Source organism: Gossypium arboreum, chromosome 7 (assembly GCF_025698485.1).
Source record: "Gossypium arboreum isolate Shixiya-1 chromosome 7, ASM2569848v2, whole genome shotgun sequence".
In the NCBI taxonomy this organism is placed as follows: domain Eukaryota; kingdom Viridiplantae; phylum Streptophyta; class Magnoliopsida; order Malvales; family Malvaceae; genus Gossypium; species Gossypium arboreum.
This window is the reverse complement of record NC_069076.1, coordinates 11,932,949-12,067,794: the sequence shown is the minus strand read 5'-3', so window position 1 is coordinate 12,067,794 and position 134,846 is coordinate 11,932,949. Positions and strand designations below refer to the sequence as shown.

Below are 134,846 nucleotides of genomic sequence, written 5' to 3'. Positions count from 1 at the left end.
TATCCGTCTCATACACGTTTCGCATTAGCCATTCGGCTTCGCCACATATATACACTTTCACGTTCATCACATTGGCCATTCTGCCTTATCTCATATATGCACATTCACATTCATCACATTGGCCATTCGGCCTTATCACACATATGCATGCTCACATTCATCACATTGGCCATTCGGTCTTATCTCATATATGCATGTTCATAATCATCACATTGGCCATTCGGCCTTGTCACATATATGCAGGTTCACATTCATCACCTTAAATCCTAAATCAAAATATAAATTTTCATGTATTCACATCTTAATTATCCAAATATACTTCACATACCACATATACTGTCATGTATAGACTTTGTCTTGGCCGAATCTACATCTATCATTTTCCAATGAATAATTCAATTTCACGCCATACTATCATTTCATATTCGAATACTCATAAACTTACAAGTTCACAAATTTTAATATCAAAGATCCATCTAACACTCATATATCATTTTACAATATCACGATTTAGAATTTACGTATGGGTTTAATCAATAGCTTATGAGCAACTAAAACAAGTTTTATCCATGTTTACAACAAAATCACATATTCACTACAAGCTGATTTCCTGAGCAATAGTCACTAAATTATTTATAATTGGAGCTACAAAACTCCAAATCACTTGCCATTAATTTTCCCTGAATATAGACTCGTATATCTTCCATCCATAAAATTTTCAGAATTTTAGGTTTGGCCAATCAATACCAGATTTTTCTTAAAGTTTCCCCTGTTTCACTGTTTGACTAATCTGACCACTCTTCACTACGAATCAAATTTCTCATTATACAGAATTCCAAATGTGTTCTATTTGATTTCATTTGAAACTAGACTCATTAAGGAGTCTAAGCATATAAATTTTATCTTATAACCATTTTTGTACAAATTATAATGATTTTCTAAAATCACGTTACTGCTGCTGTTCAAAGCAAATTATTACAATTAGCTCTTAAATTTCCGAGTCCAAACACTTATGAACTTACCATTTGAGTTTAAGACATATCATGGCCACATCATATCTTATTAAATCAACTTATTATGTCCTATTATGATTGAATTTACTCAACGCTTAATCACTTAAAACTTACCTCGGAAGCGGTCGACGACTAGATATCCACGGCTATTCGTTTACTTTCTCTTTTCCCCTATCCGACTTTGATCCTCTTTGCTCTTGGGCTTAATTTAAACGAATGAATTTGTTTAATCATTTCGAACATTAAAAGCTCTTTTAAAGCACTTAACCCTTATACTCAATAATGAACCAAACCATATAGCTAATTATTTTATCACATCACCTTAAGCACACATATTAACTATTATACACCCATTTCACATGCCAAGTTAAAATAAAAAAATGCATACACACCAATAATTTAATTACTCATTTCAACCTTATAGGGTAACTTCAATGCATTATGTATATACCATTTGCCATACACGTACCACATTTTAACAAGCGAAATTACTCCTACATATTATCCATTATAATTATTTCATAGATATAAAACATAGCTGAAAAATCTTTAGCCTAAATGCGTATAATAACACCCAAATCATCAACTATTTTAACGAACATGACACAAAAGATTAACTAAAACTCTATTCAATTTTAAGGTATTAACCCTACTAAACTCATACCATGACCATATCTAATCGAATTCAAGTAGAGGATTAATTACAACCATGTACACCAATATATAATTATAACATGTTTTAATATCTTATATATCCCATTCGGCCCTAACCACACAACTTAGCTTTTATAATAAACCTTATCTTAACCGAATGTACATATATATATATATATATATATATATACTCAAAATATCATTCGATTTCAAAGGCATATTAACACCATATAACCGAATGTTCCTAGACTAATATACATATACTCATAAATCCAACTTTAAAACTCATACTTATACATAGCATATAACCGAAAATACTTCATGAATCCACCTACATTTACATTATTATCATATATAGAATTTGCATTTAATATCAAATAACAACTTAACTTACTTTCAATTAGGTAATCAAATACCTCATACCCAATCATTTAACAACTAAAATAATAAACCACAACATTTAAATTCATCTTATTCTTTTCCCATTTGACCGAATGAACATTTATCAAATGAAAATTCAACTAAACAACAACATTTTTCTATCTAAAATGTATATACACTCATACGGAAACTTTCAATTTATACTTTTCAACCATGAATTCTACTCATTCAAACATCATTTAAGCTACTTAACAAATAATTAACATCTTTCAAAAAAAAACTTATCAAAATGACACCAATTTAGCACTTGCCGAATGGACCTTTGTCTATTGATGCATGAAATTAAACCATGGGTTAAATAAGTTATGCACTTATCAATCTAATCTCATAGTCAATTAAAAGAAAATCACAATGCATACCCTAAACTAGGATAGCCATGGCGAATACCTTGGTTTTTCCTCTTCAATATTCCTTTTCCCAAATTCGCAACCAAGAAGAAAGATGAGCATGTAATTTTTTTCTTCATTATCTTTCTTCCATTCACGGCAATGGGGGGCATGGATGAGACAACTTTGTTTTCATCACCCTCTCTTTTCATTACTTTATTACTAACCTTTTATTTTATTCTTTCTAACATAACACACTAACACAACATGTTTACAACATGTTTCACCCCATAGCATGGTCGGCCACTAGCTCTAGTTTTGGGTAATTTGACATGCAAACCCATCATTTTCATAACATGCATTAATAGGCCACTTTACATTTGCCTAGCACATTTCTAAATTTTCTCACATAAGTCCTATTTAATAAAATTCACTTACAATTAACAAAATTCAAACATGAAATTTTCACACATGCATATATACATATAATAAGCATCAACTATGACGGTTAATTATTTTTATGACTCGTTTTAGTGGTCCCAAAACCGCTTTTCGACTAGGGTCACTTTAGGGGTGTCACAACTCTCCCCCCCTTTAGGGATTTTCGTCCTCGAAAATTTCTACCGATGCATAGTTTAGGATAACGTCCTCTTATTGAATTATATCCATATAAACATTAGCTCATCGATAGCAATTGTAATTCATTACTGATTTCGCATCGAACTATAAAATCATTTTCTTATCTTAAAACAAATACATAAACATTTCTACAAGTATGCACATATATCTCATTTTCTTGATTTCATAAGCAATAATCACTTAATTTAATTCACAAATGCATTTCAAACACATATTAAGCACATATTAACATGTATAATTCACATCATCAACCCACATATTCATTCACGATAAGTCAGTAACTTCGATCAAGGTACACATACTCAAACATCTCAATAAATATCATTTATAACTCCATCGTATCTCAATATTCAACTTAACTTATTTCCAACAGAAAATCAACTTCCACATACCTGAACATTTTATTCATTCAGCACATTCAATCACCGTTAACGCTACCCGTATACAGTCGATTAGGCATAAAGCCTTGTATAGTACATCGGCACGGGATTTATTTTAGCATATAACCCATATATCCAAAATTATCAGCATTCATCAAAAATTCTTACAGACTTCCAAATGTCGAACTTAATCGAAATAATTTCTTGAACATGATTAACAAAAAAAAAATAGGGGTCATTTAGCAATAGCACATATGACTTTATATACCAAGCATCCCATAGACTAAATCCGTAACACATTTATAACATGAATTTATTTCTTAACAACATATCCACCATCTTTTTACGTATTCACTTATTTAGTATATATAACATAATATAATATGAACTCACAAATTTTTACTTTCATTTGATTTTCACATACCTTCCGTACATACCTGTATCACTTATTCTGATCTTACTTTATTTATCATCTTAAATATACCCGTTGAATCATTCGAAATCATTACGGATACTCATTAAACACATATAGCTCTTACAATGCCATATCCTAGATATGGTCTTACATATTCTCACATATCGAGCCGATGCCATGTCCCAGACATGGTCTTACACACTATCTCAAATCAATGCCTCCGTCCCAGACGAGGTCTTACATGAATTCCACTTCACACACTTAGTGCCCACTGACCGATCTCGCACTCATAGTGCTCGGTTAAAGGAATTCGCACACACAGTGCCTCTAATCATTCACACACATAGTGCTCTCATTCATTCGTTATTACACATTGAAATGACTTAATCAAGTCTATAAAACATCTCATATGTACACTTTAAACGTATACTTTCATTTAACTTTGAATTCATATAGTAATGAACACTTAAACTTTGCTCGAATCACCAGCGTTAAGCGTACTAGGCACAAAGGCCCGAATACACATCACCGGCACGAATGCCCTTCGGGACTTAGCCCGGATATAACATCGGCACGAATACCCTTCGGGATTTAGCCGGATATAGCTACTCACTCAAATGCCTTCGGGACTTAGCCCGGTTATAATAACTCGCACAAATGCCTTCGAGACTTAGCAGGATATAGTAACTTCGACAATTGCCTTCGGGCTTAGCCCGGAATTAGTCACTAGCACAAATGCCTTCGGGACTTAGCCCGGGTATATCACTAGCACGAATGCTCTTCGGGACATAGCCCGGGTATATCACTCTCAATTCTCATGTACACATACACATATAGCAATACACATTAGTATATCATTTACATTATTTGAATACAAACACAACATGCTTATCAACCATTCAACTTCCAGTTCCATAGCCACATACAAAAATCACATTTATAGTCATAACACTCTTTCAAAATTGCATCACTTATACCCTTATAATTCAATCCAAATCGAAATTCAAATACGAGTACATGATACGTACCTAATCAACTTAATAATTTAGGCATATCTAAGTGAAGTTATATCGCAAATTCTCATAGTCAGAAGCTTGCTACAGCTTGATCGGGATCAAGATTCATTACAATACAACAAACACATTTTAATAGTAAAAAATCATCACACTATAATTTTATCACTTTATGGCATGTATAAATAGACTCACGCGTGCTACGTTAGTCCTAGAATCGACTAAACCGTAGCTCTGATACCAATAAAATTGTAACACCCCTATCCCGTGACCGTCGCCGGAATAGGTAAGGGGCATTACTGGACTTGTAACTCATGTCAGAATAGTAAAATTTTGAACTTCTTCTTGAAATAAAGATCATTCATTTAAATAAGTACTAAGCACAGCCAGGGATAAAATTTAAACTTCTCTAAGTAAACATTCAAAAGATGTCATTTTCGCATGGCTTATATACATTAACCAAAAATATTCTTCCGCTACTAGTCTATTCTATACATGCCATAAGATAATCCAAACCATAGCAGTACCAAGCAGTGGATAGTGGTAGTGTGACTAGTTGCTGACGATCCCCGAGCCTGTAGCTTCTAGATGAGATCTATAAAACAGAGGAAACAAGTAAATGGAGTAAGCATTACAATGCTTAGTAAGTTTTAAGCAGTGTCAACAGATAACAACCAAATTATAACATAGTTGTTCGTATTTTTATTTCACTCTTCCTTCGGGCATACCATCCCTTTTCCGAATATGCACATCTCATCATATATAATAGGCGGATAAACTTTCACATAAAAGTGAGCTCATGTGACATAGATATATTGTATAATTTCACATAACCCCTCACACTGATTCGATGTCACATAATCATAGGAATAGTCTCATAGATTGCTCACGTATGCATCACATAACTACCTTATAATTTAGTTCAAATCAAGCTCACATATTGTGACAGCCCTAAAGTGACCCTAGTCGGAAAGCGATTTTGGGACCGCTAAATCGAGTCACCAAATTATTTGAATGTGATATTTATTGTCTAAAATATGTGAATATGAATGTGCGAAAATTTTTAAGCTTCGATTTAGTTAATTGCATGTGAATGGAGTTCATAGGACTTATGTGAGAAAATTTAGAAATGTGCTAGGCAAATGTAAAGTGGCCTAATAATGCATGTTATAGAAATGGTGGGTTTGCATGTCAAATTGCCCAATATTTGAGCTAATGGCCGGCCATGCTATGAGTGGAAACATGTCACAAACATGTTATGTAGTGATGTATGTTAGGAACAATAAAATAATGAGTATGGGTAATAAAGAAATGGAAAAAGGAAAAGAATGGTGAGATTGTTTCTCCCTCCCCATTCTTAGTGAATGTAAGAAAGAAAACAAAAAAAAGTGTCCATCTTTTCTCATTTCTCTTGGCGAATGTTCTAAGGAAGAAAGAAAAACAAGTTGTGTTCTTTGGTTCTTCTTGGCGAATTGAAAGGAAGAAGAAGGAGTGAAGCAATCGGTCATCTTAGGTCACTATTAAGGTAAGGAAGTTTGTACTAGCTCTTGAAATTTTAGTTGATATTGAGTGAGATATCAAGTGATTTTTGTAAACGATGACGAAATTTTGATTTTAGATTGAGTAAGGTTTTTGACTATGGTAGTTAATAATGGTGAGTTTTGTTGTTTCATGTTAAAGTTAGGTGAATGATGATGATGGATGAGTGTTTGAACCATAAAAAGAATTCGGCTACCTTGTTATGAACTAGGGCCGAATGTGAGTTGGTTGTGGTTGAATATTGCATGCTTGGTAGAATGGTGGATGAAAGTGCCGAATGTGGTCTTTGGTTTGGCATGAAGTGATAATAAAGGTTTAAAAGATAGCTTAGGTTAATTGATACTCACTAATGAGTTCGAATGGAAACTTTGTTAAGTGTGAAATGAGTGGTAGAGAGAGAATTATGGACTATTGCGAATGTATGTTGGATTGATAGAGTATCCAAATTGATTTTATATGTGTATGCATGACCGAATATAATCGACCACATGAATGAGTACGTAGGTTGATGTGTATGTTCGGCCATAGGTAAACATATTGATGGCTTTATCTTGACTTAGAAAATTCGGCTAAGGTGAATATTGGCTAATGTGTTGAGTTGATTCATGGTTTCATATGTATGTGACTTTAGTGTCTAATGTATATATATGGGCTAAGTACCTTGAGTTCCTCTTTTGATGCTCAAATGATTAAATCAATTTATTTGTTAAATTAAGCTCAAGAGCAAAGGGGAACTAAATCCGATAAAGGGAAGGAAAAAGTGGTCGAATAGCCATCGAAATCGTTCGACAACATCCGAGGTAAGTTTTGAGCAATGAGACTTAGTTTATGATTTGATTAAGTCATAATGTATGAGCATAACAAATATACAGTGATATGATGATTTTTACTTGAATTATATGTTGAGTTAATTAGTCTATACGTATGACGGGTGGCCGTATGTGCATAGAGATCGTGTTATAAAGCAAACTAAACCATCTTTGTTTGTATGTGGCTAGTGAGCCGAAATGGGAATGCTTAATCGTGACTTGTGTTTGAATTCTAATTATGAAAATGAAATTAGATGTGTCATGATTTATTGATATGTGCATGAATGTTCGGATGATAAAGGGCTAAGTCCCGAGAGCATTTGAGCTAGTGGCTAATTCGGGCTAAGTCCCGAAGGCATTCGTATGAAGCTACTATATCCGGCTAAGTCCCGAAGGTGTTTGTGCGAGCTATTATATCCGGGCTAAGTCCCAAGGCATTTGTGCGAGTTATTATACCGGCTAAGTCCGAAGGCATTTGTGCAAGTTACCATAACGGGCTAAGTCCCGAAGGCATTTGAGCTAGTGGCTATATCCGGCTAAACCCTGAAGGTACTTGGTTTGAGAACGAGTGATCTTGCTGTAATAAGTTAGATTGATACGCTCGTAAAACCCAACGATGAGGTACATTTCATATATGCATTGGGGTAGTGATTCCGTTTAAATAATATTCGCTCAGTAAATTAATGAGCTTCCGGCCTTGGCTAAGTTGATCTTTTGTGTATGAATATAAGGGTCGGTAATGTGAAGTAAGTATGATATTGAGAATTTGTGCATATGAGATTATCTGTTTAGCCATATGAATGCTATATTTTGGTTGTGTCTAATTTCATGGCTCAAACTTACTAAGCATTAAATGCTTACTCCGTTTCTTTGATTCTCTGTTTTATAGATTTTGGTTCGTCAGCTATCGGACTCAGGATTTTTGAAGTCGAAGTCGCCCACACTATCAAAGCTCCTTTTGGTATATTTTTGGTTGAACTTTGAAATGGCATGTATAGGACTACCTTTTTGTTGTAGGTCATGTACCTTTCGGTTTTGTGTAAATTGGATAGCCATGCGAAAATGGCTTAAGTATACTTTGATCGTAGCATTATAATCGTTTTGTATGTTGTCCGTCGAGAGGTATGGAAATGTTGGTAACGGTTAGTCATGGGAATGGTTATTCATGATCACTTTTGGTATATGTATGACAAACTCTAGTTGATCCATGGAGGATCATGAAATAGGTAAAGTTTACCTTAAAATAGATGTGGCAAAGCAGCAGATGATGTGGATGTGAAAAATCTCTAAAAATAGTAGGAATGGAATTAAATAGCGAATAAATTATGTAATCGAACCTTGATGAATCTATTTTCATAGGAAAGTAACGAAACGCTCATATGAACAGTATATTATGAGATGCTAAAGTTTTCGTGAGATAGGGCCACGGTTTTGGATCCCCGATCGACTTTAGAAGTCATGCCATATATGTATAGATTCCTTTTGAGTCTAGTTTCTATAGAAACAAACGGCATCGATATTGAAGCCCATGCAGGAGATATCCAAATCGTAATGCATGAAGGTCGGTGTAGTCGCACCTGTAATAGGGGAGACTTTAACTAATAAACTGTACTAATTGGCCCGACCAAAATTCTAGAAAAAATCGTAGATGGACATATGAGTCTAGTTTCAGGAAAAATTACAAAACTGATTTTCGAGTTTTGGAACTCAAGATATGATTTTTTTTGGTGACGAGTGACGCAGATTAGCCAACCGCTGGAAATTTTAAAATGGACTGTGAAAGCAAGTGATTTAAGTCGCAAACCCCTCGTGTCCGACTCAAAGAACGGTCTCGAGTGCACGGGTGTTACACATATAAACTTCAAGTACATACCTGTTTAACCTTTCGCATTGAATATATCTACAAGAAATTCTTATTGCGAAGTCTTATAGCTTTAACCTCTACTCGGATTATCGGCGAGACCTTTAGTTCAGATGAAATCTCCACACGAAGTCGTGAGTCTTAACCTGCACATAGTCACCACATATGGTCATCTGGTCTTTAATCCCGGGTTTACATCATAGAGTTTCATGCATTTTTATTCACATGTTACAACATTCACATCGACTATCATATTTGTAATTTATTTACCTCATCAAATATCTAATATCTAATAAAACTCACCTTCCGCCGTCTGTCATTTGGCCACAACGTGTATATATATATACACATCTCATACATATCTCACATTAGCCATTTGGCTTTACCACATATCCATCTCATACACGTTTCACATTAGCCATTCGGCTTCGCCACATATATACACTTTCACGTTCATCACATTGGCCATTCTGTCTTATCTCATATATGCACATTCACATTCATCACATTGGCCATTCGGCCTTATCACACATATGCATGCTCACATTCATCACATTGGCCATTCGGCCTTATCTCATATATGCATGTTCATAATCATCACATTGGCCATTCGGCCTTATCACATATATACAGGTTCACATTCATCACCTTAAATCCTAAATCAAAATAAAAATTTTCATGTATTCACATCACAATTATCCAAATATACTTCACATACCACATATACTATCATGTATAGACTTTGTCTTGGCCGAATCTAAATCTATCCTTTTCCAATGAATAATTCAATTTCACGCCATACTATCATTTCATATTCGAATACTCATAAACTTACAAGTTCACAAATTTTAATATCAAAGATCCATCTAACACTCATATATCATTTTACAATATCACGATTTAGAATTCACGTATGGGTTTAATCAATAGCTTATGAGCAACTAAAACAAGTTTTATCCATGTTTACAACAAAATCACATATTCACTACAAGCTGTTTTCCTGAGCAATAGTCACTAAATTATTTATAACTGGAGCTACAAAACTCCAAATCACTTGTCGTTAATTTTCCCTGAATATAGACTCGTATATCTTCCATCCATAAAATTTTAAAAATTTTAGGTTTGGCCAATCAATACCAGATTTTTCTTAAAGTTTCCCCTGTTTCACTGTTTGACTAATCTGACCACTCTTCACTACGAATCAAATTTCTCATTATACAGAATTCCAAATGTGTTCTATTTGATTTCATTTGAAACTAGACTCATTAAGGAGTCTAAGCATATAAATTTTATCTTATAACCATTTTTGTACAAATTATAATGATTTTCTAAAATCACGTTACTGCTGCTGTTCAAAGCAAATTATTACAATTAGCTCTTAAATTTCTGAGTCCAAACACTTATGAACTTACCATTTGGGTTTAAGACATATCATGGCCACATCATATCTTATTAAATCAACTCATTATGTCCTATTATGATTGAATTTACTCAATGCTTAATCACTTAAAACTTACCTCGGAAGCGGTCGACGACTAGATATCCACGGCTATTCGTTTACTTTCTCTTTTCCCCTAACCGACTTTGATCCTCTTTGCTCTTGGGCTTAATTTAAACGAATGAATTTGTTTAATCATTTTGAACATTAAAAGCTCTTTTAAAGCACTTAACCCTTATACTCAATAATGAACCAAACCATATAGCTAATTATTTTATCACATCACCTTAAGCACACATATTAACTATTATACACCCATTTCACATGCCAAGTTAAAATAAAAAAAAATGCATACACACCAATAATTTAATTACTCATTTCAACCTTATAGGGTAACTTCAATGCATTATGTATATACCATTTGCCATACACGTACCACATTTTTAACAAGCCGAAATTACTCCTACATATTATCCATTATAATTATTTCATAGATATAAAACATAGCTGAAAAATCTTTAGCCTAAATGCGTATAATAACACCCAAATCATCAACTATTTTAACGAACATGACACAAAAGATTAACTAAAACTCCATTCAATTTTAAGGTATTAACCCTACTAAACTCATACCATGACCATATCTAATCAATTCAAGTAGAGGATTAATTACAACCATGTACACCAATATATAATTATAACATGTTTTAATATCTTATATATCCCATTCGCCCTAACCACACAACTTAGCTTTTATAATAAACCTTATCTTAACCGAATGTATATATATATATATATATATATACTCAAAATATCATTCGATTTCAAAGGCATATTAACACCATATAACCGAATGTTCCTAGACTAATATACATATACTCATAAATCCAACTTTAAAACTCATACTTATACATAGCATATAACCGAAAATACTTCATGAATCCACCTACATTTACATTATTATCATATATAGAATTTGCATTTAATATCAAATAACAACTTAACTTACTTTCAATTAGGTAATCAAATACCTCATACCCAATCATTTAACAACTAAAATAATAAACCACAACATTTAAATTCATCTTATTCTTCTCCCATTTGACCGAATGAACATTTATTAAATGAAAATTCAACTAAACAACAACATTTTTCTATCTAAAATGTATATACACTCATACGGCAACTTTCAATTTATACTTTTCAACCATGAATTCTACTCATTCAAACATCATTTAAGCTACTTAACAAATAATTAACATCTTTCAAAAAAACTTATCAAAATGACACCAATTTAGCACTTGCGAATGGACCTTTGTCTATTGATGCATGAAATTAAACCATGGGTTAAATAAGTTATGCACTTATCAATCTAATCTCATAGTCAATTAAAAAGAAAATCACAATGCATACCCTAAACTAGGATAGCCATGGCCGAATACCTTGGTTTTTCCTCTTCAATATTCCTTTTCCCAAATTCGGCAACCAAGAAGAAAGATGAGCATGTAATTTTTTTCTTTTGTTATCTTTCTTCCATTCACGGCAATGCAGGGGGGGCATGGATGAGACAACTTTGTTTTCATCACCCCTCTCTTTTCATTACTTTATTACTAACCTTTTATTTTATTCTTTCTAACATAACACACTAACACAATATGTTTACAACATGTTTCACCCCATAGCATGGCCGGCCACTAGCTCTAGTTTTGGGTAATTTGACATGCAAACCCATCATTTTCATAACATGCATTAATAGGCCACTTTACATTTGCCTAGCACATTTCTAAATTTTCTCACATAAGTCCTATTTAATAAAATTCACTTACAATTAACAAAATTCAAACATGAAATTTTCACACATGCATATATACATATAATAAGCATCAACTATGATGGTTAATTATTTTTATGACTCGGTTTAGTGGTCCCGAAACCACTTTCCGACTAGGGTCACTTTAGGAGTGTCACATTCCCCCATTTCCTTCCTCCATTTTCGTTTAAACATTTTGTTTCTTTCATTCTCTTTTCTTTTCTTTATTTCTTTTGTTTCATTTACTTTTGTGTTTTAATTATATTATAATATAATATTATTCTTAAATAATAAGTAAGTATACATATATATTACAAATGTATATATATCATTGGTACACATAAAAATTATTATTACCACACACTTGTCTTTATTTAATTATTTACTTTAATTAATTAATTATAAAATAATAATATTTACTTAAATAATAAGTAAATACATACATGTATTACAAATATATGTACAATATTTATTACAGATGTATTTTATTTTTATCACACACTTGGCACTCCTTTTTGGCTTATTTGCCTATTTAGTCCCTTCACTTTTCTTTATTCTATAATTAAACTTTCTCACTTCATTCAATTTAATGCTTTTTTTCCTAATCACTCTTAATTAAATTAAATTCACTTAATTAAACTCTAATTAACCACTCACTTAAGTTCGTAAATATTTATAATAAATATTTACGAATCCATTTTTCAGAAACGGGGACCCGAAAATACACTTTTTCAGTAACAGTAAAATTCGGGTCATTACATCGTGCGTAGGGGATTTCTCGGTAAAGTAAAATAAGGAATATAAATGATAAAAGAGAAGGTTGATGGATGCCAGAAAAAGTTGAATTAAGAAGTATGTTATGATATATTAATTTAAGGTAGGGACCAAATCGTGAAGATGAGAAAAGTTTTGAGACTCAAGTATAATTATTCAAAGTTTAGAGGTTGAAATGTAAATATGAAAAAGTTGAAGGACCAAAAATAAAAATAACCCAATTTCTTGTGATACAAAATTAGTAAGCAATGACCAAATTGAATCAATGAAGAAATCTAAGGGAGTAAATCACAATTTTACTAAATTAAGTGATGATTTAAGGGAGGAATTGTAGAGAATGTTAAGGGTAAAATGGTCATTTCACAATTTGGATAAATATTAAATGTAATAATTAAGGATGAATGGGGTAGGAATGTTATTGGTTGAAATATTGTATTATTATTTTATTATTACTTTATTTTAAGATATTTTTACATTAATTAATCATTAAGTAAAAGATGGAAAGGAAAAGAATGCTCTCCATCTTTCCCAAGCTCGTGTCTACCATGGACGAAAAAAAGAAAGTTTTGTTACCATGGATGAAAGAAAGAAAGTTTTGTTTTCTTTGTAATTTGGTCTTTTTCTTGAAATTAAGAGAGGAGCCTTTGAAATTTGTAATGGCTTAGAAGCCAGTGGTGCCGAAAATTGTGGTTTCAAAACCTCGTTTTCATAAACTAGACTCGTAAATATTTTTATTAAATATTTACGAAGTTATCTCAAAAACAAATTTAATTTCGATTAGGTAATTTTTCGGAATTAGGGTTTAATTTAAATATAGGGACTAAATCAAGTAAGTGATAAAAGTAAGAAATAATATTAAATTACAAAGGTGGAGTTAGATTAAGGTACTTATTAAGTAAATATGCCATTATATATATACTTTTGATAGTGGAAGATTGTGGTTAGTCTTATATGTATTATATGTTAGATATATTATTAATAATTAAGTTAAAATGTATGTTATAATAAAATAAAAACAAAATTTAAGTAATTAACAAAGTGGGGAGAAAGAGAAACAAACCTTCATTCTGTTTTTGCATGCCGAAAATTGAGATAGAAAAAGAATGAGCATTCCGCTATAGCTATTGATTTTTGAAGCTCAATTTAGTTGGTATATCTTAGTCCTTTTTATATAAATTTTATTTTTTTGGAGTCTTAAGTTTTTGAGCTAGATTATCCATGATGAAATTTTTAGAATTTTTGAAGTTCATGAAAGTTGCCATTGGAGAGAAAATTAAGTTTTTGATGTTATTTTTATAGATTTTGAAGTTAGAAATGAAATGGGACTATTTTGTAGAGTCAAATGAAAATTCCAAGCAAAAAGGACTAAGTTGTGCAAAAAATTAAATTTAAGGGTTTATTTGGGAAGTAGGAAGTCTTATAGGGACTCTAGGAAAATTCGGCCTAACGTTGGAAGGTTAATTATGAAGTTATATTAGTCCTGGTTTCGGGGGACTATATTGAATTTTATGGAAAAGTAGTTTAAATTTTGTAACTGAGTGCAAATTGGGTTGTGTGTTGTTAATTTTTTTAATTGTTTCAATCCATAGCTAGCATCGTCCCAGAATCCTCGAGAAAGAAGGGAAAAGACAAGGTTGATGATAAGTAGCTCAAAAATTATGGTTTGTTTCTATAATCCGAACTAATTTATATATTTCTGCATATTGGTTTGTGTATGCATGGTAAGTAATTGAGGTGAGAATTTTTGTTCAATTTGGTTGATTTGAATTATTTGATGATTAGAATGACTCAATTATTTATATTTGAGAAGTATATGTATTTTTATGAATGAATAAATTGAATATATATATATTGAAAAATTGTGGTTGATTCCAAGTTAAATAAATGCACACATGTTGATAATATATATGAAATTAAGACATTGGTTGTATTGCAATATGAAATGAAAACTCTATTAACTGTTCGAGCTGAGTCGGATATAGATGACATGTCATAAGATAGGAAGTGTTTAGGGTTACTTCGACCATGAGTCGATGAGGCACCGAGTGTCAATTTGCTTCGGTTTAACTGATGAGACATTAGGGGTACTTTTGGTTCACTGTAATGGAATAAGGTTGTAATGGAATAAAGTTGTAATGGAATAGAGTTGTAATTAGTAATTCAATTGTTTGGTTGAAAGGAGGAATAAAATAGAGCTGTAAAAACATTCTTGTGTTTGGTTGAATGGAATAGATGTTATAATAGCATAAGGAAGAAAGACTTAAATGACCAAAATACCCTTAACAGAATTTTTAGATAGATGATTATTGTTATTTTATTAAATTTTAATAAGAATATTATGAATATATTTTAATAATAATAATAATAATAATAATAAATATTTTAATTATATTTTAACATAATTATTATTAAATACAATTTAATAAAATAGTATATAATTTAATAAAATTCTTAATATAATTATTATCAAAATATAAATTAAAAATCATAATATATAATATTATAAAATAATATATAACCTACTTTATTATTTTTAAACTGCAATACATATTTAATATGCTAAAATATCATTAGTGAAACAAATAATTTAATTATTCTAAAATAAAAAAGTAAAATATTAGAAGTAATAAATAGCTTGAGAATTATATTTTACATTCAAACATAATGTTCATATATTAACAAATAGTTACATGATTTCATTAGCTTATATGTCATAATTTATATGTTAAATTTTACAACATCAAAAGGTTACAACATTGTAATGACATTCTATCACGTCATTATACTATTTAAATATTACATATACAAAAAGTTAGAAAAACATCACTAACACAACCATGATTTTTAATGGTCAGAAAGAAATCTTCTCACCCATTCCAATCGTACAAAAGAAGGTAGACTAGAGAAAATGAGCATTTGCGTTGGATGGTCTGGAATTTTGCACAACACGCGGTAGCGCTCATCCTCAATTAATCCTTCTACTTCACATAAGGTTGGATATAATTTTAGAGTACTTTCTTGAATGACCATTTTTGACTTTTGTTGAAATAGCACTTCGGAGGCAATGATCCTACTTATTTCAATGCCAACGGTTCATATGTTTTCCGCCAATAACGTGGCAGCATCAGTGAATGAAGTAAAAGAAATATGATCACTTGCATCAGAAATCTTTCTTTTCTTCTTTGAAATTGTGGATTCACCTTGGTTTCTAGATGGTTATGGTTGTGTAGCTGAGAGATCCATATCATCCAAAGAAACATCAGTTTCACATCCATGGAAATTGTTTCTTTCTTCATGAGTATTTGCAATAGCTACATCCTTAACATCTATTTCTTCAATAATATTAGCGGTTATTTGAGCATCTTTCCCAGTGGCTCGATCTATTGCGTAGATGGCAGTAAGTTGGTCATAATAAGGACAACTGCGATGTTTAAATTGACTGGCTTCTTTATGACTCTATAAAAAAGGACGAATCCATATTAGATATAAGTTTGGTCAAAACAAGATAATAAAGACTTGAAATAATTCTTATATTTATATGTGAGTCCCACACAACATCTTCAACAACAACAAGCTGCTTATGCTCGTCCCAACCAAAGCCGCTATTGTCTTTTTCACTGAGCATGTCATAAATGATTGCCCAATCCCTTTTCAATGTCCTAATCCTTGATTCAAGATTAGGTTTAGCCTTCAGCATAGCATGGGGTAAAAAAATTTCTAACATTCTTTCCAGCTCATTTAAATAACCGACCTTGAATCTCGTATCTGCATTAAAGGTTCCAACTTTGTGCAAATTGACCATATAGGCAACCATCGCAACATCTTCTTCTAGAACCCATTTCCCTTTGGTTCCTTGAGAATTTTGGGAATAAACACTTGATTGTGAAAAGCCTGACATAACTATCTTAAGAAAAAATGCAAATTAAAATTAGGTTTGATATTCTGAATCAAAAGGTCAATACTTTATAAAATTATAACACATGACGAATCAAAAGAAAATAAAGTCTAGTACAATATAGAAAGACAAATCAAACACCACCAAAGTTTCATAAACTAGAAACATGAAATAACATAAACAAATTAACGTTTACTATTTTTACCCTAAACTTAACTAATTTCTAGATACTTGCCATTCATCGAACATTTGATTGGCTAGTTTCATCCTCCAAGTAGCTCATGCATCCGATGGATGAATATCTATGATATTCAGTTCATCGTCATCTATCACATTACTAGGTGATCCTTCTCCTAACTCTACTTTAATAGGATCAAGACTCATATACGTTTGAATAAAATTATGGAGCAAACAACAAGCAATAATGATTCTATTGTGCACCCTCACAGGATAGAATGATGGACTCCTAAGTATTCCCTGTCTAAGTTTTAATAATGATTCTATTGTGCACCCTCACAGGATAGAATGATGGACTCCTAAGTATTTCCTATCTAATTTTTAATAACCTAAAGCATCTTTCAATAACATTGCACGCTGAAGCATGTTTCATATTGAAAAATTCTTCCACAGTACTTGGTTGGTAACCCTGACACCACTCATTCAAATGATATCTTTGTCCTCTAAAAGGCGCAGGAAATCCCTCACAGTTTGTGTAACCAACATCAACTAGATAATATCAACCTATAAAAAAAAACTATTTATCATGGTTAATTTTCCCAAAAAAGTATGATCTTAAAAATTAATCCAAATTCCTCAAATTTTGCACTTTACCATGAAGAAATTTTAGTCCATGTCTTCTACTAATGGCATCTCAAAGAACACGTCCATCAGCAGTAGAACCTTCCCAACCAGGAAGAACATAAATAAAATGCATATCAGGTGGATGAACACCTAACATATTTGTTGCTATGTCACATTTTCGCGTTCGATATCTAGGTTTATCAACTATTGGAACCCTAATCTTGATGTGGGTTCCATCTAAAGTACCTAAGCAATTCTACATCACATGTATAAAACCTCAGGTTAGGATACTATATTTAAATTTAAATCAACTAAATTATGTATGAGCTATATATGGAACTCATTCCAATACCTCGAACCATTTCCACCTTGGGTCTGTAGAATTAACTGTAATTGGCTCTACCTTTTTAAATAACACATCTTGTAAGCATGGAACAACATTTAAAACATTGTGAAATGATCTTCTAACAATTTCCCCGGACTTATTAAAGTGATGCTTGATAACTAGGTTTTTAAGATTATGAGCAATGATATGTAAGACCATTGCCAGTTGCTCATCAACAAGCATGTTCCTTGACGACTTCAATCATCTAAAGTTTGTAACATCTCACATAATTTAAAAAAAGTAACTCTATTCATCCTAACTTGTTCAATACAGGTCTTGTCACTAGTATGTACAAGTCTTTTCACATAATCTCGTTGTGCATAAAAATCTAAAATATATGATCTAATCTTTGGTATATAAGTATGTAGACTAGAGATGACGCCCAATACCCAATGTAACTAAGAACCAACTCGCAACTGTACACATTTGCAACTATATTGTCAATGCAAGACTAATTCTTTTTCGCCTCTCACTTTGTACTATTAAAGGCAAACGAGCCATTACTACAAGATATTAAAATGTTAGATATCTTCAAACCACAATATAAATTAATATCAAAACATTATACTAGTTGGATGTAGGAATCGAGAGTTTCATGAAATCAAAACATAAGGATTTGTTCATTTTACTATTGCAAACAAAAATTCATATCCATATAAACATGATTTTTTATCTTATATCTTTAAAGATGCTACGTCAGGCACTTTATTCCATGGTAGTCTCATCTTTTATGATTAACACTTTCTTTTCTATTATATTAGTGACTTTCCCTACATTGGAAATTATTTTAAAATAATAATTTATAATTATAATTATAATTATTCCATGCTATTAATTTATAATTATTTATTTTAAAATTATTGATATATTATCATAATTTTTATTAAATCTCCTTTTGAGGAAACATTTGGCATCTATATTTAGCTAATGATTTATAGCCATATATGGAACTTGAACTTATGAATGCACTTACATTATTATAATATTCTTGGAGAAAGCTTGGCTCTCCAATGAAAGGAATCAAGACAAGTATATTACTGTTAATTGACAATCAATGACATTGCAAGAATAAAATAAAATATGTAAGGTAATGAGTTCAAAAAATAAGTTCAAAACCCCAGTGACAAAGACAATCATGATAAGAAAAATTGGTGTTCGGTTGAAAAATCAAATAAATTTTACATGCTTGTAGAATAAATGTCGATAACTTTGCAGATTTTATTCACCGAATATTGATATAATGTATACCTCAAGCTTATTGGTTTTTGCGGAGGTAAAACATTATGTGAAAAATAAGAGATATATATTAATATTTGAACTTAAAAAATTAATTTTATATTGATACTATCAATCCATGATATAACTAATAAAAAGTTAATAATTGCGACAATATATGATGTTATTAATTTGTCTATGTTATCTAAATCGTGAAAAAATTAAAAATAAAAATAAAAGCCAATCCATAATTGTGACAGTGTATTGATACTATCAATCCATAATATAATCAATTAAAAGTCAATACTTTTATTAAACCAAGAAAAGTACCGAAAAAAATTGATGAGGTGTTTAAGTTCAAACTTGGGTATTAAATTAGAGAAGCTAATAAGGATAAACACCAGAGAAATTATAAGAAGAATGGATAATAATTCATTATCCTTAAATGTTATCATAACCAATCAAAGATAGTAGCAATAGAATTGAAAAGGAAAAAAATGAGTTGCAAATTTTCAATGAAAGAAGAGACATATAACAACACTCTTTTAAGAAAATGGACAAAGACTAGTGATATTTTGAATATATATAAAAAATTGAAAAATAGATTAGAATGAATATATCATGCTCAAACTCTAGATATGATGGTAAGTATATCAGAAAAGCATGAAATAAATATATTATGTGAGGTGTTGGACAAAAATACATTAGCGAACAAAATAGATAAATATAAATAAATATTTATATATAAAATAAAATATAAATAGAACAATTTATATTTAATTTTTCAAATATGAAAATCAAACAAAACCATAACAAAAGTTGAAATAAAAAGGAAGAATAAAGATTTTACGAAACGTTGAGGCTTGTGAAACATAGTTTCCTTAAGATAGATTCGGCCGATCCTACGGTACTTGGAGAAACATTGGTTGAATGTCTCCCAAGATACAACAACACAAAGACTAAAGCAGCAACACCTCTGCAACGATCAACGAACAAACGATGCATTTTTCTATCATCGGAATGTTCAAAAATTTCGGAGAAAAAGAGAAGAGTTTTTGAGAGCCACAGAAAAATGGTGTTAGAGAGTCGAAATTTAGCAAAGAATTCAGAAGAAGTCTTATCCTTTTATAGGCATTCAAAGTGGAGGAATTTATGGAAATATCCGTGTATAAAGAGATAAAATCTGCATTAAAAGGGCTATTGAATCAATTTGATTAAAATCAAATCAAATTGATTAGAATCAAATAATTCAAGATATATATTCTTTTATATAAGATTTTAAATATATTTTTTGAGGAAAAATTAAATTTCATGTTGGGCTAAAATATCTACAAGTCCATATTGGGCCCGATCGGTTTGAACATTTCGCATCGCTCATTTCATATGAGTGCCTGTTGGGTTTGGACCTGCACCCTCTTGCGCGCAAAGCAACGTTTCAAGCTTAATCATTCAATTACCTTTTAAGATGATTCTCATATATAAACCCATCTCACACTTGATATGTAACCAATGTGGGATCTAAGTTTTTCTTTTCCTCAATAATATTTTTCAAGTAGCTTACTTTGAGCATCAATTTATCATTCATCACTCAACCATTTTAGCATATGATATATCATTGTAAAGATCTCATGGAGTAGAATATGAAACCATAATTTTATGATTCAACTCTCCACCTTTACTTATTGAGAATATACCTCAAAATTCTCATAAAAATACAATTTTTCCAACATGAGGTAGTGTCAAATTCATGTTTGGCCAACAAATCAAAGGCTACTAATTCTGATTCTTTAACCTTCCCCCAATCCAGATCAAGAAAAGCAAGCAAGGTACTAGGTAATAGTATGTTCAAAATACACTCAGTACCAGCACTCTTGTACATAAAAAACTAAATTACAAAGTTCAAAAAAACCATTAATATCTATCTACAGTCCAAAGGTGAGCAAACTGAAGAGAAGTAATTAAAAGGGCAAAACACATTAAGCTTTACCTAATTATCGGTTGTTATTAAAGTATAGTTACTTCAAATATTAAATGCACATGGTCTACAATTGGCACCAATTGATTTTTTCAAAATTATGGCATCAAAAGACTTTTACTCCCCCTCCCCACTCTACAAACAACTACATTAATGGGGTTAGCAGGAGACACATACTGATTATAATTTTCTTCCCAAATCTTGGGTTTATCACTGAAAAACCTTGTCTCATGCCCTTCATTAAAAAAGAAATTGAAGCCAACAGGCTATTTGACTCCATATTGTTTTTAAACAACACAAGAAGTTCATATTAAACCTAAAAAAAGTACCAAAAAAATTAGAAAAAAATTGATAGGGTGTTTAAGTTCAAACCTGGGTATTAAACTAGAGAAGCCAACAAGGATAAGCACCAGAGAGAAGCTATAAAAAGAATGGGTAATAATTCATTATTCTTAAATGTTATCACAAGCTTAAGTAATGACTTTTAGGGGTTTCAACACAATTTAATAGAAGATAAATTTCTAGCAAGGGAACTTTTGTGGATGTGGTGAAATCAATTTAACTTTGATAATCTTTTTAGTCTCAAATTCATGTGCTTTGATTTTCTCTTCTCAGGTAATGCTGTCTAAATTCTTTATTAATTTCTATCAAGAGTTGAGTTGTTTAAATGGTGATTTTATAACTCTTTGTAAAATTAGGAGCAGAACCACTCTAATCAACTAAATACTATACCAACATTTTTTTGGAACAACACCAATAAAAGAATGTACAAAAAGTTAAGAAAAAATGTTTCCTCTCTTAAGCGAGCTAGATTGCGACCACTCTTCTCATAAATAGAGTCAATAACATTCTCAGGAACTCTAATCTCTACAGTTGCATTTGTCACAATGACAGATTTGTTTCCACTGCAAATATGAGAAGAAAGGGACATTAGTTATGAGAAACTGTCCGTAAGCCTTACTTTTCATTCCCCACTCCCAATTATATTTGGACCCATATAACACCATTAAGTTTAGCAATATAAAACCAGCATCAATCTTCAAAACTATACAGGATATACTAAATTGATTTCGTATAATAACAAGGTAAGATCTTGAGAATTTAATGTAGTTAATTTAGATGGATTGCCATCACTGAAAAGAAACCTCTTATTTCTACTAATTTAATGATAAAAAAAAAAGAAAAAAGGAAATCAAAATGGGATAAGAGATGATTACAAGTAGATAAATCGATTACAAATCTGAGGAAAACTTTGGCAGATTAGAGATTTAGATGAAGACGAAGATAACCTTTTTGGAAAAACACAGATTTGCCATTTCCATTTTCAAGACTTTGAACCAGTCTTGTTCTTACGGTTACTAAATGAGGCAGAAAGGAAATCGAAAGGAATAACGAAAAAGATAAAGGTTTATCTGATGATGGACTGTTATTGGCCGGAGAAGAAGAAAGCAAAAGACGTTCGGGAATGAAATCGAATTGAGTGAGAGCTTTTTTGAGGTAAGAAAATGAAGGGTAAAATGAAAACAAAACATCTATTCAATGGGTAATTAGTGGGGATGAAACGAAATAGGAATGCTCCCTATTCCATACTTAAACACGTAATGGAAGGCCTGCAATAGGCATTCTATTGAAACAACCTATGGTTTGTGGCAGGCCCACAGAATTGGGTTGTAATGGCTATGTCATTACATCCGTAGCCATTACACCCCACCAAGCATGTTGTAGGTATCAACTTATTATAGCGCGAGGCACAATTATTTACTTTAGATTTATCCGATGAGGCACTGGTGTCAAACTGGTGTGTTGATTGGATCCATGTATCCGTCAGAGTCTGAGTCTTGTTAATAGGGATATAAAAGATGAAATGATGTGTATGAATTGATATTGCTAAAAGAATATGAAAAGAAAAAAATTAGGAAATGAAATGAAAGTGTGATGTGTGGATTAAAATGGGAACATTAATATAATATGTTTCACAAACTTTGAATTAGACTTTGATATGGAAATGGTTTTATATGCATTTGGATTATAGAAATACAACTAAAATATGTTTGGTATATGTTTTGTGTTATGCGCATAGGTTAGGTGCATTTCCATTTGCTGTTGACTCAGCATCCAACAACAATCTCGATTTCAAGTGTAGTGATACTTCTACTTTGTTATGGTATGTACTTAGGAAGTCTTTTGAGTTTTAATGCTCATTTTGTAGGTTAATGGTTAATTTCTGTGTTGGTTGGTAAGTTATAAAAATTGTGTGTTTATATATATTAGTGTAAAAGTATTGGTAGTAGCTTTTTTGGTGATGATGTGTTTGGTTGAATGATTTTCTTGCCTAATGTTTAAATAGATGAGATGACACCATGGTATGGCTATATGATGCTTGAGCAGTTGAAGGTGAATACATTATTGAATGAGAATTGAACTGGCATTTGTATGTTCTTCTAGTCTTGTTTGGTAAAGTTGAAATGGTTGAGATGTATCAATGACTTATTGGTTTAATTGTATATACATATGTAATTAGTTAGTTTTGAATCATGGTACATTGTTTAGGGATTTAGGTTGGATGATTTAAATGAGGTGTTTGATATGAAAATTGGTGTTTTTGAATTAAGATATGTGTCTACAAATATATCTATGCTTACCATTTGAGTTTATGTGAATTTGGGCATGAGATGAACTTTTTGAATATAGTTTTTACCATTCCTACCCCAGGTATTGATATTTTTGGTATTGGCATCGATACTTGTTTTTATGCACAAATTTAAAACAAACAGAATGCCAAAATGGTATCGATATTTTTTCATAAAATATTGATACCATAAAATAATTATTGATACCTTTTTTTGCAAAGAAAACAAAATTGAGTTTTGGTGTCGATTTTTAGTAAGGTATCGATTTGATATCAATACCAACTGTGAATTTTATAAATTGACATTGAAACTTTAAAATTTTACAATTCAATCTTATTATATGCCCAAATTTAACAATTAGGTCCTTGTAGAATTCAAAATTTCTAATATACTCATATATATATGATTTAAAGATAAATAATTAAGTTTTTGTTTAGTAAGGTAATTGTTGATTGTTAAAGTTTATCGTAGCATCTTATTACTCGAGTCCAGCGACCGGGCCAAGTAAGGGTTGTTACAAACTTCCGTTAAATGTTTTAGTAAAATAAAACCTCCAATAATCTCGTAAACTTAGATTTTAATAAGGGAGATTGTATGCTCATGTTAGAGGAGAGAGAAAATAAAGCTAAGGCTTGAAATCAAGAGAACAAGGTATAAATATCAAGGTTTTATTATGTTTTCAAGTTTAACCTTGTTAAATAAGTATGGAAATGATGTTAAAGTAGAAATTTCTCATGAAAAGTTTTATGTTCTTTATATGATATTGAAAGAGAGATACAAGAAGTGATTAAAATGACTAGAAGAGAAAAAAAAGTGATTGAAGGTTGTAGAAAGGTAAGTACCTTTAAATTCTCTTGTTATCTAAGTATTAAAATGTAAACTTTGTGAAATTTGTAGTAAATTAGCAAATTAAAGTGTAAAATAATATGACATGTAACATCCCAAACTCGGCCTGAATGTTGTGGCCGAATCCTGTAGAGTTATTTTAACTCACTTGAAAACCCAGAAATATACTTTGAAAACGTGTGGTTCAACCAATGTTCACTTTGATAAATCATTTTCTAGTTTTAGGAAAATTTCTTGTTAAAACTATTACTTTATTACAAGAAAACATTAAAGTGATTATATCGTTTGCGGTGGAATTTACTGAGCTATAAGGTTATGAAAACCATGGTTTAATTTGCAACAAATCATTTTGCAAATAGAAATTTAATACTTCTTAATTCAGAAAAGTATGTTAAAACGAAAGTAAAGTCCAAAATAGTTTATGATTCAAAAGTCTGAAAATCCAAATTAAACATAAAGTCCATTTAAACTAGTTTATCGAAAGAATTCTATTCTGAGTTCCCGCATGTCGTCAGCTCCTAAGTTTGTTGATTACCTGAGAGGACTAAACCAAAGGATGAGCTTACAAGCTCAGTGTGAAACTCAACCCAACAAGCAAATTAGAAACATGTAAATTAGTAGATACCTATGCAATTGCAGATCAATTACAAAATCAGATGCATAATCAGATACAAAATCAGATGCATAATTAGTTACAAAATTATATCCTACCCTCATCTGCTACACATCATCTCTGTCCATCCTTACACACCAATTAGGGTAATAAATACCTATCCAACCCCACATGCCTATAAGTGAGCATATGTCAATTTTCAGAATAGTGCAGCCAAGCTGCCAGAAATAGATAAGTGTGGCAATGCCACAAGAACAGATATGTGGTTTTAGCCACCAGATAAGGCAGATTATTAAACTACCAATGTAACACCCCTAACCCGTAATCGTCACCGAAATAGGGTTATGAGACATTACCGGATAATATACATTATTCATGTACATTTATGCAATCATAATCAAAATCCATTCATCTCAATCATATGTCCCTTCTAAGGTCCTACGAGACCTAGCCATCAAAATGGTATCATTTCAACACATATATAGGCAGCCAAAATATGGCAAGTCAATTACATATCATGCTATCTATCATCAACCAATTCAACTACTAATTCCATATTCAAAACATACCAAATCATCATGCCACAATCATCAAACTCACATAACTCCTAAATAAAAATTCTCACCTTTCTATCAACCAATTCATGCTTCTTAAACATATCAATTCATCATCCTCAAATCATACCAAAATATACCAAACTCCAAGCAATAATACCACAACATATAACTATCCAAAAGAGCATCCATACAACCATTCCAAATAAGCCAACACTTAGGACATTATATACATCACATATATCATTTATCAGACATATAATTCAAGCCAACTTAAATGGACATATTCCAATATTTACAAGCCAAATCTCATGGCTATAATCACAACTCAAAATATATCAAAATAACACTAGCCTATACATGCCATATACCATATATACAAAGCTTCAAAAGTACCAATGGGATGATTGATAGTGTGATGACATTTCCCGACGATCCCCGAGTTTGAGCTAGCTTCGATAATTTATAAAACATGGAAAGAACACACAAAATAAGTTTTAAAAGCTTAGTAAGCCATAAAAAAATAAGCTATCAAGTGAATCTTTGCATATCAATTCAAATATGTTAACTACTTATACACAAGTTCACAAACCTTTCACATTGAACACATATTCAATATCATAATCAAATTCGTCATTTACCTCAATTCTCAATGCTCATATGAATCTCGTATGTACCTGAGTCACTTAGCTCATTTACATATTCTTTCTCAACTTGACTTTTCCCGTTGAACCATTCGAAATCGTTAAGGATACTTGGATATCCCATAAGCTCGTATAATGCCATATCCCAGATATGGTCTTACATGTTATCATATATCGATGCCACTGTCCCAGACAGGGTCTTACACGAAATCGATTAACGATGTCAATGTCCTAGACATGGTCTTACACATAATCTCAATATAATTCCAATGTCCTAGACATGATCTAACATGTAATCACATCTCGATAACCTAATGTCATGACATCTGTATCCTATACTATTCCTAAAGTTCATACGGGACTTTCGAATATCGTAACTCTGTCAATTCTTGCTCATAATTGCTCGTTCAACATTCATTGTAATTCTATCATAATAAAACATATATAATTTAATATAAATACGTTTATTTGCATATGAACTTACCTCGCATTCGGAATAAACGAACTGGATCGATAATTCGTCAACTTTCGATTTTCCCTAATCTAAATCCGTTTTCTTTTGTACTTGATATATATACATTCAAAATTAACTCTTTTGTTCATCAAAACATTAAATTTCATCCACAAACATGTATTTGGACATTTTTGCACTTTACCCCCTAAAGTTATACATTTATTCAATTTAGTCCCTATTTCATAAATACACAAAATTCACAAAATTCAATATGACCCATGCTTAGCCAAATTCTCTATAGGTCCCTAGCACCCATATTTTTCATTTATTTCACAATTTAACCCATCAATTTACACTTTTCTCAATTTAATCCCTAATTGACATTTTTGTCAAAAATCATTTTACAAAACATGTATATCAAACACCAAGCTTGCATAATTCATCATCAAACATCATAAAACTCATGGATTCATCAATGGAATTTTTCAAAATCACTAACAAACTCAAAAATTAAGGTACAGGCTAGCTAGTACTCAAAGCAATGATCACAAAAATGTAGAAATCATAAAAAAAACCTTTCAAAAATCACACCTTAATCAAGGATTAAAGGTGCCGAAAGTTCAATCCCTAAATGTCTTCTTATTCTTTGATGTTTCAGTTGATGAATGCATGAAATGGTGAACATTTTGTTTTATTTTAATTAAAACATATATTAATTACTAATTTACAAATTTAACCTTGATTTAAAACATTAATAAACATCAAATTATGCCCATTTATGTCCATTCCCACAATCAATGGTCTATTTACAACATAAGGACCTCACATTTAATAAGCCATAGAAAATAGACACCTTTATCATATAGAATGCAACTTTTTCATTTTACGCGATTAAGTCTTTTTTTTTCAAATTAACCACTTAAACGATAAAATTATCACACAAAACTTTCACACATATATAATCACATACTGTAAACACCAAAAATAATATTAAAATAATTTTATGACCTCAAATTTGTGGTTTCAAAACCACTATCCCGATTTAGCTAAAACTGGGCTGTTACAACCAACACTTCCTTTGTCTTAAGAATTAGGCAGATTATTAATTTAGTGCCTAATTGAATGTATTTGATTTGGTAAACATGTTTGAGATATGTATGTCACAATTGAAATGGTATGATTGAATGTGAATTAGTAATAGTAAAGTTAGATGAATGTTTATAGTTGAACATGTTGAAATTGTAAGATTTTGTGCTAAATTGAGGTTATATTGAATTGGTTGATTGGAAATGATTCAATGGTTTGTTTTAGCGTGTTTTGGTATGGTTCGAATGAAGTTAAAATGGTGAATGGTTGGGCTAAATGTGTAGGTTTTAGGAAATCTTCCTCGCCGTAACGTCGGCCGATAGTGAGTCACGTTGCAATGTCAAGTGGCCTGAGGTCATGACATGACAAACTATTTGGAAACATCATGATGTGGAAGAAGTGACGTCATGACATCAAACTTGAAAATTTGAAACTTTACAATTTCGTCCTAATTTGTGCTCAAGTCAACAAAAGAGCTTTGGTAAGCTCGACTAAGACTCGATTTTGATTGTTTAATCGTAAATTGATATGTTTGGTATTATATTACATATGCATGTGAATATTTTATTGTGATTTGACTGTAGTTGCTTCGGGAACGAATATAGTATCTTATAGCTCAGACCCAACGATCGGGTTGGGCCAAGGGGTGTTACAAATATAATAATGAAAAAAATAATATGATAACTATATTGTTAAATGAATATTACTTTATTATGAGTAGAAATTGGTGAAGGAACTTTACGCGAGGAGATAAAAATTGTAAACGGTACTATGCCCATGATTGAAGGAGTATACATCCACTAATTTTAATTTTTAGTGCTTTAGTGGCCCGACACATCTCTTAGTACAATGTAGCCAAGACAATTGATCTCTATCTAAGCTACTCGAATTATTTTAGGTCGATTAATTGTAGGAGCCACCTTAAATATACCGTATGTTTCAGAACCCCATTTTTTATGTTCGAGCCCATAAATATTAATTATTAATATTTATGAATTTAGCATTAATTTTTTATTAAATTTTGGTCCCTTAATTTTGTTAAATTGATAGTTAATTAAGGTATATTGACTAAATTGTAAAATTTGTAAAAAATTTATCGCTATAGATTTTTAATTAATTGAAGGAACAAATAAGAAATTGGGCTATTCTTAAATGGCCAAACAATTGTGGATGAGGTTGGAATCCACTTACTTGAGTTAATTAAGCTTAAGGTTTTATTAATCAAAGTTTAATTAACTTAATCCTAATTATTTAAAGTTAAAACAAAGTATAAAATCGAAAAATCAAACAAAAAAATGATCATCTTCTTTGTTCTTCTTCTCCACCAAAATAAGAAGATAAAGATGAAAGCTTCAAAGTTTTGACTACTAATTGGTTAGTTCAATTTAGTAATTTTCTTGTAATTTATATGTTTTTGAGGTAGTAGGAGCTTGATTTAACTAGCTTATGTACCAATTTGTAAAATTGTTAAAGTTGCTAAAAGTTGTGATTGATGATTTTTTTGAAGAAATTGGTATTAAATGGTTAGATTTTAATCTTAGATGTGAAAAAGGACTAGATTGTAAAGTTTAATTGCTAGTTTTCAAACATAAGGACTAAAGTGTATAAATTTCAAAATTGATGTAAATTTTCTTTAAATATAGGTAATAAAGGGCCAAAGGAGGATGTAATTAGGATCGATTTTGAAATCAAAGCTACGATTTACCTACTTCATTTTCTCAACGATTTTAGGTTTTCCCACTAGGTTTTCAAACACTCGTTTTTTGGTGTGGAACAACATGTATCTTAAGGTCAAATAGCAACTCGTTTTCGGATCTTACGAATTTGTCTTACTCCGTGGAAACAATACCCTAAGCATAACAGTTGAGCCTTAGGAATTCAGCCTCATATTCAGCCACAGATTTGTCTCCTTATTTTAGCTCGATGAACTTGAGCCTATGGGCTTCCACATACCTCATGCTCATATACTTCTTCTGGAAGGCCTCTTGGAAATATTCCTTGGTGATCCACTCAGACTGTGTACCCTAACTATAAAGTGCCACCAATGATAGGCCTCCTCCTTGAGTAAGGACACAATGCCCTTTAGCTTCTACTCAAAAGTACAGTCTAAGTCCTTCAAAATCCTCTTTGTCGACTCCATCCAATACTTAACTACAATGGGAGTCGTACCAACAATGCCTTTAAATGTTTCTGGCCCATTTGATCAAAGTCTCTCTACAACAGAACCGTAACTCCCTGATCTAGCTTAGGCTCCAGCAACCCTTTGTAAGACCCTCAACATTGCTTGTGTCTTGGCGTCATCGCCTTTCTCATAGCCCCCGCCACAATTAGTAGTGGATTTTTCGAAATACTCCTCTTCATAAACTGAGTTTTCGCCTTAAACAGTAGGTAACTCTACAGGTGTAACATTATGCAGCCTACCTCTTCCACATCTACCTTAAGTGTTCATAATGATTTTGAAAGTTATAAGTTCTAAGGTAAATTTATAGTTTCACACAAAATTTCAAACATTAGTTATCTTCCTAGACATTCATGATCTAAAGTTTATTGTATATCTAAATTTTTAACAGTAACTAAAGTAGACTGGTATTGAGTCTCGGATTTAATTTCATGTAGAAAATCAGTTTTCCAAAAATTTTGTGGCATGGTTTTTCCCCAAATACCATTTTAATGCATGGAAGTTTATTTATATTTTTTTACGGTTCAAGTTTAGAAAATCTAGCTCTGATACCGCTAAATGTAATCTCCCCAACCTGACCGAGATGTTACACTCGAATTCGGAAGATTATATCAGCTACTGATATGGCCCTACAGGGTTATCAGAGTTTTTGAAAACATACATCTTTAAAAAAATTATTAGTTTAGTAGAAAACTTGGTTACGAACCATTCTATTATTCCACTAAGTTTTAATTCTATATTATTAGCGAAAAAGTGATTTGCTTATTTTTATTAAGAACTGAGGTTCATGCATATTAATTAATAATCATAATATAATATTACAATAATTTAAATTAAATATCATACAAAGTAAATCAAACCCAAATCCTACGTCTCATGCCATAGTTCTATATAAAATAATAAAAACTTTGAATAATAATCTTAAAATGCTTTTAAAAAAATCCTTCTAAGCTGAGACTCTTCGGATGCCATGTCCACGTCCTAACCTGGTGGGTTATCTGTAAGGATGAAAATTTAAAGGGGAGTGAGCTATGACGCTCAGTGTGAGTCCATTCACAAGTTTTAATTCTATTTTAGCAACAGAAAAGTGATCTATTTATTTTTAGTAAAAATCGGGGCTCATGCATGTTAATCAATAATAATATAATATCCTAATAATTTAAACTAAATGTCATGCAAAGTAAATCAAACCCAAATACTACGTCTCATGCTATAGTTCTAAATAAAATAATACAGTCTTTGAATAAAGAAAATAATATTAAAATACTTTAATAAAATAAATCTTTCTGAGCTGAGACTCTCTGAATGCAATGTTTGTGTCCTAACCTGATGTGTTATCTATAAGGATGAAAATTTAAAGGGGACTGAGCTATCATGCAAAGTGAACTCAAATCCTACGTCCCATGCCATCTTTCTAAATAAAATAATACAGTCTTTGAATAAAAATAATAGTATTAAAATACATTAATAAAATAAGTACTTCTGAGCTGCGACTCTCCGGATGCGATGTCTGCGTCCTAACCTGGTGGGTTATCTGTAAGGATGAAAATTCAAAAAAGGGTGAGCTATAACGCTCAGTGTGAGTCCATTCACAAGAAAATCAATACGAACAGTTCGTAAGACACATTAAATAATATCGCATAATATAATCATAATTAGATAATCAATTCAGAGTATCGGTTTTTCAATGGAACCATCTTTAACAGGTTGTTGAAAAGAAATAAGTGAAAATGGGAAGAGTGTGGCTTGTACCTTGGATTTGTAAGGAAATACACTAGCTACATAACCATTAAGATTAAGCAATTTCTTAGTAATTTATTTCATCTAACCTTATATATTTTGGGGTGTTATAGTTCTCACCTCGTTAAAGAAATTTCGTCCTCAAAATTTACATGGTTCAAATAGATGGGGATATTGCTGATGGAACGCGTCTTCTGGTTCCCATGTGTCCTCCTCGATTCCATGGTTTCACTATAGAACCTAAATAAGAGGGATACATTTCCTTTTTAGAACCTTTGCATCATGGTTTAGGATTTGCACAGGTTCCTCCTCAAAGGATAAATTCAGTTGTACTTCAATCTCCTCGATTAGAATAATATGGGAAAGGTTGGAACGGTATCATCTCAACTTGGAGATATGGAAAATGGCATGGATTCAATCCAGTTTAGGTGGTAATTTGACTTGGTATGCAACTAAACCGATTCTCCTAAAGATATGATATGGTCCTATGAATCGCAGACTTAACTTACCCTTTCGATTGAGCCTTAACACCTTTTGCCACGGGGACACTTTTAGGAAAACTTGATCACCAACACTGTATTCAATGTCCTTCCTCTTCAAATCCATATACGACTTTTTTCTATTGGAAGCTGCTTTCAACCTATGTGAAATTAACATTATTTATCCCTCAGATTCCTACACTAACTCAGGATCCAAAACTTTCCATTCACCTAGTTTAGTCCAATACAAAAGTGTTTGGCATTTGCGATTATATAAGGCCTCATATTGTGCCATTTGGATACTTGATTGAAAGTTGTTTTTGTAAGCAAATTTGATTGAGGGTAAATGTTCTTTCCAACTGCCTTGGAATTCAATAATGCAGCCTCTTAGCATATCTTCCAATACTTGGATAACTCATTTAGATTACTCGTCAGATTGCGGATGAAAAGTTGTACTAAAATCCAAGTGAGTACCCAGTGACTCTTGCAGCTTCTTTCAAATACAATATGTAAATCGAGGATTTCTATGTGAAATAATTTATATAAGCACCCCATGCAACCTTATAATTTTTGAAATATATAACTTAGTCAACTTCTACAATGAATAATCTTTTTAGGTAGGTAAGAAATGTGCTGACTTCATTAATCGGTCTACTATTACCAGAACTAAATCTTTCTTAATGGGTGTTAAGGGTAACCCACTAGCAAAGTCTATTGTTATTCACTCCCACTTCTACTGTGGTATTTTAATATGTTGCAACAACCCAGAAGGGATTTGATTCTTAGTTTTTACTTGCTAACACGTTAAGCACTTAGCCACAAATTTAGTTACATCCCGTTTTAATCTGGGCCATCAGAACATCCTTCACATCGTGATACATCTTGTTCCTCCAGGATGAATAGCATAAGGGCTAGCATGCGCCTCCTGAAGTATGGTTTGTCTTAATTTTTTGTTATTCGGCACACAAAACCTCTTCCAAAAGCACAAGATGTCATCCTCACTAAACCTGAAATCTTCAGTTTTTCCCTTCTCCACCTATTTAATCTAGGGTAACAAGGTCGCATCTAAAGATTTTTTAGTTTTGATTTCAATGGCTAATGTGGGTTTCACTTACAGTTTGACTAACAAACCTCCATCATCTACTAAACTCAACCTGGCAAACATTTCTCTTAAATCCACCATCTGTTTTCTACTTAGAGCATCTGCTACAACATTTGCTTTCCTGGAGTGATATTCAATTACACAATCGTAATCTTTTAACAGTTTTAACCACCTCTGTTGCCTAAGGTTAAATTATTTTAGGGTGAGAAGGTATTTAAAACTCTTATGATTAGTATAAATGGAACACTTCTCCCTATACAAGTAGTACCTCAAAATTTTTAGTGCAAAAACTACTGCAGCCAACTCTAAGTCATGAGTTAGGTAGTTGCATTCATGTTGTTTCAACCGCCTTGATGCATAAGCCACTACTTTACTGCCTTGCATCAACACACAACCAAGGTCGATATAGGATGCATCACTATACACCAGATAATCTTTCCTTTATTCGGGCTGAATTAAAACAGGAGCTTGGGTTACTACTGCCTTAAGCTTTTTAAAGTTGGATTGTTGTTCATCCGCACACTTAAATAGAACATCCTTTCTTAGCAGCTTGGTTAAGATGCAGCAATAAAGGAAAACCCTTCAACAAATCTATGGTAAAACCTAGCCAAACCCAAAAAACTACGGACTTCGAAAACATTTTTGGGTTGTTTCCATTCAATGATCGCTCCAATCTTCTTTGGGTCTATTCAAATACCTTTTGCGGATACCACATGACCTAGAAACATAACCTCCTTAAGCTAGATCCACATTTACTCATTTTGGCGAACACTTTTTTTTCTTGAGGGATTTGTAAAACCTTCTTGTAACATCCCTCACCTGGTTCAGTTGCCGGACCCGAGCAATAGGATGCTACAACTAAATACCAAAAAATTTCAAAGAAATTATAATCTAAAAAAATCTATTAAATATAAAACAAATCATAATTAAATAAATTAACAAGTTTTTCAATCAGTTATGAGTTAATATTGAGCTTACTAAAGGTTAAAACTAAGGAAGCAATCATTTTGGATCAATTTGAATCAAATTTAAAAAGATAAGAAAAATATGAAAATAGGGGACACTTGGTCGTGTCTCGAGGCCATATGGAAGGGTTGAAGCCGTGTGGATGAGTCACATGGTCGTGTGAGAAAATCGTTTAACAACCTAATACCATGTGAAAATAGGATCACGTGGTCGTCTAGTCAAGCCGTTTGACAAAGCTCAGCCTGTGTGGCTCAGGAACATGGCCGTGTGGCCAAATTATGGACAATTCAAATTTAGGGTCACATGATCGTGTCGTTAGGCCATCTGGAAAAACTTGCACCAAAATTAAATAGGCCATATGACTGTGTGGGGTGACTATATGGGACACATGACCGTGTGGTAGACCGTGTCCTAGGTCGTTTGCACCTAAAATAACTTCAAAATCAAGTCATTTCACCTACCATTTCTTGGTTACCAAGCCATACCATTTGCACCTATAAATACCCATTTCAAAGCACAACAAATCATGTCAAAACATGCCATAAACCATTCAACCTAAGTGCCTAACCAATATGCCCTCAAAGGCACCTCAATTTACAATTCAAAACAACCAAAATAAATATGCTCAAACATACCAAACAGTATATAACACTAGCTCAACCACTGACTTAAGCACAACTAACCTTTAAATTAACTTCATGATTCAACATTAAATATATATCAAAACATATCAAACATCCTTCCACATCTAAGCATCAACCAAAAACTTATAGCATAACAAGACATTTATCTAAACCATAAGGATATTAAGCAAACAATTCAAGCAATCTAACAAGTTATCAACAAATACTATTACCTTGTCATATATACATATATATATACACACTTATAAACAAAATAAGCAAGACCATCAAGATACAAAATGAACTTTATAACCAAAAGACGTCCTAGGTACATGCCAAAACCAAAATAAAAGCATCACCAACACTCGGGTTCGGGTTTATCGCTGAATGTTGAATTCACGTACGAACCGAATAGTACCTAACCTGCACACAGAAAACAAAATTGTACTCTGAGTCTAACTCAGTGGTATATCTATAATCCAAACAATGACTATAATATGAAACATAAAGGAGCATAAATTTAGAAAAAATAACACGAAGTTTATCAAGTCAAGTAGGCTATTACACATAATCATGTACCCAAAACCATCTCATTTATCTTATATCAACTAGAGTCTATCACATTTTGCAAGTTTATAGTCATACAATTCGTATAAGATGCATTTCATCTCAAAATCCAATTTCGTGTTTTCATGGAACATAACATATTAATCTTTTCAATTCAATCCACAACTCACGTTTCATTTTACATTTCCAATTACATTTCTTGTTCTTTTTGCCATATCAAAATCATATAATCCATTTCGTCCTTTATATCCCTATTAACACGACTCAGACTCAAACGGATACATGGATTTAACCAACACACCAATATCACACCAGGTGCCCCATTGGATAAATCAAAAATAAATAGTTGTGCCCAGTGCTATCAAATTGATTGACACCCAATGTCTCATCGGTTAAATCGAAGCAAATTGGCACCCAGTGCTTCATCGACTCGTAGTCGAAGAAATCCCTAAACTATTCCTATCCTATGGTATGCCAACTACATCCAACTCTGGCTGAACAATTAATAGAGTTTTCATTTCATAATCCAATACCAACGAATGTCTCAATTTCACAATTATTTCAGTCAAGTAAACATTTATTCAATATATACATTAGCCATAATTATCCCAATTCATACTCAATTTTCATAATTAATAAAAATACACATATTTATCAATCATATTCATTTCAATCCTCATAATTGTTATTTGATTCAATCATCCCAAGTGAACAAGAATTCTCACCTCATATTCTTACCATGAATAAAAAAAATCAATATGCATCAAGTTATAATTAGTTTGGATTATAGAAATATAAACCGTAAACTTCGATCTAATCGTCAACGACTTTATCTTTTCCTTTCTTTTTTAAGGAATCTGGGTTGATGTTAGCTACGGAATAAAACAAACAACACATTTCATCAATAACAAACAATTTCACATTTAATTGCTAATTTATGCAATTGATACATTTTATTCAATTTAGTCACTAAAATTAAGACGACCAGAACTTTCACATTTAACCCTGAATTTTTATACCAATTTCACTCTAAGCCTAATTTAGCTCCCTATTTCTCATTTCTACCCCAAAAATTTTTAAATTTTCACAATTTTTTGCCTAATGCACAAATTCATGAATTGACATTACAATTTAGTCCATTATCAATTCTAAACTTAAAATCCAACAAAATAACACCTTAAACTTCAAATATTCAACTATGGTGACCTTCTAAATCTTTAAAAGTATTAAAAATTATGACATGGATCAGCTAGTTCGAGATACTAGGATTCGAAAAATATAAAAATTACAAGAAAAAGACAAAATTGAACTCACCAAATTGAGCTTGGAATATTAAATCCCTATACCGTGCGTTCTCCCTTTTGTTTCTTTTTGCTTCGAAATGAGAATGAAATGAAATTTCTCTTTCAATCCACTAGGTTGTTTATTAAACTTTGTTTATTTGTTTTATTATATTTTATTATACTTTTTAATTTATAGTTTAATTTAACCATTATAAATAATATAACATACATACATTTTTTTCATTAACCGCCATGCATTAAAATTTTGGGAATATTTATTATTTTACCCATTTATTTAAGTTATAATTATAATTCCTTAGTAAATTGCACTTTTATGAATTATGCGATTTAGTCCTTATATTAAAATTAAGCATTAATTCAACGAAATTACCTAACCGAAATTCAATACGCTTCTAATATAATTTTGTAAATTTTTAATAAAAATATTTATGAGTTCGGTTTATGGGTTTGGGGTTCCAAAAACATATGTTCTAACACCATTAACTTTCAGGTAGTTACACTTCCTAAGGTGCTCATCATGTCCGAGTTTGGTTTTGGAGTAAACTAAGATATCATAAATAAACGATAAACACAACCACGAAGGGTTGGAACAATTGATTAATTAGATCCACGAAAACAATGGAGTGTTGGTTACACCGAATGGCATTACAAGGTATTCATAGTGGCCATAATGGTATCTAAAAGTAGTTTTGGGTACATCTACCTCCTTCACCTTAAGTTGATAATACCCTGACCTTAGATTTATTTTGGAAAACACAACTGCACCTCTAAATTGGTCGAACAGATCATCAATCCTACACAAAGGATATTTATTTTTGACAGTTAGCTTGTTTAGCTATTAGTAATCTATATATAACCTTAGGGAACCATATTTTTTTTTCACGAACAGGATTGAAGCTCCCTACGGAGAAATGCTAGGTCTAATAAACCCGTGATCCAAAAGCTCCTCAAGTTGTATTTTCAGCTCTTGTAACTCCTTAGGTGCCACGTAATAGGGAGTAATGAACACCGAAGCAGTTCATTGCAACAGTTCAATTCCGAATTCTACCTCACGATCTGAGGTAATCTTGGCAACTCCTTGGGAAATGCATATGGGAATTCCCTAACGATTCGAATGCTATCTAAGGTGGTACTATCAGCATTCCCATCAATCACATAAGTTAAATAAGCTTCACACCCCTTACAAACTAGATATTCGACGACCATAGTAGATATTACATTGACAAATAATCTCATCGCTCGTTACCACAACAATTTCTCTACCCTCAATTGTTTTTAAAGTTACCCTCTTAGAGGCTCAATCTAGGCTAACTTGATGTTCTACTAACCAGTCTATACACAGAATTAGATCAAACTCCCCAAATGGTAAATTCATAAGATCTGCGGGAAATAATACCCCTTAATCCTCCAACAAACATCTTCTATAAATTTTATTTATGATAACGGGTTGTCCTAAGGGGCTTACTACAGTTACATTAGTAGTGGTTCTCTCTACCCCAACACCCACTTTTTCAGACATTTTACAATAAAAATAAGAGTAGGTGGATCCTATATTAATCAAGGCAAAGTATGGGACAAAATTAATGGTAAAAACACCTACTATGGCATCGAACGCATCTCTTTTCTCATGTCCCCTAACAACATAAATAAAAACAGGTTGTTTAGCCTTAATTCGATTTATAATGGTGGCTATAGTGATCGCGGCCCGGTTCTGCCTACAGCCCCTCTGAGGTAATTGACCCGCTCTCTGATTTTGGGTCTAAATTTGGGTCAGAGCTTGCAATTGACCACTTCGTCGAGGGTATTCCCTTGCCATATGCTCTATCGACCCATATTTAAAGCAAGCACCCAATTTCTTCCAACACTCACCCAGGTGTCACTTCCCATAATGCTTACAGGTGTTTGAGGTCATCCCTAGAGTTATTCACCGTAACATTTTGTTGCGATCTACCCTCTCTAGTTTGTTTTACAATATGAGAGTTTGAACCAGCGGAACCAGAATCTCTCTTAGATGGGACCCTACTTTTCTCCCTTTTTTCGAGATTTACCTGCTTGATTTCCTCTACAATTTTTGCTTTCTCCACTAGGATTTCAAACACCCTTTCCTAGTGTAGAGCTACTTGTATCTTAAGGTCAAATCACTATATGGCAAATCTTACACCCTTTTCAAACACCATTTTCAAATCTGACACATTTATCCTGCTCTATGGCAACCATTCCCTGAGCATAATGACTGAGCCTCAGAAATTCAGCCTCATATTTTGCCAACGAGCCTCCACATACTTTGTGCCCACATACTTCTTTTGGAAGGCCTTCTAATACTACGATCACCCTATATGCCCCTAAGGCACAATGCCCTTTAGCTTTTGTTCCGGAGTATAATCTAAGTCCTCCAGAATCCTTTCTATTGACTCAATCCAATATTTAGCTATAGTGGGAGTTATACCAACAATGCCTTTGAACATTTCTGTCCTATTAGACCAGTGTCTCTTCACAACAGATCCGTGACTCCCCGATCCAATTTGGGCTCCAGCAACCCTTTGCAAGACCCTCAGAATTGTTGTGTCATTAAAACACCCCTAGCCCGTTTTCATTGTCGAATTAGGGTTACAGAGTTTTACAACACATCACAAATCCAATGACAACATAAAAATATAGAAATATTAATTTAAATATCAATTATTCAAAAAAAAATCTTATTCATAGCATATATATGAATACAGGCCTTAAATCGAGTTTACGGAACCTAAAAATAAATTTGGAAAGAATTAGGGACTAATTTGAAACAAAATAGAAAAATGTAGAAAAACTGAAAATAAGGGTCACATGCCCATGTGACAGAGCTCAGGCTGTGTGGCTCAGGGACATGGCCGTGTTGCAAAACCGTGTACAATTCAAGAATAGGGGCACACGGCCGTGTTGCCAGGCCGTGTACAATTCGAAATAGAACCACACGGTCGTGTTGCCAAGCTGTGTAGCAACTTGTAATTGTGTAGGAAAAACCTACACCAAAATTAAATAGGCCACATGGTCATGTGGAGTGGCCATGTGTGGCACATGGCTATGTGACAGCCCGTGTCCCAAGCCGTGTGCACTTAAAATGACTTCTAAAACAAGGCCATTCACCACTCATTTCTTAGGTACCAAGCCAACCTAATATCAACCATTTTCATACCTTGAAAACACATTCAAACATGCTTAAAAAAATACTAAAACACTCAACCTAAGTGTCTATACAATATGCCCTCATTGGCACCACATTTCATACACCAAGATAAAATTCAATTCAAAGATCACAAGCCCTTACCTTATACACATGCCAAACATGTTAATCCATCCATTCCATTCACATGTAATTTTACCATATCCCAACCATTTCCAAGAAGCATAAACCACAAAACTAAAGGCACCTATATGTGGACATATACAACCAAAACCAAAATATATATACATATTCAACATCAAAATGACCAAAACTTCTACCAAGTTAAAGAGCGGATAGTGTGTGTGCTCCGACTTGAAATTTCAACCAACCGAGATTTTTGATGATCTACAGGGAAAGAAAATAACATAAAAAACTAGTGCTTAGTAAGCTCGTAGAACTTAAACTTACTAAACATGTATATATTCAAACCATTCATCCTTAAATTCAGTCATTAGATCATGAGCATATATTTATTTCCTATACAACACAAACCTCATAAGTTTAGTAAGTATAAGAATGAAACATATAATTCCAACATCTTATGAATAATGTAATAATAAACATGTCAAGTACACATTTCATTCATCATATATCGAAATAGCACAACTTTTCCATTTCGAGTTTTCAAACCAACATTTTCCATTTCACATGTCAAGATCATACAACATTTCATATATATACATTCATTTAAGTTTTTATCACCCATTGAAACAAATGAAATAACATCGGATGCTCAGGAAAATGCCTACACAAGCTGTGGCTGTAACCGTATATGCTCACATAAGTAGTGAAATAGGTCTGCTCAAATAAGCTGTGCGTCGGGATGTTAGGCTATACGATGTTGTTCACATGAGTTGTGGAGAATTTGCAACAAATGCAGGACCTTAGCCATCAGTAGGACATCCAAGACCAACACCCGAAATTGTAAATAACCCCTAATGACATGTCATTTGTATTCTAAGTATTCACGAGGTTCATATGGGCCACATCACATATCTGAATCATTTAAATTCATTTCCATTATACCATTCCAAAATTACATCTATGTATTTCACATTTTCCAAGCATGATCATCAATTTAATCAACATCTCAATTTAGTCCAAAATCACTAATTGACATATAACATTCAATTTGACCATACCTAACATGAATAATTGTTAAAATGTTACCAAAATCATCAATTAATAAGTTTAAACAATAAACGAACTTACCTAAACAAAAACTATTACGAACACGATGCTGACGACTAATATGTTAATTTAGCTTTTCCATTATTCGAGTCTGATTGTTTCGTTTCTTGATCCAAATAATAATTTTCATTCAATTAATCTATTTAATCATCTCAAATAGTTAAACTTAAGCTTATATGTCATTTCATTATAAATTTAAAAAAATTACCCCAACATTTTACCCTTTTACAATTTACTCCTTAAACTCGAAACATACGAATTTCCTAGGGTCTCTCTATAGCCCACGTTTATCACAATTTCACAATAATTCCATTAAGTTTTACTATTTTAACAATTTAATCCTTAAACAATAAAATTACAAAAAACTAGTTTACAAAATAGTCCTATTTAACAACCAAGCTTAATAATCTACCATCACACTTCAAAAACACTTCAAACTCATCAATGAAACCTTTCAAAATATTTGATATTTTTACAAATTAACCCTCGAGTTAGCTAGATTAAGCTAAAATGATCATAAAAACATAAAAATCATTAAAAATTAACAAAAATTACATATCATGCATGAAGAATTAGGCTTGGTCGAATCCTCCCTGGGTTAACAATGGTGAATTCGATTTTGGCTAGTGAAAAAAGAATAAGATGATAGCCATTTGGCTTTTTTTTTTGTTTTTATTGTTCTTTAATTATGAAATTACAACTTTAACCTTTTAACATTAATAAAATTTCATGAAATATACCACCTAAGCCATCCACTATCTATCTAAATGGTATATTTACCATTTAGGTCCATCAATTCACATTTCTATAGCCATTTAACACCTTTAACTAATAGAAACTAACTTTTGCACCTTTTATAATTTAGTCTTTTTTACTTAATTAACTATCTAAACGTTAAAATTTTCTTACCAAATTTTAATACAACATTTTAGTAACTCTATAAATAATAAATAAATAAATAATAAAATACTGACTCACTTGTTGGAATTGTGGTCCTGAAACCACTGAAAATGAGTTGTTACAGTCACGGAGTCATCGTCGTTCCCACAGCCTCTGCCACCATTGGTGGTGGAATTCTCAATGTAGTCATATTCAAAAATAGAATTCTCGCCCTGGATGAAGGGTAGCTCTACAGGTGCAGCCTTACACGGCCTACCCTTACCACGTCTACCTTGAGTGTTCATAGTGTTTTCGAAAGTTTAAGTTATAAAGTATATTTACAGTTTCACACAAAAGTTCAAACATTAGTCATCCTTCTAAATATTCACAATCTAAAGTTTAGTTTGTATTTAAAGTTTTAATAGTAACTAAAGTATGACTGGCACTGGAGTGCCGGATTTAGTTTTCCTGCAGAAAATAATTTTTTCCAAAAAATTTGTGGCATGATTTTTTCCTAAAATACCCTTTTAATGCATGCATGCAAATTTATTCAAATTTTTACAGTTTGAGTTTAGAAAACCTAGGCTTTGATACCATCAAATGTAACATCTCCATTTCAGCCTAGATATTCGACCCGAATTCAGGAGACTACATCAGCCACCGAGATGGCCGAGTAGGGTTATCGAAGTTTTTGAAAATAGACATCTTTTAAACATTTGTTTGATTTAGTAGAAAATTTAGTTAATTTCCAAATTATTTATTACTTGAAAACTTAATTACACTTTAAGAACGGAAAAGTGGTAACTATTTGTTTTTAATAAAAATTGGGGTTCATGCATAATTAATTAATAATCATAATTCGAAAAGTTTAAAACTTTAATTAAGTGTCATGTAGAATAAAAGAAACCTAAAACCTAAATCTCATGCCACAATTCAAAATAAAATATTATAGTATTTGAATAATAAAATAAATCAAAAGAATAAGCCTTAATAAATCAAAAATAAAATAGATTGAGCCGAGACCCTCCAGATGTCACGTCGCATCCTAACCTGGTGGGTTATCTATAAGGATGAAAATTTAAGGGGGTGAGTTGTGACGCTCACTGTGAGTCCATTCATAAGAAAATCAATGGAAATAGTCGGTAAAACATATTAGATAATATCGTATAAAATAATCACAATCAGACAACAATTCACAGTCTCTAATTTTCAATGCAACCTTCATAAATATATATCAAAACCCACAATAGTAGTTATTAAAGTAACCAATTTTCAGATTTGCCCACAATATATATATATATATATATATATATATATATATATATATATATATATCCACACATAATTAAATCATATGAATTTCCAAATTTGTATGCACATAATTTTAGAGATGTCATACAGTCTCGATTTTTAATAAAATAGATCCTACCCCACCACTGCACACCACAATGGGAGTTTCCCTGAACTCACTTCTCTAACACACCGGGATGTGGATAAACCACTACTGGTTCATATATAATAAATTTCATTTGGATGTAGACACACAGCAAGTCCCTGTAGATAGGGGTATTCAAATTTGTTAGAACTGAATTAACCTACCAAACCAATCTAATTCAGTTAATCGGTTGAAGGTCGGTTAATGATTTTTTAGAAGTTTGGTTATTGATTCATTTGGTTCAAAATCAGGTAATTAACTGAATTAATTAAATTACTCAAACTTAATAATTAATAATACAAATTTACGTAGTTTTAATTCAATTAATTCGGATAATTCGGTCAAATGAACATTATCGATTTTTTTATATATTTTATACTTGTTTTAACTAAAAAATAAAAACATATAAATTCAGTTAACTAACCAAATTAATCGAAATATTTCAGTTCGATTAATTATTTTTGAAAAAATTTAGTTCAGTTAATTCAGTTCATACTAGTTTGGTTCGGTAAACTGTTTGGACACCTTTACTCGTAGATGGAATTTGCCTTTAGCTGTGGGTTCACTGCAAAAAGATAAATGCAGATAAACTGCCAGATTTCTTCCGATCACATTGTCCCATCTTATGCAATACAATGCAACACATTTAATACAAATCAAGTATGATAGCAATTAATGTACTAACACATGGTAAATCAGTAGGAAGAGTCATGATTTCTATGTATTTGGATTAATAGTAACATAGGGCATGTCGTTCATACGATTGGAAGTATAGATACAATAGTAACATACACTACTCATGATTCATGCAAAAATATATATACAAATAAATACTGCGTTAATTTGATCAAGCATCGATTCTAAAATTTTTCATATTATCAAGGACCTAAGTGCATCAGTTAAAACACTTTAAATAGTTCAGAACTTATTCATAGACTAATCTAATCAAAACATAAAATTTTGAGTCAAAACTATAAAATCTGAGTTACAAGGGACACATGACCGTGTAACCAGACAATGTGGGTGGAGTACACGGCCGTGTGACAGACTATGGTTGTGTGGCATTTGTAAAATTAACCTACAATAAAGACATGATTGTGTGCAATTTGAACTCTTAGGGTTTCAGGGTAGACATGGCCATGTATGGGGGTCGTGTGGTTCGCCGAAAAAAGCCAGTTTTATTAGAAAAAAGAAACTATAGTTCAATTATGTTCAGGAAAAAGGATTAAATAGTTAGACTTTCCAAATTTTAAAGGGTTGATTGGGTAATTATTCCTTCTTGCCGAAAAAGAAAATAGGAAAGAAAAGTGACATGACTTAAGCCTAAGTTACAAGGGAAGAATGGGGAGATGCTTAACCAATTGAATTACTATCCACGCTTTTTTATTTTTATAGTAAATAATATATATTCTAGTACGATTTTGCTGCTTAGTTGCTGAAAAAAAAAAAGGAACTAGCATAGCTTGAACCTTGGGTTTTTAAGCAAACACACTAACTACATAACCATAAAGACTAACCCATTTCTTAATAATTTATTTTATCAATTATATTCACTTATATATATTTAAAATTATGAATTTTGATATTTTTAGAAATATTTTAAGTGCAAATTTTGTAGTGGATTAAACCTAAAATAACTTAACCCTAATTAGTGTCAAGATTCACCCGAAAACAACACACTTTAATAAATAATAATAAAAAGTTATAATTGAGAAATGCTTATGCGGATAGTCTGCCCATAAATTATGACTTTTTATCTTATATTTGCTACTTAATTAATTTTTTGATTAAGATTAATAATTAATTTTTTCTATCTTGGTATCTCTATTAGTCAACTCTTAGTTAATGATGGTGAACAATAATATAGCTCCATCGCATGATGACATGAGGCATAAAACTACATAAGCACTGCCGTGTAATTATTTATACCAAATAATTCCTAAAAATCAAAATAACTAGAAAGAGAAAATTAGAAATTTAAAATAAAAATTAAAATTACATAAAATTCATTTTTTAATTTTAAAATATAAAATTATATAAAATAAAAATATATAAATTTTACTTAATATTATATTTTACTTATAAATTTCTAATTTAAAAAATTTTATTTTGAATATTATACATTTTCCATTTTGAATATTGTTATGTAATTTTTAATTTTTATATTTTATAAATATATATATATATATATATATATATGAAATTGTTTGATATAAATAATTATGCTTATGCGGCCTTTTCCTGTCATGCAACAATTTTTAATTAGTTGAATGTTTAACAATCTAACAATTAGAATAATTTAGATAACCAAAAAATTGGCACTAAAATAGAAAATACGGCAAAATTAATTGCTAAAGTAATATATTGTAGGAAATGATTAAATTAATCTCTCTATTATTAAAAATATTATTTTAATCAGTATTGAAAAGAATAAAATAATATCAATGGTGTGTTTGTTTCACGAAAAATGACTTACATGAAATATTTTCTACATTTTCCTGTAGTTTATTTTTCATTGAAAACAATTTGGTTAATGAGAAATGACTTACAAGTTAATGGAAAATAAATCCTTTTTTCATGTAAATTAACTTATCATTTTAAAAAGCATAAGTCATTTTTAAAAATTAATTTGAATCAAGTCTAATATTATTATATTAATAATAATTTTTATTTTTAAAATTTTTAAATAAATTAAAATATTAATATCAAATATTATAATGGTTATTATTAAACATACATATTTAATTATTTATATTTAATAATATAATAAATTATTAATATAATTTATTATTTAATTATATTATTCAATATTACAAATTTCTTTTAATAATGAATTTTAACCATAATAATTTTAAATTTTAAATAATATTATTAATATATTTTTGGAAACTATTTATGTTAATATTTTAAGGCTTAATGGTATTATAAGCCTTCAAAATTTTTCACAAAAATCGTTTAAGCTCCTCCAAACTTTGTGCTCCCAATCGAACCCTAAACTAACAAAACTAGCCTAATGGGTTATTTTACTAATGTTGATTGTTAGCATTTAACGGTGGGATTGATGTGGCTTTTAACAGTGCCAACTTAGCCAAATGTTGTTGACGTGGTATGCCACTATGTTGGCAAAATATAAAATAAAATATTTATTTTTTATTTTCTTTTAGTTAATGTCTTTAATATTTTTATTTACTTTTTATATATTTTTCTCCTCACTTTTCCTCATCATCTTCTTTTCTCCCCAAATGAAACCCTAGTCGCCTTGCACTGTCGTCGTAGTCAGTGCTCCATTCATGCCGCCAATACCATTGTAATAAGCTCCACCGTCTTATCTTCACTTCTCTCGGGTTAAATTTTTGCAAACCCAAACCAAGCCTTCGAAAACTCCAACAAATGCTTGAAGCAAACAACCCCAATTCGCCACTATCTGCTGTTACTTCGGCCTCATTCTCTGGTATGTTGCTCCCCTCTACCTCTTCAGACTCCCCTTGTTCGAATCTTCAAGAGGTGAACTTGAACCTTGAAAATCAAGGAGCCCAAAGATAAGCTTCTTCTCTCTTTTTCTATTTTATTTTCTGATTTGGGTTGATTTTTTTTAGATTCCAACTAAAGGCTCTAAATTTCTCCTCTCTTTTTGTTGTGGTTTATTGTTGTTAATGGGTAACGAATGGAAATAGATTGCTTGCATATATAATTCTAAGTTTGTTTTTTTTTCCTTTTCTAATTTCAATTCCAAAGAATTTTCATTTGAGAAATCTTGAGGGTATCTGATTATTGTAAATATAAGAAACCAAGTACTACAAAGGAATCTTGTATATTTGTAGTCATTTAGATTGAGATTTTTGTATAGATTTAGGGATATGTCTAAAGTAGAGATATTGGGGAGGCTTTAGAATTTTTTGAACTTGTAAGTTTTTGGAGATGACTAGTTTTCAAGAGAAATTGGAGATAGAAAAATTGATCGAACAATGGATCCAAGGGAGAAGAAGAAGATGATGATGATGAATGAAGTCATAGAAATCTAGCGGAGAAGAATTATAATGGCCTAATTTTCAGTGGTACAAAAAATGCAGTTTCGGAACCCCATTTACTTAAATTGAGCCTGTGTATATAAAATAGAAATATTTATGGAGTTAATATGAGAATATACTAAAGAATGGTCAAGTAATTTAGCCGATAAGTCGTTAATTAAAAATTAGGAACTAAATTGTAAAATTCCAATCACTATCGAGTTTTAATTAAAAAAGGCTTGAGAACCTAGATTACAATTAACCAAAGGGTCAAAATGGTTATTAAACCGTTTCCATTACGAGATAGTGGACATTGATGATGTTTTCCACTTAGATTATTTAATAATAAAATTAACATTATTAAGGTTTAGTTAAGTTAATTAAATTAGATTAATCAGATCTTAATTAATACATATGTGTGTTGGTTTGTGGAAGGAAAGATGAAAACATTATCATCTTCTCCATTTGCCACTGTCCTCCATTGAAGAAAAAGGGAGAAAACCTTAAGCTTAAGCTAAACATTCAACCACCACATTGGTAAGAAAACTAAGCCTTTTTCATGTAATTTTTATAGATTTATGATCATGAGAGCTTGATTTAGCTAACCTATGTATCAATTTTTTCAATTGTTAAGTTTTTAGCAAGTTATCATTATTGATAAATTGATGAATTAGGCTTGAATTTGATAATTATTAAGCTTAGACCATGATAGGGACTAAATTTTAAAATTAAATAAACTAGTTTGTTAGCTCCATAACATTAGGGACTAAATTGAATAAATAAAAAACTTGTCATGAATTTATGATAGAAATATAAAGTATAAAGTCCCTAATGAAAGAATATAAAATCAGATTTTGATCCAAAGTTAGGAATCGAAAAATATGATTATCTCGAGTTTAGGGAATAAATTGAATAAAAAGAAAAATATATGTGTATTTAAAAAGGGATTAATTAGGATCATGCATCTAAAGGCATTGTTGTTGTGAGTCATTGAAAAGTCATTGTGTGTTAATATATGATATTGATTTGATATTTATATATATTTGTATAGAACAAGAATTGGATAAAAGTGGAGCATGTAGAGGAAAGGCTAAAATTGTGGAATAGTCCTTCGAAAATCTACTCATTTTGTGTTTTGAAAGGTAAGTTCTTATAGAACTTACTACCCTTCCTTATTAAATAGGTATGGTTGCGTTTATTTTCATTTTTTATTTATATTTGAACTTATGTTAAGGTTTTGGTGGAAATTGGCATAGTTGGCTAGTAACATAAATGAATTAAGTTGAATTGTGATAAGTGAATGATGTTATATCTAGTGGTTGGTAACTAAAAGAATGACAAGAGAACTTAAATGCATCATTAATTGTATGTGTGATTCATGTTCAAACTTGATCAATGAATTCGGAAATTGATATGGGATGGTTACAACTTATGTTTATGCAAATATGGATAATTGATGCTCATGTGAACTTAGTAAAAGGCTAGGATACAATTTTCATTTCAATAGGGTCATATGTGTGCTTGTGTACGAGTTACTTGACAATATGAAGAATATGATATTTATTTTGAGATTCAGCATTTGTTGCGGATCATCGAATATTCACTATCTTTTCAGAGACCTTGGTGTGGTGGAGGGATGTATTTGAATACATATATACATTTGATGCCTACAGGCTTTGCACTCTAGTGCTTTGGTGTAGTGTAGTTCACTCGCGTGTCCGAGTCTGTTTTACTACAGTTCCATTGGGCGAAATGTTAAAACTGAACTTTGAAATAGGAAAATGAAAATGAATCGGATTTAATAATTTATTAAGATATGTGGTTAAAATTTTATTCGCATTGACTAATAGATTAATGCAAGTACATGAAATGATGATGATCTTATATGATTTGGTATAGTTTGATGATTGTTTTGGTCATGTTATAATGTTTGACATATATGAATACTTATGTTTCCTATGTTCACTTTGTTGTGACAATATATGCCATGTTCTAGCTAGATGTATGCCAAATCTTTTGGTATTGAACATGCTCACCTATGATCAAGGCACGTGTTTTAAAATCCATTCGAACTTACTAATCAATAAATGCTTACCTATTGTTGTTTTCCTTACGTGTAGATCCCTAAATTGTGGAACTCTCAAAGTCGGATCAGTGCGAGTATCACATTATCATCAAGTCGGGAAAAGTATGTTCATTTTGGAACCTATAATTGTGGCATGTATATAGGGTCCCTTGTTATTTAAATGGTTGTCTATAATGTAAATGCTAATGGTTGGATTTGTGTATTAAGGTTGGGAAATAGCCTAGTTATGCCTAGTCTTTTATCATGAGTTTTGTGCCATTTGAACACTTGATTTCAAAAGTTTCCTAAGCTTTATTTGGCATAGGTTGGCATGATATGATGTCTTGATGAATGTGGAATGAGCATATATATATATTGAAATGTTTTTGGTAGGAAGTATTGAATATGTTTCAAAGTGATTTTTACCAAAACAAAGGGTAATGTTGTGATGACAAGTTCCCAACGTCACGACTTAAATCAACAGTAAGTGACGTCACAACCTTGAGTTTTCTAAAGTTTCGACTAAACTCATTCGTTGATGAGGTAGCCATGGTGTCGCAATGTCAACTCATGTGTAACAGCCCAATTTAGACCCTAGTCGGAACGGTGGTTTTGGGATCACGAATTCAAGTTAGAAAAATATTTTAAAATTATTTTCTGTGTTTATTTTGTGTGAATTTATATCTGTGGAATTTTCGTGATTTAATTTTATCGTTTGAGTGCCTGATTAAATAAAAGGACTTAGTCGCGTAAAATAAAAATTTAATGGTTATTTGTATAAAGGGCTGAAATGCTATTGGCTTTTTAAATGGAAGCCTTTAAGTTGCAATTAGACCATAGTTGCATGTGATGGACGGTAATGACCTTAGAAATATGTGTTATGTTTATTTATTTTTAAAGGGTAAAGTTGTAAAATGGTTAAAAACATATGTAATAATAAAACATAAAGAAATTATAATATGGTTTCATAATTTTCTTCATCCACTGAAACTAAAACAAAAGAAAAGAGAAAAGAAGGTTAGGGTTTGGCACTTACTCAAGCTCAATCAAGGTTTGTTTTTGTTTGGTTTTTGATAATTTTTACGTTTTTGAGATCGTTGCTTCGAGTATTATAAAATTTATGCTTGAATTTTTTATTTTGGTGAATATTTCGAGTTATGTCATTGTTGAGAGCTTGTGATTTTTGTTGTTTGATTATGAAATATGAAAAATATGTTTTAGATTAACATGTTTTGTATTAGAGTTTTTGATAATTTTGAGTAATTAGGACTAAATTGCAAAAATAACAATTTGAGGGACTAAAATGTGAAACAAATGAAATATATGGATTTGTATGGGTATGGGTAAAATTCGGCCCAACATGGGTATATTGAAATTTTGTATATTTTGTGTTTTGTGCAATAGGGATTAAATTGTAAAAAGTGTAAATGTTAGGGGTAAAATGGTAATTTGTCCATTTATGTGTTTTTGGACTAAATTGAATGAAAATATGTTTAAATGAGCTTAATTTGATTATGTTTAGATCAAGAACCAAATAAATCGGATTTGGATCGGGGGAAAGCGAAAGTTATCAACTAGCTGTTCCATTCCGTTATACATAGCCCGATGTAAGTTTATAAGCAAATAGCCGTACTCAATTTTAAATAAATGCAAAGTATATATGCTGAATTTATATGTATGAATTATTATATGCTATAGCCGAATGTGAATAAGCTTGATTATTATGTTTCTGAATTCGTTTCGATTGAATTACAACGTCCGAAAGCCCCGTATGAACCTTAGGAATAGTTAGGATACATATGTCATGACATAGGATTCCGATTTATGTATGCGAGTGAGACCATGGCATCGATATGTGATTCTGATATATGTGTGCGAGTAAAACCCTGTCTGGGACAGTGGCATCGATATGTGATTACATGTAAGACCACGTCTGGGACGTTGGCATTGTACGATTTATGTGTGATCATTTGAGTGTCCTATCCAATTCCGAATGGTTCATCGAGCAAAGACAAGTTGTGTTTGAATGTGTAAGATAAGCTAAATGGCCAGGTATGAATTTGCTTGTTGTTTATTTAAAATAAGGTAAGTGGGTAATTTGGTACTTATTTCAAATTATGCATAATGCAATTAAAGGTTACATGTGAATTTGGTAAGTGTACTTGGCCTTTTGAATAGGATTAAAATGAGTTTAAATTATACCTATGTATGAATACATGTATTCTGCTAATAACTAAAATGCATATAAAATTATATGATGACACATGAGTTTGTGTATTTGTGTGTATGTGAACTAGGTTGATATTAATTATTTGGCTTTGGAATTTAATTGATAATATGTTAACATGGCTATATAAGCATTCGGTTAAAGTGACAAATATGAATGAAGATATATATAATATAGATTTTATATGTTCAAATATAAATGTTTTATAATAATGTGCTTTGGCTTAGTTTAATTAAATTGATGATATTTTTGGGTTGCTCATTTGCTTATGACTTACTAAGCTATAAATAGTTTACTCTATGTATATGTGTGTTTCTATTTTATAGATTTTGGAGTCAAGCTACGAGCTCGGGGACTGTCAACAAAGTTTCATCACACTGTCAACTATATTGGTACCTTTATAAGTTAAACTCGGATTATGGCATGTATAGGCTGAACTATGCTTGAGATGTTGAATTTTTGTTATGAATAATTAAAGCCATGCGAAAATGGCTTACTTCTAAGTTTAGTTTTTGATTATGTTCGATTATGGTTTAAATTGTTTTTGGTGATGATGCTATGAGTTATGAATGAATGGCATAGGTGATAGATGTTATACATTATGGAAATGGTTGGATAGTGACGTGAGTTAGGGTATTACAGTTGGTTAATGACTTTGGAAGTGACATGAATGAATTGGCTAAATATGTTTGTTTGGTTAGGATGTGCTTTATACTAAGATATAGTATACGTGTGAATTTGCTTATTATGCTTAGTTTTGATCTAATAAGTTCTTAGCTATGATACCTAATGAGTTTAGTTTTGATAATTTGGTGATGGTAATTTTGGTTGTGTAAGTGGTTTGAAATAACATGATTCGGTATTACAGATTGGCTGATCATGTCCGAATATGATATACCTTTGTCTTAATATGTTTATTATTATGATATAGGAAAATTCATGTTACTAATATATTTATATAAATTAGTTAAATGACTATGATTGTAGAAATGATATTCGGTTATGAGATGGGAGATATGAATATTATTTTTGAGCTACCTAGGGTTTGGCATTTGTGATTATACATGTAATGAAGTGGTTTGATGTATTATTTGAATTAAATGTTTATAAGATAAAATGATTTAGAATATAGGGATTGGGAGTTTGGTTGTAGTTTATGTTCATTGACAAGTATGAGCTATATATATGTATATATATATTTAGTCATATGTATTTGGTTACTATGATAAAACATTCATTTAAGTCATAAAGGTTAGTTTCATAAATGAACTATTACATGGTATTAGCATGCATAAATGTTCGGCAAAATTATGTGACTTATGTGGTTGTTTTCTTTGAAATTAGATATTCAATACTAATTGGGTTAGTCATTTTGCAAATATTTATTAAGATATTTGTTTGTATAATGTGTTGACATGTGAATTTAAGTATAAATTCAATTGATATTAGATAATAAAATGATGCTTGAGTTTGGGTTGAGTAATGATATCATTAGCAGTTAATTTGGAAAGTCAGTGTATACTCATGTATTTATAATAGTTGAATAATCATTTAAGTTTATATCATATCCTTGTTAAAGTCTGTAAATGCTTTAATATTTGAATGTTATAATTCATTTTATTTCATGTGAATGATATGACTGTATGTATACGTATGATATGAAATGCTTCAAATTTAAGTGCTATGTTAGTTCATGAAATAAATTTTGACTGATTCTCGAGACTCGTTCATGTGTATATATCAATATTTGGAATTGTGCTTTTGATAGGTAATGCCTCATAATCTTAATTCGGCGACAGATACGGGTTAGGGGTGTTACATCGTGAGTTTTGAAAACTTGTCAATGAAGTCATTAACTGACTTCGAGTTAGCAAAAGACCTTTTTTAAGCTCGTACAAAACTCTAAAATGATTATAAAACATATAGAAAATGTGTTTTATACTTTTAAGAATGTTGGAATGGTTAAATCATATAAGAATTAGTTGTAGTTGCTTCGACAACAAATGTGGCATTTTGTAGTTCAAACCCAAAAATCAGGTTGGGTAAAGTTGTTACAAGGAGGAGAAAGAAAGAACAGAAAAAAAAAAAGGAGAATTAAAGAAAAAAGAAGGAAGAAATGGGAAAGAAAAAAATTTAAATTGCTTATGTAGCAATGTCATGTGGGAAACAAATGTGGCATGCTGATGTAGCAATGTCACATCGACAATGTTTGGTCAATTTGTAACACCCATTAGCTGGGTTAATTTGATAACCCGAGCAAAGGATGTTATATTTGGACTCCGAGTCAATTTAATTCAAATTTCATTTATATACTTTATCAATGTCATTTTAAACTCTTTTAAGGTATCTCAAGTCATTTCTGGGCATCCATTACAGTTTGGTTGCGATTTGAGGTCGTTCGGGCCTTTTTTGAGTCAAATTGAACATGCACAGGGTAAAACATGGCACTTGTATTGCTACTCACTATTCCAAGAATCAGTACATTTTCTCTATAACTAATCATTTTTGCTCTCTAGAGTACTTGTATCGATAACAAGTACCAATACTTCAATTGCAGGGGACTCTAAATCATGCCTAAAACACTTTTGTTTCATGTCGATTTAAATACCAAACATTCTCAAACATATATCAATCATTTTAAACCATCAAACGCTTTAAAATATCATATAATTCATCATATGCTCATTGCATAATTTAAATGATTTCACTAGGCTATCAAAACATTTAAACTTCTCTAAATACTTTCACTCGCATTTATTGTAATAGCCCATTACCCATCCCAATCGTTGGGTTCGAGTTCAAGGTGTCACATTCATTTTCAAAATAATTATGATCAATATTCTTTCAATTTATACTATTAAATTATTAATTTCAACCAATACATGCATACAATTCGATATACAGTCGTTTTCAGGTCTTAAACAAGCTTACGGAAGCTCTAAAGCTAACCTGAGGTCAAATTAGGACCAAATTGTAAAAAAATAGAAAAATATTGGGTTGGTGTCTGAATGTCAAAGGGTTTCTCATCATGATGTAACATACTGAGTAGGCCTTATCCCATTGGTTAGTACTCGACATCGCATCATGGCATGTCAACTTGGTCTCATCGCGACGAAAAACGTTTGACATCGCGAGGTGACATACTGATTTCAAAAGGTCAAGTTTTGGTACCTATTTTCAATCATCTATGGAACTTCAAAGAATTTGCAAATAAAATTTCAGAAAAAATACATATTCAATGAATTCTAATATAGTTAAAGTACCATTCATACACGTAAGTTTTAATCCATTTCAACCAATTCATGCAAATTCACAAACATCTCATCAACACTCTTCATGGAACTATTTGACATATATATATGTATTTAGATACATTACCATATAACTTAATAACATACCATAAGTTATGCCAAACCAAATGGTGTAATATTCACAATTTCATATATATATATAAACATATGGTCAATTCAAAAATGCTAATTCCAACCCCAAAGTTCAGATGACCACCTATTATATTAAAAATCGACTCAACTAAGGTACATGCCATATAACGAACAAAAAAGAGGTTATGTAAACATTGTTGATTCAGGGATCTCTAGCTAGATGTTGGATTCACTATTCGAGATCTCAAGATGTACCTATACTTGCGCATGAAAAACAAACCTTACGCTGAGCAATAAAGCTCAGTGGTATTTCCGTGATTCAAATCAATATAACATAGATTATAATCAATTGCGTACAATTTATATGATTTCTAATATCAACTAATACAATTTCATTATAGACCACAATTATACCAAATGCTTCATATGAATTACCTATACATTACTTAAATTAATCAAGCTAAATGGTTATATTATAACAACATTTCAATGCCAATAAAATTCGCACAACTATTCAATTTGCAACATTTGATCATACCACATTTTCTTACCAAATTGAATCAAATCATTTGTAACCTTACCATATCGACCCTCAAGATCGTCAACCAATTTGCATGGTCTTTCACATGCTATCAATAATCAAATATCATATACAATTACCTATAATACCACTTCATAACATTTAATCATTTTCGAATATCATTCAACCAATTCACAATTTGTATCCCCTATTAACATGACTCAAACTCAAACGGATACATAGATCCCAACCAACACACCAATTTGGCACCCAGTGCCTCATCGAAACATCCAAAGTAAATAGATTGCACCCAGCGCTTATCGGTATAAATGAAGTAAAAGTTGTGTCCAGCACTCATCAGAAACGTCCGAAGGAAAATGTGCCCAGTGCTCATCAACATATAGCAAAAGTAACTCGTACTCAATCTATCCTATGGCATACCAACTACATTCGACTATGCCCGAACAATTAATAGGGTAACCAATTTTTCAAATTCATTATATAGCTCAATTAACAATCTATCAATCTCAATTTATCATCAATTCATCATTTCATCAAGTTATACAACATATCTCAACTCAATTTCATACTAAACATCATAAATCATGAAGATATACTACTTTTTATTCTATTCAATTTAGTCCTCTATCTTGATAATCAATTCCAATCATATCAATTCAATTCAACCAACCATTTTCAACTCACCTTAGTATCATACTATGCAAAACTTCATGCAAAATTTAAATTGATCTGAATCGTAAAAATATAAATTGAAAACTCGAGCCTCTCAATGGCCCTACATCGTCTTTAGCTACAAATAATAATTCAACAATACAAAACATCAAGTTCTATATCAAATAACATTCAATTTCACAGTCACACATATTTTTCAATTTATTCAATTTAGTCCCTAAACCTGAGACAAGCATAACTTTCGATCTAGACCTTTGGCTTAAAATATGATTTCACATATATGTATTAAGGACCTTCTACTTTCTATTCCTACAAAAATTTCATAACAATTTTTTATTTTATTCAATTTGGTCCCTAATGTACGAAACTAATAATTAAATTTTACAATTTAGTTCTGTTCTTAATTTAAGCTTAATTTCTATCAAATTTACACCAAATTCATCCATTTCTCAACAATGGAAACTTTCAAAACTTTAACAGCTTTGCAAATTGATACATGGGTTAGCTAAATCAAGCTCCCACAATAAAAAAAATTCATAAAAATTAAAGAAAAATGGCTATGAACTTACTTGTAATTGATGGTCGAATATCAAAAAGAGTTTTAAAGCTTTTCCTCCATGGAGGATGGCATGAAAGGTTGAAGAAGATGATACTTATCATCTTTTACCACAACATTTTATATTTATTATGATTAATTTTAATTAAACTTAATTAATTATCTTAATCATGGTTAATTAAGCTTAAATTTTTAATTAACTTAAGTTAATGACATTTAACATCACATCACACTATCATACATTTAAAATAGTTTTATTTTCCATTTTAATCCTTTGGATAATTGTTATTTAAGTCCCCAAGCTTTTTCCTAATTAAAAACCTATAGCAGTTAAACTTTTACGATTTACTTGAACCTTAATTACTCACAATTTTGGCTAAATTACTTAATTGAATTTCAATTCATCTATACACTAACTCCATAAATATCTATATTTAATATTTACAAACTCAATTTACGAAAACAAGGTTCCAAAACCGTATTTTCTGATACCACTGGAAATTGGGTCGTTACATTAATAAAACATAAATACTTGAATTAGGCCTATGTAGATGTTGTGATTTATACCATGAGTTAAATTTCATGCTTTTTCTCCCAAGCCTTGATGATTTAATGTGATGTGTTGATATTAATCTTCTTTCAAAGGCATCAGTCTAATCTTTCACCTACGTGTTAAACAACAACACATTAAGCTATAATATAGCCTAGTAAGTACTCGTGAATTCAAATCTTACCAATACTTTAATTTATTTAATATTAACAATATGACTATTATAATTTCATGAATATATCAAATTAATCAAGAGGTTATTCAATATTTACAAAATTCACTAATACTTTGATTCACTATTTTCACTTCATGGTTTAACATGAACTATTATTAGAAATCACTTACCATGACTTTTTAGCCCATGCTAGACTTGTTTGGACAAGATGGATACACAGAACATAACACGATACATGGAGCACATAAATGTTGAAAACAAACGTACCAAAGTGTAATATCACGAATATCATGATAATATAAGAGCGCTCAGGTTCCTATAGCATGTCAACTATATCTACAAAGTTCAACACTAGTCTACATGGGCACTAAAATATCATAAAATTTACATTATTTATTTAAGAATGTGATATTTCAGAATTTCAGTACATTTTTGCACTTCTTCAATTTAGTCCTCATTTTCATGATTTAAAGAAAAATGTAAATTTCAATTACAATAATCATGAGATTTTATTCACTAAATTCTTATCCATAATACATCATATATTTCATATTCTCTACATCATTTTCACTTATCAAATAATAACACTTAAAACTTTCACATACTTTTCAAGTTAGTCCTTGTTACCATGTTATTATTCACTAAATGATTTGGCATTCTTAATGGCCACATTAGCCCCAGGCTAAATAGTATCAATTAATGTCAATCAAAGGGCTTATTTGGCGATTTATTAAATTAAGGACTCAATTGGGTGCAAAAATTTCAAAAGGGCTTCATTGATTTTTTTTAAATGTTTGAGGGCTTTTAGTACCATTAACACATATTTTAATAATAAATATATATTGAAATTTATAAATTGATAATAAATATTTTATAGTATAAAATATTAATATTTTAATTATCTAGATATGAAAATCTTTTAAAATCATGGTTTTATTTATCTCTTCCAACTCAAATGTGTCACTATCTATTCTCATATATGTAATCTAATACTTATATTTAAGCATTTTACTAAGTTGGTGTCACCCTTAATCGGGTCATAAACTTAATTATGAAATTACATTAATACCCTTTCTTTTAAATATAATTATAATAATAATTATTATTATGACAATTTTGTCTTTTCTGCTCTCATATCATGATTAAATAAAAGAATTAGAAATTACAAATCCAATTATTGAACATGTTTAATAGTATTAAAATACAAGTTCATTACCTGTTCCTATATTCATTATTGAATAAATTTTAGAAGAAAATATTTTAAACATAAAATATTTAAAATATTTTCACTCACATCATGTATGTGACAAAATCTAGTATCGTACTTTAAATTAAGTTTTAATTAGATATTATTTATCGAAACTCTTTTTTTGGGGGGGAATCGACTTTTTATTTTAAAAAACAAAAATGAAGAATCCACCAATTCTTTTTATTAGGTGTGATCGGATCACCTTGAAACTTAATCATTTTAATAAAAGGCTTAATTTACTAAAATGATAATTTTTGGTCTACAAAATCCAATAAGTGAGTTTGGGGTTTGGTTAGTATGAGGAAGGATTAGCAGAGGAAGGATTAGCACCCTCATAATGCCTAGAATTGGTACCTAGTTGATAACTTGACGTCTTAGCGTCAAAAATTGAGAATTCAAAGAGAATTTAAAATACGATCCCTTCTTTGCATGATGTTATCTAAATTAAAATTTATGGAAAAGACCCTATCTTGAGTTAATCGAGAAGAAAATATCATGCCCCGTAGGTTAGGACACAATGTCTCAAATCCTCGAAAACAAGAATAATCGTCATTTGATTATTACCTAAATCCTATGTTTTCATTTTAAATAGGATATTTAATTATGTCAGTTCTAGGAAGAGGTCATACTCCGTAAGTTAGGAGCACGACTCCTCGAATCCCAAAAATAATGGATATTGCCTTGGTTTTAATTATTTGTTATGCGCTTGCACCGAAAAATGAATGAATGTATGTAGCAATATTTACAATGTACAATGATGACAAAATTATGATATTAACAAAATAACAACATAAATAATGAAATAAAATGACAATTCTATAGTGAATACAATAATAAGAAATAATAATAACAATAAAAAAATTCAATTAATAATACTATATGATAATAATGATACTAATAGTGAAATAATATAAAAAATATAATAATAATAATATAATTACATTCATAAAGTATTAATTTTTGAGCAAATTTTTAAAAATAATATTAATTAGCAACGATAATTACTTAATAGTATTAATGATATTAATAGTATCAATAATTAAAAATAAAGGGACCAAAATAAAATAATTAGGAAATTTGAGGGCAAAAATGCAAATTATACAACTTAAAGGGTGAAAATTTAAAAAACAACAAGTATAGGGACTTAATTAAATGAACAGAGGACTAAATTAAAACTGTGATAAAACTTCAGGTATAAATAAATAAAAATAGAAAATAAAGGGGTTAAATTAAAATACAATAAAAATACAGGGACCAAAAGGACAAATAACCCATTTCTAGTACACATGTCACTCTCCAAAGGGTCAACAGTCTAAGGACCAAAATGAAAACAAGTCAAAATTAAATGGTATAATTTTAAAAAGAAGAAAAACCAAAATTAAGACCACATTGAAAAGCGCCTAAAGGCAGAAGGACTTGGGAAGTAATTTGACCCTTCCATAAAAAACATATGGATCCTAGAGGATCTAGGTCGGGTTATCGGGTCATTTCCAAAACGACTCGTTTTGGGGCTTCTGAAGCCAGGCCAAAACGACGACGTTTCATTAAGCCTATATAAGTTAAAAATATTTTTTAAACAAACCATTCTAAACCTATTTTTTAAAAAAAGTTCCTTTCTCTTTTTCTTTTTTCTCTCAAGCCCTCCTTCAACTGGCAATGAGGCTGTCGCAGCTTTGCCGCGGCCACCGATCATCAGCGACGGTAACTGCCACTTTCAATGGCCAGAAAAATCGAAAAAGTTCCCCCGGGCCCCTTTTGTTATGTAGATCGTGGATCTGGTGATGGATCCTCTAAAAACTAGAAGTTTAACTGGAAGACGATAGACCTTTCAGTTTCTCTTCTCCGATGTGGCTGTCAACGAACCCTAAGGGGTTCGGAGATCTTTCAGAGAGGAGGAGGGCCTCTTAGTGGTGATGAATAGGTAAAATTTAAACTCTTATTTTAATTTCTTATGTTTTTCGAAATAAAAAGTAGAAAAAAAAAGAGATGAAGAACCTTAGTTTTTTTTCTTAACTTTCTTTTTCTTTTGTATTCGATTTTTTCTCTTTTCCCCTGTTACATGTGGTTGTTGTGGCTTTTATAGCCAAATACATTACAAAATATTCATTTTTTGTTTTTTTTGTTGTTTATTCTATTTTCGCGTTCTGTCCTTTGTTTTTGTTTTTTTTTTTTCCTTTTTTTGCAAGTGTCTATGGCAAGGTCAACGACGCTAGGGAGCCACGCTCTACCATTTTGGTGAAAGGAGGGGGTAAACCTCGAGCGGCATGCTTACTAACATGGTAAGGGAGTGGCGTCGAAGCTTTTAAGGTTCTAGGGTTTTCTTTTTTTGTTTGGGTTTTGGGTTATTGGGCTGGTGTATTTGGGCTTTAGATTTTTTGTATTTGGGCTTCTGTAAATGAACTTTGTTATTGTTATTATTTTTTGTTGTTTTGTTTATTGGGCCGGACGAAATTGGGCCTCTACAACTGTCCCTCTTTGCTTATTGTTGTGTAACAGGAAGAGAGCAAAAACCTTAAAAGATGACCAATTTTGTCTGGTCTTGCTAAATCTTGACTTCTTTGGAGATTCTCTTTTTTAAGTAGCCCACTCTTTCAATCCACTAGTTGCTCTACTTCACTGTATCCATTTCGCTACAACTTTAGGAAGGCAAGATTTAGTGTTACAGTTTCATCTTGCTCCATTGCAACTTCAAGGAGATAAAATTTGTTGTTGTGGTTTTAATCTGACCCACTGTAACTTCAAGGGTATAGGATTTGTAGCTTCATCTTGCTCCACTGCAAATTCAGGGAGATAAGATTCACTATGGTAATTTCAATCTAACCCACTGCAACTTTAAGGGTATAGGATTTGTAGCTTCATCTTGCTCCACTGCAACTTCAGAGAGATAAGATTCGTTATGGTAACTTCAATCCGACCCACTGCAACTTTAGGGGTATAGGATTTGTAGCTTCATCTTGCTCCACTGTAACTTTAGAGAGATAACATTCGCTATGGTAACTTCAATCTGACTCACTGCAACTTTAGAGGTATAGGATTTGTAGCTTTATCTTGTTTCACTGCAAGTTCAAGGAGATAAGATTCATTATGGTAGATTCAATCCAACCCACTGCAACTTTAGGGGTATAGGATTTGTAGCTTCATCTTTATCCACTGCAACTTCAGGGAGATAAGACTCGCTATGGTAGATTCAATCTAACCCACCGCAACTTCAGGGGTATAGGATTTGTAGCTTCATCTTGCTCCACTGCAACTTTAGAGAGATAACATTCGCTATGGTAACTTCAATCTGACTCACTGCAACTTTAGAGGTATAGGATTTGTAGCTTTATCTTGCTTCACTGCAAGTTCAAGGAGATAAGATTCATTATGGTAGATTCAATCCAACCCACTGCAACTTTAAAGGTATAGGATTTGTAGCTTCATCTTTATCCACTACAACTTCAGGGAGATAAGACTCGCTATGGTAGATTCAATCTGACCCACCGTAACTTCAGGGGTATAGGATTTGTAGCTTCATTGTAATACCCTGAAAATTTTTACAGTAAGATATTATCCTTGATATAGTAAAATAAGGAAATAAAGTGGCAAAAAGGGAAATTTTGAGTTATGTCAATATTGAGAAGTATATTATCATATATTAATTCAAGAAAGGACTAAATTGTAAAAGTGAGAAAAGTTTTGTTGCACAAGAGTAAATATTCAAAATTTGAGGGGTTAAAGTGTAAATATGAAAAAGTTGAAGGACCAATAGTGTAAATAATTTAAGAGTGGAATGATCTAGAAACTAAGGAAAATGGATGAATTAGGACCAAATTGAATAGATGAAGAACTATGAGGGACTAAATTGCAATTTTACCAAATTAAATGATGACTCAAGGATGGAATTTTAAAAGATAATGAAGGGCAAAATGGTCAATTGGAAGAGAGAGAAATCTAGAAAGTAATAATGATTCTAGAGATATTTTGATATTTTATAATTATTTAATTAGATAAATATTATTTTATTAATATTTTAATAAGATATTTTATTATTATTTTATTAGTATATAAAGAAAGAAAGATGAGAAATTCTCATCCATATTTTCCCATGCACTAACGTGAGAGAAAGAGAGGAAGAAAGAAAGTTTTGCTTTCTTTACAATTTGGTCTTTTTACCAAAAATTCACCATTTTCACCCAAAAATCAAATGAATTTCCATAGCTACCAAGAGACAAAAATGTTAAGGAGAGCATGGGGAGTTAGAATATCAAGTTGGATTCAATAAATAGAAGTTGGAGGAGAGAGAAAACCAAGTTAAAGATTAGTATCAATAGAACAAGGTAAGTATATCAAGATTTCAATATGTTTTTAAGTTTATTATTATTGACAAAGTATGGAAATAATGTTATAGTAGAGTTTTCTTACATAAGGCCCTATGTTTTTGATATGTTAGTGAAGAGAAAATAAGAGAAAGTGATGATAAATGGTGTAGAAAAAGAAAATAAGGGTGTTATAACATGGTAATTAATAGCTTGCACAAAAACAGTTTGGACAGCAGTAGTAGACTAACTTTGAAAAATCACCATAAATTGTAGAAATCGAATTAGAAGATGAAAAAAATATGGAATTAAATCTTATTGAGTCTAGTTTCTCATAGAAGAAATAGTGTAGAAATGGATTTGTAAATTTTGAGATATAATGAATTTTGTGAGACAAGGTCAGAATGAATTCGGGTTCCCCTGTTCTGACTTTGAAAAATTATAAAAAATTGAAGAAAAATAATTAGGGGCTTAATTTATATGTATAAAATTATGAATGAGTCTATTTTTAATAGAAACAAACAAGAACATCATTTAAATCCTGTATGAGGAGATAATTAATTTTTGGTGAAGAAGGGTCAGAACTGTCAGATAGCAGAATAGGGGTAACTTTAAAGAATAAACTGTACTTATTGGCTAAACCAAAAATTCTAAAATTTTTATGGTAAGAATATATATGAGTCTAGATTCAGGGAAAATTATCGGATATTAATTTGGAGTTCTATAGATCCAGATATAAATAATTTAGTGACTATGATGCAGATAGATAGCTTGAATATTCATAAAAGTAAATAATAAAAATTATGGATAATGTTACTTACAAGTGTGTTATCTACATTAAGGATGTGGAATGGAGAGGAGGAGGAGGAAAAATATGTATGAATATTCATCTAGCATGGCTAATTTGCATATTTTAGGCTCAGAGACTAAATTGAATAAAAGTAAAACTTTATGGGCAATTTTGTAAACATGTCAGAAATGACCAAATTGCATGAAATGGATTATTTTATTATTTAAATTACAAAATTGAATGAAATTATTAATTTAGTTCAAGATCGGGGGAAAACATGTTTTAGGGATTAAATTGAAAAGTGTTGAAATTATGAAAAATTCTGATATTTTATAGAATTCATGGATTGTTATCAATATAAATGAGAATAATAGCTGGAAATAAGGATTAAATTGCAAGAATTTTATTTTCCTGACCCTAAAGATGAAATCGTCATTAATTAAAAGTTTAGGGGCAAAATGGTAATTTTGCCTAAAGCATTAATTAAATGCATTAGAATATGAAATGAATGAAAATGATGATCAAATTTATTTATAAAGATCCGGACGACTCAAATATGAGACTTGATCATAGAAAAGAAAAGATATCAGATTAATGAAATTATAAACACAAACAAGCAATGAGGTAAGTTCGTGTAACTTGAATTATATTCTTAAATGCTTGAGATTGTATATTATTGATGTGAATATGATTTGAATGTTCATTGTATGAAAATTAATGAAATATTGATATATTTGATAAAATGGGAAAAATCCTGGTTGAATGAAAGGAAAATTCGATAGATCTTTAAAAAGGAATTGGCGGTAAAAAGGATCTAGCCCGGACGGGTGATCCTATCCTGATATAGCCCTCCCGAAGAATATGTGGAAAATGGATTTAGCCCAGACGGGTCATCCGAATTAGGGTCTGAATTTAGCTGGATGTAATTGGATCCAAGCTCATTAGAGTAATTGTCGTTGTAGGGATTTAGCACGGACCGGTAATCCCGACAATACTCTATGAGTTTATATTCTGAGGATTTAGCCTGGTGGTAATCCCTTTGTAAGGATGAGGTTCAGGGAGTGTGCTCTCGATATGAAATGTGTAAGACCATGGTTGAAAGATACCATGACAACCTGTGTGTAAGACCATGGTTGAAAGATACCATGGCAACCTGATATGAAATGTGTAAGACCATGGTTGAAAGATACCATGGCAACCTGATATGAAATGTGTAAGACCATGGTTGAAAGATACCATGGCAACGTGACATGAAAAGAATAAGACCATGGTTGAAAGATACCATGGCAACATAACAGAAAATGAGTAAGACCATAGTTGAAAGACACTATGGCATCACGTCAAAGATAAATAAGACCGTGGATGGGAGACACTATAACGTCTGTTGAACAATTGATATTCAGGTAAAATGTATCAGATGACGAATGGTTATATGAAATGGTTGTGTGAAATGTTTACAAGAACTGGTCATATGGAAATATATGTACAAAAGCGTTGTATGAAAAAATTATGAAAATGGATAAACAAAATAAGTATAAGTACATGGAATATAATTTATGTTAAGTTTCATATAAGCTATTACCAGAATAAATATACATAAAATATATGGAAATGATGGAGCATAAAATATTGATATAATGAAATGAATGATATATGCTTGTGAAGAAACGGTAAGAGCATGATATGTTTCATGACATGTACATTTATGATTATCTTTGATATGTTGATACAAGGAAATTATGTAAGTTGAGACTATTATTAAACTCAAGTGCGACATGTCGAGAAAAATAGATATATCAATGTTGAATTTATATGAGATATGTGCAAGTATACTAATAATGTTGTTGTTTGATGCTTATACAAGTGCCAAACTGTTGATTGAATGATAATATATTTATTTTATATGATGCATTGAATCGGTAAGTATTTTAATTTTATAAGTGATCTGCAAATGGTAGTAATGCTCCGAAACCCTGTTCTGGCAGCAGATACGGGTTAGGGGTGTTACATTCATCTTGCTCCACTGTAGCTTTAGGGAGATAAGATTCATTATGGTAACTTTAATACAACCCACTACAACTTTAAGGGTATAGGATTTGTAGCTTCAATCCAATCCACTGCAACTTTAGGGAGATAAGATTCACCATTGTAATTTCATTCCGACCCACTGCAACTTCAAAGGTATAGGAATTGTAGCTTCATCTTGCTCCACTACAACTTCAGGGAGATAAGATTTGCCACTGTAGTTTCAATCTGACCCACTACAACTTCAAGGGTATAAGATTTGAGATTTTACTGATCTGTTACATCGCTCTCTAGGGGAACAAGACCTGTAGATTCCATTTCATAGGCCTAAATTTTATGCCAAGCAATTAGGATGTTACGACCGGAATGAATTAAATGTTCCTAACTAGATGTATATGGATGATATGTTTATCAATGTAAAATTTTATTTTCGAGAACGGTCCCCTTTTAAGTGCTTAGGCTGACATTGCTCGTCGCTCGTCAAGGTTCTATCACTTATGTGTTACCATGTACTCTTGTTCAGGTCTGATATCTTTGACAGAAACCAAAAAAGGTAATCACAATTTGGACTATTTGTTCCAAGATCTTTCTAACCTTCAAATTTGGTTAGTTCTAACTAGTGGTCCTGTTTCAGGTCTCTATACTATTTAGAAGTCTTTCAGAATAATATGCAAATATCCTTTTACTTTAATATTTTTAGTCCATTAATCATTATTCCGATGCAAAAAAAGCTTGAAAAATGTCATAAAAATAGACAAGACTGAAATTTATTGAGGGTAAAGTTCTTAATGAAAAGATTAATCAAAGTGTCAAACATTGTTAAAACATAAAGTGAGTAAAAATGAAGCCAAGTGCCCTAGATATCGCAATATGAGCTTCTTTGAGCAAACTTGCTGAGGATCAATCTGAGCCTGATATGTGTTTGGGAGATCTAGAGTACTTTGTCGATGCCCCAAGATGTAAAGTTTCTCCCCCTTGTTACTTTTGAGGGGAAACGACTATTACATGCCTATTCTTCGATCAAAATTTGAGTCGCCCTTTTCGGGTTTTCAACTCAAAACTCATTTGGTCTCAAGACGCCTTTTGCAAGTTTTTGCCTTGGCTTCTCCTTATTCTTTTTTTAAGTGAAATATTTTTTGACTGAATTTGAATTCACGGGATTGGGCAGGTTTTTTCCATCCATCTCAATTAGAATCAACACTCTTCTAGAAAAAGCTTTCTTTACCACATAATATCCTTCCGAATTTGGCATCCATTTTTCTCTGAAGTCCTTTTGTATGAGAATAATCTTTTTCAACACCAGGTCCCCCACATGATATTCTTTGGGGCGAACCTTTTTGTCATAAGCTCGCATCATTCATTTTTGATATATCTGACCATGACGGATAGCTTTTAGCCTCTTCTGTTTGATCAAGTTTAACTAATCATATCGAGATTGGATCTATTATGTTTTATATAACTTCAACTCTGATAAAACTTGGAGAGAAAGAATATCGACTTCAATGGGAAAGATTGTCTCCATTCCATAAACCAATGAGAAAGATGTTGCCTCGGTGGAAGTTCTGACAGATGTTCGATAAGCATAGAAAGCAAATGGTAACTTTTCATGCCAATCTTTATAAGTCTCTGTCATTTTCCCTACGATCTTCTTAATGTTCTTATTGGCTGCCTCCATTGCACCATTCATTTTTGTGCGATATGGTGACAAGTTGTGATGTTTGATCTTGAATTGAATACAGACCTCTGCTATCGTACTATTGCTCAAATTTAATGCATTGTCAGATATAATCCTTTCTGGCATTCCATACTGACATATGATCTCTTTTTTCAAGAATTTTCTAACTGTAGATTTCGTGACATTGGCATAAGAAGCGGCTTCTACCCATTTGGTGAAGTAATCGATTACCACAAAGATAAATCGGTGTCCATTGAAAGCCTTTGGTGAGATCAGCCCAATAATGTCCATGCCTCACATAGAGAAAGGCCATAGAGAAGTCATCACCTGGAGAGGTTAATAAGGTACATGAATTTTGTCCCCATAAATTTGGCATTTATGACACATCTTGGCATAATTAACACAATTCTCTTCCATGGTGGACCAATAGTATCCAAATCTCATAATTTTTCTGGTCATTGTGAAACCATTAGCGTGTGTTCTACAAACACCCTCATGGACTTCTTCTAGGATTTTCTTGGCTTCAACAACATCTATACATCTCAATAACACCTAATAATTTCTTCTTTTGAGTAGGACCTCCCCATCTGGGACATACTCATTGGCCAGCCTTCTTAGAGTCCTTTTATCATTATCGGTTGCCTGCTCAAGTTATTCATGGTTCCTTCCATCTTGTAATATGTCATGGTACCAAGGGTGATCATCCCTTTCTTCTTCCTCAATGTTGTAACAATGGGCTGGGGCCTCATAAATACTCATCTCGATAGATTTTACACCCTCTTGTTTGTTCACTATGACCATGGAGGCTAAGGTAGCCAAGGCACTGGCCATCTAATTTTTATCTCGTAGGAGGTAGCAGAAGGTGATGTCATGAAACTCTCTAATTAACTCGAGAAACAGCTTTCGACAGTCAATAAACTTGAGATCTCTCATCTCTCATTCACCTTTGAGTTGATAGATTACTAGTGCAAAGTCACCATATACTTCCAGCACTTTGATCTTGCATTCTATGGCTATGTAAATACCCATGATACATGTTTTGTATTCCACCATGTTATTTGTACAATCAAAATCGAGTTTACAGGTGAAAAGATAATGAACTTTGTCTAGGGATACCAGGATTGCCCCAATTCAGTTACTTATGACGTTTGAGGCGTTATCAAAATTTAGTTTTCAGGGATATCCTCTTGGAGCACCTTCTTCCGTGGTTGCAAGATACATCAGATCCTCATTTGGAAAATTAAAATCTAAAGGCTCGTAATCCTCTAGAGCTCTACTAGCCAGAAAATTCACTATTGCACTTTTATTTACTACCTTCTGGTTTACATAAATTATGTCAAATTCGGAGAGCAGGATCTTCCATCAAGCCATTCTTCCATTTAATACAGTCAACTCCATCATGAACTGTAGATGGTCCATTTTTGAAATGAGCCAAGTTGTATGATAGAACATATATTATTTTAGCTTCCAGCTTCTCGATTGATGAATATCTTGTCTCACATTCAGTGGACTTCTTGCTGAGGTAATAGATTCTTCTTTCTTTCCTCCCTGATTCGTCATGTTGGCCAAGTACACATTCCATAAAATTTCCAAATATTGCCAATTATAGTATCAGTGATTTACCTGAGCTATGTGGCACCAGCACCGGGGCATTGGACAACTAGAGTTTAACATTGTCAAAGGTCTTCTGGCATTTCTCATCCAACACATATGGATCATGTTTCTTAAAGAGACAGAATTTGAGGTCACATTGCTCGGTTAGTTGTGAAATGAACCGGGTAATGTAATTTAATCTTTCCTGAACTTTCTTTTGGGTACGCGGCAAGGGTAATGTAATGAACCGAAAGTTACAGTATCGAAAATTGAGTCTTGAGTACTGTTTCCGTGAAATTTATTCATGAATATTTATTAGAAATATTTATGAATTATAGTTGAATGGTTATTTAGTGTTTAATTAAGTGAAGTAGCTTGAATTTAGTTTAAAGGGCTAAATTGCATAAGGAATAAAAGTTTAATTATAGATTAAAGAAGTAAAAGGGACTAATCTAGTAATTAGACCCTAAGTGCCATATGTGTGTTAATATTGAATAACGTGTGTAATAGTTGGTATATATGTGTAATAGCTATAAGATATTTTATGTTATAGCTATTACACATGTTAGTTTTATATTTATTATAAGTTAATATTAGTATAATAAGTAAAATTGATAAAATAGAAAAAGAAGATAGAAAGACTAACAGAGAGCAAATGTGAAAGAACGAAGAAAGAAATAAATAAATAAAAAAGGGAATTAAGGCCTTAAAGTTTGATTGGTAAGTTGTTTTAGTATGGATGCCTAATTCAAAGTTCTATATGTATGAGGTTAAAATGAAGAAAAATAGAGAATTTTTAGATATTGATTTAGTTGAATAAATTGAGGTTTTATGGGTTAAATTGATAGAAATTGAAGTTAGAAGTGATTAGTTAAAGGAATTTCTAAGTTAGGTTTAAATAGGGGCTAAGTTGAATAGAGCACAAAATTTATGTTTTATAATGAATTTTATGAGTTAGAAATTGTTAATGAGTTGATTAAAGAGAATATGAATCTTAAGTTAAAGAAAAAAGATTAGTAATGGAAAAAGGATGAAATTGGAATTTTGTAAAAGTTTGGTAGAAAGTGAAAATGTGTTTTATGAATTAATATATTGATGATTTTTAATTGTATGATTGTTAGTAGCAAACGTAGCACCGGATACGTCATCAAAGAAGGGAAAAGAGAAAGTGAACGAAGATATTGATTAAATTCGATAAATAGTGGTTTGCATTTCTATAAACCGAGCTTAATCGTTATTGCTATATTTGATATTTATATTGTATGAAAATGTGAATGAGGTAAGTATTTTTACCATATTGAAATGAATGTGATTTTGAATACCCTATTAACAGTTTTGGGCTAGTCGGATATAGTTGACATGTCATAGGAATTGGAAGTATTGGGATATTCGACATTGAGTCGATGAGACACTATGTGTCGACTCATCGTTAAAGTTTTGGATTTGTTCCGATGAAGTACTTTGTGTACTATAATGTTAAAGTTCGGATTTATTCGATGAAGCACTATGTGCTTATCCCGGAGTGTGGGTTGGATCCGTATCCGTCAATGTCCGAGTTATGTTAATAAGGGTAAATAAAGTAAAGGTTATTAAAGTCTTGATTGATATTGAATAATAGCAATAATGTGTTTGAATTACCATGTTTTAAAGTTGATTAAGCTATTGTTTATAGAAATACCACTGAGAGTATTCTCAGCGTACGGTTTGTTTCGCTTGCAGCTAGGTCTGAAAGTATAAGGACTCAGCATACAAGCCGATCCCAAAACTCAAATTGGTGAAGTTTCTATCTTTTTGAAAAATGGCATTGTACCTAGGATGTCTTTTGGTCATTTTGAAAGTATCTAAGTTGTTAAGTGATATTTTGGTATGTTTTGTAAATGTTACCAAAACCTTAAGTATGGTATGTTTTGATAAGTTAGTGAAGAGTAATAAGAGGAAGTGTTGGTAAATATTGTAGAGAGAAGAAATGAAGATGTTATAAACTTAGCTATCAACATTTTATACTAAAACAGATTTGGACAGTAACGGTAGTCCAACTTTAAAAATATACCAAAAATAGTATAAAGTGAATTAGATAATGAATAGAATTTGTAATTGAAGCTTAATGAATCTATTTTTATATGGAAGAAATAAAATAGGTAAAAGAGTTGTATTTTATGAGCTATTTACGTTTTGGTGAAATAGGGTTAGAACAATTTTTGGATTCCCTGTTCTGACTTTAGAAATTCACCATAAATTGTGTATTAAGAATTAGGACTCAAACTTTACTTGTATGGATTCCTTATTGAGTCTGTTTTTAATTGAAACAAATGGCATAGTCATTGGATTTCTGCACAGGAAGAAATTTGATTCGTAGTGTACAAGGGTCAGAGTAGCCGAACCCTAAAATAGGGGAGACTTTTTCTAATAGATTGTACTAATTGGCCTGAGAAAAAATTCTATAAAAAAATTAGTAAGTAGATATATGAGTCTAGTTTCAGGGAAAATTTATGGAATTATATTTTGAGTTTCGTAACTCGAGATATGATTTTTTTAGCGACCGTGACGCAGATGGATAGTTTACTACGAAAACTGTTTAAGTGCTAAGATAAGTTTTGTAATGTCTCCTGCTCGACTCTGGCGACGGTCTCGGGTAAGGGGACGTTACAGGTAATTCCTATATGGCATTGACTTTATCTAGGTCAATTTCAATCCATTTCTTGCTGACTATAAATCCCAGCAATTTGCCCAATATGACCCCGAAAGTGCATTTTATTAGATTCAGTTTTAATGGGAATTTCCTCAACCTCAAGAACAATTTCCTCAAGATTTTGACATGCTCTTTTTCTGTTCGGGATTTTGCAATCATATCATCGACATAAACCTCAATTTCTTTGTGCATCATATCATGAAAAAAGTTAGCATAGCTCTTTGATATATTGCTCCCGCATTTTTCAGTCTAAATGGCATCACAAAATGTTCCCCACATTGTTACGAATGTGGTCTTCTCCATGTCTTCAATATGCATCTTTATCTGGTTATATTCAGAGAAACCATCCATGAAGGAGAACAATGTATGACATGTCATGTTCTCCATTAAGATATTGATATGGGGCAATGGGAAATTGTCCTTTGGGTTGGCCTTGTTTAAATCTCGATAATCGACACATATTCGCACTTTTCCATCTTTTTTAAGGACAGAGACTATATTGGCTACCCACTCTGAATATTTGACTACTTATAGGAAACCAGCATCAAATTGACCTCTTCTTTTATTTTTAATAGTACGTCAGGCCTCATCCTTCGAAGTTTCTACTAAACCGACTTGTATTCTTCCTTTATGAAAAGCCGGTGTACCACAATATCAGTATTTAGACCAGACATGTCTTGATATGACCATGCGAAGACATCTTTAAGTTATTGGAGTAACTCAACGAGGTCTCGCCTTGTCTCTACAGTGATACAAGTTTCGGTTTTCATTTCTTTCTTTTCTTGTTCATCCCCTAAGCTCACAACTTCTACTGAATCTTTGTGAGGTAGGATTTGTTTCTCATCTTGCTCTACCACCCTTAACAAATCAGGAGACAAGTTACAATTTTGAAAAGTACTAAGGTTCCTCTAGACACATATCCTACTTGAAATGAGACTCTGAGTTACAGCGGCGTCGGTCATATCATTGATATTCAGAGACATATTATAAGAATAAAAGTAGACCCAAGGAACAAATGAATTTAAGAATGGTTAAATGTGCGATATGAGTATGAGAAAAAAGAGGGGAAAAAAAGTAGAATATTTGCCAAGTGGGACATAAAAATGCATTGTTTTCATTGAAATAAAGATAATGGACACGCGCATTTTCACAAAAAGATCCTTATTACTCTCAAGCTTAGAGCAACAAGTGTGTTCTGAACATTACTCTAAAATAGTCCTAAATACTATAGGGATCTCCTCTACAGTCCAGCTGTTCAGAACACTTTCTGGGATATAGAGACGAATTTTTTATAGGTTGCCTTGCTAAGTTCCCTCTTCTGAATCCTCAATGTCTTTAAAGAATTCTAATTCTTTATTGTCCATCAAGCTCTGTAATAGAGTTCTGAACTTGACGCATTTTTGGATTTCATGAAATTTATTGTATGTAATGAAATGTAATGTTAACTAATGGAAAAGATGCATGCAAAAAGGCACTGATTCTAGTTCAATTCCATTAGACAACTTTACTAGAAAACGAGTTTCTTTACATAAAACGGATACTTCCACTTTATCAAGAAACCCTTTTTCCATGACAAACTCTCTATTTAGCAATTGAACACAAATCAACACCTTTCCTCTAAGATGAAAATACAATTCAACCACAACCAAAACGAAACAAAACATTTCAGTATATTTTGTAGAAAGATTGAATACAAAGCAAAGAATACAATTAAAATGTCTCTTCTTTGTAATCTATTCAGGTAACCGCTAAAAGTTTGACATGGTTCTTCTTAGGGTTGGCTCTTAGGGTTTATTACATACGTTTTGGTTTTGAAATAAAGGTACCTAAACCGGTAAATTCCTTGATCCTCACCCATTATAGGCTTATACAGACAGAGTTCAGTTCAGAGGAATACATTTCCCTATGTCTGTGAAGAGGTGAAGACCTCATGAAGACATAGGTATGGATGTATCCCAAAAGTGATCCACTATCTTATGCGGAGGTGAAGACCTCACGAAGGAATAACTTCTCACTCCTACTTAATAAGGCTAGAATGGAATGATTATGCCATGCAATATGTGAAAACATAAAGAGAAACTCTTGAACCAATAAAACAAATGTATTAGATCGCTATGTAACCTGAGATAACAAAGACATTATTTATCACCAAAATAAAATATGAAGGATGAAAAAGTAATTAACTCACGGCTCAACTCTCTTATTCGGTCCCTAGTGGAGTCGCCAAGTTGTCGAAACTCTTTTTTTTGGAAATTGACTTTTTATTTTAAAAAATGAAAATGGAGCCACCACCAATCATGTTTATTAGATGTAATCGAATCATCTTGAAACTTAATCATTTTAATAAAAAGTTAAATTTACTAAAACGATAATTTTTGGTCTACAAAATTCAAGAAGTGGGTTCGGGATTCGGTTACGTATGAGGAAAGATTAGCACCCTCATAATGCCAAGAATTGGTACCTAGTTGATTATTTGATGTCTTAGCATCGAAAATTGAGAATTCAAAGAGAATTTAAAATACGATCCCCTCTTTGCATGATGTTATTTGATTAAGGCTAACTAAATTAAATTTTATGGAAAAAGGCCTTATTTTGAGTTAATCGAGAAGAAAAGATCATGCCCTATAAGTTAGGACATGATGTCTCGAATCCTCGAAAACAAGAATAATCGTCATTTGATTATTACCTAAATCCTATGTTTTCATTTTAAATAGGATATTCGATTACTTCGGTTCTAGGAAAAGGCCATACTCCGTAAGTTAGGAGCACGACTCCTTGAATCCCAAAAATAATGAACATTGCCTCGGTTTTAATTATTTTTTTATGTGCTTGCACCGAAAAACGGATGAATGTATGTAGTAATATTTACAAAATTATGATATTAACAAAATAAAAACATAAATAGTTAAATAAAATGACAATTCTATAGTGAATACAATAATAAGAAATAATAATAACAATAAAAATATTCAATTAATAATACTATATGATAATAATAATACTAATAGTGAAATAATATAAAATGTATAATAATAATAATAATAATATAATTACATTCATAAAATATTGATTTTTGAGCAAATTTTAACAAAAATAATATTAATTAGCAACGATAATTACTTAATAGTGTTAATAGTATCAATAATTAAAAATAAAGGGCCAAGGGAAAAATGCAAATTATACAACTTAAAGGGTGAAAATTAAAAAAAAGTACAGGGACTTAATTAAGTGAACAAAGGACTAAATTGAAACTATGATAAAACTTCAGGTACAAATAAATAAAAATAAAAAATAAAAGGTTAAATTAAAATACAATAAAAATGTAGGGACCAAAAGGATAAATAACCCATTTCCAGTACATGTGTCACTCCCCAAAAGGTCAACAGTTTGAGGACCAAAACGAAAGCAAGTCAAAATTAAATGGTATAATTTTAAAAAGAAGAAAAACCAAAATTAGGACCACATTGAAAAGCGCCTAAAGGCGGAAGGACTTGGGAAGCAATTTGACCCTTCCTTCAAAAACACGCGGATCCTAGAGGATCTAGGTCGGGTTATCGGGTCATGCCCAAAACAACGTCGTTATGGGGCTTCTGAAGCCAGGCCAAAATGACTACGTTTCATTAAGCCTATATATGTTAAAAATATTTTTTTTAAAATCATGCTAAACCTATTTTTAAAAAAAAGTTCCTTTCTCTTTTTCTTTTTTCTCTCAAGTCCTCCTTCAGCTGGCCATGAGGCCGTCATAGCTTCGTCGCGACCACCGATCATCGGCGACGGCGACAGCCACTTCCGGTGGCCATAAAATCCAAAAAGTTTCCCGAAGCCCCTTTTCTTGCATAAATCATGGATCTGGTGATAGGTCATCCGAAAACCCAATCAAAGTTCGACGGGAAGTCGAGAGACCTTTCGGTTTCTCTTCTCCAATGTGGCCGTCGGCGGACCCTAAGGGGTTCAGAGACCTTTCAGAGCCGAGGAGGGCCTCCCAATGGCAATGAACAAGTAAGATTTAAACTCTTATTTTATTTTCTTATATTTTTTTAAATAAAAGCAGAAAAAAAAAGAAGAGATGAACAACCTTATTTTTTTTCTTAACTTTTTTTTCTTTTGTATTCGATTTTTTTTCTCTTTTCCTCTGTTACATATGGTTGTTGTGGCTTTTATAGCCAAATACATTACAAAATATTCATTTTTTGTTTTCTTTTTTACTGTTTCTTTTGTTTCTGCGTTCTGTCCTTTACTTTTATTTTTTTTCCTTTTTTTTGCAGGTGTCTATGCCAAGGTCAACCACATTGGGGAGTCATGCTTTGCCATTTCGGTGAAGGGGGGCAAACCTCAAGTGGCATGCCTACTGACATGGCGAAGGAGCGGTGCCGAAGCTTTTAGGGTTCTAGGGTTTTCTTTTTTTGTTTAGGTCTTGGGCTATTAGGCTAGTCTATTTAGGCTTCTGTAAATGGACTTTGTTATTGTTATTGTTTTTGTTGTTTTGTTTATTGGGCGGACGAAATTGGGCATCAACATTATTTATTATTAAGTTTATGTATGATATTTATTATTATAGAATATTATCTTATTATAAAATAAATTTCAATTGTTGAAAAGAGATGTTATTATAATATTTTGTAACAAATATATTTATCTTGTGTTTGTTTTACTAAAAACAACTTTTAGAAATGATTTCAAGAAAATTTGTCGAACAACGAAAAATATTTTATGCAGAATTATCCAAACACCAGAAAATATCAATTTTCTGGAAAATCAATCCATTTTTCAGAATTTATTTTCGGAGAAACAAACGCAACCAAAATTATAATAGAGTTAACATTTACCGTTAAAAATGAAATAGAAATTATTATTAGAATCATAAAATACTTTCAAAATATTAACTTTGTTAGCAATGAATATTAACTTTATTGAAATTTAGAATTTTTTAATAATATGAAGATTAGTTTGACCTATTTAATATAAGAATTAATTTGATCCGATTCTTATAATAAAATCAATTACAAGGTATATTCATACGACGAAAGTAGTTTAGGTGTTAGGATCAATTTATCACAGTAAAAAATAAAATATATATGTTAATTTGTGACACTAACTTAATTAAGAGTTTTATTAATAGTATATATACATAAATTTGATGAAAGAAAACATTTTATGTTAATAGTTAATTTTTTAAAATTGAGGGAAGAATTTGGTGCCTTGGTAAAAGAAATTGTTAATAAATTCCTTAAACATAAATTTAATCTCTTGAAGTATAAAAAGATAAAGAATCCCATGTGATGGCTTGAATTCGAATCGCGCTAATCACGTTTATTATTCGAATTTTACTCTATTATTATAATTCAAAAAAATATAAAAAGATGAAAAGGACCTAAAATTAGTAATTTAATTTAAAGATATATTAAACATTTTTTTAACTTAATTGATACACAATTAACCGGTAAAACCAATACAATTAAAAATTTATTAAATGGTTACATGATTGGGTAAGCGAGTTTCCATTTTTTTTTTTATTATTAATAGCAAATACTAACTTGACTGTTGACATGTCACTTCGACCAACGAACTACTAAGGAAAACTTTTTTTAAAAAAAAATCATTTTTATTCCCTATTCAAAGAAAAAAAAATAAAAACAGAAAAGAAAAATCCACATTCATGGTTGCCGCCGGAACTGAACTTAATTGACTCGCTTTTAATTGATACTCCAGATTCCTGAACAACAATCCACCGTGCGGTCTCTCTAGATCTCTTTCTTTCTTTCTGTTTTTATTTTTGGACATTTTGATGCGTGGTGATGGCGGCTTCAGAGGATACCATTACCGACGACGGGAATCATACGGTTGAACTGACCGTGCTTGACAACGAGGAATCGGCAGCTAATGGTGGCTCTGCAGCAGCGTCTTCGGAGGAGATAACACCTCTCTTGACGCAGATCGAGAGGCCCAAGATCAACATCTTTTCTGTCTCTCGTTCCCGAAGAAAACCTAGGGTAAGTAAAGTAAACCCTTGATGTTATTTTTTACAGTTTTGTTAATTTGAAGTTATCTAGTTCTGTCTGCCTGAATCTTTATTTGTAGTTTTACTTGTTAAGGGAAGCTGGTTGTATTGAAAGTTGAATGTTTGACTCGATAAACCATTTATTTATGATTTACATCGAATCTGAACTTCCCATGCCCCTAGAGGAAAAGAAATTAGCTAAATCAATGGACAAACAAATCAAACCGAGCATTAGTTCTTATCATTGCTATTTCATTTTATTAGAAAGAAATGGAAAATGTTGCAGAAATGAAGCAGTTTAACTCAACTCAGATTCATAATTGATAAAGTTTGAACAATTTGCTATAGATTTAAGTCATAGGATCCAGGGGGCGCGGGGGCAGTCGCCACTTGGAATTTTCTCAGATTTTTGAATTTTATATATAAATTATCATTATTTTAGATTTGGTATCCACATTGTATATCATTCGCCCCCTTTGGCCAAATTGTAATTTATATAATTCGGCCTTTTTTAAGGCATAAGTTATATTTTATATTAACAAAGTATTTTTCAGTTTTTAATTATATAACTTTAATAATAATAATCAAATATTAATCTATGATGCGCCTTGAAAGACTAAACTTAGAGGCCCAATATGGACTTTAAAGTTGAATTTCAGAATTAATTGATTTGACCAATACCCATATATATTAGGTTAGGGACTTTCCTGTATTTTAATTTGTATGTCTTGCTAAGGAATTATATTCCTCTAGTAAGGTGCCGGCATTGCCGAGAGAAAAAGAAAGGAGTTTGATGCAAAGAATGAGAGCACAGAGTAAAAAAATACAAATTATCTTCCTCTCGACTCCTTACGCAAGAGACCTCTTGAGAATTTTCAACAGATTCTATCATTGATGAGTTTGATCTTATGAAAAAGCGGAGGGTGCAATTTAGGATGCCTAGTATTGAGAAATAATACTAACGCCAAGTTTTTTTAATTTAATTTTTGGAACTATAATGATATTTATGAAATTTTTTAGTATAGTATTAGTTATTCTTTTTTGCATATTGGAAAGAAATATTTAATTTTATATAGTCTGATTTTTTTCTTTTCATTTTTTTACAGTTAAATCATTCATACTTTTTAAAAAACATTAAATTGATTTGTTTGATATGAAAAAAATGTCTCCGAGAAGAATTGGTACTTTTTTAAATTAAATAAAAAGTCGTTCGGATTTAGAAGTTTTGCTCCCCTTGGAGTAAAATCCTAGATCCGTCCCTGATAGCAATGCTAAGCTTAAAATAACAAAGTTCCTACAAATTGAGGTTAATATGGTTTATTGAAATCGTCGGTCAATCTTATTGCTTGTGCTTAAACTAATATTAGTATTTGCTTACCCGAATGCATAAGGTGATGCAGAAGTATTTTAGTTTATGGACTGAATTTAGGTTTAATTGGTTTAATGTGTTTGCAGGAGTTAGTGATAAAAGCTTCAGAAACAGAGATATCTCCGGTTTCACAGTTTATGTTGTGGGCATGGAGTGGATCCAGATATTCTGGTCTACTATGCATGGCCTTGTCATCTGTTATCTACTTTGTCATGGAAATTCTTTCCGAAAACTTTACTGGTTAGTAAGTTTCTGCGCCCCTATGCCTGAAGCCAACTCACAAGGCATGTCATAATTCATATATGTTGCTTCCTACGTAAATTAGCCCCTTTTCTGTTGTAAATGATATTTTGTGGTCCCCATGAGATTCTAGTTATGGTAAATGGAAGTCCTAACATAACCCTAGCTAATGATAGACTGAATTAGGTATAGTGATAGCCATAAATTCTAAATGGCATAAATGATTCTTAAACTTCAATTGCATAAATAAGATTGTCATGCGGTTGCATCCTCCTAATAGAATCCATTGTAAGTTAACAGGGAAGCAATGTTGTTATCAATGGCGCAAGGCACACCCTAGGTGCTAGAACCCTTATATTGCCTCAGGTGTAAGGCACAAAAAAATGCTGGCTTGAGTGAAGTAAAGCGCAATACAATACAATATGTATATCTTTGGGTTTTTGTATGTCTGAGTGTGTGTATATAAATATATGAAGCTTAAGATATATATAAACTCTAAAGTATGGTCTGGTTTATCTACAAAACATGCAACTTTTTTATCAGTCAATATGCACGACTTCCTTATGGTCAATATTTCTTGTTGAATGCTCAAATATTGTGGAGTATAGGTTTTGATATTAACCCTTTCTTACTAGTAAAGGTATATCAAATTAAAAAGGTGAAAATGAAAGAAACTAAAGAGAAACTCAATCAGGCGGGATTTTTTATGCATTTTGACTTTCCAAAAAAACACGCCTAGGTGCAACTAGGTGCACGCCTTGACAGCACTGCAGGGAATTTTTCTATTCTATCATTGTTTGCTATAGCTGAGCGGGTATGGATTAATCTATAAAATGATAGTCAAGAGCGGGCCAACTGTAACAAGCACAAACTTCATTGATATGTGATAACACAATTTAGTAGTCTCAGATGTAGATCTCTATAAAACAACTAAGACAAAGGGCATGTGAGCCACAAAATGCATGCAATAAACAACCTACATTTTTAAGTAGAGTCTTCACTGTATACTATTGTTGTTGACATACAGATATATGCAATGCTGATGTTATGTAGTGTTATTTTTAAGTGTTTACACCTTCCCCTTTTGCTAGCTTCTGATATCTATTTTCCAATGATTCCAAATTATTTGGCATTAGATGTTTTTCATTGATTCTTTTCCATTACTTTTTTTATGATGGCAGCTCAGTCAATTCCTTTATTTGAGACGGCATTTGTAAGATGTACAGTTACCTTGATATTATCATATATATGGTTGCGAAGAATTGGCCTGCCAATATTTGGAGCAACTCATCCCAGGAAACTTTTACTTTTAAGATCACTAGTGGGGTATCTCTCATTATTGAGTTTTATCTATTGGTAAGTTTTAGTTCACATTCTTGCTTCTCTGCCTCTTTAGAGCTTGCTTATATTAGGGACCCTTTCGCTCTTCTTCCATGACAGAGAAGGAATAACCTAGGAAGAAAGGAAAAAGAGAAAGTTTTCATCATATTGGACTACTCCCCTCTGTTATCTTTTTGGAACTTTTTTACAGCATATTCATCTTGCTAAAGTTAAAAGCTTCTTTCTATTGTTGTTAGATTATATTGACACTGATGTTGCTCCAGTGATACACTAGGCATACTAGATTTTTTTTTTTTTTTTTTTTTTTTGGGGAGGCGGTGCTGCAATTACATTTTTCTTCCTGCTTATACCAGTTGTTACGAGTCCTATCTTTGCAGTGTATCATAAAGGGCTTATCACTTCTATGCCTGCAAAGCTGTAGTTTTTATCTAATCTATTTGATGCCTTGCTTTACGTGAAATTGGAAATTTAGACAATAAATTGGCATAGGATGTAGACTATTACCAAGCTAAACATGAATTAACCCGTTTGCTAGTATAACCCACTGTTGATAATGGTTTAAACATTAGTTTCCAAAACTAGGTTTTGCTTCTTTTTAATTTCTCTAGTTATTTTAAACTAGCAATTCTTGAAATTGCTCTTGCTATGGCAAGTAAGATTTTTCATTGTTAACAAAAATAAGATAATCTGGTAGTCATAACTGGTTTGCTCAATTTTGTTTTCAGCATTCAAAGGATACCTTTCTCTTTGGCTATTTTATTAAGCTTTACAACTCCAATAATGGCTTCAATCGTGGCTAGAATTATTTTGTATGAGAAGTTGAAAATTACAGAAATTGGAGGTCTGTTAACATATTCTCACCTTCTATCTTGACTTATGCTATAAAAATTGAGCTGCCTTACAGTGGTAGGGTTTAATTACTTTATTGATTTTCATCCATTTCCAGGTCTTGCTTGCAGTTTCTCTGGCATGCTTTTCATTTTTCAGCAGATGCTTACTACACAAGGTACAGAAGTGAGTTGACAGAACCTTCTCTAATGTGCTCAAAATGAATGCCTTGGATATGTTAAAAGTTGAAATATAGTGGGAATATTTTGTTAGTTTGCTACTATATGTTTATAAAGATAATGGAGTATTTCCATTTATGCTAATGAGTGATTTTTATTGTTTCCATGTTTCTGAAATTATGATATCCTGCAGTCTCTTCAGTAACCTCACTTCGCTTCTCTTTTCTCTTTCTCTGCATATTTGTTACTTAAGTTTTAATATTGTTATATGGCCTTAAGTTTTTTCAGTCACTTTTAGTTTCATGATTAAAATCCTTGTTCTGGTAGGTATGTGAGAGGTTGTCTCCACTTTCTATGCATCCATCAAGTGATAAAATATGTTCGATTATGTAGTTCTCCTGGATTTTCTTTTCTTTTTTTTTTTTTTTTTCATCTGTTAGCATATATGGATTTATTTGCCCTTTTCTGCACTAATTTAGATTCATTTCTTAATAATTTAATGGCTAGCACCTAGCAGTGATTCTTCTCATTTCGAACACCAAAATACCAAACCTTGACACCTAATATTGAAATTTCTCTATTCTCGATTACTTTCAGTCCTACCAAGTTTCAGACATCTTATGTGTTATTCAGATTTCAGAGCCTTAAGTTTGTAGCCTCTTCTCAATACCAGCCAGTTCAATAAATTAACCAAATCATAAGAAAAAAGTCAAAATAAAATTCATCTTAGAGATGCCAGGAAAATCAACTACATGCATAGATCAAACCTTTACTTCAACTTTTTGTTATCATTTTTACTTTCTATAAACGAATTATCATCTCTAACCCAGTAACCCTTGATACCATTTATTATACCAAACCACAACAAAGCAGTTTGAGGCAACAGTTTAAATCCATTTTAAATTTATTCCTAGGTGACGCTTAGACTCAATTTTTTATTCATGTACTTATCTTCTTTCTTTTTTCTATGAAATTATTCCAACTTCAGAGTTGAGGTCATTGAGGAGTACATTGCATTTTTTTGTAAAAAGGTTTTAAAACACTGGTTTCATTCTAGTGCAGGCATATGCACATGTTTTCTTTAATGATTATGATGAAGCTAGTGCCATGAGCAAAACCATGTCCTTCAATTTTGTTTTCTCTTCTTGGATCATGGAATTATTTACACGGTTTCCTATAATTGTGCATTACTGATGGCAAACCTGTTGCTGGATGTGGAAGGAGGGCTACAGAAAACTGAGGAAGCAAGCAATTCAAGTTTCAGAGGAAGTAACCATATATATGCAGCCTTGATTGGTTTTTTTTCATCAATAACTGGTGGAATTAGCTACTGCCTCATAAAGGCTGCAGCAAAGGCAACAGATCAGCCTGTGTAAGTTCTTTCTATGTTTCCGTGTTTCAGATCATTGCTTACCATCAAACTTCCTAAAATTTTCTGTAATCATCATTCCAAAATTTATGTTCACGAGCCTTATTATGATATCTACAATTTTTTTTTTTTTGTGATTCTATTAATGCTTGTTGCAAATAATCCTTCTTTAGGGTAACAGTTCTGTCCTTTGCCATACTGGCTAGCCCTGCTGCAGGAATATGCACTTTTGCCTTTGAGGTGAGTGCCATAATATGATCAATTTTTGAATGTTTAGAGACACTTTTTTTATGTGCAACTAATTACAGTTTGACCAGGGCTTATCTAATGTAACAAAGCCCCATTATGTTTAAAGAGACGCATTTTCTATTCTGCATCATTGTACCATTTATTAGTCTCTTACAAGTTTCTGATTTTGGAAGCAAATCAGAGATTTCATAATAGACTCATTGGTCCAGAAACCTCACACACTGGTTTACCTTACAAGTCATACATGGCTGGTTTTAATCATTTCATAACAAGTCCTAGTTCGCTTATTGTATCAACAACAGTAGCTGACAGCAGCTTGAATACGTTGTCATAGCTTAAACTTGCAATTCTCTATGCATGGAAAATACCTTTTATATGAATACAGTTATTCCAAACAAGTAAAGCATTCCAAAGCGGTAATGTGGAATGCTAATGTTTATGAACTCTAGGGCTGTCATAGGCTAGATGAAATAGAAAATGATAAGTGAAATTGAATTAGTAGTTATATTTAAGATTTTTTACTGCTTCCTGGTATTGACAGCCAAATATTAAAGCTGAAGCAACAATTTTTGGATGCTTATTGTTGCCCAAGTCTATTACTTGGTGGATCCGAATATGCTGATCGACACTTTTAATTCCCATCTCACTTAAGGGAAAAGATTTAGTTTGTTGTTATTTTGTGCTTGCTCCTAGACGTGAAAATGATTTGCCTGGATAACTGCCAAAAGATTTTGAGCTTCATTTAATTGATACTTGTATTAGCAAGAAATCATAATTTTGAATATGGTTTGCATTTCCTGGTATTCCAGTCTTCAACATAAAATTGTTATTTATATCTCAGGAGTTTGTGCTGCCAAGTTTCAATTCACTATCTCTGATGCTTGCACTTGGTATTCTGTCCTTCTTAGCTGAGGTTTGTCCATTATAACAATCAGTACGCTTTTGCACCAACGATAGTAGTAATAACTTTTTTTCCTTGGAATAATGATAATGACCAACCATGCTGAACCATAGTTTCCTTAAAACTTTTGGCATTGCGTTAAACATATTTCTGCTACAGGTGTTTCTAGCTCACGGACTACAGCTTGAGAAAATAAACAAAGCTGCAAATGTCATGTTTATGGAGGTACGCTCTTGTTTGCACTTTCGGTATTCTTTTTTTCTGGTTGATTGAGGAGTGCATTGATTTTTTTTTTTCATTGGTTTAACGTATTACAGGCTGCCTTGTCCCAGTTATGGGGCATAGGTACATCAAGCATAGCCCCTTCTTTGGGTCGACTCGTTGGGTGCCTACTCATCTTAATCTCAGTGTCTTTTACTATGTTTTTTGGACCTGAAAAAGAGAATGAATGAGAAATGTTGGTCAATTCCATCTTCTTTACCTTTCTGTTCTTGCAACATCACCCAATTGTTTTTTTGAAGATATTGCATTCATTTTGTTGTTTCTTTAATTGAATTTATGCCCATTTTTAGTTTAACCATCTCAAAGAGAAAGAAATACTTGAAAGATGAAACATCCGACTTCGTCGCACCCTTGTTAATTGGCTTGAAATTTGCTTTGTTTTTCAGTTAGGGATGAGGTGAAAAATTTCAAATTAATCAAATTTATGAGTCATATTTTATTATCTTAATTTAATTTAAAAAAATCAAATAGGTGAAATAAAATTTGATTTAAAATTAAATTAAGTGAAACTTTTATTTAAATTAAAAAATTAAACAAATAAATTTAAAATTTTATTACATATTTCATGTCAAAATAAACAAATTTATAATTTATATATATGAAAAAATTTAAATAAAAAAATATATATAATTAACTTGAGTAATTAACTAAGTTATCTAGATTCTAAAATTATCATTTTAAAAAAATTTAATTTTTTAGTTATTTTTAAATTTTTTAAATTTTAAATTTTGAAATTTTTATAAATATTTTAAAATTTAAAAATTATATTAAATTTTACATTTTTTTAAAAAACTAGTATTTTTTTGTTGAAAGAGAAACACTCAATTTCAAACAAACTTAACAAGGAAAAAAAATAGACTAATTTGAAACAAATTATTCAAATCATTCATATTATAAAATTCCAGATTCATTAAGACACTTAAAATTAGAAAAAGAAATTCAATAATTTTTGCTCACCTACAATCATGTGCCAATTTCGAAATAAGAAATAAATTCATTAAAAACAATTGATTTTATTTCTGAAACAGATAAAAATCATATGGAAAGTAGTGAATGAAGCCCCGGATTTAGGTTTTTTATCCAATTATGTAACGGGTTTCATCAAGGTATTTAAGGTTTTTACTCCACTACATTTCAGTCCATCATTATTTGTGTTTTGTATTATATTTGCGTTTGTAAATACCAAAAAACCAATTTCCTTAATCACAATATCTTGGTAGGTAAATGATTTCTTTTGACAAAAATAATTATTTTTAAAATGGCTCAATAATTCCTACAGTATGAACTAAGCAAGAGAAAACAGATTGTAGGAAGCCTCAGACAGCCAGTCGAGTTGACATCAAGATAAATTAAATATTCAGTCGGTAATTCCAACTATAATAATCAAATCCTCATTGGCTTCCACAATCCATCCATTTATAAACTGTAATCGCCGAAAACGGCTCCGTAGATCACAACGTTTCAGATCCACAGGTTCCTATCAGCAAGCGAAACATGGAATTTATATCGGTCCAATCATAGCATCGCCGGTCACTGCTGTTGGCTACCGGCGACGTGGCATCGGACCCAAAAATGATAGACAAAAAAACCATTCAAAAGGAAACCCTCAGAGACCCGTTTCAAATCACTCACACAGCGGAACACGCTTCGAGGAAGCACTCGCCTGATTTCCCGGCCAACCATCAAACACCTAAGAACAAATATCAGAGGGCTGAGAATTGGCGGATGGGAAGACGGGTATGTTCCTTAGCGCGTTGCCGCTGCTGATAAAAGTGTCATACGGCACTTCCTATCTATGGGAATTCTTCTTCACTGGGATTTTAAAGTCTAAAACACTTTTTCTTCTACATCTCGAAACAAATTTAAACCAAGCCAAAACAAAACAAAAACAGAGAGTAAAAGGGAGAGCTCCGCAGATAAACACTGGAATGAATTGTTCTTTTCATTATATGACGAAGAAACTTGGGTAGGGTTTTATAGGGAGCAACGGAGTTAAAAGAAACCCTAGATCTCTAAATTGGAAATTGTAGAGAGACTGAAATTCATTAAATTGGGCTTATTTTGGTGATTTTAAATAAACCGAAAGGAATTTTCAATGCCCAAAATGCTTGGGGTAGGTTGCTCCTACAAACTCCATACGCCTAAACTATTGGTCTTATTAATCTGTTTCCATCCATCTTTGTTTTTTTAAAAAAAATATTTAATCTATAAATATCAGAATATAAAAGTGAATTAAAACATAATGAAAATACATTTTTTTAAAAAAGAACTTGTTAAAAACATGTTTTAAAAATCCAAAATTTGTTGAGTTATTCACCGACCAATTCAATCCCCAACTAGTTTAATCCTTATCAAATCATATGGTATTATTATTCTATGTTTTATTGGATTACTTTATAAAATTAAAAACTGAAGCCAAAGGCTTATAAAATTTATAGATTTAAATTATATACTTTTTCCCATCTTTATGCTTAATATTTTTTGTCACTAGTGCTTCTTAAATTATTTTTTTCCTACTATTAGTCAAACCGTTTGTCAAATTGTTAAACCTATTTTAAAAAGAGCTTAACTCACAAATTAGTATCTAAATTATACCATTTTTCTCAAATTAGTATCTAAACTTTTTGTCACAAATTATACTTAAAATATTCTTTTATTACTTATTTTACACCAAAAACATTATATATATTAAAAGAACTCTAGCCAATAATGAATAGTCACATCATATAAACATAAAAATATTTTTAATTCTTTTATTTATTTATTTATTTTACATTATTTCTTACTTTTTTTTCTTTTTCTTTTTTTTTTTTCCTTTACGATGTTTGACAAAACCAACAATTCTTGAAATTTGCCCCTTAACTCCTAAGGTTGAGACGTTAGCGATTAATTCTATTTTTGAACTTTATTGCTTGCTTGCTCGACTTGATAAGATAAAAAAAAAGGTATTTATCAGACAAAACTAGTGTTTTTAGAACCAGACTAGCTAGACTCAGAACCTGTCAAGGTACTAATCCGAAGATAGAAGTTAAACCAACTGACTCGTAAACCAATACATATTGATTGAACCAACATGAAAAAAACCAGTTGAACTAATCTTTCCTATTTTAAATTATTGTTATATTTTTATATTTTTTATTATTTAACCAAACTGAACGAACTGATCAAATTAAGAATTGGTGACTTGACTAGTTTGGCCATTAGTTTAGTTTTGAAGAAAGAAAAAAATAATAAAAAGAATATATATAAGAGAAAATAATATTCTCCTTTTTGCCACGTTTCAATTTTTACTTTGTTATCTTTTTTTTTTTTAAAATAGGCTTATAAGTTTAACTAACGATTGCACTAGTAGAGGATCTAGCATTGCCTTACTAAATCTCTTCACTTTTCACGAACCTATGAATGAGTCCATATAAGGTGGAAAGCTTGTCCAGGGGTTTTCCAATGATGTTGTACTTGAGGAATGAGTGGTGTTAGCAATGAAAGCTTATATGACTAGATCATTCGAGACCTTTTTAGTTATCATGGTAGCCACGTTGAAGCGCCTCACAAAGTCCTAGAGAGATTCGCCCTCTTTCTACTAAATGGACATCAGATAGGTCAAGGATTGTTGCAAAGTCTTGTTGGCCAAGAACCAACTCATGAACAGGTTGGCTACCTGATTAAAAGTACGAATAGAACACCTCGGGAGTGGCAAGTACCATGTTCAGATGGTATGGGTGAGGGTCACAGAGAAGACCCAATATTTGATTTCATCAAAGGCACCCAAGATTTTTATATAGTTCTTGTACTGGGCCAAGTGGTCTTTCGAGTCCCCTAGACCACCATAAGAGACTTGGGGAACTTGAAAGATGAAGGGAGGTTATAGGCCAACACATCCGAGAAAGTGGGAGTTCTCATCTGTCTTGACCTCTTGGAACTTTTGCAATAATTCCTTCTTTAATGTTAGCATTTGCTCCTCCAAAGAAGCATCATTTATTGAAAAAAAATTGGTTTGAAAACGGTTTTTTTGCACAACGGAAAATTAAGATTTTCAAAACTGACTTGTTTGTGATATTTATAGCAATAAACCTTAACAGAATCCATACCTGTATTTTAGGATAAGTGGATCCTTGATGTTTTACAACTTTCAACCAAACGATCTTCACTATTCTTTTACCACGAACTGCTTCGAGTGTGGGTTTAAACCAATTGAATAAAAACACATAGCTAGAAAAATTTTTTCCTTTTGGGGTGAAAACAAAAATTCTCTTCTTTAATAGAAATCGGTAAAATTGTTATTCTAAAAAATATGTTTATAAGTTGAGAATAAATTCTCTCTATTTTTTGGCAGAATAACAATATCTCAAAAGTTGTCTAGATAGCTCTATTGGTGTCATCTATTTATAGGAAGAGAAGGTAGAGAACCCTTATAGAGTTGTAGAAGTTTATTTCCACTAAAAAAATAATATCCTAGTTTATCTAGGATATAAGGGACAACAAACCTAGTTAATGATACTAGGGTTTTGTCGTTCTACCTCCTTACATGAGGGGTTTTGGGCCTCTTTCACATCGAGTCCAATTATGACTATTTTTTGAACCTTTTTGACCCAATACTTTGTAATATGATCTAACACGATTTAGTTTTTCTATTTCCCAAAATAAACTTTAATATCTACATATTAAATAATTTTCTCATCCTAATTTTATCCCAGTAAAATTGACAATTTTACCATCGATAAAATTTTACCGATTTTACCCCGATAAAATTTTGAGAAAATTTGTTCAATATGTCACAACTCAACATGTCCATTATGACCGAATGATTTATTTTCATTTTCGGGCTTCAAAATAGTCTAAAAAAATAAACTCATTCTCCTATCATTTTTTAAGTAATCCTATATAGGGTTGCAAGTTTTCATTTTCATTTTCATTTTCATTTCCATTTCCTTTTTTGGAAACCTACGTTTATTTCCAAATGATTCTATTTCTCTATTTCAAAGAAAATCGTAATCATTTCTGAATGTTCTTATTTCTCCTTTTCTATTTATTTCGTTCATTTCTATTCAAACACACAATTTATTTTTCGTTTCAAAGAGCTAACGGAGGGACCGATTAGGTATATGTAGTTGAAGCTCAAATGATTTATAATTAAGTTTCGGCTTTTTGCCTATTAATTATAAACTCATTTAGTCACAAAGTCATTCCACTATAGTATCATGATTGAGTTGTCCTCAACAACATACCATTATGAAAGCAACTACTCAGTGTGGTAGTCCAATGACCTTGTCATAAGTGTGTTACCCTCATAGGATATCCTTGATCTCTTTGGGATAATATCTGTTCTCCTAATATGATCCTATTTTATCTCATGGTAATCATTACATCTTCCTTTATGAAAAGTCAGTCACTATCAAATAGGGACCAAATCATCCATCACAAAGACGGATGACCTGTGGCCATGTTTACTTTTCATCAACCATGCAATGCCAATGGGAGGATATCGTTTACCCGTGTTTTTGGCTCTGAATTCCACTGTTGTGAATAACACTACGTACTACAGAAGTTGTACACCTAAAGCACTAGCTTTCAGTTCTTTATCTATTTGAACTCAGGATTTTACTTACATCAAAGTGTATGAGTCACGCATACATAGGCCGTCATCCACTCAGGATTTAGGTACGTCACACTATGAACATCACTAGTAAATAAATCCATAAATGAATTCAAGATCTATTTTGCTTGGGTCTTACCCGATGTATTAATAGTCTAGTTAGTCGTATCTGTGTCTCTATCTTCTAGGAGTCATCCACTCTAATACTCAAGACAAAACATCTCCCTAACTGGACTTGATAAACAACATATTAGTCTTTTAATCAGTTTGCTAATTCTCAATTAGACTAAGGGCATGTTTAGGCTCGTCTACTAATATAAACTATCTTTTTGTATTATGATTCGACCACATAATACCACTTAGTATTAGTTAAACATTAGATAACCAATGTGCAACATTTACTTCTATTTTGCTTTGCATGTAAAAACCATGTGAGGCCAATATAAAAAATATTAATGTAATTCATGAATAATTTTGTTAACTAATATGTTCGAAAAAATTTCAAGTGTACATAGATGAAAATACTACATTTAGAGCACCAAATCCAACATCATTATCACGGGGACTTTGGCCTTGGGAACCAGTCAGACGCATGTTATCAACGAAATGGTTATCCCATTATATTTGGTCATTCTGCCTGTGGAGGGTAGATTGAATTATTCCTTCTTCTTAAGGTGACATGAACTCGATTACGAGTTGATTCACTATTTAAGTGTCCCGATCATCTAAATAGGTACTTGCTTGAACAAATGGATGAATTACGAAAATAAAAGATAAAACAATAGATGGATAATGGATATAAGTTACGAATAATAAACGAACCAAAAGAGAACCGACATTATATGACAACGCGACTCGAATTCTATAAGGTTGCTTCACAAAGTTTGGGAAAGGAAGGAACCTTGACCCGCTATCTATAATGAGATAAGAATCGAAGGTATAAGGTTGATCACCACACATTGGGATGGGGAACAAAGTGATAAGATCTGTTTTGTGAATGCCACAATAATGAAATTCTTGATAAGTTTGGTAGTTATTGAAGAACAAATAGAATTAACTCAAATATATGTTTTATAACAAAATGATCTAACCTTTACATGTTCACAAGCCAACTATTTATACTAAAAACTAGGACATGAATGCCCAATTTTGGCCATTAATAAGTAACATGAATCAACCCATACATGAACCAATTTTAATGACATATGTTCATCTATTGAATGACATTTATGTTACATTCTTCCCCCTTGTCGTCCATATATGCATCCTTAGTCATGAAGCAAATGTTTGTTCAACTTAGATAATTAATTCAGCTTATAGAATCTGCCCATTCATCCCTTCAATTTGGATAGTGCATTTAAGTGTTAACCGAATGGTCATTTTTTAGCCCACACGAACAACCATTTGCTAACCCAAACTGCCACTTATGGTGTGAACTCATTTGATTCCCTTTTGCCAAAAACAAGCAACCATTTTTGAAGCTTTTAAAATCGGCTATTAGACTCTCCTAGGAATATTAAATCACACATTAAACAATATATTAGGGCACCTTAAAATGCAACAATAAAGTTGTAATGAAAACACATTAAACATGCCTAAAACTAAAACAAGCATTAAAGATGTAATAAAAAAAATACAAATTAAATAGCTAGTTTCAAGACATAATAAAATGCAATAAAACTAATTGTATAAACCACCAACCAACTTAACTATAACTACCATAATTAAATATGATTAAGACATTAAAATTCTGTAATAATAAGACATGAAATAAATTAAAAGTTGTGTAATTTTACACAAATTAGCATTCATCATTAGGTTTCAACGTCCGCATGCAGAATTTTGCATAGAATTAAACGATCTCATCTTACATTTAGGCCTCGTTTAATCTCATGTTGCATTTTGGTTATCCTTTCTGGAAGCGTCTTTGGCTATCTTGAACTCCTCTATTAACTATTCATTTTAACTATTCTTTAAGTCCAAAAGGCATTGGCACTCTTGTTGTTCTTGAAACTGGTGTTGTTACTTAGGAAGTTGTAGTTTAAGGCGACACATCTTCTCTTGTATCTCAGTGACTTTGTTGTTAGGAGTTAGAGTTTTGATACTGAGATGCATGGTCAGTAGGAGTGGTAGCAATAGTAACCTGGGGAGGTGGAGTAAACCACCAACGTGGAAAAGTGTATTAGTAGTATAATGAGAGAATGTGTCTGGGGAGAGAGAGGATGAAGCACCAAGAGGAGGCTGAGATTGGCATGGTATTATTTGGTCAAAATTGAAGGTTGGTTGCTTTGTAGCCAGTGCATGTGGTTAAGTAGATGTTTGGTTTGAAAAAAGCTCTAGATTAGGGTTTGTTGGGTTGACAGAGGGCATCGATTGAAGAAGGAGGCATGGTTCGAACCATGCTCATTACACCAATTGTTGATACAAGTGTTCAACAATAGAAGAGTTAGGAGGAGATGGTGGTGGTGACAAAGAGGTCGATTCACCTTGATAAGTGAAGAGGTAAAGTGAGAGAAGTAAGAAGAAGGAAACTTAAGGTAGATAAGGGAGATTGTGTGCTAGGTTGGATGCTTTTTGGTTGCTAAAAATGAGAGAAGATACCTTATCATTATGTGTTGGGGTATATAAGATACCTTATCATTGTGTGTTGGGGTATATATAGGGGGAGGATCCCTATTGTCTTGCACATCATTGACAACTTTGAGATATAAAAAACGTATGGTTGTCTAGGTGGCAAGGTCGTTACACCCTAATTGTCATAAAGTGTAGTACTGCTTTAACATTCCCTTTGTTGAGATAATAAGAGGTTGTTAGCCTTAGTGATCCCATCTTGGGGAATAAGTACGTACTCGCGAAAAAACTGGTGGCCTAATAGAGGGTTCGCTATTTAGCGAATGGTTGGTCATTTGTCGGGTGGTATAATTCTGAGGGCCATCCACGAGTGCTTCCTAGTTGCTTCTTGTGATGCCATATGTCCAGGTAGGAGGTAAGGGTATAACAATGTACCACTTGGGACTAAAAAACTGTTTAGATACCCAAAATCGGAAAAAGAAGACTTAGTTTAGGTACCAATTTGTAAGTTAACATTTTTCTTAAATAGACTTAATGGTTTGACTAACGAATGTATCAACTTGAGAAAAAAAATAATTTAGGTACCACTTGTGAGAAAAAATTTAGGTATCAAAATGAAAAAAATAAATACAAATTTGTGAATTAAGTCAAAATTATATTTAATGCAGCTACAAATATTTAATGGTGTATTTAAATAAAAAATCATCTTTATCAAGAAATTTAATATTTTAAAAAAATTCAAAAATAAATATGTGTAACTCATATTCTATATTCAAATTCTTCATAAACATAATTTTATTATATAATAAAGTCTAGAAATACACATGATATTTGTATTGCATATTTTAATATAATTACTTTTCCTTTATAATTATTTTTGAGTGATGAATTTTCAATGAACTATTTTTCTAAAAATATTTATTAATCACAAAAATAATATTCTAAAAGACTAACAATTTAAAATTTTAGAAAGAATACCGCTTTTCTTTTTTTTTTTTTTATAAATTCCAATGAGAAAAAGTAATTTAAATTCAAATAAGTTGGGGAAAAAAAAAAACTGAAGTAGAAACAGAGGCCGGCCTGGCAAATCTGGGAACTAGCTACTCCGTTCAAATCACCCACTTTATTTTATCACTTTGAAAGTAAATTCAGATCGGCGAGAGGTTAGAAGGTAGCATTTGGGCGTGAAATGTCAATGGGGACCGATACCACTTGGGTTGGGAAGAAGCCTTTGAGGCGCATCGGAGGAATGTCCGATGCTCTCTCCATTGCCGCCGATCTTGGTTTCTCTGTTCCCCCTCCTCCTTCTCAGGTTCCTCCTTTTTTCTGTTTCTTAATTAATTCCATTTGCTTTGCGTCTTATAATTTCTTTTCTTTTTGGTAGATTTTATTGATATTTAATTATTGGATTTTATAAGTTCAACTTTCAAATCACGCAATTTCAAACTCCTCATTCCTCGCTGCAGTTTGTGTAACGAATTTGGGTTTTTGATGCTTATGCTGAAATCGTTTGGCATCCCCCCCCCTTCTCACCCTTTTAATGGTTAATTTTATGAAGAATTTAACCTTCAAAACCATATGATCTCGTTGCTTGAATTGTAAATTTAGGGTTCCTTAGCAATAGCTTAAGTCTGAGATTTTCATTTAACTTTTCAAAGACGTAGGGTTTTAGCCAGTCAACTAAAATGGCAGATAAGTTACTCATACATGTCTGATATAATCGAGACTAAGATATATCGTCTCAAAGCCTAATATCTCGAGCATTTTCCTCTTTAATTTCATTGTTAAATAGTTTGTACATTGTCGTCTATGGAACTAAAAGTGTATAATCAGAATTAATGTTGTTTTTCTTTTATAGGAAGAAGTGCAAAACTTATCATCTGCTACAGGAGAAAACGGTGATGACTTGATAAAGGTATTAAGAGAGCTAACCACTGTACAGAGAAAGATAGCCGATTTGCAAGTTGAACTACAGGGCCGAAAGGTAAGCTCCCCAGGTTATTTATTCTATCTGCATTGTTTTTTTCACTCCTTGTAAGGTTCATTGCTTGGCACTTTTGAATAGTATTACAGGTTTACAGTTGACCAGAAGAAATTAAACTCTCGAGTATTTATAAGGGTTGGATTTATTACTGAAAATAAAATAAATGAGCAGTTCAATTACATGTTTGTTCGTTCAAAATAGGAATGATAAATAAATGGACAACTCACACTAAAACCTTGGTAGCTTCATATGTTTATGTAGTTTTCACTCCAACTTTTAGTATACATTTGAAAATATTTTAATGTAAAATTTAAAAGTATTTTGTAGAAAACAATGAATTTTGCTTTTAACTTAATCTTGCTGATTCAACTACAGTACAGTTCTCTAACTGCATGTTTTCTACTTTAACTGACCCATTTTATGGTATGTATAGGATGACAAAAATGTTGCACACCTTACACACGTGAGTGAAATGGAAAAGAAGTGTGAAACATTGGCGAGGATTACTACTATATTGAAAGATGTTATTCAGAATAAGGTAATTTCAGGTTTTCTTATTGTGCACTTTAGCATGCTACTGTCCGGATTGTCTCATGATACGTTTTTTTGATGGAATTTTATAGATATAGACTCATATGTGCAACATATGACTTCCATTTTAGTGGTTTGGAATTTCTCTGCCACTACTTTCTGCAACAATTCCTTTTGATCTTTTTACTTGTCAATAGGGTTAGGAAGATAAGAGATTTTATTTCTGCTCTTAGTAAGTTTTATGTCTGGTTTTAGAACTCCCATGACCCAGACCAAATTCAACTTTCAAAATTCTTATCAAAATGGTGCTGTAAACAATAATGGAACTACAGAAATGTGCATATCATTTATTGGTGATCCTTGACGGCTTTGTTGTTTATATATTATTCGTGGATTTCAGACTGTATTGACCTGTTTGTGTTGATACCCTTGTGAGGACTATGTCATTGGCTTATTTATTTTGTCCCAAGAAAATTGTGTTGAAAACAGAAACAAAAAGTTTGTCCATAGCTTTCCTACAATTAGATATTGTCTTTGCCCTAACACATTGTATTCCTACTTTTCATATCACACAACCAAGATGAGTTCATTTATTATCTGACTATTTTTCTCTTGCTTTATTATTTTGGCAGGATCGAATTATAGCTCGTCTGCAACAACCTTATTCCCTAGATTGCATTCCCGTGGAAGCAGAATATCAGGTTTTCCGTTCTTCTGTGGTTTAGTTTATAAGCACAGAAAAGAATTTGAGATTTTGGTTCTTGTTTTCCTTGGTCTAGTGATGATTGCTTACAGGTAGAACTTCTGTGTTCAGTTGCTTTTTAGATTCTAAGCTATTGAATTTGGTACTGGTCTGGAAAGTTTATTATAGTGGAACATGGGAACTAGACGTTTAGGTTGCTACTTTCCTAATGCATTTTTGGTAGTTACTTTAAAGATGAGATTTACTTTTGTTTTCATGAACCAGAATATTCGTATCTGGTGAAGATCACCTGAAAAAACTTTCAACTTCACAATCTGCCAAACATGATCCTGGATCAAGTACTTGTAGGTTATGAACATACTTTAAATATCAGTTTATTTGTTTAACCTTTTTTCCCTATCTTGTCCTCAATTTGTATTTATCTGCTTTGTCACGTTATACTAGTGAAAACAACATATTCCACATTCAGTTCCAAAATTTCAGATTTTATGCAATTTTACATGAAAATTTAATCATTAAAAAGATTAACATGTTGCCCACCGGGCTTCATGACATTGCAATTGGGTCTGTTAGGTATGAACTCTTGTGCGAATTTTTTGTTAGTTTATGATGAAAGGTCAGAGGAGAATTGGATTATTGATATAGTTATTTTGGATATGCACTGATTCAGTTACTTTGATTCCTCCCATTGCATGCGAACCTTGTAGTATCAGAATGGAAATTGAGAAGTTTAAGGATATTAGTTTGTTGAAAGATACAAGACAGTAGATATTAGAAAGAAATCATATATTCGAATGCAATTTTCTAAATAATGCCATGTTAAAGTATTGAATGCACGATTATGCACATTTTAGTGCTCAAGTATTCTTCCATACAAAAAATAAACTGAAAACAAGAATAACAAATTTAGGCTTTTTGGCTGGTTGTTTTAGTTCAATTTGTGAACCAAAAAGAGAAGGATTTAGTTTCACTACTAAAGGCCATTTTACTTGGATTTATGCAGAAACAATTTTCTGAATTACTGATGAAGGCTGCAAGTGATTATGGTGCATTGACTGCTGCTGTTACTGATTTCCAATGGAGCCAAAACTTTAAGGAGCCTCCTTCAGTTTGGGGGGTAGGATTAAAGATGCATTTTGATATATACATATGTACGATCAAGAGCGTGATATTTTGCCTCTCTTATGTGATGTTGTTTTCCTTTTCCTTACACAGGAGATGCTCCGTCCAATTCCAGTTGCATTAGCATCCTGCACCCGATTCTTTGAGGCCATGTCTGCAACAAGAGAGTCATTTGCAACCCTTCAAAATTTGAGAGTGGGGCATTCTGCAACCCCATTACCAACAACACCAGTCAAGGATCCCTCCCATAGAGCAATAGGAGGAGACTCAGAGCATACAACTCTTCCGGCTTGGAAAAATGAAACGAGTTTTGATGACTTAGCTATCAAAAGCCTCAGAAGCCAAGAACTTGAACGCCAAGAAGCAGATGATGAAAATAGCGAGGTGGGGGACTTTGATCCTGTCGATATTACAAGCCACAGGAGATTGTCTTGGCCTCCGTCAGTTAAAAAGAATGGTCTGTAACCTCTATCATGTAAGTATTTGCTTGCTCTGGTTTGTTTCCTCCCTAGTAAGTATTGTCTTTAATCCATAGTAGTATTGTTTGCCTGAAAATTGAGCAATAAATAACAATGAGTCTGCATATTATCTTTTCTTTGTTTTCTTCTTTCCCCAAACATATTATATATCCACTCAGTGTTCTTATTTGAAATCAATGCTATGTTTGAAGTCACTTCTCTAAGCTCATATACTTTTATTATATTCAAATAAACCCTTATCTTCTTATTTGCACTTAAATATGCTTTTCTTAAAGGAAACTTAAATATGGTTTTACATTAAAATGAAAGGGTGATTTATGTTAAGAGTTTGTTGAGGTATAAATTAAAGCTTAGTGGCATATTTGGATACTATTTTTTTTAAAAAAATGAGCATAAATTAAAGGAATTCATTTATGCGTAATAAAATGATTTATTTTATATAAAATTTATAAAAATTAATTTAAGGGAGGATTCACTTACATTGATGTAAAACTTAAGTGATTTTATCCTTCGTAACTTTTATATGATTAATATTTTAACAATTCAAACGCCATATTTCATTATTGTAGATCATGCATATCAAGTTACGCATAAATTAAAGTTTTTTAACTATTTGTTATATGTAAACAACAGGAGGAAGGGGAAAGGGCTTTCAAACACAGGAATTAAACCTTAGACCTCATGTCAATAAACTTGAAACCTAAGTTTGTCACCAAGCTAGTAGTATGATTGGCATTAAAATTTGAGTCTTTAGATAATATAATTTTAATGTCTCAATTTTATCTTTTTAACCAAAGTTTCATTTTTAAATATTTTTTATAAATATAAATTTACATAAATTCATGTCATCTACATATGTAGGTGTGTCATAATTTGGTATGAATAGAAGCAAAGAAAATTTCTAACTCAATAGAACTACACTGGTGTAAGTGTTTGGCAAGACCCTTTATCATAGAGGTCATATTAAATTAGTTTCTCTACTATTCTAAGAATTAATTTAATCTTTATGCTATTAAAATAATTAAATAAGGTCAAATTTTTACAGAGTTAACATTTATTGATAAAAAATGTCATTTATTGTTGAACAAAGTTAATATTTTGAAAGTTTTTATGGTTTTATAAATAATCTTTTTGTCTAGTGTTTGTAGATACTCAATTTTTTGTTATTAACGCTTCTGTCAATAATAGTTCAGGAAATATCATTCATTGCATAACCACTCTATGTTGAGAAAGTTATGGAGCTAAACTTAAGAAAGTTGACAGAATTCTTAGGTTTGCTCCACTGTTGGGATGTTTTGGAGAACATGGTTTCGAGGCTTAGATACAGATATTGTTAAGAATTCTACTTTTTAACCTTTTTTTAGAGAGCAAGTGTTTTCTCTCCCTCTCTTTGTTGATCAAACTATGCACTTGCACTTAAGTTTGCAAGTAGCACTCTCTTTGCTAGAATGAGTTACACGAGAATAACTTTAACCAAACTACTATTATATTCACTATTTTCATAACTTCTTTCTCATTACTCACTACTAGTAATATGAGGTTTAAACGTCTCTTTTGGGGGATTTTTTGATCTTTTGACAAACTTAGCATCCTATTCCTTCTACAATCATGACAATCCCATAGCTCTTATCTTTCTCATCCCCTTATTGTGTCCATCACCACCGCCTGTCATTGCACTTGTTTTCGAGAGTCTTCTCCGATCTTTCTCTCTGCCATCTCTCTCCGACATCTCGTTTTTCTAAATTGTAACATCTCCTCACTTTACCAAAAGAACTCTCTACATTTTAGTGACTCCATTGGGGAAGAGTGATTACATTTAGTGAAATGCCACCGACTATTATTTTATCTTCACCAAAAATATTGGAAACACTTTTCTTTTGTATCATCCTCAAAGGCCACTGCTTCCTAAGTTCAACCCTCAAGCAATGGAAACACTTCCACCTCATTAAAGCGCGAGATGAATATGAATATTACCATCCATAGATTGTAGGTAATGCTTATATAATTTATGATAGGGTTCATGAACTAGCAGTAACTTCATTCTTAATTTGTAAGAAACTTTGGTCATGATGTTATAACTATCTTTCTAGTAGAAGTAAATAACTCCCCTGACTGCAGTTATGATAACTCAAAATTTGGTCGCTAATAATTCATATGCAAGGTCTGAGTAATTTTTTTCACTTAGGTAGAGACATGATTTCCCTAGTGGATTCCCCAGTCACAATTAAGATTGTTCAAAACTTGGCTGCTAATAATTCATACACAGGGTTTGAGAAATTTATTTCACCAGTGAAGGAGGATAACTCCCCTGGCCATAACTATAATCATTTAAATTTTGGCCACTAGTAAGTTATATGTAGACTTTGAGTAATTTACTCCACTTAAGTGGAGATATGATCTCCCTAGTGAAAATGGAAAATTACCTTGATTGTAGCTATAATCGCTCATACTTGGGCCACAGAATTATAATTTAGTTGAGCAAGCTTACAATACTACTAATCTTTTGTTATTCTATCATGCTGAAGATAATTTGATTAATAAAATAAGAAAGTACCAAAAGATCACATCGGTCTAGAAACCTAAAAAGAAATCGAAGAAGAGATGCTTGATCTAAATGCTTTCATTCCACTTAGACTACTTGTACCAAAAGCATTATTCACAAATTTAGATATCTGTAAAGGTTATTTATGAGTTAGTCGTGCTAGAAAGTATGGTTGCAATCTATAACTTTTAATACTATGGTGGGAGAAGCACAAAGAACAACTAGAACAATATTAGAAACATTACTATCACTAAATCCATCCTTAGAAGTAGACTTGACAATTTCACAATTATGTAGTCATCTATTTTCTTCTTCTGCAAGAAATACTTGTGAGATGGCATGACCTCAGCTTGCAATCTTGTTTTTCATGGTAACATATGGAATTAAAAATTATTATATATACTTTAAATAAGAGGAAATGGGATTTATAAATCATTAAATAATTTAATGCTCCAAGGAGAAACTAATGATCCTTGTGGGGGCAAACCTTAGAAGGTATGATCCTACTTTGTAGTTGTTTTTGTTTCTTCCTAGCTATAATTTCATACACAGGTGCTTATCTTTCATGCATATGTGGTTTTAATGTGCTTTGTTGATTATAATTTGAAAAAGGAAATCCACTTAATCTTGTTCAGAAAGGATTAGAGAATACAAGACTTTGTCATACTAGATTTGTAATAGCATGTTTATTTGGTATCTTAAATTATTATTATTATTATTTAAAAGGGTCACTTACATTGAGATTTGAGAAGGAAATACAATTTTAAATATTAAGAAGAATTGTTGAAATTGATTATTATTATTATTATTATTATTATTATTATTATTATTATTAGTCCTTTTATAAATTTCACTCTAAAAGAAATACTTAGATTTATCTTAAGCCGCTGAATATTTTCTCAAGATATTCCTTTTAATTATTTTACATTAAAAAATCACCATTGAGATACAACTTAAACAAATATAATTCATTCATATATATTTGTTTGATATGTAAATTAATTCTTTTTACCCGTGCTATGCATAAAATGATTAAATTAGTTGATATAGATTTTAATATCTTAAAATTTTCACAAATAACATGATTAAAAACTTTAAACATAATAATCAAGAAATTAAAACTTGAAAAATGATAATTGATGTTAGAATGAATATATTATTATTTAAAATTAATATTTTTATTTAGAATCATATGAATAATAGTTTCACACTTGTGAGATATATGGGATGGTTGCATATGTCAATTAAAATATTAAAATATTGTACATTCTCTTACTAATGTGATGAATAATATGATAAAAACTTTAAACGTATTATTAACACAAATAAAAGTATGATTTTAAGGTAGATGGTAAAATTTTGGAAATTATTTTTAAATTATTAAAAATAAAATGGTCAACTTATCAAAACAACAATAATAATATGATGAATTGTGAATTTAAATTTTTTTAAATTGTTCATGGTCCATATTTGGTGTTCATAGTTGCTCCTCTTAACAATATTGTCTTTGAAACTCGAACTCATATTCTCCTTTTAAGAATAAAATATATCTTAATATTACATCCAACGATTTTTGATAGTTGTAAATTTGGTTTGTAATAAAATTTTGTATTAATTAATAAACACATAACATAGATAGCATTAATTTACATAAAAAGAACTATCCATTAGTATTTTATGTTTCACTTGTTTGTTTAATCTATTAGTCAATTAATGTTTTAATGATAAAGAATAATATTCATAAATAAGTATAAAACAAATCTAAACATTATTAAGTTCATAAAACTAACGTAATAATTGGATTTATATAAAATTAATTTAGTGAGAGTTACATTATAAAAATACAATTAATTTAACCAAAATAAAGTTACATCAAGAAAATGAGCATATAATGGAAATATTAAAAAGCTATATTTATAAATCACTTATTAAAAGTTGTAAAGTGGATTTAATATGAGAAAAAAGTTATATCGTAAAATTATTGTAAATTTATTAAGGTAGTTGGTACCGTATTAGTAAATACATTATTTTTCTATAAGAATTGGTATGTATTGATATTGGTATGTGATGTACCTTTTCAAATTTATTAAAATTTTTAAAAACATTTAATTTATGCATTTTAATATTTAAAAATATTAAATGAATGATATTAAATATATTTTAAATATAAATATTTATCAATTATATAAAATACTCATCAATAAACTCTAAAATCAAAATCTATCATTCAGTAAATTTAAAATTAACAAAAAAAATCATCTAATGTATTAAACGAGAATATAATCCACAACATTAACCCATTTAATACTAACATACATATCAAAGGTTGAAAGAGGTTTTCTGAAACCAAGCTAAAAGCTAAAATATTAGGTATTTAGGTATTCAACTTCTTTCCCTCTTCCCTAAAAGAAATAAAAGAAGGTAAACGCGAGGAGAAATTATTTTGACCCCTGAGCGAGTTTATTAATTTTTATTATATCTTGATTTTCTATTTTAAATTTTAAAGTTTGTTAGATTAAGTGTAGTTTTGATTAATGCAAGTGCTGATTTTTCAAAGTTTAAAATTGTTAACTCGATCAATTAACTGAAATAGTTAAGAGGGAGGTTTGAATTGACCTTTTAAAAATTGTGGAAGCAAAAGAAAAAATATGAAATAATGAACTCAAGAAATTTAGAGTGGTTCGACCCTAATTGCTTACTCCACTACTTAACTTTCCATAATTAACGATTTTTATAAATTTACTAATTTGATGAACCTTTAAGGACAATGTTTAACCTTACAATTCTTTTAAGATTTCTACCAATTCTTAAGATACAAACCCTCTCAAAAGAGCAAACAAAGAAATAATCCTTACAAGATTAAAATGTTTGCCAATTAAGCACTAATACAAAGAAAACACTTGAGCTGATTGAAAAACACTAAATGCTCACAAGTGTATACAAGAAAAATATGAAGAATTTAAGCACAAAGATTGATGGGATGACTTTTTGATCTTTTTGTACTCTCATGTTATTGTTGAACCTTTTGAAGATGATATTTATGCTCCCAAATTGATTTCCATCCATTGTGATTGTTGTAGAATTGAATAGAGTCGTTGGGGATGTAAAAACTAGTGCATTAATGTCACCTCTAACAACATGTATCGATATCTTTTGAGGGTATCGATACTTAAAGCATTTAATGTCCAATTTAGTGACCGTTTCTCCTTTTTCACGTCGATACCTAGAGAAATTTATCGATACTTGATTAAAAGTATCGATACTTTTTTATGCGTATCGATACTTGAGTAATTTTTGAATAATTTTCAAAACATCGAACCTGAAAACCATATCGATATCAAAGGAGGGTATCGATAAATTTTTTTAGGTAATTGCAATTATCGATACTTAACACTTTTGCTCAATTTTTCCTTGAAGTTAGAATACCAATTCGTATCGATATCAAAAAAGGTATCGATACTTAATAATAAGTATTGATATTTTTACTTTGTTCAAAAAATCCAGAATGACAATTCCATATCAATACCAGGCATGAGTATCAATAAAAATGTCTAAGTATCAATACTGTTTATTTTTGCTCAATGTTTCTAAACTTCGAAACTTAAAAACAATTTTGTAAATATAAGAGAGCAATTTTTCACTTGTTTTAAAATGATTGAAATTTGTCTAAAGTAATTTTAAGTGCTCAAAGTAATTTTCAGTGTCTTTGAGAAATCTTAACTTTAAACTTCATTAAGTCTTTGTTCAAAAATAATTTTTGTTATATCAAAATATTTTATCAAATAAAACTTAATTTAACACAAACGAAGTAAATGATAAAATAAATATTTTTTTAATATTATTTGATGTATCATATTCCACTCGGTATGACCGAAATTGACTGGAACGAGTCGGTGCAACTAGTGCAAACTGAAATTTTTACTAGTGCAGAAAGGGTCATTTGATGTTTTATTTTAGCACAAAAATAGTGCACACCAATCGAAACAGCCAGAGTCAGTGTGGAGCTGACCACCATAAAATTTACATAACACAATATTAAGAAAATATGTATTCTAAAATTCAATATAAATTTACTATCAAGAATTATGTATAAATTATAGAATTGAAAACATATTATATATGTTTTAATGGATATTGAATGAAAATATACATATAAAAGTAAATTGGAAAAAAATTGGAGTATTGGAGTTCAATCTATATATGTATGTATATATTTGCAATATAGTATAAGTATATAAAATACATATTCGATAACAATAAATTATTAAATATATTTAAAGTAAATATATATACTCATTAAAATATATGTGATCTTGGCATTAGTATAACTAAAACCATAGTGAAATCGAATGGAGTTTCTTGAAAAAAAAATCATACTCTTAGAGAATTTTTTTTCAATGAAATAAATAAATAAATTTTCTTGATGAAAAAAGATAACTTTGATTAATAAAATTTAAATATAAAAAGATTGAAGTTGAAAATAATAAAAATCAAGTTATTATAGATGTTTTAAACAAATTCAGATCAAGTCTTGATAGTGAAAAACTAAAATTTAATAAAAATATGAGAAATTTGTTAATTGAGAATTTTTGTTAAAATTGAATAAAAGACTTTAATAAGAAAATAGACTCAGAGGAAAGGAAAGTTGAACTATCTATTTTGTTCATTAAATAACCACCTTAATATAGGTGATTTCAATAACGTTAAAAACCAAACTTCTCTTAATAGTTAGGCAACTCATTAGCTAAAAATTAGGAAGCAATCTACAAAAAAGTAGGAACTACTAAAACAAAAACTCCTATTTTATAGAGAAATATCTTAACACCCTCCCTTAAACTGATGTCTGTAGACATCAATTGCAACTAGAGGTGTGCATGGGTCGGGCCGGGCCCATAAAAAATTTCGGCCCGTTTTCAAGGACCGGGCCCGGCCCGACCCGACCCGAAATATGGAACTAGAAATTTGTCCAAGCCCGGCTCGGGAAAAAAATGATAAGCCCGAGCCCGGCCCGGCCATATTAAAAAAAAATTTCTACTTTTTTTTATTAAATAAAAACGTTAAAATATAATAAATCAAATACATTTAAAACATAAAAACAAATATTAAAACGAAAAACAAATAAAAAATAAGACTAAAATAATTCTTAAAATAATACATAAATTAAAAATAAAATAAAAAGTAATTATATTAAAATTAAAAATTGAAACAAATTAAAATTAAATTAAGAACTAAATTATATTAATAACAAAAGTTTTACAATATTAAAATAACATTAAAAACAACAAAAGAGTAAAGTAAAATACTAAAGTTACTTAAAATTAAAAATAAATTTTTAAAAAATAATTTAATATTAAAATCGAATTAGTTAGGCCGGGCCCTGCCAAAAAATCTTACCGAGGCCCCGCCCATTTACTAAACGGGCCTCGTTTTTTGTCCAAGCCCATTTTTCGGGCCTATATTTTTACCCAAACCCTCCCATTTTTTCTAGCGGGCCTTCGAGCCGGGCCGGGCCGTCCGGCCCATGCACATCTCTAATTGCAACTTCCTTTGAAAAGCATACTTCAAGCATCCTTCTAAGTTTTTCAAACACAATTTGCTTCAATAGCTTTATTAAGATGTTAACTATTGACTTTCACTGTTACAAAACACTAAATCAATTACACCACCATTTCACAAATTGTGTATAAAATGGTATCTGACAACAATATGTTTACTTATTCCATGAAGAACTGGACTTTTTTGAAATCTTTATTGCTGAAATATAATCACAATAGATAGTTATTGCTTCCTTTGGATGCTGCTGAAGTGTCTCAAGCAATCTTCTCAACCAAAGAACTTGATAGGAGGATAAAGCTGCTGCAACAAATTCAACTTCTATGGATGACAATGTCACGATCTGTTGTTTCTTTGATGACCATGATATTGCTTCAAAACTCATCATAAAGCCAAAACCTGATGAGCTTTTCCTATATTCAAAATCACCGACATAATCACTGCTTGTAAATCTAAATAAGGAGCTTTTCACTTCACCTTTGTGCATAATACCAAAATCAACTGTGCCTTTAAGATAACGAAAGATTCTTTTGGCAGCTAGCAAATGGTTCTCACTTGGATTTTCCATATAACGACTAATTAAGCTAACACCATGCATGATGTTAGGTCTGGTGGAATTTATATACACTAAACTTCCAATCATTTGCTTGAATAAAGTAGCATTTATCTTCTTAACTCATAAATGTCATAGCCAACATCTAGCCCGATAAGATATTGTTTACTTTGGGCGTACATGACCCTCACGGTTTTGCTATTAGGAGCGCCCATACACCTTCAAAAGGCCCGCCTAGGGTCTTACATTCACCCCCGTTAAAAATTAGAGTCCTCGCTGAGGTTTGCCCCATCATCGCTCAAGAGGCACGACGAGTGGCTCTGAGATTAATAAATGTCATAGCCAACACCCAGTCTGGTAAGATATTATCTGCTTTGGGTGCACATGACCCTCATAGTTTTGTTCTTGAGAGTGCCTATACACCTCCAAAAGGCCTTTTACCACTTAAGTGTTGCTACCCCTTTATTTAGTTCAGGTCTCTCTCATGTTTTGTGGATGTGGGATTCCCTAGGTTGTTACATTATGTTTTCTTTGCTTTATGCCAAACTTTATCGGAGTACGGGTTAGTTTCAATCATGCATTTTAAATTTACTCAAAACCTCAAGAATGTATTTCTTTTGTGAAATAAATATACCAGTATCTGATTGCAAAACTTTTATGCTAAGGAAGTAATGCATCAATCCCAAATCAGTCATGTCAAACTTAGTCATCATATTTTCTTAAAAGACTTGATCATTAGTTTATCATTGCCAGTATAGATCAAATCATCAATGTAGAGACACACTGCAAGTAATTTTCCATTACCATCTAATTTTGTGAATAGTTTTTTCATGCGAACACTTACAAAAATCTTCTTTCGTAAAATAAGCATCTATACGACTATACTAAGCTCTTGGGAGCTTGTTTTAGTCTGTATAGTCCTTTTTTCAATTTGTGTACTTTACTTTCATCACCTTGCTTCATGAAACCAGGACATTGATCAATGTATACCTTTTCTCGCAATTCTCCGTATAGAAAGGCTAACTTTACATCTAATTGATAAACCTTTCACAAATTTTGAAGAACTATTGTAGCATCCCAACTACTCGACTGACCAAAGCAGAATGGCTACAATCATGCAAAATTTTAATTGAGACAGTAACAAGCATATTAATGGTGATTAAGAATATTGACTTCATTAAATTGTATCAATCAACCTATGTTGGAATAATTACAATATTGTTCAAACTCGATTAGAAAATTTTCAAATCCTAAGGCTGAACCTACAGATTGCCCCCACTATATGCATGTTACAGGTGAGAGGAACAAGCTTACACAGGCTTGGTGAATTCTGGCTTAGTCCTTCACTTGCGTATTATGCCTGAAAAGCATAATAGGAAGCTAGGTAAATTCTAATGAACTTAATGATTTTCTAGTATAACATACCCGATCATGATATTATTATATGATATGACTTTAATGGCCTGATTTCCTATTTGACAACACTTGCCTGAGGGCAAATCGCACGTCTTCATAGAGCATTCTTGTCATTCATTTGCGTTCACATAACTTGCAAATTGACCCATTTTACACATTGACACAGTTTTTCACTTTCAGCGTTCGTGCACTAGTATATCTTGTAAGATGATTCCTTTTGCACATCTACAATGATTTCATACATGATGATTCATAAACACAAATTCATATATGTTGAATCATAGTTACAGATTCATACAGGCGGATTCATACATGCAGATTTATAGATACAGATTCATACATGTGAACTAATTCTTGGCGAACTTAGATTCGCAGGAATATACTTGGTGAATTTAGACTGGAGAATTCATACTCATCAGTTAGTTTTTACGGATTCTTGCTTGAAAGATTCATAGATAAAGATTCATATATGTTGTATTCGTGCTTGGTGGGCTAGGATGCAAGAAGTCATTCCATGCAAATTCAATCGTGTGGATTCGATGAACAGATAGTCTCGTGGATTTTTATATGAAAGAGTCCAACGTATAGCCTTAACATGGAAGCTTAAAGACACATCCACATATCGTTGTATCTTGAAACATGAGGAAAATTCTAGCGGACTATCATAACTTGAAGCATGAGGACAAGTCCAGCGGACTGTCATTGTAACAACCCAGTTTAGACCCTAGTCGGAACAGTAGTTTCTGGACCACAAATATAAGTTAGAAAAATATTCTAATATTATTTTCTGTGTTTACAGTATGTGTTTAAGCATGTGTGAAAGTTTCTTGTGGAAATTTTATTGATTGTGTGCTTAATTTAAAAAAAAAAAGACCTAATCGCGTAAAATGTAAAATTGGCCTTCAAAATTTTAAAGTGCTTATTTGCTATGTCTTTATAAATGAGAGGTCCTTATGTTTATATTTGGCCATTGAATTAATGTATGGACATTAATGGACATGAGATAGTGAAATTATAATGAAAATAATAAGGCTAAATATGTAAATGGGTTATTAATGTTTATTAATTAAAATAAAACATCAAATTAAGCCATTATCATCCATGGTTGCCAAAAATTGAAGAAGAAAAGAAAGGAAAAAGAGTTTTAGGGTTTCGGCTAGAAGAATTTGTGATTAAGGTATGAATTTTGCTCGATTTTTTATAATTTTTATGTTTTTGTGATCGTTGTTAAGTGATCTAGCTAGCCCATGCTTAGATTTATGGAATTGCTGATAACTTGATGAGACTCCATTGATGAATTCATGAGTTTTTTGATGTAAAATGATGAAATATGAAAGCTTAGTGCTTGATATACATGTTTTGTAAAGTGCTTTTGAGTAAAAATGTATACTAGGGATTAATTTGTGAAAATGAGAAATTGAGGGGCTAAAATGTGAAATAAATGAAATGTGTGGGCTTATATGAGCTAGTGTAAAATTCGGCTAAGGCATGGTTTTAATGAATTTTGTATATTTGGTGTTTTGTGTAATAATGACTAAAATGTCAAAATGTGTAATTTTAGGGGCTAAAGTGAAAAAATGCCCAAAGATGTGTTTGTGTATTAAATTGAATATTTTGGTGATTAAATGAGTTAATTTTGAATACATATAGATCAAGAAAAGAGGAATTTAGACCTAGATCGAGGCAAAAATAAAGTGCTCGATTGATCGACTAATATCGTCGTTTTTACGTCCGAGGTAAGTTCGTGTATAATACATATTGTTTGTGTAACGTTTATATGTGATGAAATAAATAGAAATGAGATTGAGAAGTTGGAGTATGTGAAATGTGAATTGAATTTGAGGCACTAAGTGTGCGAGAAATGAAATAGCTACGGCTATTAAAAATGGCATTGAGTGTGCGAGAATATAACAGTGATGGCTGAATAAATGGACTAAGTGTACGATACCGATATAAATTCAGTTTAATGAAATGGCACTAAGTGTGCGGTAATATTATAGCTTCAGATAATTAATTGGCACTAAGTGTGCGAGATCAAAGAATGTCTAAAGATGATTGAATGACATTGCGTATCGAGCATTGAAGAGATAAATGTGATAGGTAAGAATGTGATGGTACAGGTATGTATGGAACCTACGTGGTAGATGATATTGTGTATGATATAGATGAGAGATTATATAAATGAATGATAAGTTGAGTTGCATTGTATAGTATTGTGAATGTTTATCATATGCTTAAAGTTATAGCTTTGAATAACTAAGAGTAATGTGAAGAGTAAATTAAGTGTTAGTTAAGATATTGAATTGTGGATTGATGCGTTAAATGTATTATATCATGAACTTACTAAGCTATAAGCTTACTCTGTGAAATATTCTCTGTTTTACAGCGTTATAAAGCTAGCTTGGATCTGGTGATCATCAGCGACATCAATCACACTATCGGACAACTATTTTGGTACCATTTTGAGAGTTGTATATATGGTATATAACATGTATAAGCTAGAAGTATTTTGGTATGTTTTGTGATGTGAATATTTGACCATGAGACGTGGCTTGTAAATGTTGGTATGTAAGGCTTTTTAAGTTGGCCTAAATGATGTGTTTGATAGGTAAGTTATATGATGTTATAATGTTCATGTGATGGTTTGATTATGGAATGTTAAATTGGCAAGTTTTGTGGTATGAAGTATGTGATAAAATGATGAGTTTATGTATTTGAAATTTATATAAGTTGTGTTGATTTTGGTACATTGATTTGGTAAGTTTTGGTTGAGAAATTGAGTAATGAATTGGTTGGTAATTGGATGGTATGAATATATATACAAATTGGTTAATTTGGTTGCCTATGAATGTATGTAAATGATGCAAAAATGTTGTGGTTTTGGTGTGCTTGAGATAGGTGGGAAATGTGGCTTAAACCAAGCCTAATTTCACCCCACACGGTTGAGCACACAGGTGTGTGTCTCAACTGTGTGTTCGTCGTAATTCAGTTATTCAAGTCAGTCTCGAGCACAGCCTGGACACACGGGCGTGTCTGGTGGCCATGTGAGGCACACAGCCTTAGTACATGGGCGTGTGTAACCATTTCAAAGAGTACATGGGTTAAACACACGGACGTGTGATCGGCTGTGTGACCCAAGTCAGTTTTGACCACGGCCAAGGTACACGGGCGTGTCTTGTGGCTGTGTGGTTAAGTCAATATGTATGCCTTGTTCTGCCACAGTTTGACACACAAGCGTGTCTAAAGCCGTGTGAGGCAAACTGCCTGTTCACACTGGCGTGTGACCTGTGAAACTTTGAAAATTTTGTTAAGTTTCTTACAAAATTTGTATGTGCTCGGTTTAGTCTCGACCCCTTTCTAAAGCATGGTTAAGGTCTCATTGACCTATGTAAGGGACATTATAATGATGTGTGACGGTAATGCTATGATGATTGAGAAATGAATGCGAGATGTTTAGATTTGTCCGGTAACGCCTTTAACCCTAGTCCGGCGAAAAATATAGGTTAGGGGTGTTACATTTGATTGGTATTAAAGCTACAATTTAGTCGATTCTAGGACTAATGTAGCGTATGTGAGTCTAGCTATACATGCCATATATATGAACTGCGATAGTGTGATGATTCTTGACAGTTAAATTATGTTTTTCATATAGCTAATGGATTCCGAACGAGCGATAGTTGATGAAGTTGAGAGCAATACGCCCGTTCCTGCTCAGGGGGTAGCACTAACCGAATTTAGGCTGATATCTAGTATTCAAGGAGGAGGGGATAAGCAAGCCTTCTTCCAAATGATAAGTGAGTGGTTCATAGAGTTCATACGAACGAATCCGGCAGCTCAACAACCTCCACCCTCACCTATTCTTCAACAAGTCCCGATTTTTCCACAAGTAATAGATCCGATTCGACTGAGTAAGCCACCTATTGATAAGATTTATAAACATGGGGCTGAAGAGTTTCGGGCTACGATTGATGATGATGTCAAGAGGGCTGAGTTCTAGCTTAAGAACACTATCCGAGTATTCGATGAGTTGTCTTATACTCTAGATGAATATATTAAATGTGTAGTATCTTTGCTTAGAGATACTGCATATCACTGGTGGAAAACGTTGACATCGGTGGTTCCTAGATAACAAGTTACCTGAGAATTCTTTTAGACCGAGTTCCGGAAGAAGTACATTAGCCAGAGATTCCTCGATCAAAAAAATAGAGTTTTTGGAGTTGAAATAGAGTCGGATGACTGTTATAGAATACGAAAGAGAATTTGTACGTTTGAGTAAGTATGCTCGAAAATACGTGTCTACTAAAAAGATTATGTGCAAAAGATTTGTTGATGGATTGAACGAAGAAATAAAGCTGATAGTTGGAATACTTGACCTGAAAGAATTTGTAGTACTGGTTGAGAGGGCTTGTAAAGTCGAGGACCATAGCAAAGAAAAGAGAAAAGTTGATGCAGAGGCGAGAGATTCGAGGAAGAGATCGATGAATAAATCTTATCATTCTTCATCAAAGAAATCAAGAGATTACTTTAATCGATCGACAGCTTCAATGGGATATCAGAATAGAGATTGCAAGAAGTAATAAACTAATCTTAAAGCTCAAGCCACATCGGTATCGAGCGTTGGCAATATAAAAGATGTTAAGCTTGAGTGCAACAATGTGGAAGATGGCATTTTGGAGAGTGCTGGGGAAAAAGTAATAATCGAGCTTGTTATAGTTGTGGTTCACGAGATCACTTTATAAAAGATTGCCCAGAGCTAGCTAAAAAAGATAATGCTCTGAGCATGAGGTCGAGTAACACTACAGCTAGAGGTAGACCACCGAGAAACACAAGAAATGCGAGTGGTGGTAGAAGTGTGACGCGAGACAATGCAGCAAGATCAGATGCTAGAGCACCCGCACGAGCCTACACTATTCGAGCATGTAAAGAAGCTTCACCTCCAAATGTTATTACCGGTACTTTTACTCTCTATGATACTAAAGTTATTGCATTGATAGATCCAGGGTCTACTCATTCGTATATATGCATGAATTTAGTATCCAGTAAGACTTTTCCTGTAGATTCTACTGAAATTGTAATTAGAGTATCGAGCCCCTTAGGCAAGTGTGTATTAGTTGATAAAGTGTGCAAGAATTTTCCATTGATGATTTGGGGTAATTTTTTTCTGGCAGATTTGATGTTGCTACCATTTGACGAGTTTGACATAATTCTGGGTATGGATTGGCTAACGTTGCATGATGCAGTCGTAAATTGTAAACGAAAGATGATTGATTTGAGATGTCAGAGTAATGAGATTATCCAAATTGAATCAGATGGTTTGAAAGGATTGCCGACAATGATTTCAATGATGCTAGCTTAGAAATATGTGAGAAAGGGTTGTGAAGCTTATTAAGCTTATATAATTGACATGAAAGTGATTGAAAAGAAGATTAAATCAGTGCCAGTTGTTTGTGATTATCCAGATGTGTTTCCTGATGAGTTATCGGGTTTACCACCGATCCGAGAGGTTGAATTTGGTATTGAGTTAATGCCAGGGACTACTCCGATTTCGATAGCTCCATACAGAATGACACCGACTGAATTAAAAGAGTTGAAAGCTCAATTGCAAGAATTGACAGATAGAGGCTTTGCACGGTCGAGTTATTCTCCCTGGGGTGCATCGGTTTTGTTTGTGAAAAAGAAAGACAGAACTATGAGAATGTGCATCGATTATCAATAGCTCAATAAAGTGTCGATCAAGAACAAATATCCTTTACATCGGATAGATGATTTGTTTGATCAGTTGAAAGGAGCTACTGTGTTTTCAAAGATAGATATGAGATCAGGTTACTATCAATTGTGAGTATAAGATTCAGGCATTCTGAAAACTGCATTCAGAATGAGGTATGAACATTATGAGTTTCTAGTTATGCCTTTCGGATTAACGAATGCACCTGCTGTTTTTATGGATTTGATGAACATAATTTCAGACCGTATTTAGAATTTGAGAATAGTGCTATAGACTTTGAAAGATAAGCAATTGTTTGCGAAGTTCAGTAAATGTGAATTTTGGTTACGAGAGGTCAGTTTTCTGGGCCATATTGTATCAGCATCTGGTATTAAAGTTGATCCAGTTTGGCTATTCTGGATTGGAAGCCTCCGAGAAATGTTTCTAAAGTCTACAGTTTCCTGGGACTTGTCGGTTATTATAGGAGATTTGTAAAAGGCTTTTCAATGTTCGTGACTTTGTTGACAAAACTGCTTCAAAAAGATATGAAATTTGATTGGTCTGAAAAGTGTCAGAAAAGTTTTGATCAGTTGAAAGCTCTATTGACTGAAGCTCCGATGTTAGTACAGCCAGAATCGGGTAAAGAATTTGTGATTTACAGTGATGCTTCATTGAACGGTTTGGGCTGCGTTTTGATACAGGAAGGCAAGGTCATAGCCTATGCTTCGAGACAGTTAAAGCCACATGAAAAGAACTATCCGACGCACGACCTTGAGTTAGCTGCGATTGTATTTGCTTTGAAGATTTGGCGCCACTATTTGTTCGGTGATAAATGTCACATATATTCTGATCATAAGAGTTTAAAATATCTAATGACTCAAAAAGATATGAATCTACGACAGAGAAGATGGCTAGAACTGCTAAAAGACTACGAGCTTGTTATCGATTATCATCTTGGAAAAGCAAATGTTGTTGCTGGTGCTTTGAGTCGGAAATTATTGTTTGCATTATGTACCATGAATGCTTATTTAGCTTTGTTTGATGATGGTTCGATTTTTGCGAAATTGAAAGCAAGACCTTTGTTTTTACAGCGGATTGTTGATGCTCAAAAGATTGATAATAAGATAGTAGCAAAACGAGCTCAGTGTGATTTGAATTCTTATTCTGAATTCCGAGTTGATAATGATGATTGCTTGAGATTTTGAGATATGATTTGTGTTCCGAGAAATTCAGAGTTAATTTAGATAATTTTGAACGAAGCTCATAGTAGTCGGTTATCTGTACATCCGGGAAGTATGAAAATGTATAACGATTTGAAACAAAATTATTGGTGGTCTGGAATGAAAAGAGATGTCTCTGATTTTGTTTTGAAATGTTTGATATGTCAGCAAGTTAAAGCTGAACATCAAATGCCATCTGGTTTGTTACAACCGATTATGATTCTTGAGTGGAAATGGGACAAAATCATGATGAATTTTGTATCGGGTTTACCTCCGTCGCCGAGTAAGAAAGATGCAATCTAGGTTGTGGTTGATAGATAGACTAAATCAGCTCATTTCTTCCGATTCGTACAGATTATTCACTTGATAAGCCTGCTGAGTTATACATTTCTCAGATTGTGAGATTGCATGGTGTACCTATTTCTATTGTTTCAGATAGAGATCCGAGGTTCATATCGCGCTTTTAGAAGAAACTACAAGATGCGTTAGGTACGAAACTACAGTTTAACACTTTAGCACTGCTTTTCACCCACAGACGGATGGTCAATCTAAATGGATTATTCAGATACTTAAGGATATGTTGAGATGTTGTATTGTTGAGTTTGAAGGTACGTGGGAACAATACTTGCCATTAATTGAATTTGTATATAATAATAGCTTTCGATCGAGTATCAAAATGGCTCCTTACGAAGCTTTATACGGTCGAGAATGTCGAACATCGTTGTTCTGGATAAAGCTTAGTGAGAATAAGATCCACAGGGTTGATTTGATTAGAGAAACAGAAGAAAAAGTGAAAGTAATTCGAAATAGTCCGAAAAGAGCTGCGGATCGTCAAAAATCGTATGCAAATTTAAAAAGAAAAGATATTGAATTTGAGATTGGTGATAAAGTATTTTAAAAGTCTCACCGTGGAAGAAAGTACTTTAATTCGACAGAAAAGGAAAATTGAGTCCGAGATTTATCGGACCGTATGAGACTATCGAGCATGTCGGGCCAGTTGTTTATAGTTTGTTGTTGCCACCATAATTGGAAAGGATTCACAATGTACTCCACATATCGATGCTACGAAGATACATATCAAATCCTTCGCATGTTATTTCCCCTATTGAGGTTGAAATTCAGTTTGATATGTCTTATGAAGAAAAACTTATACAGATTTTAGCTCGTGAGATCAAAGAGCTGAGAATAAAAGAATAGCATTAGTGAAAGTGTTGTAGCATCGGCACAGGGTTGAAGAAGCTACGTGGGAACCCGAGGATGCTATGAGAAAGCAATATCCAAACTTATTGACTGGTAAGATTTTCGAGGACGAAAATCCCTAAGGGGGGAGAGTTGTAACAGCTCGGTTTAGACCCTAGTCGGAATAGTGGTTTTGGGACCACGAATCTGAGTCAAAAAATATTTTAATATTATTTTATGTGTTTAAAGTATGTGTTTAAACATGTGTGAAAGTTTCCTGTGGAAATTTTATTGATTGTGTGCTTAATTTTTTTTAAAAAAAGACCTAACCGCGTAAAATGTAAAATTGGCCTTCTAATTGTTAAAGTGCCTATTTGCTATGTCTTTATAAATGAGAGGTCCTTATGTTTATATTTGACCATTGAATTAATATATGGACATTAATGGACATGAGATAGTGGAATTATAATGAAAATAATAAGGCTAAATATGTAAATGGCTTATTAATGTTTATTAATTAAAAAAAGAACATCAAATTAAGCCATTATCATCCATGGTTACCAAAAATTGAAGAAGAAAAGGAAGGAAGAATAATTTTAGGGTTTCGGCTAGAGGAATTTGTGATTAAGGTATGAGTTTTGCTCGGTTTTTGATAATTTTTACGTTTTTGTGATCGTTGTTAAATGATCTAGCTAGCCCTGCTTAAATTTATGAAATTGTTGATAATTTGATGAGATTCCATTGATGAATTCATGAGTTTTGTGATGTAAAATGATGAAATATGAAAGCTTAGTGCTTGATATACATGTTTTGTAAAGTGATTTTGAGTAAAAATGTATACTAGGGATTAATTTGTGAAAAATGAGAAATTGAGAGGCTAAAATGTAAAATAAATGAAATGTGTGGGCTTATATGATCTAGCGTAAAGTTCGGCTAAGGCATGGTTTTGATGAATTTTGTATATTTGGTGTTTTGTGTAATAAGGACTAAAATGTCAAAATGTGTAATTTTAGGGGATAAAGTGAAAAAATCCCCAAAGATGTGTTTGTGTATTAAATTGAATGTGTTGGTGATTAAATGAGTTAATTTTGAATACATATAGATCACGAAAAGAGGAATTCGGACTTAGATCGAGGTAAAAACAAGGTGCTCGATTGATCGACTAATATCGTCGTTATTACGTCTGAGGTAAGTTCGTGTATAATACATATTGTTTGTATAACATTTATATGTGGTGAAATAAATAGAATGAGATTGAGAAGTTGGAGTATGTGAAATGTGAATTGAATTTGAGGCACTAAGTGTGCGAGAAATGAAATAGCTACGGATATTAAAAATGAAACTGAGTGTGCGAGAATATAACAGCGATGGCTGAATAAATGGCACTATGTGTGCGGTACCGATATAAATTTGGTTTAATAAAATGGCACTAAGTGTGCGATAATATTATAGCTTCGGCTAATTAATTGGCACTAAGTGTGCAAGATCAAAGAATGTCTAAAGATGATTAAATGACATTGTGCATCGAGCATTGAAGAGATAAATATGATAGGTAAGAATGTGATGGTACAGGTATGTATAGAACCTATGTGGTGGATGATATTGTGTATGATACAGATGAGAGATTATGTAAATAATGTTTATCATATGCTTAAAGTTATAGCTTTGAATAACTAAGAGTAATGTGATGAGTAAAATTAAGTGTTAGTTAAGATATTAAATTGTGAATTGATGAGTTAAATGTATCATATCATGAACTTGCTAAGCTGTAAGCTTACTGTGTAAAATGTTCTCTGTTTTACAGAGTTATACAGCTAGCTCGGATCTGGTGATGTCAGCGACATCAATCACACTATCGGACAACTATTTTGGTACCATTTTGAGAGTTGTATATATGGTATATGGCATGTATAGGCTAGAAGTATTTTGGTATATTTTGTGATGTGAATATTTAACCATGGGATTTGGCTTGTGAATGTTGGTATGTAAGGCATTTTAAGTTGGCCTAAATGATGTGTTTGATAGGTAAGTTATATGATGTTATAATGTTCATGTGATGGTTTGATTATGGAATGTTAAATTGGCAAGTTTTGTGGTATGAAGTATGTGATAAAATGATGAGTTTATGTATTTGAAATTTATATAAGTTGTGTTGATTTTGGTACATTGATTTGGTAAGTTTTGGTTGAGAAATTGAGTAATGAATTGGTTGGTAATTGGATGGTATATACAAATTGGTTGATTTGGTAGCCTATGAATGTATGCAAATGATGCAAAAATGTTATGGTTTTGGTGTGCTTGAGATAGGTGGTAAATGTGGCTTAAACCAAGCCTAATTTCACCTTACACGGTTGAGTACACGGGAGTGTGTCTCTGCCGTGTGTCTATTGTGATTTAGTTATTTAAGTCAGTCTCGAGCATGGCCTGGACACATGTGCATGTCTGGTGGCCTTGTGAGCACGCAACCTTAGTACATGGGCATGTGTAACCATTTCGAAGAGTACACGGGTTAGACAGAAGGGCGTGTGATCGACCGTGTGACCTAAGTCAGTTTCGACCACGGCCAAGGCACATGGGCGTGTCTTGTGGCCGTGTGGTTAAGTCAGTATGTATGCCCTGTTTTGCCACGGTTTAGACACATGGGTGTGTCTAAAGCCGTGTGAGGGACACGGCCTATTCACACCAGCATGTGACCTGTGAAACTTTGAAAATTTTGTTAAGTTTTTGAGAAAATTTGTATGTGCTCAGTTTAGTCCTGACCCCTTTCTAAAGCATGTTTAAGGTCTCATTGACCTATGTAAGGGACTTTATAATGATGTTTGACGATGATGCTATGATGATTGAGAAATTAATGCGAGATGTTTAGATTTATCTGATAACGTCTTTAACCCTAGTCCGACGATGGATAGGGTTAGAGGTGTTACTGTCATAACTTGTGTATGCCCATGGCCATGAGACTTGCATACATACATGAGGCTTAAAGCCATAGACTTCGTAGAGTCTCATACTTGTAATTTGAGCATGCTTGGCCATTCTCTATACCATACACCCGAACCTTCGCAAAGCCAAATAACGTGGGGTACAAGTACACAACATGACATCTCTTATTCTTTCATCTCTAATCATCACATACCTCATATGCTCCGCATGCAAATTGTTCAGATCAAGATATCACTTATCTAACATTCAACAAATTTACATATTCAACTAATCATACCGTTTACTGGCACAAAACCAAACATGCCAATAATTCCACCACAATCACTAAAACACATTACAACTAATGGACTGTTCGACAATACAACATAACCAATAGCGATTTACTCAGTAAGCATCTCATCAATACAACATGCTTATGCTAGCAATCGGGCATGCATTTTTATGTCAAAACTAAACATGCATAAACAATTACAGCAAAAATCTTGCAACAGAGCAACCCCTCATCATCAGCAGAACACAAAATCAACTATAACCCAAACAAGACAGTAATGAAAAAGTAAGACAAACACCAAAGTTTAAAGTTCAGAAACTCACCAACGATTACCTCAGAGTTGTAGTGCCTATGCTAGCTTAGCCATTCCCTTGTCTCTTGGTTTTTCTGCTTCGAGTTCACGAGTTCCACACTTGATTAAGCTAATATGCTATTCTTCACTGACATGCAGCCCCATTCCTTCGTTTCTCTTACTTTTCTTTGGAAGTTTTTAGATCAAGAGCCAAAAGGATTCTTAGATTTGGTCGTAGAGGCAAGTTGAGTCTGAGATTTATTGGGTCGTATGAGATTGTAGAGCAGATTGGGTCGGTTGCGTATCTATTACTGTTACCACCTGAGTTAGAAAAGATCCATAATATTTTTCATGTTTCAATGCTCTGACGGTATAGATCTGTTCCATCACATGTGATTAGTCCATCCGAGATTGAGATTTAGTCCGATTTAACTTATGAGGGAGAACAAATCCGTATTTTGGCTCATGAAGTGAAAGAGTTGAGAAATAAGAAAATCTCATTGGTGAAAGTGCTATGGCATAAGCACAGGGTTGATAAAGCAACTTGGGAACTTGAGGATTCGATGAAAGAACGTTGTCCAAACCTATTCATTGGTAAGATTTACATGGACGAAAATCCCTAAGGGGGGAGAGTTGTAACAACCCAATTTTGACCTTAATTGGAACGATAGTTTCGGGACTACAAATCTGAGCCAAAATAATATTTAAATATTATTTTATATGTTTAAAATGTGTGAAGTTGCTTTTGTGAAAGTTTCGTTTAAAAAATTTTAGTGTTTGGAGGTCGATTGATGAAAAAGGGTTTAATCCCGTAAAATAAAAAATTTAAGGGTTAATGTATAAGGGTCAAATTATGATTGTTTTTATATTATGGAATATTAAGGTTGCAATTTGGCCATAAATAGGAATTAGTGGCCGGCCAATATACATGAATTAATGACTTGAATTGTTTATTATATTTTATGGCATTATGGTATATTTTAATACATGTTAATATATTATATTTTATAAAAGATGAAAGTGTTCATCATTCTTATTATTTTTGGCCGAAACTAAGAGAAAGAAAAGAAAGTTTAAGCTTTGATATTTTCGGTCCTTGCTTCAATTAGGTAAGTGATTTAAGTTCAGTTTTTATTAATTTTTTCGTTTTCGAGATCGTTGTTTTGAATACTATAAAGCCCATGCTTGAAATTTTGAAATTTGATTGTGTATTCATGAAGTGTCATTGTTGATAGTTTGATGAAATTTAGGTTTGATGTTAGAAAATAAAATAAATGTGTTAGATTAACATTTTTGGTATTGGGATTTTTGGAAATTTTGAGCATTTAGGGTTAAATTGCAAAAATACTAAGTTGAAGGACTAGATTATGAAATTAGTGAAATGGGATGACTTATATAATCCTAGTGAACATTCGTCCCTAGCATTGTATATGCAAATTCTTCATATTTTTTGTTTTGTGAAAATTGGATTAAATTGTAAAAGTGCATAATGTTAGGGGTAAATTGGTAAATTGCTCAATTATGTGTATTTGGACTTAAATGAATGAAATTCTATTTGAATGAGCTTAATTTGGAACTTTTTAGATCAAGAACCAAAAAGATCGGATGTGGATCCGGGAAAATCAAAAATCGTTGAGTAGTCGAATTCAACTGTCTGCCGATATCCGAGGTAAGTTATTAACCAAAATTTTTTTTTGCTGTTGATTAAATTTAAATCAATTTAAGTATATGAGCTGAATTGAATTACATGAAAGATTGATGTTGCCGAATTCAAAGGGAATTGATAAATTTAAATTGATGTGTATTGAGTAATGGAATTTAGGCACTAAGTGTGCGAGTATAAATGATTACGGATGTGAATCTTACATTAAGTGTGCGAATGTGGTTTTTGAGCACTAAGTGTGCAAACTCGATATATATTTCCGAGTAAACATTAGCACTAGGTGTGCGATTTATTTGAGTAGATCGGGAATGGTTGAATGAATTAAAGCTTCAAATTTCTTGATGAACAACTATGACGTATAGCTCAAGTTTGTGCAGGTGAGTATCGATTCTAGGTGATGGATATTATAAATTGAAAGTATGTATAATGATAGATTGGTTTTAATGGCTTTGCACTCAAATATATTAATGTTATACGATGATAGAATGCTAAATGCATTCAGTTTTGTGTTTGAGAGTAATGTAGTATATTGTGGTTGAGCATATGTATATTGGACTTAGTTGAAATTGAGTATATGATTAATAAATTGCCTTGAATGTGGTAAGATATTGACTAAATGATCTAGTAGCATGACTTAGTTAGATGATACTAAACTATTAAATTGAATTTGGAGTTTTTGATGCTTATAACTTACTAAGCTATGGTAGCTTACTTTGGATGTGTTTTTCTTGTCTCTATTTTATAGATTTTGGAGATTGTTACGCGCTCGGGGATCGTTAGTAAAGTCATCCACACTATCTTCAATATTTTGGTACATTTAAAAGTTGGTTTGGTACTTATGGCATGTATAAGCTAATAACTCTTTTGAAGATGTTTAAATTTCATATATGTATAATGGTTAAGTCATGCGAAAATGACTTAATTTACATGTTAAAGTTTGGTTATGTTTGGTTGTGGTTTGAATCTGCCTTTATTTGTGATACCTAAACTATGCGTATTTGATTATCGTAATGATCAATATGGGTTATAATATTAGTTCGGTAAAATTTGAATATGATGGGATAATGTGCATTAATCGAGTCTAAGTATTATATGCTATGGTGGTGTAAGTTTAATCATGATATGTATATGTTGTGATAAGTGAGTTGTTTTATATGTTCTTGGTTGATGATCGAATATTTATACTTATAATTTGATCAATTGTGGGTTGGATATTGATATTCGGTGGTAATGGCAAGCATGATTATGTTTTAAGCTTATTAATTGGTATTTATATTCAGTTTATTATATATATATGATTTTGATATGCACATTGAGCATATATGGTTTTATATAAACGTTCAAAATGGTTGAAATGAACATGGTCATTTTGCTTAAACATTGATGAGAAATGATGCACATTTACTCTTGTTATAACGTTTCTTCATGCGCATAATTTTTGTTAAGTATATATATATCTTATTTTGTTGAGTAAATATCAAGCATTGATGGCATTCGGTTTAACCTATTAATTGTTTTGTAAAATGAATTCGTAAAATGGTCAATTGACTTTGTAAGTAAGTATAAGCAAATAAGTTGGTAACTAACCAGGTTCAAAAGAGAGTAAAAGAACGGTGACACTGATTTGTGTTAGTTTTATTAATGAATTCTTTTCATATTTTCTTGTTATCTTTTACATTATACTATGTTTGCATATACATGTTGAATTCTTGTGTAATTTTATATTGGCATGAGTTTTTATAACATATTTTCTATAAGCTTAAAATTTTGATTAGAAATATATTTATTTATAAATTCTTTTTATTAGCATAGTATTGTACAGTCTAATTTTGCTATATGAGTGTTCAAATGTTATTGTGATCGTTAGATAATACCTCATAACCCTCCAGCGACGGAATTGAGTTAGGGGGTGTTACATTTGATTGGTATCAGAGCTACGGTTTAGCCGATTCTCGGACTAACATAGAGTGTTTGAGTCTAGCTATACATGCCATAAATTATACTGTGATAGTGTGATGACTCCTGACACTTGAAATGCGTTTTTCGTATAGTAAATGGATCCTGATCCCGATCGAGCCGTAGCGGATGATGTCGAGAGTGTAGCTCCTGCTCCCGCGCAAGGGATAGAGCTGGTTGATTCTCGACCGAATGCAAGTAACCATGATGATGTGGATAAGCAAGCCTTTTATAATATGATGAACGAGCGGTTCATTCAATATATTCAGACAAATCTGGCTGTTCAACAACCCTCAAACCTGAATAACCCACCTCTGATGCCTGTGGTACCTCCGACTATTGATCTTGTGAGATTAAATAAGCCCCCTATTGATAAAATTCGAAAATACAGGGCCCAAGAATTTAGGGCCACAGATGATGACGATGCTGAGAGGGCTGAATTTTGGCTCGATAACACTATCCAAGTATTTGAAGAACTATCAAGTACTCTTGATGAGTGTCTAAAATGTGCCATGTTTTTGTTACGCGATTCTGCCTATTATTGGTGGAATACTTTGGTTTCGGTTGTACCGAAAGAACGGGCTACCTGGGAATTCTTTCAGACTGAATTTTGTAAGAAATATATCAGCCAGAGATTCATAGATCAGAAACGTAAAGAGTTTCTCGAGCTTAAATAGGGTCGTATGATTGTCACTGAATAAGAGCGAAAATTTGTGAGACTCAGTCGATATGCCCGAGAGTGTGTTTCATATGAAGCTGCTATTTGTAAAAGATTTGAAGAAGGGCTGAATGAAGATATAAAATTGCTTGTTGGCATACTTGAAATAAAAGAGTTCGTAGTACTTGTCGAGCGAGCTTGCAAAGCTGAAGAGCTTGGGAAAGAGAAAAGAAAAGCTGAGTTCGAAGCTAGAGATTTTCGCAAGAGATCAACGAGTAAGACTTTTTAGTCGGCATCAAAGAAGTTTCGAGATGATTGCAACCGATTTAAGACTACTGTCGGGCTTTCTGTACGAGATCGACCACCAGTGAGTTCACAAGCCACTTCGATTGCCAGTGTTGGTAATACTCGACCGAATAAACCTGAGTGTCAGCAATGCGGAAGGCGGCATGTGGGTGAATGTTGAGGCAAATATAACAATAGAGTCTGTGATAGATGTGGTTCACAAGATCATTTTATTCGGAATTGCCCGGAGCCAGTTGAGAAAGATAATGTTCAGAGTGTGAGACCAAGTGGTGCGGTAGCTAGGGGTAGACCACCCAGGAACACGGGAGGTAGGAGTGGTACTCAGAGAGGGGCTTCGAACACAGCAATTCGATCTTAGACTCGTGTACCTGCCAGAGCATATGACATTCGCGCTCGATAGGAGGCCTCATCCCTTGATGTTACTACCGGTATTTTCACTCTCTATAATATTAGTGTAATTGTTTTAATTGATCCCGGTTCAACTCATTCTTATGTGTGTGAAACATTAGTATCCAATAAGACTTTGTCTGTTGAGTCTACTGAGTTTGTGATTCAGGTATCAAACCCCCTGGGCCGATGTGTGTTAGTTGATAAAGTGTGTAAGAACTACCCCCTGATTATTCGAGATTCATGTTTCCCGGCTGATTTAATGCTATTGTCGTTTAATGAGTTTGATATAATTCTGGGAATGGATTGGTTAACACTACATGATGCGGTGGTGAATTGTAAATGAAAGACTATTGATTTGCGGTGCTAGAATGATGAGATAATCCGAATTGAGTCTACTGATCTGAATGGTTTGCCAGCAGTGATATCTTCTGTATGGGTTCGGAAGTATGTGAGAAAGGGTTGCGAAGCTTACCTTGCATATGTGCTTGATAGTAAAGTAACTGAAAAGAAGATTGAATCTGTACCAGTGGTGTGCAAGTATTTGGATGTGTTCTCTGAAAAATTGCCGGGATTGCCGCCTATTCGAGAGGTAAAGTTTGGTATTGAGTTAGTACCAGGGATGACTCCGATTTCGATTGCTCCGTACTGAATGTCACCTACTGAGTTAAAAGAATTGAAGGCCCAGTTCTATTTGTAAAAAAGAAGGATGGAACTATGAGAATGTGCATTGATTATCGACAATTCAATAAAGTGACCATAAAGAAGAAATATCCGTTGCCACGCATTGATGATTTGTTCGATCAGCTAAAGGGTGCTTCGATGTTTTTGAAAATAGATTTGAGATCGGGTTACTATCAATTACAAGTTAGAGATTCTGATGTGCCTAGGATTGCTTTCCGAATGAGATACGGACATTATGAGTTTTTGGTGATGCCGTTCGGACTTACTAATGTACCTGCTGTTTTTATGGATTTGATGAATCAGATCTTCAAACAGTACTTAGATCGATTTATGGTTGTGTTTATTGATGATATATTGATCTACTCTCGTGATGAAATCGAGCATGTCGAGCACTTGAAATTGGTACTACAGACTTTGCAAGATAAATAATTGTATGCAAAGTTCAGTAAATGTGAGTTCTGGTTACACGAGGTTACCTTTTTAGGGCATGTGGTTTCGGCATCGAGAATACGGGTTGATCCGAGTAAGATTTCGACTATACTTGATTGGAAACCCCCGAGAAATGTTTCAGAAGTTCAGAGTTTTCTAGGACTTGCTGGTTACTACAGGCGATTTGTAAAAGGTTTCTCGATATTGCAACTCCGATGACAAAGCTACTTCAAAAAGATATTAGATTTGAGTGGACAGAAAGGTGTCAGAAAAGCTTCAACAAATTGAAAACTTTGTTGACTGAAGCTCCAGTGCTTGTTCAACCGGAATCGAGTAAAGAGTTTGTTATATTTAGTGATGCATCCTTGAATGGTTTGGGCTGTGTTCTAATGCAGGAAGGCAAATTTGTAGCTTATGCCTCAAGACAGTTAAAGTCGCACGAAAAGAACTATCCGACACACGATCTCGAATTGGCCGCTATAGTATTTGCTCTGAAGATATGGCGTCATTATTTGTTCGGTGAAAAATGTCATGTTTATTCTGATCACAAAAGTCTCAAATATTTGATGACTTGAAAAGATTTGAATTTGAGACAACGACGATGGTTAGAGTTGCTTAAAGATTACGAGCTTGTGATTGATTATCACTCAGAAAAGGCTAATGTGGTTGCTGATGCCCTAAGCCAAAAATCACTGTTTGCTCTGCGTACAATGAATGCAGATATGGCTATGACTAACGATGGTACGATTATAGTAGAATTAAAAGCGAGACCGTTATTTGTTCAACAGATTTGCGAAGCTCAAAAGGTTGATGATGACTTGATAGCAAAAGGGAATCACTATGATTCGAATACTGACTCAGAATTTCAGATTGATGCTGAGGGATGTTTGCGGTTCAGAAACAGAATATGTGTACCAGAGGATCCTGAGTTGATTCGGATGATTTGTAATGAAGCTTATAATAGTAGATTGTCTATTCACCTAGGTAGCACGAAGATGTATAATGATCTAAAACAGTATTACTGGTGGCACGGTATGAAAAGAGATATTTCAGACTTCGTGTCGAAATGTTTGATATGTCAGCAAGTAAAAGCCGAGCATCAGGTACCATTGGGATTACTTTAGCCAATTATGATACCTAAATGGAAATGGGATCAAGTCACGATGGATTTCGTATCTGGTTTACCGTTAACACCGAGCAAGAAAGATGCAATCTAGGTTATTGTTGATAGATTGACGAAGTCGGCTCACTTTATTCCAGTCTGTACAGATTACTCGCTCGATAAGATAGCTGAATTGTACATTTCTCAGATTGTATGATTACACGGGGTATTTATTTCTATTGTTTCGAATAGAGATCCGAGGTTTACATCGCGGTTTTGGAAGAAACTGCAAGATGCACTAGGTGCTAAATTACATTTTAGCACTGCTTTCCACCCCCAGACGGATGGTCAGTCTGAACGAATCATTTAAATACTTGAGGATATATAAATACTTGAGGATATGTTGAGATGTTGTTTTCTCGAGTTTGAGGGTACGTGGAAAAGATACTTGTCCCTGATTTAATTTGCGTACAATAATAGCTTTCAGTCGAGTATTAAGATGGCACATTATGAAGCTTTGTACGGTCGTAAATGTCGTACACCTTTGTACTGGACCGAACTCTGTGAGAACAAGATATACGGGGTTGATTTGGTAAAAGAGACTGAGCAGAAAGTAAAAGTGATCCGTGAAAGTTTGAAAGCAGTGTCAGATCGTCAGAAATCATATGCGGATTTGAAGTGTAAAGACACAGAATTTCAGATAGGTGACCGAGTATTTTTGAAAGTCGCGGCGTGGAAGAAAATTCTTTGATTTGGTCACAGAGGTAAGTTGAGTCCAAGATTTATTGGGCCATATGAGATTGTAGAGCGGATTGGGTCGGTTGCGTATAGATTACTGTTGCCACCTGAGCTAGAAAAGATCCACAATGTTTTTTGTGTTTCGATGCTCCGACGGTATAGATCTGATCCTTCTCATCTGATTAGTCCATTCAGTCCGATTTAACTTATGAGGAAGAACCGATCCGTATTCTGGCTCGCGAAGTGAAAGAATTGAGAAATAAGAAAATCTCATTGGTGAAAGTGCTATGGAATAAACACGGGGTTGAGGAAGCAACTTGGGAACTTGAGGATTTGATGAAAGAACGTTATCCAAACCTATTCATCGGTAAGATTTTCAGGGACGAAAATCCCTAAGGGGGGAGAGTTGTAACAGCCCAATTTTGACCTTAATTGGAACGGTAGTTTCGGGACCATGAATTCGAGTCAGAATGATATTTAAATATTATTTTCTATGTTTAAAATGTGTGAAGTTGCTTTTATGAAAGTTCCATTTAAAAATTTTAGTGTTTGGAGGTCGATTGATGAAAAAGGGTTTAATCGCGTAAAATGGAAAATTTAAGGGTTAATGTATAAGGGCCAAATTATGATTGTTTTTATATTATGGAATATTAAGGTTGCAATTTGGCCATAAATAGGAATTAGTGGCCGGCCAATATGCATGAATTAATGACTTGAATTGTTTATTATATTTTATGGCATTATGGTATATTTTAATACATGTTAATATATTATATTTGATAAAAGATGAAAGTGTTCATCTTTCTTATTATTTTTGGCCGAAACTAAGAGAAAGAAAAGAAAGTTTAAGCTTTGATATTTTTTGTCCTTGCAAATTCAATTAGGTAAGTGATTTGAGTTCGGTTTTTATTAATTTTTACGTTTTCGAGATCGCTGTTTTGAATACTATAAAGCCCATGCTTGAAATTTTGAAATTTGATTGTGTATTCATGAAGTGTCATTGTTGATAGTATGATGAAATTTATGTTTGATGTTAGAAAATAAAATAATTGTGTTAGATTAACATTTTTGGTATTGGGATTTTTGGTAATTTTGAGCATTTAGGGTTAAATTGAAAAAATACTAAATTGAAGGACTAGATTGTGAAATTAGTGAAATGGAGGACTTATATAAGCCTAGTGAACATTCGGCCCTAGCATTGTATATGCAAATTCTTCATATTTTGTGTTTTGTGAAAATTGGATTAAATTGTAAAAGTGCATAATGTTAGGGGTAAATTGCTCAATTATGTGTATTTGGACTTAAATGAATGAAATTCTATTTGAATGAGCTTAATTTGGAACTTTTTAAATGAAGAACCAAAAAGATCGGACGTGGATCCGGGAAAATCAAAAATCATTGAGTAGTCGAATTTAACTGTCCGTCGATATCCGAGGTAAGTTATTAACCAAAATTTTTTTTGTTGTTGATTAAATTTAAATCAATTTAAGTATATGAGCCGAATTGAATTACATGAAAGATTGATGTTGCCAAATTCAAAGGGAATTGATGAATTTAAATTGATGTGTATTGAGTAATGGAATTTAGGCACTAAGTGTGCGAGTATAAATGATTACGGATGTGAATCTTGCATTAAGTGTGCGAATGTGGTTTTTGAGTGTGCGAGTTTAAATATCGAGCACTAAGTGTGCAAACTCAATATATATTTCCGAGTAAACATTAGCACTAGGTGTGCAATTTATTTGAGTAGATCGGGAATGGTTGAATGAATTAAAGCTTCAAATTTCTTGATGAACAACTATGATGTATAGCTCAAGTTTGTGCAGGTGAGTATCGATTCTAGGTAATGGATATTAAAAATGGAAAGTATGTATAATGATAGATTGGTTTTAATGGCTTTGTGCTCGAATATATTAATGTTATACGATGATGGAATGCTAAATGCATTCGGTTTTGTGTTTGAGAGTAATGTAGTATATTGTGGTTGAGCATATGCATATTGGACTTAGTTGAAATTGAGTATATGATTAATAAATTGCCTTGAATGTGGTAAGATATTGACTAAATGATCTAGTAGCATGACTTAGTTAGATGATACTAAACTATTAAATTGAATTTGGAGTTTTGGATGCTTATAACTTACTAAGCTATGGTAGCTTACTTTGGATGTGTTTTTCTTGTCTCTATTTTATAGAATTTGGAGACCGTTACGCGCTCGGGGATCGTTAGTAAAGTCATCCACATTATCTTCAATATTTTGGTACTTTTAAAAGTTGGTTTGGTACTTATGGCATGTATAAGCTAATAACTCTTTTGAAGATGTTTAAATTTCATATATGTATAATGGTTAAGTCATGCGAAAATAACTTAATTTACATGTTAAAGTTTGGTTATGTTTGGTTGTGGTTTGAGTTTGCCTTTATTTGTGATACCTAAACTATGCGTATTTGATTATCGTAATGATCAATATGGGTTATAATATTAGTTCGGTAAAATTTGAATATGATGGAATAATGAGCATTAATCGAGTCTAAGTATTATATGCTATGGTGGTGTAAGTTTAATCATGATATGTATATGTTGTGATAAGTGAGTTGTTTTATATGTTCTTGGTTGATGATCGAATATTTATACTTATAATTTGATCAATTGTGGGTTGGATATTGATATTCGATGGTAATGGCAAGATGAGTATGTTTTAAGCTTATTAATTGGTATTTATATTCGGTTTATTATATATATATGATTTTGGTATGCACATTGAGCATATATGGTTTTATATAAACGTTCAAAATGGTTGAAATGGACATGGTCATTTTGCTTAAACATTGATGAGAAATGATGCACATTTGCTCTTGTTATAACGTTACTTCATACGCATAATTTTTGTTAAATATATATATATATCTTATTTTGTTGAGTAAATATCAAATATTGATGGCATTCGGTTTAACCTATTAATTTTTTTTTAAAATGAATTCGTAAAATGGTCAATTGACTTTGTAAGTAAGTATAAGCAAATGAGTTGGTAACTAACCAGATTCAAAAGAGACCAAAGGAACCGTGACACTGATTTGTGTTAGTTTTATTAATGAATTCTTTTCATATTTTCTTGTTATGCGCATACATTATACTATGTTTGCATATACATGTTGAATTTATTGTGTAATTTTATATTGGCATGAGTTTTTATAACATATTTTTCTATAAGCCTAAAATTTTGATTAGAAATATATTTATTTATAAATTCGGTTTGGTAGCATAGTATTGTACAGTCTAATTTTGCTATATGAGTGTTCAAATGTTGTTGTGATCGTTAGGTAATACATCATAACCTTCCGGCAACGGAATTGGGTTAGGAGGTGTTACATTTACAGTAAATTTATCCTCAAAACTGATTAGTAGTATAAAAATTTCCATTTGAATGAGAAAATATGGATTTACTACTACACTCATATGATTGCTGCAGCCTGTGTCTACATACCAAATTTCTGTTTTAGTCTTGTCCATATTTTCATGAACTGCCATTAACAATGTTTTTTTTTTTTTTTGTGTGTGTGTGTGTGTAGCAAAACTTGATTTCAAGGTCTTCTCTTTGTCTTGAGACAACTTGGTTTGACATTCGTTTTGATAATGCCCAAGCTTGTGACATCTATAGCACTCAATTTTTTATTTGAATAGTTGATGATATCTTTTGCCTCTGCCTTGAGATAAATCTTGATTATTCATATTGTGTTGGTGATGTCTGCCACCATCTCTATTGCCTCGACCTCTTCCTCGACTAGGCGAAGATACATGATCTGTAGAAGCTTTTAGTGCTTACTCCTCCTCGTCCTACTGAACTATTTTCTTCTCATGAACTAATAGAGAGCCCTGCAACGCATCACGAGAAAGAGTATCAAGATCCTTTGATTTTTTAATAAAACATACCACATTATTAAATTGTAGTGTCATTGATAGCAGGATTTTCTCAATCACAATCACATCTTCAATCTTTTCACCATGGATTCACATTTTGTTTATTATTGCCATTGTTCTTGAGAAAAAAATCAGAAACTGATTCTCCAGTCTTCATCCATAATGTTTCGAATTCATATCGTAGAGATTGTAACTGTTGCCTCTTAATCTTATTTGATCCTTGATATTTGTTTTTCATGGAGTCCCAAATGTGCTTGGAGGTATCTTTGCAAAGAATTGTCTCCAAGATTGAATGTTCAATGGCCTGAAACAAGTAGTTTTTAAGCTTAAGATCTTTTAACTTCATTCGAGACACTGTTGTTGTTGGTGCTGACATTCCATTCGAGGCAACTTACCAATGCTCATTTAATCTCAGAAAATTCTTCGTTAGCATGCTCCAGTGACCATGACCATCGAAGCAAGGTATTGCAGGTTGCACGAAATTTTTAGATGCCATGGAATACGAAAAGCTGGTGCCTTTTTTTTTTTGTGTTTTTGATAACATAAATTTGATATCACTGTTAACTGAAAGTTTTTGCTAAAACTAAATAAAAGACTTAGTAAGAAAATAGACTCAAAGGGGAGAAAACTGAACTATATGTTTTATTTATGAAGTAGTAGCCTTAATATAGACAATTTCAATAACGTTAAAAAACAAACTTCTACTAATAGGTAGGCAACTGGATAACTAAAAATTGAGAAACAATTTACAAAATAGTAGGAACTAACAAAATAAAAACTCAAAACTCTTATTTCTTAGAAAAATATCTTAATACAATCATAGTGAAATTGGTTGAAATTTTTATAAAGAAGAGTAGAGATATTCGTTTACCTTTCTCCAAGCAAAAGACCAGATAAAGTAAAGAAGAAAGTATTGATTTAAGAGGATCCATTGATAATTAAAGCAAAAATTATCATCAATCTTTGAATAATTATTTTGAATTAATTGTATTTAAAAATTGGTGTTATATATAATCTGATTTTATTACTAAAAATAAAAATAAAAAATAGAGATATGACAAGTGGCACAATATAGTATTTTTGTACCTTTTAATATATATATGATATAACATATTAGCAACTTAGTTCATGTTGAGACTTATCGTCTTATAACTTGATTAATAATAAGAGTTTTAATTTCAATTAGATTTTTATTCCTGTTAGCTTCACTTCCTCCTATTTCGCGACCTACTAGTTTTGATCTTGCTAACGTCGCAATTTACCATCTTACATTTCTTGTTAGCTTCGCCTCTCGCTTGCTTTCATCCATCTCTATTTATGATTTCTATTTATACATTATGATTTATTTGGTATTTTAATTTTATAAAAAAAAAGTTATTTTAACCTTTATTTATTTTGTCTCTTTTAGTTTTTAAATTTTGTTGGCGTAGTATACACGTAAATTATTACATAAATGACATGTCGGCATTTAATTAATTTTTAATTTTAAAAATATCGTAAAAATATTTTTTATATTTTTAAAATAATTTTAATGATTTTAAAATTTTAAAAGTAATTTTTGAATTTTTAAAATTTAAAAATTAATTAAATATTGACATATTATTCATGTGGTAATCACGTGTATGCTACATTACTAAAATTAAAAAAAAAAATTCCATCCATTTTGAGTGGTTTAACAAAAGCATAAATTCAAGGGATAAAATTTAAATTGTAGGCTAAAATGTTTTTTTCTAAATTATAAAGTTAGATTAATTTTATACCTTTATATTTATTAATAAAAAATCATTGATAGTGAACTCACGCTCCTTTGCGTGCAAATTAGTGTGGTTATTTATTTATCCTATTATTTATTATTAAAAAAATCTTTTTGTTATTTACTTATTTTTATTATTGTTGTGAAAGAAGCTCGCTTGCAAATATTGCTACTTATATAACTTAATAAGCAATTATCAATAAATGCCTTGCAAGGGGACCAGTAGACTATTTATTTATTGGAATTTGAATGTAACTTGTAATATATCACTGTTGCTGTATCATTCATCTATGCATATGCACGAGAATTTCTTTTGTTAAAAAGAAGTTCCTCATGCAGAGGCAGCAGAGGCAAAATATAGGTATTTTTTTTATTAACGCTTTTATCAATAGTAGTGTCAGGTAATATTATTTTTTGCATAACGATTCTATGTTGAGAAAGTTGTGTAACTAAGCTTAAGAAAGTTGACAATATTCATAAGTTTACTCCACTGTTGGGATGTCTTGAAAAGCATTGCTTGAAGGCTTAGATACAGATATGATTAAGAATTCTACTTTTTAACCTTTCTTTGGAGTATTAAGTGTTTTTACCTCTTCCTGTCTTTGTTTATCAAGCTGTGCACTTGTACTTAAGTTTGCAAGTAGCATTCTCTTTGCTAAAATGAATTATACGAAAGTAACTTTCATTAAACTAACATTATATCCACTATTTTTATAACTTCTCTTTAATTATTCACTACAAGTGGCATGAACCTGATTTTATTTTAATTCATTACCCAATAACTCACAATACATACTTGAAAAATAACCTACATCTCTCCCACATTCCATAAAATGTCACTTGTTTCATAATAGATAACTTCCTTTCCTAAGTTTATAAATAGAAATTTGAGCATCTTATTCGGGGGATTTTTTGATCTTCTAATAAACTTAACACCCTAAAATTCTCTCTACAACTTTCTTTCTACAATCATAATAACCACCATAGCTTTCATCTTTCTCAGTCCCTTGTCAACCATTGTAGCTCTCATCTTTCCTAACCCTGTATTGCATCCATTACCACCACCTACCATTATACTTGTTTTCTAGAGTCTGCTCCAAATTTTCTCTCTACCATCTCTTCTCAATATCTCATTTTGTTACATTGTAACGTCTCCTCACTTTACCAAAAAAAATTCTCTATACTTTACCAAAAAAATTCTCTATAGTGCTGAACTCTACTGCAGTTTAACTTTATTTTGATTCATTTAATGATATAGAGATTAATTTTTCCAATCCCATAACAAAGAAATTTATATAGTAGTTTGAAAAAATACGTACATGGAAAAAAAGGTAAATATTATTATTTTAAAATTATTTAATATTTGTTTTGGTGCATATGAAAGATTCAAATGTAGAAAGTATAAAACAAAATTTAAACTAGATAAAAGATTTTTAAAAATTAAATATATTTACGTTGAATATATATC

General features: G+C 32.0%; 2 protein-coding genes, 1 long non-coding RNA gene and 3 other non-coding genes across 9 annotated transcripts; 3 read left to right on the top strand and 3 right to left on the bottom strand.

The window, feature by feature from the left end:
• The first annotated feature begins 47,043 nt into the window (after positions 1-47,043).
• Positions 47,044-52,717, top strand: LOC108454169 (uncharacterized). Of its 2 annotated transcripts, XR_001866679.2 has the most exons (5): positions 47,044-48,424; positions 48,939-49,029; positions 50,008-50,075; positions 51,475-51,559; positions 52,506-52,717. It is a non-coding gene; the product is annotated as an uncharacterized LOC108454169 (long non-coding RNA). The 2 variants fall into 2 exon arrangements; XR_001866678.2 differs by having other exon boundaries at positions 47,050-49,029.
• Positions 52,718-77,924: 25,207 nt separating this feature from the next.
• Positions 77,925-85,462, top strand: LOC108463593 (uncharacterized). Of its 2 annotated transcripts, none has more exons than XM_017763542.2 (10): positions 77,925-78,365; positions 79,829-79,982; positions 81,164-81,338; positions 82,049-82,164; positions 82,270-82,329; positions 83,552-83,702; positions 83,873-83,939; positions 84,790-84,861; positions 85,009-85,074; positions 85,167-85,462. In XM_017763542.2, the coding sequence occupies exons 1-10, from the start codon at positions 78,171-78,173 to the stop codon at positions 85,299-85,301; spliced, it is 1,191 nt and encodes a 396-aa protein (XP_017619031.1). In that variant the 5' UTR covers positions 77,925-78,170; the 3' UTR covers positions 85,302-85,462. The 2 variants fall into 2 exon arrangements, with proteins under 2 accessions (XP_017619031.1, XP_017619090.1); XM_017763601.2 differs by having other exon boundaries at positions 82,270-82,337; positions 83,563-83,702.
• Positions 85,463-86,439: 977 nt separating this feature from the next.
• Positions 86,440-86,532, bottom strand: LOC128295743 (small nucleolar RNA snoR77Y). Its single transcript, XR_008286301.1, has one exon. It is a non-coding gene; the product is annotated as a small nucleolar RNA snoR77Y (small nucleolar RNA).
• Positions 86,533-86,552: 20 nt separating this feature from the next.
• LOC128295749 (small nucleolar RNA snoR2/U65) lies at positions 86,553-86,698 on the bottom strand. The gene has a single exon (XR_008286307.1). It is a non-coding gene; the product is annotated as a small nucleolar RNA snoR2/U65 (small nucleolar RNA).
• Positions 86,699-86,884: 186 nt separating this feature from the next.
• Positions 86,885-86,949, bottom strand: LOC128295750 (small nucleolar RNA U49). Its single transcript, XR_008286308.1, has one exon. It is a non-coding gene; the product is annotated as a small nucleolar RNA U49 (small nucleolar RNA).
• Positions 86,950-94,300: 7,351 nt separating this feature from the next.
• LOC108467507 (AUGMIN subunit 2) lies at positions 94,301-110,890 on the top strand. 2 transcript variants are annotated; one of them, XM_017768152.2, is made up of 7 exons: positions 94,304-94,607; positions 95,154-95,279; positions 95,713-95,817; positions 96,443-96,511; positions 97,517-97,630; positions 97,729-98,110; positions 110,565-110,890. In XM_017768152.2, the coding sequence occupies exons 1-6, from the start codon at positions 94,485-94,487 to the stop codon at positions 98,098-98,100; spliced, it is 909 nt and encodes a 302-aa protein (XP_017623641.1). In that variant the 5' UTR covers positions 94,304-94,484; the 3' UTR covers positions 98,101-98,110; positions 110,565-110,890. The 2 variants fall into 2 exon arrangements, with proteins under 2 accessions (XP_017623633.1, XP_017623641.1); XM_017768144.2 differs by lacking the exon at positions 110,565-110,890 and having other exon boundaries at positions 94,301-94,607; positions 97,729-98,287.
• Positions 110,891-134,846: the final 23,956 nt, after the last annotated feature.

Coding starts and splice junctions, on each gene's coding strand:
- LOC108463593 (XM_017763542.2), top strand. CDS start 78,171: ATGGCGGCTTCAGAGGATACCATTACCGACGACGGGAATCATACGGTT. Junction 82,330..83,551: donor GCAGATGCTTACTACACAAG/GTACAGAAGTGA, acceptor TGGATGTGGAAG/GAGGGCTACAGAAAACTGAG. Junction 83,940..84,789: donor TATGCACTTTTGCCTTTGAG/GTGAGTGCCATA, acceptor TTTATATCTCAG/GAGTTTGTGCTGCCAAGTTT.
- LOC108467507 (XM_017768152.2), top strand. CDS start 94,485: ATGTCAATGGGGACCGATACCACTTGGGTTGGGAAGAAGCCTTTGAGG. Junction 95,818..96,442: donor AAGATGTTATTCAGAATAAG/GTAATTTCAGGT, acceptor TTATTTTGGCAG/GATCGAATTATAGCTCGTCT. Junction 96,512..97,516: donor CCGTGGAAGCAGAATATCAG/GTTTTCCGTTCT, acceptor GGATTTATGCAG/AAACAATTTTCTGAATTACT.